Source organism: Ursus americanus, chromosome 4 (genome assembly GCF_024610735.1).
Source record: "Ursus americanus isolate L20-20 chromosome 4, mUrsAme1.1.p, whole genome shotgun sequence".
Classification (NCBI taxonomy): domain Eukaryota; kingdom Metazoa; phylum Chordata; class Mammalia; order Carnivora; family Ursidae; genus Ursus; species Ursus americanus.
In genome coordinates, this window is record NC_142130.1 from 37,350,427 (window position 1) to 37,494,605 (window position 144,179).

The window sequence follows — 144,179 nt, forward strand, 5'->3', positions numbered from 1 at the left end:
AAAAGCAGACAGATTCTTTAAAGCAGGAAGAGAAAAATGGTTCTTCAAAGACTAGGAAGCCTCAACAAGACTAACAGATGACTTTTCATTAGAAACTATGGAGGTTAGAAGGCAGTGGAATGTCAGATTCAAAGCGCTGGAAGGAAATACTTCAACCACAAATTCTGCACCTAGCAATCATGTCCTTCAAAAGTGAAGGAGAAATTCAGTCATTCCAAGAAAACAAAACCAAAGATTTTGTGGCTTGCAGACCTGCCCCCCAACAAACACTAAAGGGAGTCCAGAAGGCTAAAATAAAAGGATAGTAGACAGTAACTGGAATCCACATGAAGAAATAAAGAGCACTGGTAAACTTAACTTCATAGGTAAATGTATAAAACAGTATAAACGTAACTCTTTTTTAAAAAGATTTTATTTGAGAGAGAGAGAGCGAGCATGAGCAGGGGCAGAGGGAGAAGCAGATACCCTGCTGAGCAGGGAGCCAGATGTGGGGCTCGATCTCAGGATGCTGAGATCATTACCTGAATTGAAGGCAGATGCTTAACCAACTGAGACACCCAGATGCCCGCAAACATAAGTCTCTTAAAGACATCTGTAACTCTTTAAAAGACAACTGCATAAAGCAGCAGTTCATTACAAAACTGTGTTGATAGGCTTATAAGGTATAAAAACAAATAATATTTGTGTGAAAATAATAGCACCAAGGAGAGAGGAGGGAATGGAGCTATATTGGAACAAAATTTTGTGTGCTATGAAAATTTAGTTGTTATTACTCCGAATATATTATTTTAAGTTCAGATGTTAATTACAATGCCCAGAGTAACCACTAAGAAAATAATTAAATATATAAAATTAAAAGCAACAGGGTAGATCTGAGGATTTTAGTGCCCAGAATTAAGGACATTCATTTTAAGACAATGCCAACCTAAAATTTAAGATTCAAATTCCTGCAACAGGGAGTCCATTTGTTCTAGTACAGGTTATGACTGCTACTGTGGTCAAAGGGTGGGGTTCTAAGATTGGCGGACCTCTAGAATTGCATGGAAGGAACAGCAGGAAGCATTTTCCCAAAGGAGCGAATTTGGGGCAGAGAAAAAATAAATGATAACCACTAAATGTGATAAGCACAAATTAGATTACCAAAGTAGTCTATTTAATGTGACTCTGCCAGATAATTATATATAGAAAATTTGTGCTCTAATATAAACACAAGTACATTTGTGAATGGGGAAAAGTGGGTTAATAGTGCCTAAGCATGGCATTAAGGAGTAGGATATGTCAAATTCTTGAATAAATTGTGAAATGCCAAAATAGAAGATTGGTTTCTGAAGGTGTTGCAAAATCCAGTTCAGTTTCCTAAGCACTGTATTGTCTCTAAGCATAAGGCATGTGAAATTAACTTGATGTCAACTTAAATAAGTTGTAGTTGATTTTTTAAATTCCAAATAAAGTTAAAAGATAAGACTGAGGAAAGTATGTGCAACACATACAACATATTAAAGAGTTACTATCTGTAATGTATAAGAAATTCTTACACTTTGAAAAGAAAAAGACCAGTAACTTAAGAAGGAAAACGAATGAAGTATATGAATAAGCAATTACAGAATAGAAAATCCAAAGGAGAAAAAGAATAGCTTCACTACTAATCAGAGAAATACAAATAACAGAACAACAAACTGCCTCTATTCACTTGTCAAAATGGCTAAAGTTATACAGAGCCAATCGTTACAACCTTATAGAAGGCAACCTGTTAACATTTTAAATAGACCAATCTCATACCTAGGAATTAATCCTTCAGAAATTAAAGCACCAAGGCATTTGGATATACATATAAGGATATTTATTGAAACATTCATGGCAGTGGCAATTTTTTTTTAAAAAAAGAATTGGCCATGAGTAGAGGAACTTGTGAATAAATTTTGGTATATCTAAAACATTATGCATCCCCTAAAATAAATGAATTAAAGCAATACTAGTTGACCCGAAAGGATTTTTAAGACCTATTTCATGAGAAAAGCAAGAAGCAGAGAAGTGTATATACAGAGATACGTCATTTTGTAAAATAAATAAAAAACAAAAACAACTGTATATATATATGAAGTTATGTTTGCATGCTTAACTTTTTAGATAGTTTAGAGTGAGGGAGAGTAGTGAGGGGAACAGTCAGGTAAGAAAAGATTAAAAAAGAGTGTGTCTGAGAGAAAACACAGCACACATGAAATGATTCCACGTGGACATATATAGATGGACACATGCATAAAGAAATGCATGAATATATGATCACTGAAAGACTGACAGTGGTTATTTCAGGGTGTGGGAGTTTATTTCCTTCCTTATGCTTTTATGTACTTGAACTTTTACAATAAGCACACAGTTTATATACAACCAAAGAATAGTTATTTATTTTTAAATGTGTGTGTGGCCAATTGCCATGGGGGATGAAGATGAGTCAGAAATATACCTTGACTTGCAGGCCCTGACAGTGAGGAAGCAGGAGGACACAACCAGCTGTAACATACAGCTGAACTTAGTGCTGTAACAGAAACACAGAGTGCTGGGAGAGACACTAATTGATCTCACAGATCTGACGGGGAATATCTGGAAGAACTTCATTAAAGTAGAAGGCGTTAGAGTTGGATCTTGAAGACTTGGGAGAAGTTCAATAGGCGAAGATGGGGATAAAGGGAAATCTGGGATAAGGGGAGAGTGAGCAAAATAAACAGGGGCATTAAAAACCCAGGGGGCATTCAAAGAAGAGCAATTAACCCAGTTTAGTATAACTGGAACACAGGTGTTGAGTGAACAGAAGGTAGGAAGCTTGTTCACAATTATGAAAATAGTTTATATTCCAATCGCAGAGGGGAGTTACTGCAAGTTTGTGTGTTGGGTGTGGGGGGACGGGTAAAGGTAGGAGGAATGTTTTATCAGGAGAGTGACATTCTTGGGTCTGTGTTGGGGGTGAGGAGAGACAGGAGGCAAGAAAACCAGTTAGGAAACTATTAAAATGATTCAGCCCAAGGTAATAAAAGTCTGACAAGAGCACCAATGTGGGAATGCAGAGGAGGGGAAAGATTCCAGAAACCTATCTGAGGTAAACAGGGCAGGCTTTGGTGGAAGATGGAAATCCTTCTGTGTCTGACAAGTGATGGGTTGGGAATACTCCAATCTGAGAAAGAGAACGCTGGGATTGGAGGGGGGGAGCCACATTCAAAGAAAGATTCCAAAATCTTGCTGAATGTAGAGGGAATGGTGAGAATGATGAGCTAAAAGCGTAGAGAAATTCTGAGGTAAAATAAAAGTCCCACAGAGATCAGAAAGACAAATCCTCAATGTAGAACTACAGAACTAAAGACCTAGTTCTGCTCTCTGAAGTCAGCTGTCTTAAGGAAAAGAAGAACCCGAAAGCCTTCTTAAATATAGCAATGCCCAAACAGGAGGATCAAATGGTCCTCCTCAGTGTCTTCGTGTTCCAAATGAAAGCATCTGGAGGTACAGAATGAGAACTCTGGAAAGAGCCCTGAATAAAATCTCAGACATAATTCTTCCGGCTTTTTGCTCAACTGTCTTGAGATAATCCTTGGCTATCCGTTTTTCCTTTTATTTTCCCCTGGGTAAAAAACCCTTCCTGTGAAAAGAATTCTTCTGGGTAAGTAACTTCGTGTATGAGACATCGAAGAATGTCACCACCGTCCGGCTGGGGTGGGAGCGGCCCCAGCTGGCTTTCCTCCCTTACCCCCTGGCCAGCCGAGGGTTTCCTCAAGGCACTCGTAAACATGTGGCATTTCCAAGCAGCATTAATACGTCTGCAATTTTAAAACAGAATAAATGAAAATATGAAAAGTCTGAACAGATTCCCGAGACGCTTTCCAAATCTCCCACCCTATGACTTCTTCAGGGTGTCTTTTTTTTTTTTAATATTAAAAAAAATTTTTTTTTTTAATTTTTATTATGTTATGTTAGTCACCATACCATACAATACATCGATTACCCAACATTTCTTCAGGGTGTCTTAAACACAGAGAGGCTCACACATCTCTGAATGGATGGACTTCTCGTTTGTGGTTTCCTTTTAGCATTCCTGGAAAATGTAACGCCCCGTCTCTCTGATTATAAAATAAGTACGAACTCAACGCAAAGAATCTGGAAAACCTGGAGAGCATAAAATAACAACACTGCTTGGTGACTCCACCCCAGACATAAAAAAGGAACTTTCGCGTGGAACCCTTCCAGCCTGTTCCTGGCCAGTTTGGGCCCCGCGGGCCGGGCCGGGGCGCCGAGGGCAAGTCTCCCGCGGACGGAGGGTCTCGGAGCCCAGCGGCCGGAGGCGGGGCTGCCCAGTGCAGCCGCCGCGTGCTGCGGCGCCGGCGGGAGCCGCGTGGTCCGCCGAGAGCGCGGAGAGCGCGGCGCGTGGGGGTCCGCGGATTCGCGCGTCCTCGCCGTGCGGACCTCCCTGGGCGAGCGCGGGGGCCGGCACGCCACGCGGGGCGGCGCCAGGGGAGGGGCGGGAGGCGCGGCCCCGGCAGCGCCCGGGCCGGAGGCGGCCGGGGAGGGCAGCGCGCGCCCCGCGCAGACCTCAGAGGCCGGCGCCGCCGTCCCGCCGCCTCCACGCCCGGCCCCCGGCGCGGCGATGGGCGCGGCCGCCTGCCCTGGCCCTTGCCCTGCCCCCCGTCCCTCCCGGTCCTTTGCAGCCCCGCGAACCGGCGAGACACCCGGGGACCGCGGGCGTCCCGCCGCCAGACGCGGGCTTGGCGCTTCTCGGCGGTCGGAGACCTGGTGAGGTGAGCAGCGCGCCCTTGAGGATCCCAAATTCGGGAGTTTGTACGACTTCTCTGTGGACACTATGTATCCACAAAACATCAAACACTTACGTGCGAAAAGGGGGAAGGGCTTTCTCTCCTTTCCAGAATCTGGGCGGTTTCTTTGGAAACGGTTAAGAAACTGTCTTCGGAACCGGAGGCGAGCCCGAGGTCGCTCACCAGGAGTGCCAGTGGCAGTTTCCTGAGAGAAGAGGGGAGGGTACTGGTATTTGGTGGGCAGGGGGGCTGTGGCTGTTGTTTTGTTCAATGAGCGACAGTCTGCTGAATTAAGAGATCCCGGAACAGTTCTCACAACCTCCTCACGGAGCTTGGCCCCAAATCGGCCTTGCAGGGGCACGTTCCGCCCGGGGTGCGGGGTGGCTGCATGGGAGGATGGGCTCCCTCACCGGCCGTGTGAGGTCCCGAACGGAGAAAGTTTCATTGCCTGCCAGACTGCCTCGTTCTGGGCAGAGGAGAATGGCCCGGGAAGTGCAGCATCCTTGTGCCCCAGCAAACACCCGTTTCCGACTTACCTAGAGGCCACTTGTTAGAACTCGCTGTTTGAATGGTGTGTATCTAAGTATACTCCTGCTACTGCCGAAGATGAACCTTGTTTTGAAAACTGAGTTTTGCTAACATTTCAGAATAGAAATCTGTGGGGAGAGAGGTCATGGCATGCGCTTACTCTTCCCTTTGTTGGTTTTCTAGGTACAAACATGCATGAATAGCAGGCAAATTATATCCTAGCCTGTAATGAGATGTCTTTCTTGGTAGAGTCCTTTAAACCAGGATATAGAGGATAACATTAAATTATTGCCTCCCTAGGTAAAAGCGAAAGATTTTCGGGCACGGGTTAAAAGTTGGAAAAATCGTTGAATAGTTGTATTAGGCAGCAAAGCTTGCAAAGGAAAATTAATTTTTCTCCGTCAATGGCGATTTTCAGCACAGAAGGCCTTCCTCCAGGCTGGGTAGCAGCAAGTCCCTTTGAATCTGGAGAATAAAATGCGTTGGCAGGCTTTACTTGAGTTAGGGTTCCAGAAGTGTGGGGGTGGGGGTCTCTCTGGTCTCCATTTTGGCAGCCTAATTCCACTTCAGGGCCACCATTGTCTCTGGAGTGCTCCCTGTATTTCCCCTTCTCTTCTACCACCAGCTTTTAGCTTCCCCCTCTTCCTCTATAAAGTCTGGAGTTGAGCCTGGTCAGAGGCAGAGTTACGGTAGCCTGGGGATAGAGTCTAGTGAAAGCAGAATTATGGCCTCCGGTGATTTAAGGGGTGAATGGGATGAAGCCACAGACTTCCAGCCTAGAAGGCTCTCAAGAGTGGGAAAATAATGATTGAGGGAAGGAGATTCTCTGGGGAGGACAGTAGGTGCTTACAATTTGTTTCCTGCTGAGGATTTTAATATTTCCTTTTGTGTTGTCTGAACATAAGGGCATTTCCAGATGGGGTTGAAGGAATCTGCCCTCCCACCCCACAAATTCACATTTTATTGCACTCCCTTATAGGTTTTCAGAGAGTAATTGGGGGCAGGGGGAGAGAGAAGAAAGAAGCACCAAGGCTCTGACTTGCCACAGAGACAATTGGACATGGACTAACATGGACAGAGAAGTTGGATTTGAAAGTTGGAAGGAATGTTCCACATTTAGTTAAAAATCAGAACCTTTATTTTGCAGAAAGGTGTTGAGAAGTATAATATTCATATTTAGTTGCTGATTAATTTTGCCTGATAAAGGATGCTAATCCCTACCTCTCTTTTTTTTATCGCCAACAATTTATTATGAAAATAATAAATACATTTTCTGACATACAGAAAAGTTACCTGCCTCACTTTCTTATAACTATCTTGAGATATAAACTTGTTAATGAAAATCAGAGTTTGAAATCCAGAAATATCTGATCTGGCCCCAGACAGAGCTTGAATCAGAAGGTGGCTAAGAAATAGATGTGTGGGGGGCGCCTGGGTGGTGCAGTGCAGTCAGTTAGTGTCCGACTCTTGGTTTCAGCTCAGGTCGTGATCTCAGGGTCATGAGATCGAGCCCCAAGTTGGGCTCCTTGCTCAGCAGGGAGTCTGCTTGAGAGTCTCTCTCCTTCTCCCTTGGCCTCTCCCTGCTTGTGCTCTCTCTCTCTCTAAAATAAATAAAATCTTTTTTTAAAAAAGAAATAGATGTGTGAAGGATATTAAAATTTTGAAGGGGAAAAATCTGGATCTTATTCTGACTCTTCCCTAAGAATTGGGCAGATCTCTTAATTTCCTTCTTTTTCCCATTCTTAAAACATCAGTTGAATTACATTACTCCCCTGCTTAACACTCTCTAATGGTTCCCTTCACACTTTGAATAAAACCCAACTTTCTTCCAGGGTTTACCTTTCAAAGTCTTATGCAATCTGACCTGTTTGACCTCATATTCTGTCACTCTCCCCTCTCTTGTCCTTCCTTCTGCCTGAACACTCTTCCTTCAGATACTTGCACTTCTTCTGTCCTCAATTCATTCAGGTCTCTCTTCAGATGCAACCTCCTTGATCAGGCCTTCCATGACTGCCTGATCCAAAACAGGCTTTTGTCACTCCCTGTTCTCTGACCCTGCTTTATTTCTTCATTGCTTTTTCATTACCTGGTATTATATAGTATAGCGTTTCTTTGTTAATTGTCCAATACCCCCCCTTCAAATGTCAGCTCCGTAAGGACAAGAAATTTTTTGTTGTGTTCATGGCTATCTGTGTTCCTGTTTGGCATATTATAAGTGATTAATAAATAATTGTTGAATTAATTAGGTAATTAAATGACACAACAAGGCACTAACTCCCATAAAGGTTGCAGAACCCTTGGTAAAATACTTGAAGTCCTTTTACGTAATTTGGGCCAATCAATATTTTATAGGTAAATGATGATACTGGAGATTAGTGGCCTCTTTTATCCTCACGGCGCTTCTTTTTAAAAGATTTTATTTATTTATTTGAGAGAGAGAGGGACAGAGATAGAGAGAGAGCACAAGTGGAGAGGAGAGGGAGAAGCAGGCTCCCCACCGAGCAGGGAGCCCGACAGACTCAGGGCTCGATCCCAGGACGCTGGGATCATGACCTGAGCCGAAGGCAGACGATTAACCGACTGAGTCCCCCAGCACCCCCCACCCCCTGCCACAGCATTTCAAAGCCGAATCCTGTGCCAGAAGCTCTGCCAGTTTTGACAAACCCACATTACAAACAAGATATAAAAAAAATGCAGTCCCAGAAATTTCCCTCATGCCCCTTTCTGGTCATCCCCACCATCCAGAAGCAAACTTTGTTATGATTCGTATCATCATAGATTCGTTTTGCATTCTTGAACATCCATATAAATGCATTCACACTGATGTACTTTTGCATTTGACTTCTTTTTGCTCCACATAGATAGAGATTCATCCATGTTGTTGAGTATATCAGTTGTTCATGTCTTTGTATTCCAAGATAATATTCCTTCATATGACTACCACGTGCTTATCCATTCTTTTACTGATGGGCACTTGGGTTGTTTCCAGTTTGGGGCTATTTTAAATAAAGCTGCCATGAACATTCTTACAGGGTCTGCCTCATCTTGAGTCCTGTGTACTTTACTTGAAAGTCTTGTTTGTGCTACCAATGCTGAGAGAAGGATGGCAAGGTTACTGGGGCTGTGACTGCAGTGGCAGCCTTCCTGCAGCCCAGTGAGTGCCTTCTCTAGACAGCTCCACTGGCCACGGACCTACGTCCCACTCCAGAGGGAGAGCACTTGGAAAATGAATGTCTGTGCAAATTGGGGAGACTTCAGGAGCATTTTCAGTGTTCTTAGATCCTTAAAAGGGACTCTGTAGCATGCCTGCTGCCATTGCTGTTGTAATCCCTTCTTCCTCTCAGCTCCCCACCCCAGTACAAGTTGACTCTAATCAGCCACTGAACATTATGCTATCAAGGAGTTTAAATATTTATGAGCAAGAGTCTTGTTCAGAGCCTGATAAAATATTTATGTGTTTCCATGGGGCATTGGTTTCCATCTAGACTTCTTAAGGTGTTTTTCTGCGGCACTTGTCATAATCATGAGGTACTCAGACAGAGATAGATGATATAGCCAGGGAATATCCCGTGTTATTGAACCCCACCTTGCAGCAGACCCTGCTTTGCAGAGGTGGGGGAGGATGAGCACACAGAAAAAATGGGCATTACTAGTGTCTGGATCAAGAGAACGATGGTGTGTGTTGAGGAAAATGTTTTGAAAAGAGAAGGGCCTGTTAATATAGCACTGCTAAAGGTGTGAATTCAGAGGGGATTGTGGGAAAGAACCTGTTAGAGTGGGGAAGAATTAATGAAGGTGGGATGCATTCATTCCAGATAGAAGCATGAAGAAACCAGCCCATAAATGACATAGTCCCTTTGACATTGATGTAGACAGGGCTTATATATGACAACTATACTGAGTGCTATAATTATCACACCTGTTATGAAACTGTGGGGAAGGCGTGGAGGCTAGCCAGGGTTTCCAGGTGGAGAGCAGAGAACTAGCTATTTCAGTAGGGATTGTTATTTTCCTCCAAGGAAGAAGTGTCTTTCTTCTCCGGAGGAGGTGTGGTGCTTTGACTGGCAGCTGTAATGTGGAAGAACATTACTTGAAAGACAGTAACTAGAGCTGGTATTTGGTATTCGGTATTCAAGTCAGGGCCAGAGTGCCGGTGTGGCTTGAGTGAGGTGAAGAGGTGGGGAGGGTCAGGTCAGGGCAGGTTTGCAGTAAGAGATAAAGCAGGAGAGCTATAGGCCAGCTTGTCGAGAACACAGGAGTGTGGACTTTAGTCTGTTTGTTGTAGGGAACCATGTAACTTTTGACCAGAGACTGGGTCAAAATTTGAGCAATTCCTGGGAAGTGCATCCAACCCAAGCAAGGCCTTGAGGTCTGTTTATGTCCAAGGCGTTTCAAGAATATTTTGCTGTGTCCAGTCTATTCTAGAGCCTGTGTGATCTATTCTAAAGGAGGTAGATAAGAGGGAGGGTAGATTCATTCAACATACTCCTAGGATTGACCAGAAACAGATCTCACCAACTACCTTCTTGCCGCGCATAACATATACTCAGAATATGCCAAGTCAAATTAAATTCGTAGGCTGTATGCTGCATCCTCTGCTCTTCTCCATGGCCACTTTGCCTTATAGGGGGAGTTGAGAGGGTCTGAGTAGCCCTTTAGTACCTGAACCCATATCTGGGTCAGTGTACTTCAGATGTGGGTTGCCAGGCAACAGAGGACCCAGCAGTGAGGCTGTCAGACCATCACTGCAGAACTCAGGCCTGCTTGACCAGGCTACGGGGCAGTGACCAGAGAGGCAACTGGCAGTAGAAGGCGGAGGTCATGCAGATTGAAAACCTATAGGCAGAACTGCCTGGCCCCCTTCCACCTGTGTTCTCCCTTCATATTGCAAGTTCCTATTCAAAAGTGCCCCTAGGATGTTTCCTTTTTAGCTCATCATGATAATAGGGAGGGAGATAGTGGTGTTAAGCCTGTCAGCATCTGTACTTTATGATGTTTGTGACAAGGAAAAGATCCTTGTGGAAGTGATGGAAGAAGAATTCCTCATTCAGTTTTCAGTGCTGCAGTGAGGAGCTTTGCATAGATATAGATTAGCAGGAAGTTCTGGAGTTCTGAGAGAGAGAAGTGATTTCGTGGTGTGAGGACAAGGAAGAGCATGGGAGGGTCTCTTAGAGAAACTTCAAGGTTCTGCCTGGGGTTTTGTTGGTTGAAATTGCTCTCTTGCTCCATGGGGACCTGTTCCAGAGTGACAATGGGAACACCCAGGAAAGAGTGCTCTGGGCTTTCCCACTGCCATTTGTCTATGCTGAAACGTCAGACTGTCAGTTGACACTGCCAGCTATCCATCCTGATTCTCCACAGGTAACTGGGGAGACCTTGAGAGAGAAGACGGAAGCAGATGTCTTAACTAGGGAAATGGTAAGGGCCTGAACATGTGGCCTGGACTGATGGTGTGATAAGGGTCTAAAGTATTGGTAGAGCAAGACTCCAGACCAACAGTGTCCTTCTTGCCTCTAATCTGATATATTCCTGGTTTTCTGCATGAAGTGGAGTCTCCCAAAGGCCACGTTAGATGTAGCATTTACTCTGAACATGAGAACAGAATGCATGTTTAATTGAGTGTCTTTTCCAAATGGGCATTTTGATGATTGTCTGATTGTGCCCAAGCTGGTGATAGCTGCCTGCTTTTGGATGCTGTTAGGATAAACCCAGAAGATCCAATAAAGAGGGAGCAGAAAAGGTAATATCAAGAGACGGGGAAGGGAAGAGAATAGTGACCTGCTGGGATCCTAGGTACCCAGTTGTCTGCAAGTGAAAAACTGGGATGAAAGAAGATGGAGTAACTACCCAAGGGGATCTTTACATGCAAATATTGCTGACTTCCAAGGCAGCCGTAAGGAGAAAAGCAGGGCTGAGAAATGAAGGCTGCTGTCACAGTTAGTCTGAGGAATATGAATACCCGCTTGACACACCAGAATACATAGCCACACAAAACTGTGCAGATGACAAGAGTAACATGCTGTCCAAACCCCTTTTTCACTTCCACGTATTCTCTCATATTTATTTGTAATATTGGGTATATACATGAGCCACTCATCTATACTTGCAAACTACACAAACGCAGACCTGCTTTAAAAAGGAAGGAAAAATAAGATGAAAATAGAGAGGGAGGCAAACCATAAGAGAGGCTAAACTCTAGGAAACAAACTGAGGGTTGCTGGAGGGGAGTTGGTGGGGTATGGGGCAACTGGGTGATGAGCATTAAGGAAGGCACTTGATGTAATGAGCTGGGTGTTATATGCAACTGATGAATCATTAAATTGTACCCCTGAAACTAATACTACAGTATATGTTAACTAAATTGAATTTAAATAAAGAATTAGAAGAAAAAGTAAGTATAAAGACAAAAAGAAACTATTCCAAAATATTATCAGCAGTAGCATTATAAATGATTACTTTTTAAAAAAATGTAACCATAAATCCCATGAACACTCTAGCATTTCTATGATAATTAGGAAAACATTGAATAAAAAATCTATTAAAGAGGTTAAGCGGGGAGATAGAAGAGGCATGGGTGGAGGACAGTAGGATTGTACAAGAAGAGGAAAAAGATGTTGAAAGATGAATGATCGAAAAAGTTAATTCTTCACAGGCTGCTAGCTTCTGTACATTTTTTTCTTTATTATTGAATATCATGTATCTATTATCCCTCAGAAGATCTGGAGCTTCTATCAGCATGAAACCAAATGCAGATACTGAGCCAAGTGTCATTCCTCCAGGGCCTTAATTCTATCCTGTGGGTAACAACTGGAAGGCCCACAGCTAACTTCCAGTGGTCCTCAAGGAATCTTCCACCAAAGTACTAACACAGAACACTTCAGAATTGGGCGGAAGCATCTTTCTCACAGAGTTTAATATTTATCCCTGCAGAGGCTGGGCCAGCCTTGTGCATCTCATCTCTGAAGTGTGGAACAGGAGCCAACAAAGGCTGTGAGGACTTGGAGTAGTGGGATTTTTCCAGACAAAAGCCTGTTTTATTCTCATCCATGCCTCTGCCGCCTGCTCACTGGCTCAGGCAGCCCCTGCCCCTTGGGAAGCTCTGTGGCTGCGGCTTTGGAGAGATACCTATAGTTTTTATTTCACAGCCACCGGCCTTCTCCAGGGGCACTCTCAAGTCTGTGCTTTAATTGGCTGTTGTTGGGGGACACAAGGTGAGGCCTCTCTCTGACAGCAGAAGTTACTATTTACTTCTACCCACCAGGATCAATTTAAAGCAAATGCCAGAGAACTACACTGAAACCACTGAACTCTGGGGTCTGGCATTACTTGTAATTATTAAGTCAATAAATCATTTTTATATTTTAAATTTATTACATTTTTAAATTATAAAAGCAGTACACACTCATTGTAACAAGTCTAGTAAGACAGTCTATAAAGAAAATCTTATTAATCTCCACCTCCTCTCCCCCTCCATCTTCCTGACAAAACCACTATTAAAAGTTAAGTGTGAATTCCTTTACTCCATTTCTATCTTTAAACAAATACGTAGTTATTTTCTATTTCATATGTAAATGAGATCGTATAATACCATTTACTCTATTATTTGTTTCATTTTAGTTGTTATATACATTCTACATATATAAATCTAATTGATCCAATTTCTTATTTTTAATAGCTACTTAATATTTCTTTGTAGGACTTCCATAATTTTTCCCATTATTTCTATATTGATAGATATTCCAGTTTTCCCTCTAGTTTTTTCCCACACAACAAATTATGCTACAGTAAACATCTTACATTCATCCTTACACTTGGTTTCCATTTCCATAGGGTGATTCCCCAAACTGGCATTTCTGGGTCAAAGGGAATACACACAATTTTACTTCTCACTGTGGGTCTCCCCTACAGCAATTGTTTCCCTCTCTTCTTTTGTCTTCCTCTCCCCTCTCCCACCACCTTTCTCCAGGGGAGCCTGTGTCTTTAGGCAGGAGAGCCCTGCAGTGAGAACTCCTCCTTGCCAACTGTGGATTATATGAGCTCAGTGGGAAACGGGGTCTGCAGTGTCTTGGTTGCATTGTGTCTCTATTGCTTCTGGTTGGCCAGACTGTTTACAGTTCCCCTTGCTCATTTATTCTGTGCTGTGGAATTATACATGGTCTTCCTCTGCGGCAGGAGCAGCATGAGCATTGTTGGGGGGGAGGGTTCAGAGAAAATAGGCTGTTATGATGCTTTCTCACAACACCATATCTGCTATGTTCCCTTTTATGCCTTTTCTTTATTTTTTAAATGCCTTTTCTTTAATAGTGGAATTGAGAAAAGTTCTTTGATTCTATCCAATTGTTTCCCTCTATTTTGAGGGATTTGAGTTTGGGGAGTTTTATGGGTATATAGTCAATCAACTACAACTTGACATGAGGATAATTAGTTAAGTAGGTAGGGGTCTTGGAGCTTAAGGATCAGTGCCAAGCAACAGATGCGAACATTTTTAAACAAATGATTTTAACAAACGTGGTATTAGGAGTGTACTTCCCAGAAGTACTGGGCTTTCATTCTTAGTTTTGCTCTTGTTTGAATGTAAAACTGTAATCTGGTCCACCAGACCAGAGAGGAGTGGGATTCCCACCACACCAGGGCTGGAGAAAAATAGCAGAGAAGCACGAAGGGAAGCTGGTGAGTACAAACAAGTGAAATACAAAATGCTAACTAACAAAATAGTAAGAAGTAAATGAGATTTTAAAATCCTCAGATAAAGGATGGTGTGTGACCACGGACCTAAGAGTTCATAGACACTTTGTAGAAATTTGTGATCTCTAATTCTTGTTAGAAACCCAATTGTGAGTCTATGTTCAGAATGTAAACGTTAGCTAAATAGAGGGAAAAAAATGATGAAATTCTGTGGCAGACATTTTGATACTGGCACCCATAACACATGCTGCAACTTTTACTCAGTAGCTTTGAAATGGATTTCTATGCCCTAGACTGAAAACTAAAGGAAGAAAAGAAAACCAGGATAGAAGTTATTGCAATGAATTTCTAAGGAGAAGTTTTAACTTTGTTTGAACATGTATAAACCTGTAGAATAAGCATTAGCCTTTGTGTTAATACATACTTTTATAGAAACTTTTAATTTTCAAATACACACTGACCAGTAATAATGATAGTAAAACCAGTTCCTATAATAGGTTTGTCTTTTATAACTTAGGAATCCTGTAATGTCTCTTAATTGGTCTCATAGTTAATAGTAAGGATAGTTATATCTTATACTGTTTGCACTGTCATTTGTGTCTGTAAAGATTATCTTTAAACAGTTTGGTCTTGTCAGTAAAAAAGATTTTAAGGTTAAACATATTATAAGACAGTAAGCATCTGCGTCTGGCTGTGATGGACTATCTGGTAGTAGACTGCTGCTTCCATAGAGGACATCTAGAAAAGCTAGATTTTATTTTACTTTTTTTAATATATTTTAAAGATGTTTTATTTATTTTAGAGATAGCTCAAGTGGGAGGAGGAGCAGAGGGAGAGGGACAAGCAGACTCCTGCTGAGTGTGGAGCCTGGCATGGGGCTCAGTCTCACGAGATCATGACTTAAGCCAAAATGAAGAGTCGGATGCTTAACCGACTGAGCCACCCAGGTGCCCCCAAAAGCTAGATTTTAAAAATTTAGTTGAGTTCGTAAAAGACCTACTAAGGCAACCAGAACTTGAGAGCTAAGACCTCATAAAGAAGAGAAACTCAGTGAGTGTCTCATAGAGTAGGTTGCTTTTCCCTTGAGACATTTACTATTTACTAAGTAGCAAGTGAGGAGAAACTAAGAAGCCAAGAAAAGCAGCCACTAAGAGTCAGAAAAGCTGAGCAGAACATTCTACCGTTTGATGAGAGACCTGATTATGGAAAGAAGAGAGACAGAGAATTAGCCCAATGATCTGAGCAATTTTCCTTCCAAGTTGTTCACCAGTTTATAAGTAGCACAGACCAAGAGGTAAACAAGCCAAACAGAAAGCAGGTGCTAAAAAAGCCAAGAAGCTAATCATAGGTACTTACAATCTTACTGTGTTGGGGAGATAAAAAGTGGAATGTGGGGTCCTCCAAGGTGGAAGGGCCTGGAAAACACTGTAATGGTTGCTTTCATATCTGCTTTAATGAGTCACAGGATGCCCAGATATCTGGTTAAACATTATTTTGGGGTGTATCTCTGAGGGTGTTTCTGAAAGAGATTAGTATTTGAATTGGTGAACTGAATAAAGCAGTAGGCCTTCTGGAATGTAGGTGAGGATCATTCAATCCATTGAGGTTCTGAATAGAACAAAATGGCAGAGGAAGTTTGGAATTTCTCTGCCTGACAGTTTGAGCTGGGACTTTGAGTTTCTCCTGTCCTTGACGCTCTTGGTTCTCAGGCCTTCACTCTTGAGCTGCCATCTACACCACCAGCTTTCTGGCTCACAGGCCTTCAAACTCTGCTGCCATCTTTCCTGGGTCTCCAGCTTGCAGATAGCAGATCACAGAATTTCTCAGCTTCCTTAATTCCATGAGCCGTAGAACCTTATAATAAATCTCTTTTATTGATATATAAATTACTCGTTTTGTTTCTCTGGAGGACCCTGACTAATACAAACATCCTAAGCTTTCAGTTGGGACTTCTGAAGAACTATGTCTAGGAGTTAGCCCAGAAATAGACCTGGTCTTACTGAAATTCAAATCTAATTCCCAGTCAGATCAGTCACTGATTGGATTAAAGTAATCTGGTTTTCTTCTAGCACCCTAGCAGAAGCTAAATAACATATTCATTGGAGAAAAGAAAATGATCCAGAACCACTATATTTTTATTAAGTGGTTTCTGATATTCAGTGAGACAAAACAAAACAAAAGCAGGCATACCAAGATACAGTTTCCAGAATATGGTGCAGAAAGAGAGAATGCAGACTCCTTGCGTTGAGAAGACAGTTTCAAGTCCAGGGAGACCAAGGCAGCTGGAGTTTACAGGACAGAGTATCAAAGTGAAGAGTACACAGAGAATTCCAGAGATTCTCACAGAGTACACCAAGTAAGAAACTGAGTGCTGGTCAACATGCGACTGTAAGGAAACTACCTAGAGATGGAAAAAGAACCATTCAAAAGGAACAGTACTTGCTGCTCACACAGGGCTGGGAATAGTGCCTGTTCCCACTGGTCATACTAGAAAAGCTAATAACTCAGAGGGTTTTGGGTAGTGTGCTCTGAGAGATGATGCCTTAGCAGTGGGGAATAATTAGCCCTACATTGACCACTGCTCTGATATTGCCTAACATCTTAAAAGAAGACCCAAAAGGGCCAAACTATTCCCAATTAATTTAACCACATCCCAGAACAATGTCCAAGAATATTTAATATTAGGTGTAATTAGGGTGGCCCTGGAGGGCACAGAAAAATATTTGAAGAGATAATGAGTGAAACATTTTCCACAAGTTAAGGATAGCAGTGATTTCTCATCAAAAACAATTCAAACAAAAAGGCAGTAGAATAACATCTTTAAAGTACTGGGAAAAAACCCCAAACCTTTCAACCTAGAATTCTATGCCCAGTGAAAGTATCTTTCAAAACAAAGGCAGAGTAAAGACTTTTTCAAATATATAAAAGCTGAAAGAATTCTTCACCGACAAATGTGCACTGCAAGAAATGTTAAAGGAAGCTCTTCCAGCAGAAGGAAAATGATATCAGTAGGAAATATGGATCTATTAAGAAAGAAAGAAAGAAAGAAAGAAAGAAAGAAAGAAAGGGCACCAGACATGGTAACTACATAGTGATTTGTCTTATGATTTAAGCCTCTTTTAAAATATAATTGAGAGTTTAAAGAAAAATAAAAAACAATATGGGGTTTATAACATATGTAAAAGGAAATGTATGACAATGAGCACAAAGGCTAAGAGTGGAGATATGGAAGTATATTGTTATACTACATGTGAAGTGATATGGCATCATCTGAAGATAGACTGACAAATTAAGATGTATCTGTAAACACAAAAACAATCAAAAAGAAAATAAAACAAATAAGCATAGCTAATAAGCCAACAAAGAAATAAAATAGAAACATGAAAATACTTAATTCACCTATGAGAAGTCAGAAAAGGAGGAAAAAGAGGACAAGGAAGAGATGAGATAAATAAAAAACAATAGCAACGTAATACATTCAAGTTAAATATACCAATAACTACTTTAGATGTAAATGATCTCAACACCTCAACTAATGGTTAAGGATTTAAAAAAAAGACAGGATTTAAAAAAAAGCAAAGCCACCAATATGCTATGTACAAGAAACATACTTCATATATTATGACACAAATAGATTAAAGGATGGAAAAGATTTACCATGCTAACACACTAATCAAAATATAGATAGATTGCAGCACAAAAAATATTAATAAAATCAGTTCATAATGATAAAGTAGTCAATTCATCAAGAAGACATAACAATATTAAACATTTATGCATCTAACAACAGAGTTTCAAAATACATGAAGTAGAAATGATATGACTTCAAAGAACAATCGGCAAATTCATAACTGTAGTCCAAAATTTCTTTTTTTAAAGATATTTATTTATTTATGTATTTAGAGTGTGAGCAGGGAGAGGGGCAGAGGAAGAGGAAGAGAGAAAATTTCCAGCAGGGTCCGTGCTCAGCAGAGCCCCCCTGGGGTCTCCATCTCACCACTCTGAGATCATCACCTGAGCCCAAATCAAGAGTTGGATGCTCACCCAACTGAGCCACACAGGTACCCCTCCAGTTCAAAATTTCATTGGCTTTTTCCCAGTAATGGATATAACAAGAAGACGGAAAATAAAGATATGGAAGAAGGAGCCAACAGAATCATCTTGACCTCACTGATCTTTATAAAGCACTTTTCCTCTCAACAGCAAAATAGTCATTCCATTCAAGTACACATGGAACATTTAGATAGACTATATTCTAGGCCATACAACAATTCTCAGTACTTTCAAAAGGATTCAAGTCATACAAGGTATGTTCTTGACCACAATAGAATTAGTTAAGAAATCAGTAACAGAAATCATCAAATATTTGGAAGCTATTTAATGCACTTCAAAATAGCTCATGAGTCAAAGAAGAAATCAAAACGGAAATTAGAAATTATTTTAGATTGAAGGAAAATGAAAAGTAATGTATCAAAAGCAGTACTTAGCTGAAAATTTGTAGTGCTTGAGGGTTTGTAAGAAGAAAAGTCTCAAATTAATATTCTTAGCTTCCATCCTAAGTAACTAAAAAAAAGAAGAGTAAATGAGACCCAAAGTAAGCACAAGAAAGTAATAAATATCAGAGCAGAAATCAATAAAATAGATAACAAAAAAACCAGTAGAGATCAATGAAAGAAAATGTTGATTGATTTGTGACTATCAATACAATCATTAAGCCTCTAGTCAGATTGACAGGCTAAAAAGAGCAGACACAATTTACTAATGTTATGAATTAAAGAGGTGACATCACTATAAATTGTACAGATAGTATAAAAACTTTATCCCAATAAGTCTATCAACTTAGATAAAATGAACAGATTCCTTGAAAGGGACAAACTACCAAAGTTCATTTAAGAAATATTAGAGAGTGTGAAAGCCCACATCTATTAAAGAAAGTCTCAGCAACCTAGGAATAGAAGAGAACTTCATTGCAGTCTCTCCTTTGCTGTCCCGCCTGCTGCTCCTTTGCAGTGTTTTCGATAGACTTCTGTCTCCTTTGTTCTGCCTTGGGTGAATTCTTTCACTGCTCACACCACCAGCCTCCACCCCATTGGGTCCCCCCACATTTGGCAGAGCCCATACAGGGACCCTCTGCCAGCCTAGGACTTTCCTTGGATTCTCTAGGAATTTCTTGGAACTTTCCCTCCATGGACCAACTCCAGTACTCCTGGGAAACTGACAACCTCCAGCAGAGGTTACTCCTTGGTGAGGATACGAAGCCCCATGGGGGAACCAGCGGGACTGCCCTTGCCCGGAAGAGTGAGGGATTTCCCCTCTTGCCCTTCAGAGGGATCCTTCCCTCCCTCTCTTTTCTCTTTTCAGCCCTTCAGAGGTCTAACCCTAGTATTCCTCAGACAACTGAAGATCTCTAGCCAGGGCAGCTCCCCATGTGGTCTGAAGGTCTGAGGGTGAACAGGTCAGATTGTCCATGCCTGTGAAGGCAAAGCCCTTTCCTCTCCTCTCCCACTCCATCCCCCTGAGGTTTCCATTCCCAAAGTGTGCAACAGTTGGCAGTGGAAGCTCGTCCAGGGTGAATCCGCACACATTATGGACTCAGTTGGGACCATTTCCTGACATTGTCTGACTCTCAGTCACCTTGCTTCTTTCAGCCTCCCCCCTACCCTCTTTTTTCCTTTGTTCCTGCAGATCCAGCCACCATCTTGATCTACAGGAAATATATATTCCTACCCATCTGAGTGAATCCAACAATTCCATGTACAAATTATAATTCAACAAGGATCCCACCCGATACCATCAGAGGGTCCCCTCCCCCTAAATCCCATGGGCCTGGCCACCAGGGAATTTCACTCACATTGCCTGTCAGCATGTTAATATAGTACCATGCTTTGTCTATAACTGAATAGAACCCCTAATGGACTGACAAGTTTAGGTAGGGACAGCATGCCCCATGTCCAGCACGAAGCAGCTGCTGAAGATGAGACCTTCGCCCAAATGCCAAAGATTTGTTGTTGATCTGTCAAAGGGGAATGTAGAGGCCACTTTTAGGCAACAGTTTGAGCAATAGAAACCTGAGTAAGGTAAAAAGGCCCACACTGACCACTGGGCTAAATGCAAACAGGCTCATTAGGCAACCCATCTCAAAATATTCATAAGCCCTAGCTGACCAATGGGATACTTACAACCAGGCACAGGAAGATTCCATACATTCCCATACCTCCTCAGTCTCCCCGCTAGCTATAACCCCCACCCCCACTGCCTCATGCAGACAGTATCCTTTGCTGTCCTGCCTCTGCTCCCTTGCAATAAATTTCTATCTCAATAAATGAATGAATGAATGAACAAATGAATGAATGAATGAATGAATGAATGAACTTCCTTAACCTCATAAAGGGAATCCATTGAAAACCTGCATCTAACATCATATTTGATGATAAAAGACCAAATACTTTCTCCCTGAGATCAAGAACAAGACAAGGATGACTACTCTTACTCATTCTATTCAACATTGTCTTGGAGGTCCTAGCCAGTACAATAAGATGAAAAAAATTAATAAATGAAAAGCATCCAGTATGGAAAGAAAGAAGTAAAACTGCCTTTATTTGCATGTGACAGGATCATCTATATAGAAAATTCAGTGGAATCTACAAAAAAGTTACTAGAACTATTAAATAAGTTTAGCATGGTTGCAAAATACATTACAGACACCAATTGTGGAAATATATAGTGTTAAACAATCACAATTGAAAGTAAAAAATTATAATAGCCTAAAAATATGAAATACTTAGGGATAAATCTGATAAAAACTATGCAAGAGCTATACACTGAAAACTACAAAACCTTTCTGAGAGAAAGAAGACCTAAATAGATGGAGAGATACACCTTGTTCATAGATGGTATCAGCTGAATGTTTATGTCCCCCTCAAATTCATTTCTTGAAATCTAGTCCTCAATGTGATGGTATTTGGAGGCAGGGTCTTTGGAAGATAATTAGGTCATGAGGATGTAGCCCATATAAATGGGATTTGTGCCCTTATAAGAAGAGGCCAGAGAGCTAAGTAAATCTATTTCCATCATGTGAGGATACAAGTCAGCCATTTGTACACTGGAACAGGGCTCTCACCAGAATTCAATCATGCTTGTACCATGATCTTGGACTTCAACCAAGATCATGAGAAATTAATTTCTGTTGTTCATAAGCCACCAAGTCTATGGTATTTTGTTGTACCAGTTAAGCTAAGACAAGGGGTAGAAGGCTCAATATTGTTAAGATGTTGATTTTCCCCAAATTCATCTATAGTTATAATGCAATCCTAATCAAAATCCCAGATGCCCTTCTTATAGAAATTAATAACCTCATTCTAAAATTCATGTGAAAATGTGCAGTATTTAGAATAGCCAAAACAACTTTTTTTAAGGAACAAAATTGGGACTACTACTACCTGTTCATTATTTTAAATGCAGGAATGGTTTTACAGATGTATATACATGTCAAAATTTATCAAATTGACACTTTTAAATATTGGTAGTTTATTATATGGAATTTTTACCTCAGTAGAGCTGTTTTATTAAAAAGCCAATGGATGGGAAAATGAGAATAAAAAAATACAATAAAAGGAACATGGAACAAGCTGGAAAAATAAATAGTAACATAATAGATATTTAACTCATTTATGTCAATAATTATTGTAATAAAAATACTACTCTAATTAAATGAGAAAGATTACTATTAAAGAATAAACATATTAAAAATTATTGAAATATTTTAATTGCTGACAGAGTTTGTCATAGCCTTTATTATCTTAGTGAACCACACTTTATTTGTGGGTAGCCACAAAGAAATATTTGATTTATGAGAATAATATAAGGAAAAACTTAATTAAAAACTTTTCTCTCAACACCAAAAAAAAAAAAAAAAAAAAAGACCAGTCCAATTTAAACATGGGCAGAGGATCTTATTAGACATTTTCCAGAGAAGACATATAGAGAACCAAGAGACACATGAAAATATGCTCACCATTACTCATCATCAGGGAACTGCAAATCAAAACTACAATTAGATATCACCTCACACCCAGTAAAAATGACTAGTATCAAAAAGACAAGAAATGACATGTATTAGTGAGGACGTGGAGAAAAAGAAACCCTGTGCACTGTTGGGAATGTAAATTGGTGAAACCACTGTGGAAAACAATGTAGGGTTTCTTCAAAAAATTAAAAATAGACATACCGTATATCCAGTAATTCCTCTACTGGGTACGTACCCAAAGAAAATGAAAACACCTCTGTGTTTACTGCAGAATTACTTACAGTAGCCAAGATACGAAAGCAACCTAAGTGTCCGATAGGTAAATGGATTAAAAAGATGTATATGTATATATCTATACAATGGAATATTACTCAGCCATAAAAAGAATGGAATCTTGCCATTCATGATAACATGGATAGACCTAGAGGGTATTAGATTAAGTGAAATACGTCAGAGAAAGACAAATACCATATGATTTCACTTATATGTGGAATCGAAAAAACAAAACAAATGAACAAAGAAGCAAAACAAGCAGAAACAGAGCCACAAAGACAGAAACCACCTGAGTAGGGTGGGAGGGTAGGAAGACAGGCAAAATGGGTGAAGGAGAGTGGGAGGTGCAGGTTTCCAGTTATGGAAATCATGTGAATGAAAGGTACTGCGTAGAGAGTATATAGTCAGTGGTATTGTGATAATGCTGTATGGTAGCTACACTTGTGGTAAGCATAGAGTATAGAGTTGTGGAATCACTATGTTGTATGCCTGAAACTAATGTAACATTGTATGTTGTAGTTTGAAATGAGTCTCTTCACTTGGGATGATTGAGGTAATTTATGGGGGTGGTTGATGGGCGGCCCGTGATTTTACATGTAAAATATTACGTTTTTGTATGTTTCTCAGGAGAGGGTCTATAGCTTTCATCAGCATCTCACGTCCAAAAAAATATTTAAGAATCATGGTTCAAAGAATAAAAAAATTGCTTTTCTAAGTGTCTATTTTCTTTTTTTTTTTTTTTAAGATTTTATTTATTTATTTGACAGAGATAGAGACAACCAGCGAGAGAGGGAACACAAGCAGGGGGAGTGGGAGAGGAAGAAGCAGGCTCATAGCGGAGGAGCCTGATGTGGGGCTCGATCCCATAACGCCGGGATCACGCCCTGAGCCGAAGGCAGACGCTTAACCACTGTGCCACCCAGGTGCCCCTAAGTGTCTATTTTCTTAACACTACTTCTCTGAAATTAATTTCTAGTGAACAAGTCAAATGACCTGACCCGTGCATGCGTAAATGAGCTTCATCACAGCAGCGTGAACTAACCAATCACAGGTTATTTCAAGGGTTTGTATGGGTTAAACTTTGGTGAAAGCCCTGTAGTTCCTTTAGTTGGACTATGATTCTCATGGTGTGATTCCCACACCAGCAGCTGCAGCATCACCTGCGAATTTGCTAGAAATGCAAATTCTCAGGACCTACTGAGTCAGATACTCTTGAGCTGGGGGCCAGCAATCTGTTTTTTAAGGAGCTCTCTAGGTGATTGTGATGCACGCTGAAGTTTGATAACCACTGTGTTAAACTATACCTAGAAAAGCCCATTCTCTACCCCCTGCTTCCAGGCCAACTTTAGGACAGTTTGTTAAGGCAGTGGCTGCAGAAGGGACAGTCTAGTTTGATGGCTTGTATTTTCCATCTTTTATCCTCACAGAGCCAGAACTGCTCTCACACGAGTGTACTGGGTTGCACAGCAACACTGAACAACAGTTTAGAGAAAATCAGTGTCTAACTGAAGGAATTTAGAGACACAGCATGAAAGTTCACTCATAAAAATTCTGACCAGGAGGCTTTTCAGAGAAGAGCCCCAGTAATTCCAAAGGCCTTGGATCTCTACTGCTTTTGAGGAGGAGAACATTCAGTCTCCCAAACTGACTGAAGCTCAGGAACAAAGTTTTGTTTACCTTTTTCCAGCTGTGTGGCACCCTCACAAATGTCCCTTAAAGGAGTACTCAGTATCATCCTTGACTCTGTTTGCAACGTAGGTTCAAGAGTTCACTCAGCCTCCGTTCTGAGTAGCCAAATGAGGTCTTAGCTATAGCAGCATAAAACTGAGCTGTCCAAAACTAGCCTCTGAAATGTCAAATGATCATTCTCAGGTCCTTCTGTTACCTTCTGAAGCTTGATTTGTCGTAACACCTTACTGTTTTGTTGATGAATAATAGCATTGAGCACTTCACAGCAGCTCTCATTAAAGGAGGGCAGCCAAGTGGAATTCATTCTTGGCTCTTAATAGTTTTCAAATGAGAATTTTATTGCATATTAATGAGCACCAATTGACATTTGTGACTGGTTTTTATGGAAATCATGCATGTATAATTTGCATAATAGTACCTAAGTGCTTTTAGGTAACAATGCAACTCTGAGAAGTTGGTGAGGTTTAAATATGTTGTTTTTTCAGGGTGGTTTTTTTTTTTTTTTTTTTTTTTTTGGTTTAATTCCCAGCTCCAGTCTCTGGCAATAGTGTTGGAATATTAACAGGTCTCTAGGATCTGTCTGTAAGGGGTCTCTAGGATCTGTCTATAAGGCAATAATGATTCACTGCTCGGTTTGTGTGGTTGTGCCAGCTTAGACTGAGAGCATAGAGAGAGTCAGCAAAACACGTCAGGGCAGGGTTCTAAAAGCAGGAGATGCTCCCACTGTAGTCAGAGGGGGATGTGCTAGCCCTCCATGAATCAAACCCCCCCGCTTCTCCTGAGTTACAGGAGTATCTAGACGGTCCTGAGGATTGTTCCTAGAAATATAGGACCCCTATGCTCTGTGATGTTTTGCAAATGTCTCTGGGTCCACTTCAACAAATATGTATTGATCGCCTACTGTGTACCAGGCACTGTGCTAGGTGCTAGAGCAAGGACACTTTAGCTTGTTCCCTGCTGCATCCTTAGCTCTTAGCACTGTGACTATTGCATAATAGTTAATCAATCAATATTTATTGAATTAATGCACATGGCCTCTACCAATCTGATTGTAAATACAGTATAAAGATCACTACTCATAATGTTTGAAGATACATTAATGATTCAGAACTTGGGATTCTGTTAGGATATTTAGAGAAACAAGATGAGTAACCTCAATTATGCACCCCCAAGTCTTCTGTACAAATGACCCTTCTGTATCATGGAAATGAAATAAACCACTATTCATTGGTGATCTAGTATGTATCAGTTATATTTGCATACATCCTATACATCATATGATTTAATCACCAGCAAAACCTATGAGGTGTAGATAGTATTATCTTCATTTCATTGAGGAGTCAGCTAAGAATTGGAGAAGTGACTAACCTAAGGCACCACAGATAGAAAATGATGTATCTGAGACTTAAATTCATCCTCAGCTTTGTCCATTGCAGTGCCACTTATTACTGCCAATGGTTTCTAGGATATGTGAAGTGAAACCAAATTCCCAAGTACTAGGATGGAGGGTTGAACTGGCCCAGGGGCCCTGGGATGTGCCCCGTATTCGGTTGACCTATGTTTATAGTAAACCTACTATTTCCAACACTGTTTCCTATATCCTGTGGGGAACCCAATCCAATAACCAGTCTGATTCAGTGTAATTTTATCAAATAGGCAGTTAAGTCTAAGCATTATATAGTAAAGGAAGAAATCAGATTTAGTAGAAGAAAAGTTATAAGTAATATGAAACTAAGGTTCAGTATTATTTTTTATAATGTTGAGCAAAAATATTCTCCAGATTTTGGAAAGATCACTAAGTGTGGACTGGGTAGCACAGGAGGAGAAAGGCTTTGGGTGGGACACAGGAATTAGGAAAGAATGGTGATATAGTTCAAGAATATATACAAATCCCAAGGATTCCAAAGCTCTGCTTTCTCTGAGATCCACACAAGACTAAGGGAGTGAACCAAGTCCACTCCCCTTCCTCACTCCCCGCCACCTCCCACCCTTGCCAAGGGACACCCAGTGATTCCATTCTGCTTTTAAGATCCCCTAAGACAGATGTATTTGCAGCAGCCGTCTCTCCCCAGACCTTTCCTCCAGTGAATCAGGATTCCCTGCACAAGCCCTGCCCCAGGGTCCTTTTGGGATGATCACTCAGAAGCCAGGTATGTGGAAAACCTAATTGGAGGAACTTCAGAGACTTCAAAAATAAACTTATCATCTCCCCCTCTTTTATAAGGCAAATCTGAGGTTCTGAGGAACAGATTAATTCAGTCTTCTTTACATTTTGGGGAGAAAACATACAAGTTCTTTCAAAACTTATACTCTCCCAAGAGAATATTCTTTCTCTTTCCACTGTGTTCCTTTTCCCTCTTGGACCTCCTCCACAGCCTTCTAACAGCAGCCCTAGAGTTCTTACCCCTATGACCCTGCCTGCTTCCGCAAGTCCAGGCCTCGCCCAGCTGTCCCAAACGTGTGACAGGGCAACCACAACTTCCTTTAAAGGTCTTTAAAGTAGCATAGAAAGAGTCCTGAACTTGAGACACCTAGATTCTCTTCCTACTGTAGGTGATCCTGAACCTCTCAACCTCTGAGGACTATTTCCTTACCCATAAAATGAAGAGATTGGACTTCATGATATCTGTGGTTGCTTCTTGCCCCACCATTCTGTAACCGAACCCTGACTAAACATCTGTTCCTATATATGCAATACTTTCACACCCTAATCTCATACTCATGCTCTCTTGGAAAGTATTTACAACTGTGAGCCATCTCCTGGATGAGGATCTGTGTGGCGGAGGTTGACTACCCTCTGTCCTGCCTGCTGCCCCATGAAGAGTAGTGCATGCTCAGGAATAGAAGTGAGTTTTACTCTTTGTGTAAGTGACCTGTATTTGGGGTGTTTGTAAATCTGCTACCAGAACATAACACAAGGCATTCAAAGGCAATTAAAAATGCATTTTACATTCCCTGCTGTTTATAATTATCTGTGTATCTGCTGCCTGTATTAACATAGTTAATGGTGAGCTAATACATTAGACAACTTTGGGGCCCAGAAGGAATCTTAGTGAACATCTAGTACAGTGCTGCTGGTGGTGGTGGTTTGAATAAATACATTTTCTATGCATTTGCATGTGGTTCTGTCTTATCCCATTTAGTGGGTAACCTGAGGCTGAGATACTTCGAATAATGTATCTATTTGCTCACATTGGGTAGAAACATCCCTATTACTCCAACTGTCTCTTCCCCTTCTTTTAATATAAAACAGTTGGTGGGATGAAAAATAGGAGTTAAGGAAATCAGGACAAAGGGAAAATAGAAGGTAATAAAATAAGCCAGAGATACCTAACGTTGTACAGCTGCTGTAAGTGAGCCACGCATTTGGCTCCACACTTCACAGAGGCCAAGAGAGAGAGGAATATACTATGCATGATATAAAAATGTTCCAGAAAAAAGTTAACTTTTCCTAGTATTCAAGAGGAAGAGAAATTTATACCATGTTTCCTTATGGAGGATCCACTAAATCAGTGTTGTAGATAGACTACACCATCAACAATATCTTATTAATACTTACAATGCTAAATTCATTCATTCATTAAATAAGCATTTATTGAGTGCCTACTGTGTGCCATATGTTTCAGTGCATTACAGTTGCAATTCTTTTTGGTGTTCAAATTATCCTGTCATTGGCCAGGAAGAGCCAGTTGACACCTATGTCCTTTTAACATGATTCTGTAGTCTCTGATATTTTTTTATTTTCTAGTATGACAAGATGTCCCAGATTGATCTTGTATATTTCCATCTCCATAACTTAAATTGGCTATTCCACTAAAGAAACCTGATTCCTTTTAGTGAGTGGTTTTAGAGACCCAAATCTGGGTACTCAGAGTGCTTATTGTTATTAGGTTGTAATTATTCCCAAGCCTCAGTTAACAGACTAGAAAATATGAGTGTTTTAAAAAGAGGAAAATAAATTCTAAGATCCTACTGGTATTTCTAATTTTTTTTTTTAGCTTTTTAACGATCTTTGGTATTTTTTTTCACTATTTTTAGATTTTATTTATATTTAGTTAACACACAGTGTATTATTAGTTTCAGGAGCAGAATTTAGTGATTCCTCAGTTTTATATAACACCCAGTGTTCATTAAATCAAGTGCCCTCCTTAATGCCCATCACCCAATTACCCTATCCCCCCACCCACCTCCCTCCAGCAACTTTGGCTCATGGTTTGTTTGCTTCCCTCTCTGTTTTTATCTTATTTTATTTTTTCCTTCCCTTCACCTGTGTTCATCAGTTTTGTTTCTTAAATTCCACATATGATTAAAATCATATGATATTTGTCTTTCTCTAACCGACTTATTTCACTTAGCATAATACGCTCTAGTTGCATCCACATCATTGCATGGTATTTGTAATTTAAATTAAAGATAGAAAGGTATTTACTGGGGTGCCTGGGTGGCACAGCGGTTAGGGGTCTGCCTTGGGCTCAGGGCATGATCCCGGCATTCTGGGATCGAGCCCCACATCAGACTCTTCCACTATGAGCCTGCTTCTTCCTCTCCCACTCCCCCTGCTTGTGTTCCCTCTCTCGCAGGCTGTCTCTAACTCTGTCGAATAAAATCTTTAAAAAAAAAAGAAAGGTATTAACTTATTTTTATATGTGAATCTCTTTTCTCTCACTTTGAAAATCTTAGTTCCTGATAACATAGCCATAATTACTTGTTTGCTTTACCTAATAGATACTTATATGTGGGTATATGTATATATGTGTATGTATCCATATATATAAAATAGGAATATTACCCATTTAATGCAGTTTAAGATTTCTTTATGGGTACTTTTTGTCCTTTGGAAGTATAGTCAAATTACAGTTACTTAAATTCTTTATGAGGTTTTACCATCAACTCAGTACAGTTAGATTAGTTTATTTCAATTTGTTTTTAATTTTTAGAGATTGATTTTCTTCTTTCTGATTTAATTTTGCTTTTAAATTAAGTGAAATATTTACATGGTTTCAGAGTCAAAACTATAAACATTGAGAGGTCTGTTTTACCTCTCTGTCCCCTCCCCCTTGTTCTTTTCCTCCTCTTTTAGGTGATGCTTTTATTCTTTCATTGTTTCTTTTTGAAAATAATCCAATGACCTATATGGATGTCATGTCTTTTATTACACAAAAGACAGCACGCTATATATGTTGTGTTGCATCTTGCTTTTTTTTTTTTTTTAAACAATCTGTCCTGGAAGTCATAGCAGTATATAGATATTTTCTCATTCTTTTTTAAAAAATGGAGATAGTCCTCATTTTTAAAAACTAATTATTATACGAAAGCAGATTAATTTTTCTCAGGAGGTGAGGGTACTGGTGGACAGGAGGAGTGGTGGAAAGAATATGCCAAGGTGTTAGTACTTAATTCTGGGTGTTTGGGGTGCCTGGGTAGCTCAGTTGGTTGAGCGTCTGCCTTGGGCTTGGGTCATGATCTCAGGGTCCTGGAGTTCAGCCCCATCCAGCCCCACATCAGGCTCCCTGCTCAGCAGGGATTCTGCTTCTCCCTCTCCCTCTGTGCTCACTCTCTCTCTTTCAAATAAATAAAACCTTTTAAAAACATTCTGGGTGTTTGATATTTTCTTCCTTGTACTTTTCTGAGTTTTAGAAATATTTATGAATTTAAAAGCTATTTTATTTTATTTATTTTTAAAAGATTTTATTTATTTATTTGACAGAGAGACAGCCAGCGAGAGAGGGAACACAAGCAGGGGGAGTGGGAGAGGAAGAAGCAGGCTCCCAGCAGAGGAGCCTGACATGGGGCTCGATCCCACGACTCCAGGATCACGCCCTGAGCCGAAGGCAGGCACTTAACGACTGAGCCACCCAGGCGCCCCTAAAAGCAATTTTAAATACAACTGCATACCAGAACAGCAAAGGACAACTCTCAGGAATCACTGACATATGAACATCTAATGGAATTAGATCAAAGAGGGAAAGTTCAGGGGAGAGTGTGCATAAGAAGGTTCTGTAGATGGTGGAACTGGGCCTAAACAGAGAGCTCTAAATACTCCATGAGGGTTACCTGACATAAGAGAAATTGCTCATAAAAAGGAAAGAAGCAAATCCTCCTAAAACTTTGTTTGCTCAACTGATCCTTGTTAGATGACTCTGAATATTTCCTGCAAGAACAGGAAAGAGATTGATGTAGAGAGCTGTTATAATTTTCACTGTGAATTAAATTTTGATATTTTTATTTATGTGGCCAAACCTGGCAACCTCCTTTAAAATTGCTTCATTCCCCTTGTGACATTTCCAAATGCTCTTGCCCTGATCTACCTTTCCATCCGTTGTCTTTAACACCTTCAAAATATTATTTAATTTATGTAGCTGTTATGCACACTGGTGGTTGTTTGTAATATGAATTCTATAAAGATAGGGATCTTTCTTTTGTTCAGCAGTGTATTCCAGATGCCTAGAACAGTGTCTGTCACATTGTTAGTGTTCAAAAAAAAAAAAAAAATTAAGTGAATGAATACTAGCAACAGAATTTTGGGGGAAAAGGAATATGTAACCATGGAGTTCTGCATTAATGTATATGCAACCTTCCCTTTCACATTCATCTCATAGCTTCATGGCCCTGGGAGCCTTTTATGATTCAGCTTTATTGTTGGTAATGCAGGCACCAACTCCACTAGCAATGGGAATATGAACCAAGGCAGTTGTGTTTGGAAAATGAGAGGGTATAGAGGATACGGATGTAAAGGAGAATTCAGTATATGTGTATTTTTGCAGTAGGTACATGCTTATAAGCATTGCTTTAAAAAATAACAAAAACACTTTTTTTACATTTACCAACATGTTTACTATTTCTAGCACCCTTCATTCCTTTTTATAGATCCAAATTTGCATCTGATATCATTTTTCTTCTGCCTGAAGAACTTCCTCTAACATTTTTTTAAAAAGATTTTATTTATTTATTTGTCAGAGAGAGAGAAAAAGAGAGAGAGCACAAGCAGGGTGAGCAGCAGGCAGAGAGAAAAGCAGGCTCCCCACTGGGCAAGGAGCCCAATGTGAGACTCGATCCCATGGACCCTGGGATCATGACCTGAGCCGAAAGCGGACTCTTACCCAACTGAGCCACCCAGACACCCCTCATCTAACATTTCTTGTAGTGCATGTCGCTCAGATTTTTTTTGTCTCGAAATGTCCTTTTTTTTTTTTTTTTTTTTAACCTTTTCACTGAAACACATTTTCACTGGGTATTATATTCTGGGTTGATTTTATTTTTCTTTCATTACTTTAAGATGCTTTTCAGTTCTCTTAAGGCTTACATAATTTCAAATGAGACATCTGTTGTAAGTCTTACTGTTATTCCTCTGTACATAATCTAGCTGCATCTCAAATTTTATCTTTATTGCAAGTGTTCAGTAATTTCCTTAGAATGTGCATTAATGTATGTATGTGTGTTTTAACATTTATTCTGCTTGGGTTTGGTTGAGCTTCTTGGATCTGTAGGTATATACTTTTTATCAAATGTGAAAAATTTGTGGTCATTTCTTTCGAATATTTTTTTTCTATTTCCTCCCCCCCCCTTTATCCCCTGGGATCCAATTACATGTTCATTAGAGCTCTTGCTATTGTTCCATAAGCCACTGGAGCTATGTCCATTTTATCAATTGTTTTTCTCTCTGTGCTTCATTTTGGATAATTTCTAATGCTTTGTCTGCAACCATTATTTTATCTTTGTAGTGTCTAATCTATTGTATTTTTAATTTCAGGATTATATTTTTATCTCTACAATTCTATTTGGGTCTTTTTTGTATTGTTCACTTCTCTCCTCATTTTGTTCATGTTCTGTTTCATATCTTTGATCATTCTTATAATAGTTGTTTTAAGGTCCTTGTGTGCTGATTATTTCATTTCTGTATTTGTTTTATTGATTTTATTTTTATTTTTTTAAAGATTTATATATTTATTTTAGAGAGAGAGAGTGGAGAGGGGAGGAGCAGTGGGAGAATATCAAGCAGACTCCCCACTGAGCACGAAGCCCACCGCAGCTCAATCTCATAACCCTGAGATCGTGACCTGAGCCAAAACCAAGTGTCAGATGCTTAACTGACTGAGCCACCAGGTGCCCCAGTAGATTTTTTTTATTGGTGGGAGCACAAAGTATTCCCAGCCCCATGTGAGCTCCAGGAATTGTTCAGCTACTGCCTACCAGTGGTTGTCTTCCATTTCAAATAGTTTCTTCTCATTCATGCCTAGTTCAGTACTCAGAAAAGGGCTGAGGAGCTACCCTGCAGATTTCCAAAGCCCTCGCTTTGTATCTCCCTCTTCTTCATTCCTCTGCCTCACAAATTCTATCTGCTTTGACTTCCCCAAACTCCAATCTATTGTCCTTACCTCAGCAAGACTTAGACTATGTTTGGGTTTCCTTCCTGGGACATAGCCAGGAAACTGCCTCCAGGCAGTAACTTTGGGTCAATTTTTTATATTTCATTTTATATATTTTATATATGTCACGTCACTTGTTTTCCAAAGTTCTATATCTGCTATCCAGTGTCTGAAAAGAGCAGTTTCATGTATTTTGTCTAGTTTTCAAATCGTTTACAGTAGGAAGGCAATTCCTATAGCAGTTAATTCTTCATGAAGCAGAAATCCCACCAACTGCACAACTTTTTCAAAGACAGTAATTGTAGGACTAGTTTTTCAGAAGCCAGAAATAATGTATAGAAGAATAAGGAGGGATTTTATGGAAAGACATGGGGCCATTCAAAGTCGTGAACTGGTAATAGACTGTCTTACATTTGGCAACAATGTAGGTAATGCATCGCCTATTTTCCTGATCCTAATCACTGGGCAGGACTCTGTAATCTGTCAAATAAATTGTAAGCCCCACTATGTGTAGTGTTGGGTCTCCTACTACCTGTGGCCTAGACAGTTTACTTCTAGAGATTGGGGAGGGGGGCAAGGGTTGCTCTTGGAGGAGCCTAGCAGATCTTTCTCTTTGTGCCTTAGATTCTGTATCTATCTTGTTGTTAAATCCCTCACCGTTACCCTCCACCTACTAGAAGTCAGTAGCATCCTTTCTCAGTTTTGACAACCATGATATCTCCAGACATTGCCAAATATCCTCTGGAGGTACAAAGTTGCTTCACTTGAGAACTACTGGTATAGAGACACCATTATGTTCCATACTCCAGGGAAGTCCTAGAAGTTAAGCTCAGGGAACTAAACATGAGGAAACTCAGCAGGCCACTTGGTATCTTCTTGGGAGAGGTCAGTTTAGAGAGTTTGCCCCATGTAGAGTGGACAGTGGGTGGATATTGACCTTGGAATGTAAGCTCCTGTGTTCAAATGCAGCCTCTACAGATGTGAAACCAGGTTCTTTACTCTGCCCCTCAATTTCCTTATTTAAAAATGAGGAATGGTGTTGTTTACCTCACATGACATTGTTGTAGTAAGAATGAATGGGGTTTTATACACACACACACACACACACACACACATACACTGATGTGTACTTCTGTATGATGCAAGGATAAAGTAGCATGGAGTTAATAAGGGTTCAGATATAAGGGTTTTGATTTGCCAGTATGATTAAAAGGGCAATATAGGAAAAATAAATCTTTCAGTCCATCATGTAGAATAGCTTCCCTGTGGGTTACAGTATTAGAAGACACTATAGGGGATGTCTAAGCTTAAAGAGAGGAAAAGGAAAAAAAAATAGTCTTTGTAGCAATAAAATTTCAACCAAAGTAGGAGGCAAATAGCCGTGTTTGTATATTTAGTTCTTAATTTTGCATTCAGTAATTGGACAGTCTGTACAAGAATTTAAATGTCTTGGTGGGAGATAGTGGCTTTTAGTTCTCTTGGGATTTCATTGTAATGAACCTGGTAAATAATTCAGGAACATATGAGAGGCCAATGAATGGGCAACACCTGGTGCTATATTGTTTATGCCTAAGCATGCAGAATCCGAAGATGGCATTCTACACCTGTCTCTATTGTTCTGGCTTAAACACAAGTTCTATGTTCAGTGGCTATTGAAATAATAATAACTGATATTTTTTCCTGTTCTAATTTCCCTCCACAATAAAAGAAAACTGTGCTAAGCTGTTTCAGAAGCACAAAACAGAAGTGGCACCCTCTTTCAAGTTCCCATTTGTAAATTTCTAATCTGTTTTCTCTTCAAGAGATAGATTGCTTTAAAGAATTAGGAACATGTCTACCTTTTCTGTTGAGGCTAATCTGGGCCTTTTTACATTTCTACTTTTGTTCTGTAAATTGAGCTTCTTTTTAGATCACAGTATTCATATTGCAAGCATCTTCTAAGAGAAATAACGCTGTCCTCTGGCCACTCATTTACACGGTGGGAATTCCTAGAGCTCCTCTGTTTCTCTCCCTATTACCTGAGTAGACTATCCCACTTCTAGGAGTCTACAAGTTTGAAAACAAACAAAAACCTTTTGGCGAAGGGTTTCTGTATCATTCTGAGACCACCCCCCCAACCCCCCCCCCCCGCCCCCGCTGCCTGAACATAGACTGTTCTTCCACTCACTGAGTGAACAAGAACTCCAATGACTGAAAGACATTTCATGCAGACAGCATGGGTCACCCAAGGCCACTGCCACTCAGGATCAGACAGGGCTTAAGCCATGAGTTACATGGAAAGATCTTGCAAGGACAGGGGATTTCCCAGTAGGGAAGAAAGGAACATGGGCCTTACATATTTAAACTAAAGGTCTTATAGGCTGGGCCAAAAAGGATCTGAAAAGAGACTGTTGAACTTTATATCTATAAATTGTTAAATGAGCTTTGTCTTTGTTTTAAAAATGGTTTTATTATAGAGGCTTAAAAATATATTTATTTAAATATATGGTAAGCCATTGTTATATGTAATAAAGTACATATATAAAATAAAAATATAACTGTATAATTGAAATGTATAAAACAATATTCTTAAACCTCTGTAATAAACCATTTATATATGTTATATATTAATAAATAATATATATAATTTGTGTTATATATATTTTTATATATGTATGTGTGTGTATATATATACACACACACACACACATAATTTGTTTGTTAACAGGTTTAATTGCCTTCCTTTCCTTCTGGACCTGTGTGAGAGTACTTGGAGCAGTGACTGCCATCTGGTGGCAAGCCAGAATCATCACCTTGTGTAAACTAATGGTCACAAAGATGCCCACTCTTGACTCCCATGGTATGCACTGCCAGCAGGGCACAAGGAGAGCCTGGAGGGTGTCTGATGAAGGAGCCTAATGAAATAACCCTTCGCTTCCACCTGAACCAGTTGTTCATCCCAGAGTCTGAGCGAAGAGCCAGCTCTAAAATGGTTCCTCTGAAGAGAAGATTTGAATTGTTCTTGTGTTTTAGTCTAAGATCTGCTGGTTAATGACCAGCAGGTAACCAAGACCGTGAATAAGTGCACACCAAAAGGGGCACGTGATGACATGGAGCCTGAAATAAACTGTTCCGAATTGTGTGACGGTATTCCTGGCCAGGAGCTGGATCGGAGTCCTCTTCATGATCTCTGCAGGACAATTGTGAGTGAACAGCCATGGGGTGTCAGAGTTGCTCAGATATACATGTTGTTGTTGTTGTTGTTGTTGTTGTTGTTGTTGTTGTTAGTGGTGGTGGTGCAGTGGTAGTGGTGAGGAGGAGGAGGAGGAGGAGGAGAAGGAAAAGGGGAGGGGGAAGGGGGAGGGGGAGGAAATGCTCATGCAGGCCACATATTACCCAGCTTTGGGGATGATGGGGCAGTTTGTGTTTGATCTATAAAAGAGCCTTCATTCCTAACAGCTCTTTATTCTGTTCTCAGACCTCTTCCCACTATAGCAGTAAGACCATTTCTTCATTATCTCCTGTCCTTCTGGGTGTTGTGTGGACCTTTCTCAGCTGTGGACTTCTTCTCATAGTCTTCTTTCTTGGCTTCACAATTCGCTGCAGGAATAACAGGTAAGCAGTCCCATACCTAGTGTCTCATCTTCTATCGCCTGAATCATGAAACCCAGAGTGTTAACTATCCTTTTGACATCATGAACTATTAGGAGGTATCACTAAAACTTATCTCCTACTGTGGCATTAAGCTATGTGAGAAGTTACCCTGACATCGTCCTGGCCTTGCAGTACAGTTTCCTCTTGAGGAAAAACAATCTAGTCCAGTATTGTGGTAACTACTACAAGGATATCCAAGAGAATGAAGGAAAGGTATGATCCTTCTGAGAAAATGAGGTATTTGGGGGGTTTTGTTTGTTTGTTTTTTTAAATTAGTTTAAGGGTAAAATTTAGTGATTCATAAGTTGCATACGACACCCAGTGCTCATCACAACAAGCACCCTCCTTAATGCCCACCCCCCATTTACCCCATCCCCTCACTCACCTCCCCTCCAGCAACCCTCAGTTTGTTTCCTGAAGAGTCTCTTAGGGTTTGTGTCCATCTCTCTCTGTTTTCACCATAGAAAATGAGGTATTTGTATTAAAAACAGAGAGCATGTAGAGAAGTATTCCAAAGCAACATTAGAGTCTACGGCCGATACAGTTTGGAAGCAGCATAAGTGGGCTAAGGTTTCTGAAAAAATAGTGAAGCCCTACTATCCTGTTGTTCTTTTAGATAAGTTCTAGCTGGTTAGAAAGTCACTGGCTTGGGATGCCTGGTTGGCTCAGTCATTTAAGCATCTGCCTTTGGCTCAGGTCATGATCTCAGGGTCCTGGGATAGAGCCCTGCATCGGGCTCCCTGCTCAGGGGGGTCTGCTTCTCCCTTTCCCTCTGCCTCTCCCCCAGCTCATGCTCTCTCTCGTGCACACTCTCTCTTAAATCAATAAAATCTTAAAAAAAAAGGAAAGAAAAGAAAAGAAAGTTACTGTCTCCTCAGGGTAAGGATCCATGGCTCCCAGGGCTGGCAAAAGAAACTAAATGAAGACTTTTTTCTGAAGCAACTTGCAAAATTCTGCCTTCACTGCTATTGGATCCTTCCCTCAGGACCCACCCCATCTCTCCCACACCAACACTCTTTACCATCATCCTGCCCCTACTGCCCCAGCCTGCCACCTGAGAAGCCCTGCTGCAGCTCTCTCTTTGTGGCCCACAGCTGAATTCTAGATGGAGCCCACATCAGATTTCAACAACTCCCTCAGAGAGGTCAAAATCGCCTGGCCCCACCCCAACCTTATACTTTGTGATGATCACCTGTGCTCCACCACCTGGGTTTGGCACTCAGGTGAGGGTCAGTCAGTTGGATTTGTCAGCAGGTATTTTGGGGCACTGTTGGCCATTTGAGGCATAGAGAACATGGAATTGTTCAATAGCAGTGACTTGAACTGCTGTGTCAACCTCAGCGTGGCCGTGACGCATGGCAGTCAAACCTTAGTATACCTCTGATGCTGTCACAGCCACTTTTCATTCTGTTCCTCAAATTCACCAAGCCTACTCCCATCTCAAGGCCTTTTATTTACTATCCTCTTATGTTCCCACTGCCTGACAGTCTTCCCGTGGCTGGTTCCTTCTCATCTTACAGGTTTTGGCTCAGATGTTACCTCTTTGGGGAAACCTTCCCTGATCATTCTATCCAGAGTAGCCTGTCTACAGAATGGCCATCCAGCCCCAGTATCTCATTCCATATATTATCACCCTATTTTATTTTCTTCATAGCAATTATAACTCTCTGATATTACCATATTTATTGATTTGCCTGTTTATTGTCTGTATCTCCCATCAAAATGTACAGTCTTTGAACACAGGGACTTTGTCTGTCATGCTCACCACTGTCTCCAGCATTTAGAAAAGACTGTGGGACATAATAGGTACCCAGTAAATATATTTTCAGTGACCCTGGGAAGAAGGATATTTACATCCCAATGGTAGCTGCTGCCAAGAGAATGACTGGAAAATCATGTATTTCAAAGTTAGAGAACTATGGAGTACAGTCTTTTCAGCTGCAACACATTTCTATAGTGCAAATTAATACCCAATTGGCAAATAAGAAGATAATATCATTGGTTCATATGTAATTTTCCCCCAGCACATCAGTGGTTTAAAGCATTCAGAGGCAAGCCTTCCTACAGTTAAAGAAGGAAGCCTTAAGCTAAGAATATTGCACTACTGTGGCAGTGCAAGTAGTAGCTGGTATAATGGCTTCAAGAACTGGTGTACCTCCTATGTTATGAAGCTATCTAGGAGTCGATGGAGAAGTAGAGAAGATATTTCCCATGTGTTTAAAAACAATTGATTGTTGAAGAAGTCACAGATCCAGAGCAGATTTTTAATTTGGATGACAGTGTTATCTGTTGGAAGTGAATGCCCTCAAGTACCTACATCTTGCAGATTTAAGGCTGCAAAAATCAATTGTGACCTGAGTACAAATGGTGGTAATTGACATTTGCTGAGTGCTCAGTTTTTTAATTGGATAATCATTATTTTTATTAGTAGTTTGGTTACAACATTAAATATGTTTCAATTCTATGGCCCCATACTATTTTCCCCATAACCCATTATTTTTATACACAATTTTGTAGAATGCAAGGTTTTTAAAGCATTTATATATCCTGTTAGAACAGGAACACGTGCAAACAGTGTTATAGAAACACCTATATTTCTTTCATTCCGTTAAAGATTTTGCTGCCTGTCTTGCTTGCAGTGGGAGCATGACTTGGCATAAAGAATAAAATAATAAGAGGCACTGTGAATAAAAACACATTTTGCAATTAAGTAGCTTACAAGTTCAGACAAGGAAAGATAAAATAACCCAGTTTCAAAGTGCTTTCTTAAATAATAAACTTTGTTCGAAGGTGCAGCATCACAGATGGTTCATTTAATTTCAGTTCTTTGGTCTCTAAATTTATGATTATGTGTTCATGTGTGTGTGTGTGTAGCACCACAGGAAGAAAAATATTTTAATAAAATATAAATATTATAGTAATGTTCAAGTTCAGTTGCAGATATGGCATTTTGGATAAAATTTTAAAATGTAGTCTATAAGAGAAAATCAGTGAAGATAAAGAAGACCTGAGCAGCGCTATCAACCAACTTGACCTAATTGACATTTATATAATTCTACACCCAACACCAGCAGAATACACATTCTCTTCAAGTACACATGGAACATTTACCAAGATAGATCATATTCTGGGTCATAGAAAAAGTCTCATTAAATTTAAAAGGATTCAATTCATACAGAGTATGGTCCCTGACTACAATAGAATTAAATTAGAAATCCATAACAGAAAGAACTCTGGAAAATTTTGAAATATTTGGAAACTAAATAGAACACTTTAAAATAACTCATGGTCAAAGAAGAAATCAAAAGAGAAACTAGAAAGTATTTTCAACTGAATGAAAATGAAAATATAACATATCAAAATTTGTTAGATGCCATTAAAGCAGTACTTATGGGGAAATGATAGCACTAAACCCCATATTAGAAAAGGAGGAAGATCTACTTTATGAAACAACAAAAAAGAGCAAACTGAGTCCCAAAATAAGCAGAAGAAAGGAAATAATAAAGATGAAAGTGGAACTTGATGAAATAGAACAACAACAACAAAATCAGAAACAAACCATGAAACCAAAGTTCTTTATTAAGATCAATAAAATTGACCAACCTCTACTTCAAATGATCGGGGGTGGGGGGGTAGAATATATAATTACCCAAATAAGGAAAGAGAGGTGACATCACCCAAGATTCTACAGGTATTAGAAGGATAATAAGGTAACGTTAAGAACAACTCTAGCAGGCAGTCCCTAACATGTTCTGCATTAATTCCAACCTCCTGATAGTCACATTCATGGGAAATCCCCTCTCTTTGAATATGGGCTGGAATTACTGACATGCTTATTAATGTGATATCACTTTGAGGATAAGGTTACAAAAAGACTGTGTCTTCCTTCTTGGATCTCTCTCACTCTTTCACTTGCTCACTCTGAGGGAGGCCACCTTCTTGTTGTGAGCTGCCCTGTGGAGAGGCCCACACAGCGAACAACTGATTTCTAGTCTGCATCCAGCAAGGACTGAGGCTTACTAACAGCCATGTCAATGAACTTAAAAACAGATCTTCTGAGGCCTGCTAATAGCAATGAGGTCGGAAGCAGATTTTACCCCATTTGAGCCTTGGAGGACTGCAGAAATGCTGGCCCCTTGATTGCATCCTTGTGCAAGATCCTGAGCTAGAGGCTCCCAGCTGATCTGTGCCTGTGTTTTTGAAGAAATGTCACCAGTTTTAAAGAACATCTTCTGAAACACTGAAAATCATGGAGCATTCCCTAATTAATTCTATGAGGACAGCATTACCCTGGTATCAAAACCTAATAAAGACATTAGAAGGAAAAAAACTCTATTAATAGCCCTCATGACCACAGATCCAAAATTCCAAAGAAGATTTTAACAAATTGAGTCCAACCAAATATCAAAAGGATAATCATGACAAAGTGAGATTTATCCCAGGAATGAAAGGTTGAATTAACATCCAAAGATTAATCATTTAATCCACCCTATTTACCAACTTAAAATAATGATCATCTTTCTAGAAAGAGAAAAAGCATTTTGACAAGATTCAATATCCATTCCTGATAAAATATCAACAAACTAGCAATGGAAGAGAACTGCTTGAACCTAACAAAGTGCATCTGTGAAAAAAAAAAAACTATAGCCAACACCAATTTTTAGTGGTAAAAGACTGATTACTTTCCCATTAAGATCAGAAACAAGACAAGATGTCTGCTCTCATCGCTTTTATTCAACGATGGAGATTTTAGTCAGTGCAATAAGATAAGAAAAAGAAATAGAAGGCACCTGGTTTAGAAAGGAAGAATTAAAATGGCTTTACCCTCTGGTGACCTGATTGTGTATGTAGAAAATTCAATAGAATCTATTTTTAAAGAACTAGAACTAATAAATGAGTTTAGAAATGTTGAATTATACAAGATCAAGGTATAAAACTCAACTGTATTTATAAATACTGAAAACAGACAACTGAAAAGTGAACTTAAATGCATTGCCATTTATAGTACCATCAAATATATGAAATATTTAGGGATAAATATAACAATGCTAAATACTTGTACACTAAATAAAAACTACAAAACATTGCTAATCTAACAAATATTGTGAAATACTTAAATGCTGAAAACTATAAAACTGCTGAGAGAAATTAAATCCTAAATAAATGGAGAAATACTGTATTCATGGGTTGGAAGACTCAATATTGTTAATTCTCTCTTAATTGATCTATAGACTAAGCCCAATTACCATCACAATCCTAGCTGACTTTTTTAAAAGATTTTATTTATTTATTTAAGATTTTATTTATTTATTTATTTGAGAGTGAGAGAGCACAAGCAGGGGGAGCAACAGAGGGAGAAGGAGAAACAGGCTCCCCACTGAGCCGGGAGCCCAATGTGGGGCTCTATCCCAGGACCCTGAGATCATGACGTGAGCCGAAGGCAGACACTTAACTGACTGACCAGTCAGGCACCGCTAGGGAAATGCAAATTCAAACCACAATTAAATGCCACTATACACTTATTACAATGGCTACAGTTTTTAAAAACTGACTAAGTCAAGTGTTGGTATACACTGCTATGTGGCACAATCACTTTGGAAAACAGTCTGGCAGTTTCTTTAAAAGCTCACACACACCTACCCTACGATCCAACCATTTCGTCCTCAAGAAAAAATAAAACTATATGTCTGTACAAAGACTTATACACCAATGTTCATATCAACTTTATTTTAATAGCCAAAGATTGGAAATAGAACAAATATCCATCAACAGATGAATGAATAAACAAGTTGTGGTGTATCCATACAATAAAATACTACTCAGCATTAAAAAGAATGAATTATTGATACTTGGGACAACATGGATGACTCTCAAAGTAATTAATGCTGTGTAAAAGAAGCCAGGCAAAAAAAGTTGCATACTATATAATTCCAGTTATACAAAGTTCTAGAAAATTAATCTGTTATTAACTAATCCGTAGTGACAGAAATCAGATGAGTGGTTGTCTGCAGGTGGGTGGGGGGTGGCAGAAGAGCAAAAAGGAGGGATTACAAAGGGACATGTGGAAACTTTTGGGGGTGATGGATATGTTCATTACCTTGATTGTGGCATTTCATAGATATTTACATATATCAAAGCTTACCAAATCATGTACCTTAATTATATGCAGTTTATTGCATGGCAGTTATATTCAATAAAGCTATTTCAAAATGTAGTCTACAAACATTCTTATTTTTCTGAGAAGGTTCCCATGAAGGGAAAAAAGTATACCATATCTGGTGTCCTTCTTCAAAGGGCCCTGCTAGGTGACCTGAAACCCACCTGGTAACTGTGTTAGATATTAATCACTATTATGGGAGAATGCATTATTTTTTTTCTAGATTCCTCTTACAATTTAATAATCACTTAACTTGGAGCAAAGCAGGTGCTTCAGACCCAAAACTTCTCCTGGTGCCTCCTATGTAATGTATAAAATAAGGGCAATGTCCTAAGTTCTGTATGAAGCTAAAGTTGTTCATTAAAGAACTTTTATTCTAAGAACTTATCTCACTGTCGCTTGTGATAATGAGAATAGATACTAGTTGTTATTTACATGTTGTTATTTCTCAGAATGAAAGTGGCATTTGCACAATAATCCCCAGTATCCTGTATTTTACTGCCTGGGAAATCAAGAAATTTGAATAATAAGAATTGTGTAGGAATGAACTTTTGCTCTGCTTGCAGGTTAACAAGTTAACCTGTTATTATCTTATAGATGCTAGCAAAAGACTTGAGACTCGGGCTCAGAGACAAAGTACTTCATTATTCATGGCAAAAGCAGTAGTCACAGCTTTATATTGCATTTGTGCTGGTTACCATGCCCCCAAGTCCCCATGAGGATGATGCAGGACCCACGATGGAGGCTTGAACCCATGGGGAGCTGTCACTAAATGAGAGGAATCTGAACCTGAGGAATTCCCCAGTTTTATAGTGAGTCATAACAAGTCTGGTCTTTGTCTGGGGGAGAGATGTTTCCTCAGTAAATATTTGCTGAGCTGAACACCTGTGCTCAGGATTCTGTGTAAAATGTAATTTAAGTGTTCCTGGGAGCTTCAAATGCATCACCTAGGTGGAAAAACATGAGCAAATCCAAAAAATACATTCTGGTTTTTTAAAAAATAGCTTTTCAAAAACTAATGCCTTGCTGCAGGGATAGCTATGTTCTTTTCATATTGATTGTTTCAGGTCTGCCCTCTTTGTGGTTTGTGTAATTGGAGCTGAAGGGAAGGTGACAGGGAAGAAAGGAAAGCAGTTGGCATCTTGTTGGCTATGAGAAAGTTTGCACTAATCTTGGCCCTACAAAGCTTTCTGGTATAATCCTTAGTTTGATGGTTATTGGCCAAGAAGTAAGAGCCAGTCAGTCCTAGAATAAATACCACCCATATAGCTGATTTGGGGATAGGTTTGCAGAGCCTAGGACTGAACTGAGGCAGAGAAAGGAGCGGATCTTACAAGAACTTATCCAAAAAGAAAGCTAAGGTTCATAGTTGGGAGGGGGAAATCATATCCATCATCACTTCCAAAGGTTTGAGCATAGAGCCAAAAGTAAGTGGTGTATCATGAGGTCAGAAGCCGTTGGCATTCAGGAATGGTGCTGGAAAAGAGGTGAGAAGCAGAAATAAGGTGACAAGATGTAGGATTTGGAATGGAGATGAGGTTTTCTTGGGTACTGGCTGGGAGATGGAATAGGAATGATTCAGCAAGAAGTTAATGAGGCAGGATCGGGGTTAATGGATAGGAGTGTTTTCTACATGGCCTTCTGATGCTGTTTGTCCATCCTGTAATCAGACCTAAGTCACTATGACCCCTAGATGAAGTTGACACACACCCCTTTTGCATACCCACTGTTAACAGTTAAGCACGTCATTGACCCATCACAGCTTATTAGATTGGAAGGAGGAGAACACTGTCTCCCCTGTCAGAAAATGAGCTCCTTGACTTTAGGACCACATCTTATTCATCTCTGTATCTCCATTGTGCCTGGACTATACTCCTTGTTTCCTGAATGAACAAATTAAATGGACTATAGACTATGACAATAAAGGTAAGTTCTTAGAAGATGGATGTTCTCATCCTTTAACTTTAATATGGTAGCAATTCTATACAAAATTATGCCATAGGTAAGCAATTGCTTTCCATTGTTCTTTTCTCTCCCTCATGGTGGTTGTCTCTTCAGGAGCCCAAAGAATGACATCCAGAGCCTCAGTTTCCCATTGCTCCTGGTTGTGGCCTTTCATTCTAAATTATCCTTTAAGTCTTATCATACCATTAAAATCTGTTTGCTTTTGATGCCCTGTTGGCCACAGAGTGCTGTATTTTTAGAAGGCCTTCTCATAATTAGGTTCTTACAAATGTGCCTATTACTTTAACAAATACTTATTGAATTAGTCAACAATCTATCAGGTACTGTTCTTGGTGTTGGGATTGCATCAAAGAACAAAGTAGCCAGAAAACCCCTTCCCTTATGGACCTTGCTTTCCTGCAGAGGTGAGCAGGCAATAAACAAATCAACTGTCAAATATATTGAATATTAGTGATAAGTGCAGGAAAGAAAAGTAAAACAGGGAAAGTGCATGGGGAATATCAGGGTGGTAGTGCTATTTTAGAGTTTGGTCAGGAAAGAACTCACTGAGAAGGTAACGTTTGAGTATAGACTTGAAAGACATAAGAAACAAGTCATGAAGTGAAAACCATTCCAGGCAGAGGGAACAGAATATACAAAGGCCATGAGGAAGGAATGAGGACCAGTGTGGCTGGAACTGAGTAAATGAGGCAAAGAGTAGGAAAGGATGAGGTCAGAGAGGTAAAGGGGGGTAAAGGGCAGATCATGTAAGGTCTTGTAGGTCAGTGTAATGACTTTGGCATTATTCCAAGTGTTATAGGGAGCCATTATAGGGTTTGGAACTGAGGAATGACATGACATGGCTTAAATTTAACAGGAAAACTGGCTGCTTTTTGAGAATAGACCTTTAACATTTGAAAGAGCTACCTATAGCACTCCCTTAAATAAAGTCATGTTCCTTGGGTGCCTTAATTCAAGAATACAAAGGGCTAAAAGTGGAATTTAAGGGGGCTTAACCAGCCCCCCAAATGGCACAAATCCCCATATCTCCAACTGGTTCTGTTCTGATTGAACCCTACTAATACAGTAGGAAAAGATATGCAGTATCTCTACATAGAAAGTCATAAAACATTTTTGAGTGAAGTTAAAGAAGTTCTAAATAAATAAAGGATATATTGTTTTTATAGGTTAGAAGACTCAATATTGTAAAGATATATGTAATTTCTCCCCAGATTGATATATGGATTCAGTGTAATTGCAATAAAAATCCAACTTTTTTTCTTTTCTGGTGAAACTCAACAAGCTGATTCTCAAATTTATATGGAGCTTCAAAGGGCCAAAAATAGCCTGGAAAGAAATGGACAGGGTGGGAGGATTTCTACTTTGGGATATTAAGATTTATTAAAAAGCTAGTGATTCATACATGCTAAGTATGCCTTTGGGGCAAGGATAGACAAATAGACCAATGGAGCAGAATAGAGAGAATCCAGAAACAGAACGAAGCATGTATGAACACATTTTAATAAATGGGGCTGGATCAGTTGGCTATCCACATGGGGGAAAAATGCAACTTCAGTCTTGCCTCAACAGAATCATCTGCTGGTGGACTGTAGATTAAAATGCAAAAGTCAAACAATAAAGCTTCAGTAAGATAATGTAGGCGAATATCTTCATAATCTTGGGACAGAAAAACATCTTAAATAGAAAACAAAATGCACTATTCATAAAAGAAACGATTGTTAAATTGCCCTACGTAAATGTTAAGAACATCTTATGTTCACTAAAAAACACCACTAAGAGGAAAAAAGCAAGCCGTAAATGGGAGACCATATTTGCAATGCGTGTATCATCAAAAGATTTTTATCCAGAATAAAGGACTATGAATAGAAAAGAAAGGCACAGAGAACACAATTGTTTTTAAATGAGAAAGAGATATGAACAGATGCTTTATAAAAGAATATATCCAGGTAGCCAATAAATAAATGAGAAAGTGTTCAACTTCATTAATCATCAGGGAAATGCAAAGTAAAGCCACAGGGAGATAACACTACGTACTCACTTGAATGTCTATGATAAAAAAAAAAAAAAAGACTGACAAAACCAAGTGTTGGGAAGGATGGGGAGCAACCTGAATTCTCATGCATTGTTGTGGGAGTTTCAATGTTACAATCATTTCAAAAAACTGTTCAGCAGAATTTACTAAACCTGAACATATTCATACCCTATGTCACAGAAGTTCTAGCAAAAATTGCGTGCATATATATGACTGAAATACATGTACTAGATAGTTCTGAATAGAACTATTGCTAATAGTCCCAAACTAGAAACTACTCAACTATCCATCAATAGTTTAATGTCTAAAGACATCATGGTATATTTAATGATTGCCTACTATACAACCGTGAGAATAAACGGTCTACAACTACATGCAACAATGTGGATGACTCATAAAAATAATGTTCAGTTAAACCAAGCATAAAGATGAAACCCTATATGGTTCTACTTATATGAAGTACAAAACTATGCAGATTTAATCTGTGATGTTAGAAGTCCAGATCGTAGTTACCCTAGAGTTTGAGGGGGAAGTTAGGGGAGCACAGTGACAGAAAGGAGCAAAAGGAAGGCTTCTGGAACACTGGTAATGTTTGTTTCTTGACCTGTATGCGGGTTACATAGGTTCATCAGTATTCAAAAATTCACTGAATTATACACATATATACACTTTTCTTTATGCATATTTTCTTCAGTAAGAGTTTTAAAAATTATCTTTGAGTTTCCTAAGAAAACCAAAAAGGAAACATCTAAAAGGAAGATGTATGCCATTTTATCAGTAGAGACAGCACTATTTTTTAATAGTTTCTGAAAAAAATTCTCACTTTTATATCCTGGACATTGATGATTAGAATGGATAGGTATACTAAAAATGCAAAGGCGAATTGCATAAGACTTTTTTATGGTACAATTGCTAATAGTAAAAAAATAAAAATTTCTGTTTATCAGGAGGACATCAGTAAATGATGCCAAGAGCACAAGCAACAAAAGAAAAATACATTCAATGTCACCAAAATTAAAAATTTTGTGTTTCAAAACACCAATTGAGAAAACTAAAAGAACTCACAGAATGGGAGAAAATATTTTCAAATCATATATTTGATAAGGGACTTGTATCTAGAATGCATAAGGAATGCTTACAACTCAATAATAAAAAAGACAACCCAATTTTAAAACGAGCAAAAAATCTGAATAGTCATTTCTCCAAAGAAGATCTGTAAAGGGCTGATAGGCACATGAAAAGATGTATGACATCATTAGCCATGAAAGAAATGCAAGTCAAAACCACACTGAGATCCTACTTTATGCCCTCCTAACACATCTAAAATTTTAAAAGACAGAGGAAAACAAGTGTTTGCAAGGATGTGTAGAAATGGGAACCCCATATACTGCTGGTGAGAATATAAAATGGTGCAGCTGCTATGGGAAATAATTTGGCAGTTCCTCCAAATGTAAAATGCAGAGTTACCATATTACCAGTAATTAGATGCTTACGGAGATACTCAAGAAAATGAAATACATGTCCACACAAAAACTTGCACATGGATGTTCATAGCAGCATTCTTAGTAGCTCCAAAGCAGAAACAATCCAGATGTCCATCAACTGATGAATGGATAAATTAAATGGTATATCCATACAATGGAACAATATTCAACAATTAAAAAAAAAAAAGAAAACCCTGATTCATGCTACAACATGGGTGAATCTTCAAACCATTATGTTAAGTGAAAAAAAGGCAGTCACAAAAGACTGTAAATTGTATGGTTCCAATTATATGAAACGTCCCAAACAGATAAACATATAGAGATAGACGGTAGACGAGTGGTTGCTTATGGCTGGGAAAAAGCAAATAAAACTATGGCGTAAAACTTAAAAGGTAATGTTAAAATAAAGATGTGAAGTTATGAAATTCTCATCTACTCATGGTGAGAGTGCCAACTGATATAACCATTTAGGAAAATAATTTGACATGTCTTTTAAAATTAACAACACATACATCTTGTGAGCCAGCAAATCCACTTCTAAATTATATCCAGGAGAAGTGTATGCACATTTGTATCAAGAGTTGTATAAAGAGTATTCACAGTAACATTATTTGGAATCACCCCAAATGTCCTTCAGTAGCAGAAGGAATAAATAAGTCGTGATATACTCTTACAACAGACTATTATACAGCAGTGAAAATGACAAGTTCCAGAAGAATCTCACAAACATCAAATTTAAAAGCCAGCCACAAAAGAGCATGTACTATATAATTCACCTTATATAAAGTTCAAAACCAGACATAACTAAAGTATAGTGTTGAAAGTCAAGATAGTGGTTTGATTTGGGGGAAAAGGAAGGAGTAAGTAAAGATTTTAAAATGTTATAATGTTTTCTTTCTTAATTCTGGTGATAGTTGCATAGATATATCCTTTGTGATAATTAACTGAACTAAATATTTATAATTTTTGCACTTAAAAAGTACCTTTCCTAGTCCAAGATTATTAAAAAAAATAAAAACAAAAACCCTCAACCTGTCAGGTATCTGTAACTGCAGGAATCATGGATAGGAAGTGGCAATGTCTTCAGGGGACTTTGACGATGAGAACAGAGTCGACTTCCAAATACCTTATTTACATAATATCAAATGTCCACATGTGTTCATCTGCTTCACCATAATAGCCTTTCTTTCTTTGACCAAATTACCTCATCAAGATTTGTCCTTAAGTTTCGTTTTCTTTTGCTTTCATAAATGTAGCTGAGTATTGAAATCTCACATAATTTGGATGCTCACAAGATTACACTGTAATATGACACTAATCGTTATCTGATCCTATTCTATGCCTTATTCCATCTCCAGCCCACTAAAAAGCTTGCTTTTGGGGTGGGGGGGATGTCAGATGGTACACATTTTTCAGGCATTTTGAATTTTGCCATTTCAATGGTGAAAGATGCTATTCTTTCGTGTTTGCGTGTTAGGAGGAGCTGGTGCTCAGGGTGCTAATCTATGCACGCTGACCTTTGTTTCTATCTGACTGAGCAGATGTAGGAATTAATCACTGTCACTCCTGGATGCTGTGGCTGCAGCTGTCCCCCACTGCCTTTCTGCCCCTGATAGATTTATTAGTGTATTTTGTTTGCTAGAAAACATGCCTCAGCACAGAAGAACTGGCAAATTAGAGAAGGTTATCTATGAATATAATTTTCTAGAAACATGTTTTTTCCTACACATCTGTACCTATATACTCTGAACTCTTTAAAAGAAGAAGAAAAAGAGAAAAGAAAAACTGGTAATACTCTTTATGTAAAACCCAAACAATTATTTCCCATCCTGAGAAATTTCATATTAGACCGATGTCCTATGATTGCAAAGCACTGTCTTCTAACCTCTCTGCTCTTCTTTTTGCAACCAGCCCCCCCTTAACTCCCAACTTTTAGTTTAGTCCCACTCCCAGAATCAGGGCATACTTTGACTCTAGGCACACAAAAATAAGTGTTCTAAATTAGTATTAAATTCATTTTATGGGGCGCCTGGGTGGCACAGCGGTTAAGCGTCTGCCTTCGGCTCAGGGCATGATCCCAGCGTTCTGGGTTCGAGCCCCACATCAGGCTCCTCTGCTATGAGCCTGCTTCTTCCTCTCCCACTCCCCCTGCTTGTGTTCCCTCTCTCGCTGGCTGTCTCTATCTCTGTTAAATAAATAAATAAATAAAATCTTTAAAAAATAAATAAATAAATAAATAAATAAATAAATAAATAAATAAATTCATTTTATAGCAGACCCCACTACAATCTACAGAACATAATTTAACACTTTCTACACTCCAAGCATCCCCACTATATAGATATCCCTGCATCCTCACCAAATCTAACCCCTGATGATATTGACACCAGCTGGATTGGAAATCAAAGTAGCCACACCCTTTTGGATATTGGGAATTACCTCTAAAATCCTGTATAAATTTCTGGTCTATCCATTTTCATTTTACCCCTTCTCTCTATCAAGTCAGCATGCTCTGGAGTCTGTTCCTTTCTGGTGGCCCACTGACTGCCAGAATCCAAGACCTCAGCCTTAGATATGTACCTCAGCCTGCGCCTCTCTGATACCAACCCCTCACTCACTGGGACTTCTGCTTTTTTCTGCACTCTCTTACCCTGCTAGATTCTCTCTCACAGTTTACTCCTTTGCTGACTCTTTCTCAGAATAATCTCCAGGTTTTAGACATCCTTGCACGTTCAATCCCTAAATTACTAGTACTTTCTTTATTTTGATACTCTTGGCATCATTTATGTGTCTTAATCTTAAGAGTCTGCCTAGACTCCTGAATTCAAACTCCTCTGGCATACCCTTTTCAGCCACCATTTGAACCCCAATTCTGATGGTCTTCCTTTTTCTGGTAGTGGTACCAAGTGCCTTATTAAGAGAGGACAGGTTAATCTTCTAGATGTCAATCTTAGTGATGGGGCCAACCTCTCAGAAAAAGAGAAACAAGTAAACCAAGTGTCCACCAACAGGTGAATGGATAAACAGAACATGCTATCTACAGACAATGGAATATTATTCAACCTTAAAAAGAAAGGAAATTCCAACACATGCTACAGCATGGATGAACCTCGAGGGCTTTATACTCAGTAAAATAAGCCAATCACAAAAGATAGATACTATATGAATCCACTTATATAAGGTGTCTAACGTATCAAACTCAAAGAAATAGAAAATAGAATAATGGTTGCCAGAGGCTGGGGAGAGGGAGAAATGGGAAATTATGTTTAATAGGTACAGAGTTTCAGTTAATGTTCAGTTAATTGTGGTTTAATGGGTATAGAGCTTCTGTTTTGCAAAATGAAAAAGTTCTGGAGATTGGTGGCAAAACAGTGTGAATATACTTAGTACTAAGGAACTGTACATTCAAAAATGGTTAAGATGATACTTTTTGTTATTTATGTAATTTTACTGTATTTTACCACAATTAACATTTTGTTTAACTTTAAAGAGAAAAAAACAAAAACTCCTATCAGTAATAACTCATTTGGGTCAAATAATCTCATATAGAGCCATTTCCTTAAAACTATTGTTTATTGCTTGCACCATCTCTTAGGAGATAATGATCATTCTTAAATCACTGCCTGTTTTGTAGCTTGTTACTTTATTTTTCATGTCTCAGATTTGCATATCTGAATCTTTGATATCCTCTCTTTCAAGTATTCAAAGATTTCATTCAACCATACTCAAGATGTCTTAGTGATTTAGTAGGTTTTGTTCACATCTCCATTGGCCTTCCCCTTTCCAGGCACAGAATAGTCTGTCCTCATTCAGTAAAGACCCTGCCATTCCAGTTTTCCTTCCCTAGAATTTATTTATATTCTTCATACGACCAGAGTCAGATGTTTTATTCTGTAATATGAGACTTTACCCTGGACTTTAGGTTCTCAGAAGAAAGGGGAGGGGGTGGCCTAGTTTTGTGTGAGACTTACAACAAACAATAGTACAATAGAAATGTTACTGGCAAAGGGAGTCTTACTCAAATCTCTATGGGTAAGACTCTCTTAGACACATAAGATAAAATAGGAATATACATGTTCTGTTTTTCTTTTGAGATACAATTCACATACCATGAAGTTCATGTTTTTAAAGTATTTAATTCAGTAGTTTTTAGTATATTCACAAGGGTGGGCAGTCATCAGCACTGTCTAATTCCAGACCATTCATTACTCCAAAAAAGAAACCACATACCCATTAGCAGTTTCTCGCCATTCCTTCCTCCCTGCAAGCCTCTGGCAACTACTGGTCTACTCTCTGCCTCTATAGATTTGCCTAATCTGGACAATACATATAATTGGAATTATACAACATGTGGTCCTTGGTGTCTGCCTCCTTTCGCTTAGCATTATCTTAGCATAATGATTACAAGGTTCATCCATGGAGGCGGTACTTCATTCATTTTAATGGCTGAATAATGTTCTGTTAAATGGGTATTCCATATTTTGTTTTTTCCTTCATCGGATGATAGATATTTGGTTGTTTCCACTTTTTTGGCCGTTACGGATAATATGCTACTATGAACATTTATGTACAAATTTTTGTGTGTACATGTGTTGCCCTTTATCTTGGGTATACATACCTACAGGTGGAATTGTTGGGTTATAAGATAGTTATATAAGTGCTGAGCTGTTTTCCAAAGTGACTGTATCTTTTTACAATCTCACCAACAAGGTATGAAGGTTTAAATTTCCCCACATCATTGTCAACACTTACTATTATCTGTCTTTTTTATTGTCACCATCTTAATGTATATAAAGTGGTCTTATGGTTTTGATTTTACTCAAATCATTGTGGCTTTGGTTTGCATTTCTCTGATGGCTAATAATGTTGAGCATCTTTTCGTGTACTTATTGGCTATTCGTATATCTTCTTTGGAGAAATAGTCATTCAAATCCTTTGACGATTTTTAAACTTGGATTATTTATCTTAGGAATATATTTAACCAGTGATTTCACCAAGTTGGTTCACAAGAATATGTGCTCAGGAGCTTTTAAAAATCCTAATACCCATGCTTCACCCTAGGCCAGTTAAATCAAAATATCTGTGGGTAGAACACCAGCAGCATTAAAAAAAAAAAAATCCTCCAGATGATTCTAATGTTTGGAAATCAGTGTTATGGATGACCAGTCTGGATGACCAAGCTGATGATACCAATATAGAAATGTTAAAGGCTGGACTCCTGAGTGTCTCAGGTGGTTAAGCGTCTGTCTTCGACTCAGGTTATGATCCCCTGGTCCTGGGATCAGGTCCTGGGATCAAGCCCTGAGTTGGGCTCCTGGCTCAGCAGGATGTCTGCTTCTCCCTCTCTTTTTGCTTCTTCCCCTGCTCATGCTCTCTCTCCCTGTATCTCTCTGTCTCAAATGAATAAATAAAAAATCTTTTTAAAAAATGTTAAAGGCTTAGAAATTATGCCAGGTATTATAAATTGAACTAAATGTGAATTGTAAAAAGCCTAATCAGGTCAAGAGGTAGAGGGGAGCTTTTTAATAAGGATTTTTAAAATAGGATTTTTCCTAGAAACGGAAGTTTTAAACCAATGACAGAGAATATGTCCTGGCTGTGGTTCTTGCCTATTGACTAGGACTAGATCTTAGGAGCTAACCATGGGTGAGCCAGTAAATGTGACTAATAATGACACAATTAAATCCATAAGCCCAGACAATTTATCTCAACTATTCAGTGTTCAAAAGGAAACTATGACAAAATGCGAGTATTAACTAGGAGAAAATTGAAATTTAGGCTTTTGAAAGTCAGAAGGAGATTGGAGCCTATTTTAAGAGACTTTATTGGTAGTATAGGGAAAGAGTAACAGAGGATAAAAAAGAGAAAAAATCCAAGCACTTAAAAATGTGACAGTCACAGTGGAGGGAAAATGACATCTCTCAAAGAATGTAAAAAGCTCCCCAGAGGAAAGCAGGAAGCCCACAGAGTTTGTCAGGTTAGGTATGAAATAGGAAAAAAGACTTTGAGAAGCACCTTTGAAGCGAGTCCAAAATACATAAAGGGATTATTTAAATGGATTAAAAGGGAGAAGCTAGAATAACAGCAGAATCTTCCGCTGCTAATACTAGGGCACAGGGAGTGGTCAGAGACCGAAAGACAATAAGACTAAACTAATTATGTGCCTCTGAATTTATTGAGAAAGATACCAGAGTGATTACCACACTGAAATTGTCCCCTACAAATGGATCAGAAGAAGCTGATCAAATAGTTCTCTGGGTTTTGCATATTTCAAGTCAGGTAGACAAATGAACACTGACCAGTTGCTGGAAACTGTTGGTGTTCCTCTTGAAATTTCTGAAGTCCTCTAGAAGAAATTATTCCCTTGGTCATGCCTCTCCCTCCTCTTACCACGAAGCCTCTTAAAAGATCAGTTTTCACTAGCCACCTCCACTTCCTCATCTCCCATTCATTCTTCAACTCATGCCCTGATTTCATTGAAATGACCCCTTGCTCGGGTCATTAAATTAACTGAGCTCTTTTTAGACTTCATCCTATTTAGCCTCAGGCATTATAACACTTAACCAGTTCCTCTGCTCCTCTCCTCTGAAACCTTCTCTTTCCTGAACTTTACCACACATGAATGTCCTGACTCACCTCTCTGCTTCCTGCCAGCTGCTTCCACTGGCTCCTACACTCCATCTACCCATTTAATGTTAATAATTATCCTGAGTTTCCATCTACATTCAGGTTTAATGCTATACCCCTCCCCTGGTCTTAATCCCTCTTGCAACATATCCTCAAGCCCTGCCTCTTTCAAGTCCCATTCTCTAACTTTACAGATGACATTCTGAGATGGACATTCCTTAGTCAATTCAGATTCAGTGACCAAAAACCAGACTCAAACCTTACCATGAGTCCTGCACTACCTCTGTGTAGTTCCAGTCTCAGTTAATGGCACTACCATCCATCCACTCCTCATTCTGGATTCCTTTGTCTCCCTGCACATGCAGTTAGTCACCAAGTCCTAGATGTTAGCTTCTCAAATGTCTCTCAGTCTGTCCTCTGCTGCCCATCTCTATTGTGTAGCCCTCATCTACTTTCCATCTGGGTTATTGTGGTAGCCCCTTGGCTGGTCTAGCCCATTTCCAAGTTAGCTACTGCTCTCTTGCCAGCATTTTTTCCACAAACACAGACCTGGTTTTCTACTGCTTCTACAACTCCTTAGATAAGGAGTAGGATCTTTTGTAGTCTGGCCCTAATTTACAATTTCTGCTTATTCCCTTTAAAATAGGTTGTGCTTTCACAATACAGGGTAGTAGTTGTTTCCTGAGCAAATCACTACTTTTATCACCACATCTTTGTTAATGCTCTTCCTTGTCTCGTTTTTCACCTCACGAACTCCTCTTTGTCCTTTTTTTTTTTTTTTTAAGATTTTATTTATTCATTTGACAGAGAGACAGCCAGCGAGAGAGGGAACACAGGCAGGGGGAGTGGGAGAGGAAGAAGCAGGCTCCCAGCGGAGGAGCCTGACATGGGGCTCGATCCCAGGACTCCAGGATCACGCCCTGAGCCGAAGGCAGGCACTTAACGACTGAGCCACCCAGGCGCCCCCCTTTGTCCTTTAAGACAAACTCTTATCCATCAAGTGGGGGCCCTGGGGCAACAGCATCAGTATCATCTGGGAACGTGTTAAAAATACAGATTCTTGGGGCCCTACCATAGACCCTACTGAATCTGAAACTCTAGGAGATGATGACCAGATTTGTATTTTAACAAGCTCTTCAGGTGATTCTTACCAATTCTAAAATCTAAAAACCACTGTTCTCAGGCAGTTCCTTTATCAATGCTCATTGGACTTTATATACACCTGTAATACTTACTACATTGTTTCATAATCATATTTACCTATACACTTATCTACCTCCTCTGCTACAAATTGCGTCTGCAAAGTCAAATACAATATCTTGTGTATTTCCTATCACCTGCCATGGGGTCTGGCACGTAGGAGATGCTTGATAAGAATTCAGAGCCTAAAACATACCCATCCCCTTCAGGATTTGCTCCAGTTAGAGTGCATACAAACACACAGAACTGGATAATCAAATGATATTTTTACTCTTAAAGGCTTATATGTGTCACACAAGCCAAAAGCACATATACTGACATACCAAGTGTCAGCAAGGATGCAGAGAAACTGAATGTCTCCTATTGCTGGTGGTTATGTAGAATGGTACTGTTACCTCAGCCATCAAAAAAGAATGAAATCTTGCCATTTGCAATGACATGGATGGAACTAGAGGGTATTATGTTAAGCAAAATAAGTCAGCCAGAGAAAGATAAATACCATATGATTTTACTTATATATGGAATTTAAGAAACAAAACACATGAGCATAGGGGAAGGGAAGGAAAAACAAAATAAGATAAAAACAGAGAGGGAAGCAAACCGTAAGAGTCTCTAATTGTAGGGAACTGAGGGTTCATGGAGGGAGGTGAGTGGGCGGTGGGGTAACTGGGTGATGGGCATTAAGGAGGGCACTTGTGATGAGCACTGGGTGTTATATGTAACTGATGAATCACTAAATTCTACCCCTGAAATTAATACCACACTATATGTTAACTAACTGCAATTTAAATAAAATCTTGAAAGGAAAAAGAATGGTACTGTTACTTTGGAAAACAGTTTGGCAGATTTGTATAAAATCAAACGTATGTTCACTATGTAATTCAGGAATAGTACTCCTGAGTATTTACTCCTAGAAAAGTGAAAACACAAAGACAAATGTTTACAGCAGCTTTATTTTTAATAATCAAAAAATAGAAACAACCCAAACATCCTTTAGCAGGTGAGTGGATAAACCAGCTGTGGTGCGTCCATATAATGGAACACTACCCAGCAATAAAAAGGAACAAGCTATTAATACATTGCGACAATGTGGATGAGTCACAAGGGCATTATGCTGAATAAGAGAAGCCAATCTCAAGAGGTTACACACTGAGTGATTCTACTTATATTGTATTCTCAAGAGATGAATTTATAGTGATAAAAAACAGATGTGTGGTTGCCAGAGGTTATAGTTGGGGGAAGGGTGTGACTATAAAGGATAGTTTGAGGGTAGTTTTGTTTGTACAATGAAACAGTTAAGCATCCTGATTATGGTGGTAGTTGCATTAATCTGTATGTATGATAAATTTCATAGAACTACACACACACACACACACACGTATGCACGCACACACAAAGAGCACATGTAAAGACTGGTGAAATGCAAATAGAGTCTATACTTTAGTTAATAGTATTGCACCACTGTCAATTTCCTGGTTTTGATAACGTAATCTAGTTATGTAACATGTTGTGTTTGGAGGAAGCTGGGTTAAGGGTCAAGCTGTTTTGCAACTTCTTATGAGTCTCAGATAATTTCAAAATAAAAAGTTTTTTGAAGAAAGGGAAGCACAGGGATTGTGGGCGAAAGCTGAATTAGAAAGTGCTCCTTGACATGATGCTAGCATGGGGGCCAGGGAGTGGAGGAGAGCTTATTGCCTGGTAGAGGTGGGGGAGGAGAAGGGAGGAGGGGAGATTCCTGCCTTGGAGACTGGTAGAGCTTGGCCCAGGCCTGTTAGCCTCTCTACAGTCCGAGTGCTCCCCCCTGCTCACCTGGGCGAGTGTGGGTCCCAAGGTGAAAGCTTCCTCCTCAGCAGTTTTCCACGGGGGAGAGAGGGAGGAAAACCCTTCCTCAGTAGGCCTCAGTGGAAAAACAGAGAGCGGGGGATAAGGGTTACTCCTTGACAATGTTTACAAAAGGTTAAGTGTGTCAACAGTGAAAGAACCCAGCGCTGGAATCAAACTCCACTTCAATCCCAGTCCCAACTCTTACTAGGCATGTGACTTGATCACCTTATTGAATTTTGCTGAACCCCATCTCCCTGTTTAAAAGTAGGGGTAATGAAGCTACGTATCTCAGAATGCTGTGAAGATTGCATTAGACAGCAACTGCCTAGCAAAAGTAATGCATATGTAATTAATGTTGGCTACTCTTTTTAATATTATTCCATATCGTTGTCAGTATTCTAAGAAATAGAAAAAACATGCATTCAAATGATTCTGCCATGTGATTTTTTATGATTCAGAGGTACTTCAGGATCCTTCAGTACTTCAAACTCATCATAAAATTAGCATTCAGACAATTTAACTTAAAACCAATAGTTGTTACTTTCTATTACAGGCCTTTCATGTGCTTTTTATTTTAGATACATTATCTCTGACCTTTATAGCACTCAGGAGGATAAATATTATTTTTCCCATTTTTAGATAAAGAAACCACCTCAGCATGGTTAAGTAAATCACCCACCATACACAGCTCGTCAGTCTAGTCAGTCTGATTTCAAAGCCCACGCTTTTCCCACTACATCATGTAAACCTCAGCGTTAATCCACAAAAGCTACTTAAACACACACAGATTATCTAATAGTTGTTCCTTTCACATCAGATTACAGGACAGAACACACAACTCCTGTCACAGCCTAGGGCAGACACTTCCAGGCCATGCTGGAGTCAAGACTTGGAGACTCTAGGCAATGATGGAAAGCAAGAGCCCAAAGCCTGTTGTGGCAAGAATGCAGTCTGGGGTTCCAGTCAGGAGGTAAAGTCAGAAGCCATGAAGGGAGCCCTGACAATGTCCAAGCTCCAGGCCAGCACTCAGCACTCAGAATTGGAAAAGGCAGGCAAAGCCCAGCAGAAGGCACTCCAGAGGACTCAGGATTTCCTCTCTGTCCACTTGACAATAAATGCCACCTAATGGAGGCTTTGAGGAGCCTTAGTTGAGGAGGCAGGTAAAAACCCTTGGCCTACCAAGGACATTAGAAACCAGGGTCAAGAAGACGCCTAGCAGAAGTTCATTATCAGAAGGATGGACACAGGATCCCAGGTGGCCAGGGTAACCTAGGGGGGAAGTGAAAGAACACTGGAGGGAATCAGGAGTCAGGGCATCTGCGTTAGCTGTGCCATTGTGGTCCCTATCTGGCTGTAAAACTGCCCCGCAGGGTCCCTTCATCGTAAAATGAGAGGGTCGGGCCCAATCCCTGGTTTAAGCAGTGTTCCTCATGACCCTCAGACTCATCTCCTGTCCTCGGCAATTCCTGGGGGCAGAGTGGTGGGGAACAAGCAGTTTGTGCCTTGCTAGCAGTCTCCCTTTTATGCCTTTTAAGTACTGGACCTCTGAGAGCCTTCTAACTCTAACGGTCTATCTGGGATAACAAACAGTAAGTTTCCACCAGGTTCAGGGCCCTGTGTCAGGCCCTAAAGGGCAAAGCTAGGTAAACCCAGTCCCAGCGTCAAGGATGCCCAGATCCTGGCCCAATGGGGAGTGATTCCAGCAGCTGTAGTTGCTCAGGATTCCTCTCCGTCTCACCAAGGCCCCAAGTTCTCCTGCCACAATCCTGAGAACCAGAAAGAAGGGGAAGGAGAGAAAGGAAACCTTCCCAACATGGCTGGCAAATCCTCTGTGCCTCAGAGACATCGATGTACATGTCACCTGGTAGGCAATAGATAATACTCTGATTTACAGCAGACTGCCTGTGATTGGATGTTTCATGGGGCCAAATGTGCCTGTGCTTTATGCTCTACTTAAAATCAGGGCGTCTGCTGTGCCCTCTGGGAAGTGCTATGCGTCTCCTGCTAGGGACTGCTCAAGGCCTTTCCCTGGAGCTAAGGGGAGAAAGGAAGTTGAAATCACTGTTTCATAAATTCAAACACATGGCTACACTCTAGGTTATGTGAGAGGAGAAGATTTTCATGTTTCTAGTGTTTCCCCCCCCTGGCGTTTTAAAACACATTTAAAATATAATTGCATGAGACATGGCAAAAATATATTTAGAAATAATTTTTTTAAATTGATGTGGAATGTGGTCATAATACTCCTAATTAAAACCATACAAGCTCCTTTCTAGTATGGGTACCCTTTGGGGCTTTTCCCCCCCTCTCATCACCAGCTTATCTTGAATCTATCAGTATGCTTTTTCACTACTGTCCTAAGTGTGAGCTGGTAAAATGAAGTAATGGGCATTTGGTCTTATATCTAAATTTCCACATTTCAACTTTAAAAATATTTGCAAGAATACATTTTTTGAAAGTGATCCTTTGGTCTATTTGTATAGTCTAGGAGAGCTATATATTCTGAAATTTGTTCTCTGAAAATTTATTTGCATTTTCACATATAAATATTTATAATGAGCATACATTCATATACATAGATTTTATTAAGTGGCCCAGTGATATTGAGAAAACAACTGCTAATATTAAATTAAAATTTTATTCTATTCTAAAAGAGAAAAGGAAGAATAAGAAAATTGTCTTTGCAGTAAAAAATTTAGAAACTAGGGAGGTGGTGTCCAGATGAGCTGAGGACAGAAATTATACCTCATTTGCCTTCCTATCTCCAGTGCTTAATACTTTAACAAATAGATATTTAGGAATTGTTGAATTAATGTTTGACATAGGAAGATCATTAAAAATATAATAACTAATAAAACATGGAAACACTGAGGTCATCTACTAAAGGGGAACTTTGGGCCAGGATCGTTAGCAAGTTTTCTTTTTTTTTTCTCTCTCTTTTAAGATTTTATTTGTTTATTTGAGAGAGAGAGAGAAAGAGCACAAGCAGGGGGAGTGGGAGAGGGAGAAGCAGGCTCCCTCTGAGCAGGGAGCCCGATGCAGGGCTCAACGCCGGACCCTGGGGTCTTAACCTGAGCCGAAGGCAGACACTTAACCGACTGAGACACCCAGGTGCCCCAGCAAGTTTTCTTTTGCACTTAATAGCTAAATGCTTTGGTGATTAATCGATTGATCGACTGATTGACTGATTGAGGTGTGAATTCTAAAGCAATTCTGATAACTAGGTCAGCCTGTTGTTCCTGCTTAAGGTAGAGAGGCAGAAATACAAAGTAAGACTGGCTTATTAATAAGCCAGCAGTAGCAAAAAAAAAAAAAATAACCTTGCCTCTGCAATAAGTTGAGAAGGGGAGAGCTGGAAAGGAAAGTAGATGTCATCAAGTCCAACCACTGCTAATCATCTAGCTATCCTGCAGGCGGAATGTCTTTGTTCTTCCAGTCCATCTCCAGCTTCAGCAGCTGCAGGCCTGAACTGACAGAATAGTGGTAGGAGCCTGCTCTCTCCATGTAAAACAAAGCTATACAAGCACTTAGGGCAGGCACATTTAGAGAGGCCTGGCCCACCCTGGACAAGAGGCAGGACTGAGTGTTTTAGCTCACTACAGAACATAATTTAGTAGCTGCAAGGATGTAAAGAGAATGCATACGTCCTAGCTTAGCTGCAAGCAGCAAATCAGTCCAAGATCAGCAGATTTTCTGAAGTCAGGAAATGGGATGCATGTTGTTAACCTCTGAGCAGATGTCAGCTGAGACTGTAATCTGTGTGGTCATGAAGATGAGGGCTCATCCATCAACTGCTTGACAAGGGCTGTCATCATATCCCTGGGCCTCCATAGCCCTCGACACATGATGTAAGAGACATATTGGACAAAAGCATTCCCTGGGGGAATTCTCCAGGAAGAATTCAGCCAATGGAAAGGAATCTTTCAAGTGGCCTGATTTCATTGGAGACAAGTAAACACATATGTGTGTGTGCATATATGAATATACACATCCCCAAGACGCTGCACTTTCATAGAGACAAAGAGAAGCTTCACCAGCAATCTGTTAGAATTCTTTCTCTCACTTATTTTTAGACTCCCCCAGCACCATGCTGAGTGGGGAAGCAAAGGGGTGGATCACCTGAACAACAAGGCTTTTCAGTGACAGTTTAGGGTGTGGAGATTTGTCGAAACCCAGTGTCTTTGGAAGTCCACAGCACCCAAAATATCTTGGCCCCTTCGTGTTCAATAATGCCATTCCAGGAGGGGCTTCCTAAAACTCCTACCATAACCCAGAATATACCCCTTTTGTCTTAACACGCAGACATCTAGCCAACTCTTGACTTTCTCTCTGACTGTCAGAGATCTCTGCTGCTTTAGAGCCATTTGGCACCCTTTTGGAAGGATGAGAGCCTCATCCTTCTGCCTAACAGAGGAAAGCATTGCCAAGGAAAAATGGGATTAAGAAAGAGGACAAAGAAAGAAGAAGTGAGGGACGCCTGGGCGGCGCAGTCGTTAAGCATCTGCCTTCAGCTCAGGGTGTGATCCCAGCGTTCTGGGATCGAGCCCCACATCAGGCTTCTCTGCTAGGAGCCTGCTTCTTCCTCTCCCACTCCCCCTGCTTGTGTTCCCTCTCTCGCTGGCTGTCTCTGTCAAATAAATAAATAAAATCTTAAAAAAAAAAAAAAAAGAAGTGATGGTTCGTTCTTATCTATTAACGAATTCATTCATTCATTCAACAAATGGTTATGGTACGCTTGCCATTTTGCAAAGACTGTGCTAGGAGCTGAGATGCAGATGAATAAAAAACAGCCTGGCTTTTGAGGGGTAGAAACTGTCTAGCAAGACAAATATAAAAAGCTGGTAATATAACATGACAATTGTAGTGACGCACATATACCCTGGCATGTTATAAAGCCATAGAAGAGGGCACCAAACCTAGACTGAGGGCATCATCCAGACAAATACATACTCATTTCTTTGAATCCAGTGAGGTGGGTCACCCACAAAGAAAATATGAAGCATACCTCATAGAACAAATAAAAAGATTAATTGGTGGTACACTAAGCCTGCTAATTAATGTTCGAGGCCATTGATTTTGGTGGCAACAGTCTGTAAGGTCATAAAAAATTTCTCCCCCAACACTCAGCTGCTTGGATATAAAGGCAGACAATGGATTAAAATTTCGATGGGAGTTTTGTCAGGCAGATGCAGCAAAAGAGCTTGTTTGGAAAAGGAAGTGGTGTTGCTGAGAGAACAGTTCAGATGACCAACCAGAGGCTTCACATTGGGTACAGAAAGGAAGAGAGACTGACAGACTGTGAGTCAGCTGAAGAGCCAGGGAACTGGAGGTCTGCAGGCTGTCAATGAGCAAGTGTGTTAGAAGTGAGCATATGAGGGGCGCCTGGGTAGCGCAGTGGTTAAAGCGTCTGCCTTCGGCTCAGGGCGTGATCCTGGCGTTCCAGGATCGAGCCCCACATCAGGCTCCTCCGCTGGGAGCCTGCTTTTTCCTCTCCCACTCCCCCTGCTTGTGTTCCCTCTCTCGCTGGCTGTCTCTCTGTCACATAGGTAGATAAAATCTTTAAAAAAAAAAAAAAAAAAAAGAAGTGAGCATATGAGAAGACTGGAGGTTAGGGGCCTTACTCATTCACTCGTCAAGTATTTACTGAGTGCTTTCTTTTTTAAAAGATTTTATTTATTTATTTGAGAGAGAGAGCATGAGCAGCAGAAGTGGCAGAGGGAGAGGCAGAAGCGGACTCTCTGCTGAGCACAGAGCCCAATGCAGGGCTTGATCCCAGGACCCTGAGATCATCACCTAAGCTGAAGTCAGACACTTAACCCCTGAGCTACCCAGGCACCACTTTACTGAGTGCTTTCAATATCCTAAGTAGTGTTCTAGTGCTGGGAGTACATCATGAACAATTCTAATTGGGAGAAGAAGACAATAAATAATAATAAACATGTAAATTATATAATAACTTAGAAAGTAATAAGTACTGTGGTGGGTGGAGATAGAATAGAACAAGATAAGAAGGATTTGGAATTTTGAGAAAGAGTGTGATTTTAAATGGGGTGGTAGCCCTGATTGAAAGGGTAACTTTTGAACAAGGACATAAAAGGATAGAGGGAATGAGCCATGCAAATGTATGAATCAGAATATTCTAGACAGGGAGAACAGCCACTTCAAAGCCTTGAAGCGTGTGAGTGCCTGACATTTTCAAGGAATAGCAAGGAGGCCTGTGTGGAGTGGAGTGGGCAAGAGGAAGAAGTAGGAAATTAGATAGAAAGATAATGAGGACCAAATATATAAGCCTTACACACTCTGGTGAAGACTGAGTTTTCCTCTGAGAAAATGGAAAGGCACTGCAGGCTTCTGAACAGAGAAGTGACATGCTCTGATTTACCTTTAATGGATTGCTATGACTGCTATGTTGAAAGTGGACTTAGGAAGGGTCCAGAGTAGAAGCAGGGAGATCAGTTAGGAGGCTATTGTAGTAATCCAAATGAGAAGTGCAAAGTCAGACTTTGATCAGAGTGGTGGCGGCAAGAGGTGGTTAAGGTGTGACTCCGGGTGTATTTCAAGGATAGAGCCAATAGGATTTCATGACAGACTGGATGTGGCTGGTGAGCCAGAGTCAAGGATGAATTCAAGATTTTTGGTCCAACTAAGTAGAAAGATGGAATTGCCATTATCTGAACTGGGGAAGAATGTGAAAAGAACAGGTCCCAAGGAGAAGACTAAGAGTTCGATTTGGATGGCATTGGATCAAAGAGGGGAATATTGGTTTTCAAAATTTCTGAACTGGAATCACTCTGAATGATCATAACATCCAATGCGAGACCCTGGGGTGGTTATCTAAAAGTGGAATAAAGTGAAGTCATTATGATAAAAGAAGTTAGAACTCTGGAGGTTGAAAAGGTAATGAAATCTCTCAGGACGGTCTCCTAGGATGGTGGCCCAGACAGGAGAGGAGGGAACAGAGTCAAGCTGCTCTCACCATTATGATACAGAGTTAAAATATATATGGTTAGAAGTCACACAAATATTGCTTTGAGGTGTACGGAATTTGAATTGGGTTTAGATTTTGAACCTAAAACATTAGATATAAGCAAAGCAGCAAAATGATCACTATTTGCTGAAACACATGAGACAACATTATGATAAAGCTGTTTGGAACATATCCAGCTGAGGTAGATTTATAATCTCACTGTAGCATGGATCAAAAGCAGTGGATTGAAAAAGAAATCTGATTAACTCACAACTTAATCTTAAGTGTTTTATTAAAAATCTTTTTAGAAAGACATTTGTACTTGGTTTTAGATATGTTTAAATCTTAGTGACCCCCATATAGCATTTTTGAAACCATGTCCCTGTGACATCTTAGGAAAATTTTCTAATAGCCACTAGAAGTACCCTCAACCCTATTTGCAAGCCATGTTTCCAAATTCAGTTCATAACCAGAATTACGAAGAAACAATAGGATGACCAGTCAGTCCTCCATAGCCAGTATAATAAACCTCTAAGTTCAGAAACCGGTATTTGATGAAGATTTTAAAACCTTTTCATACCTGTGAGCTGATGGACGTCATGTAAGCATCAGAATTCGTTAAAGACTTTTGAAATGATAATCCAGGTTTATACAGGTCTATAGATATAGATGGATATTTATCTATTTATATTGAGGCTTACTTGAGAAGAGAAAAATCAGGAAAGCTCTTGTCTTACACTGCCAATTAATAAATGAAGAGAAAAAGATGAGATAGCTATATAATCCTTAAAAAAAATCCACCTTGTTTCTGAGAGCTCATAACCCAGTCCAAGCTTTTATCTCTTTATAAACACAACATAGGTGATCTCAATGGGACTGAATATTTGTAATTAAGTATATAATATTGAAATCTTCTTGCTTTATGGAAATTATGTGTTTGTGGTTGATTAAAATATTCAACATGTGTAGGTTTCATCTTTTAGTTCAACAGAAAAATGTAAGTGACATTGGTGGTTGAATTCCTATTCAAGTAGCAAAGACATTCCCCAGACATACATAATTCATCTGCTGAATAGGAGATGATTCACCTTTCAGTGACTTCACAGGTGTTAACTTCACCAAACAAAATAGGTAAATCATCTTCCATCCATTTTTTTTTCTGATGCAAGTTTTAAGTAAAATTTTTTATGAAAAATATAAAAATATATATATATAAGTCCACAACATGTCCATTTAGAAAATGAATTTGCATCAACTTCTGAGATGTGAAGACTATGTAATGTATATTTTGTCAAAAATAACTAAACTGACCTTGAAATAAATAATGTATTATATGTTAATAAAAAATAATTTAAATAAAAATATTTAAATAAATATTTATTTATTAAATAAATAATTATTTAAATAAAAATAAAAATAACTAAACTGAGTTCCTCCAAATCAGGAGGGGGAGACATTCTAAATCAGGGCTGCATGCAGTATTGAATAACACAAAGAAGATCTGATTATAGAGTGGTGTTCAAATAAAATGGCCCCAGAGAATAATTAAGAAAGAAACGTACCCATCAATGATCTGGACAACACAGACGTGTAGCTGTGAAACTCGGGCAGCTGCTTGGCAAGGAGGTCATCATCAGATATTCATGGCTCATGCTTGTGCATAGCCATGGGGAAGAACAGCCTCAGTTATTTGTCCTGCAAGATCCACCCAGTGGTTGTACCACTGCACAAGCTTCTGACTGCACCAAGTAGCCAGTTCCAGGTCAGCAGCGCCCCCTTTTTCTAAAGCAGTGTCAGCACTGGTCTGTCTAAGGTATTACTTTACTTAAAAAATGCATTGTGAAGCTGCTGGTTAACACTGTTCTTACTTTGCAGTGAGTATTCACCCCATAACTCCCCTTCTTATGGGAAGAGACAAATTAGTGAAGATTACTCTCCATAAATTACAATTTGAAGACCTGCTGACTGAGGAGACAGATGAATGAGTAGATAGGGAGGATAGGGCTAGATTTGAAATGTGGATACTTAAGGTAAACAAAATTGATCTGTATACATATAGTTCTCTTCCTAAGTGACGAAGATAGTATTTTAAGAAATTGAGTCTGAAAGTATACAGAATTCATTAGGACAGGAAAAAAACTGGTGTTACAGAGAGCTAGAGGTTACACCAAAAATCTAAAAATTAATACTTTTGCATCACGTTAGTTTTCAAAGAGTTTTGCTGCACATCTCATTTGATCTTTGCAATAATTTGTGGGGTGGTTATGAAAGGTAATATTATCTACACAGATGAGGAAACAGAAAGCTAGAGCAGTTAAGTGACTTGCCCAAAGTCCCACAGCTGTGATTGGCAGAGCCAGGAATCCCATCTGTCACACTTGACTCCACTTGCATTGGTCCTAACATGATTGTATCCTGGATGCATACAGTAGCAGGAATGGAGAGTAAGAGACAACTCAGAGAGATTTCCAAATAACAAGTGAAAGAAACTGGCAATTGATTGGGTATAGGTAATAAACGAGAGGTGGGGTGCCTGGGTGCTGCAGTTGGTTGAATGCTGACTCTTGGTTTCAATTCATGTCATAATCTAATGGGTCGTGAGATTCAGCCCCAGGTTGGGCTCCCCACTCAGCGGGGAGTCGGCTTGAGGATTCTCTCCCTGTGCCCCTCCCCCCACTTGCTCGCACATGTGCTTTCTCTCTAAAACGAATCTTTAGAAAAGAAAAGGAAAGAAAAAAAGAAAAGAAACAGGAGAGGAAAAGGTGGTTCAGAGGTTGCTAAAGTCTGAAGATGGTGAGATTAATAATATCACTAGCTAATGTTGGCTACGTACTTACTCTGCACCAGGCGCTGTGCCCCACACTTTGCTATGTTACCTCCCTGAATCCTTACAACTCTCCGGCAGCGGGGGAGAGGGATGTATTATTGTTATCCCCTTTTTATAAGGAGAATCCATGAAACTTGTTCTCATTTTTAGAGGAAGATAAAAAATCAAGGTTTTTGCTCCAAGACAAGGTAAATCTCTGCTGCACTTACTGGCCTACATTATCTGTGCTTGGGGCCTGAGTCCCAGCGCAGTGGCTTAGTATTTGTGTGTGTGTGGATGTAATTATGCTACAGCCACAAAGTAATCAAGCTGGGCCATTGTTGGTTATGATGTTTGCAAGTCTAGCACTGCCAAACTGCATAATGCCTCTGAATACTTTGCCTGTCGTTAAAGTAGGCTGCACTAAGTAGCTGGTTTTGCCTTGGCTCTCGACTTTAAAGTGGTCAGCCAGGTAATCCCAGGTACATAGATAAGAATGCTTTCCTCCTCAGTTATTATTTTAAAATAAAAGTATAACTAAGCATAATTATCAAGTGACTATTAACATAAATATTGAATTTATGTAGAATACACTATTTAGACTAAAACTCTTAAATACAATGACATTCCTTCTTGTTATCAGTCACTGTCCAGAGTAAGCGTGGTTTTCCCCTTAAGTTAACCAATTCACATGTTTTTACCTTGTCCTGAGCTTCCATTGGTGCCCAGGAGGGGACACTGACACTCTGATTGTCCACGCCTCCCTCTAATCTTTGAATTGCTCTGTAAACTCATTTAAAACTATTTGACAAAAAACCCTTACCAAATGTCCTCCTTTCAATCCATGCTTCCTTTTTCTCTTTTGGTCAAGCAGAGAAAGGAAAAACAAATTTACATATCAAATAGAGTAAATTGTGGGGGAAAAAATCACAAAGCTTTTCCAAATAGTGCTTTACCTTACAGCTCATTTCCAAAGGCTCCAAACTGTATCTCTTTAGGTATCTACCTGCTAGTTATTTATTCACTAGGCTGCATGTAGCAGTCTCTTAGCAACTATAAATTTAATGGAAAAGTCCTAACTCTTCTCTGATACCACCTGTATTTTAGAAGTTGGCCTTTTTTTTTTTTAAAGACTTGGAGTTGTATAAGCGAGAGATGTCAGAACTTAGTGCTTTTTGAAAATAAATGTAAATAAATCATAATAATTTTTTTTACAGGGCTATAAAGTGGTTTCTTCCCAGTGGCCCTTCTCTATGAGGTTACATTGGAGATTATACTGGTGGGAATGTTCTGTTCAGTCCCATGGCAAAGGGTCATGACTGGAAGTTTCTTTCTTCCTGATTCATTTTAGGATTGTGAAGATGTCCAGTCCCAATCTGAACATTGTGACCTTACTCGGCAGTTGTCTGACTTACAGTAGTGTTTACCTCTTTGGGATTCAAGATCGAGATGCTTTAGTGGGAGGCTCAATGGAAACTCTCATTCAGGTGGGTTAAATCTTAAGTTTTTGTTTTGAACAAAATGTCCAACTTTTGATTTTTTTTTTAAATCAGCATCTCCTGTAGGTGGTGGCTATCTTTATCTTTGGAATGGACACTCTCAGAGGTGATCACTGGAATGCTTAGTGCAGTCCACATCCTGCCCGGTGCCCTGTGTGGACTGGGGCTTTGCAAATCAGCATGTGGAGAACAGCAGAAGTCCCTCTCATGCCTCTTGCTTCTCTCCTTTTCCCCCTGTAGATAAGACTATCCATGCTGTGCATTGGGACCTCCCTTGTGTTTGGCCCCATTTTGGGGAAGAGCTGGCGACTCTACAAGGTGTTTACTCAGAGGGTCCCAGACAAGAGAGTGGTGAGTAGGCAGCAAGTACATACTGCTTGATTGCAAACAGCAGCTTTATTATTGATTAAAAGCTAGAGAAGTTTGTGTCAGATTACTGGGTGGATCCTTTTATGGCAGTCTGAAGTTATTGCTTCTCATTTCAAATCTTGGAGTAGTGTGGCCTCCTAAGTCCCCAAGCCTGGAAGGCTATGTGCCAGTGCTCTTGAGATATAAGTCATTGAACATAGTTCTGTTCAACATAGTTCATATGTACCCCCAGACCCTGGTACTGCTGGTATTGTGTGAGCTGGCCAACATCTGGAACCAGTGTGAGGGAGAACAAGATGCCCAGAGAAACTGTTGCTTGGCACAAGTGTGAGCTAAAAGTAGAGTGAGGGACAGTGATTACAGAGAAGAGTAGCAAGTAAGCAGTAATTTCCTTTACTGGAGCCCAGTTCTTTTCCATGTAGAAGGCCATTCTCTGCACTAAGAAAGGTGGGCCTGGAGCAGTGAGCAAAGAAGAGGACATCCATTCAGCAGATAGAATCAACCCTAGAAGCTATGTGGCAGCCAGATCACCTGCATTTCCCTGACATCAGATGTCATCCTGACCACATTTCCCCATTTTATCAGGTTCCCTGCCCAAACCTCAAAGTCTGATCATCAAACTCTTTGACTATAGGTCCTACCCAGACCCAATATATCACTCAATTGGAGTTTACTTCTCTGGCATGATTTTTTTTTTTTTGCAACATTATCCAGTCATTAGAATATTTATAAAAAGCTCAGCTGTGAATAACCATAATATGAAAAAAAAATTGACTAAAGGACAAGAAGTTCATCTATCCTTCTATAACACAGATTCCTTTGTAAAAAAAATGGCTTTATGGAGGCATAATTGACATGCAATGAACTGCACATATTTAAAGTGTACGATTTGACAACTTTTGCATATGTATACACCCATGAGATGTGGTGTATAATCTGCAAAGTTTCTTCATGAATCTTTGTTATCTCCCTCTCCTGTCCAATCCTTACATCCATCCCTATTCCCAGGCAACCATTGATATGCTTTCTGTCACTATAGATTAGTTTGCATTTTCCAGAATTTTGTATAAATGGAATCATGGAGTATGTACTCTTTAAAAAAAAAAAAAAGATTGATTGATTGATTGATTGATTGATTGATTTGAAAGAGAGAGGAGGAGAATACATGCATACCAGGGAAGGGGCAGAGGGAGAGAGAGAATCTTTTCACGTGGTTGTTTGCTATCCATATATCTTCTTAGGTGAAGTATCTGCTCAAATCTTTTACCCTTTTTAAAAAATTTAGTTGTTTGTTTTCTTACTATAGAGTTTTGAGAGTTCTTTTTATATTCTGGATATAAGCCCATCAGCAGATATATATAATTTGCAAAGATTTTCTTCCAAATTGTGTCCTTTCTTTTCATTCACTTAAGAGTATCTTTCAAAGAGAAGACATTTCTAATTTTGATAATGTCCAGTTTACCAATTTGTTTTTTTATGGGTCATGTTGGTATCAGCTCTAAGAAACTTTTGCCTCATCCAAGGCCTCAAAAGGTTTTCTCCTGTGCTTACTTCTTGAAGTTTTAGAGTTTTAGATTTTTTTTACATTTAAGCCTATAATCCATTTTGAGTTAATTTTAAAATATGATGTGATGTATGGATCAAAGTTAATTTTTTTACATATTGAAATGCAGTTGTTCCAGCTCCATTTATTGAAAAGTCTGTCCTCTTCACTGAATTATTTTTTACCTTTGTTGAAAATCAGTTGTCCATAGGTATGTGGATCTATTTTTGGACCTGATTCTGTCTCATTGATGTATTTGTTTATTTTGACACCAATACCATATTATCTTGATTACTGATGTTTTTCAGTGAGTATTAGTTCTCCAACTTGTCCTTCTCTTTCAATAGTGTTTTGGCTGATCTAAGTCCTTTGAATTTCCATATGAATTTTTGAGTCAGTTTGCCAATTTTTACAAATTTCTTCTGGGATTTTGATTGAGAATGTGTTGACTCCATAGATCAAATTGTGGAAGATTGACTTCTTAACAATGTTGTATCTTTTAATGCATGAATACAGTATATTTCTTCATTTACGTAGGTCTTTTCTAATATTTATCAGCAATTTTATATAGTTTTCAGTGGAGGTCTTTTACATCTTCTATCAGATTTATTCCTAAGTATTTAATTTTTATGTGATTATATGTTATTGTTTTTTATTTCACTTTCTAATTTTTTTGTTGCTAATATATAGAAATACAATTGATTTTCATATGCTGATCTTGTATGTTGTAACCTTGCTAAACTACTTATTATAGACCCATCAGATTTTTTGTAGATCCATCAGATTTTCTACATAGATGATCATATTATCTGTGAATAAAGAGTTTCCAATTTTCTGTATGATGGCACTGTCTAGAAACACTAGTACAGTCTATGGCCATACCACCCTGAACGCACCCTATCTCATCTGATCTTGGAAACAAAGCCGGGTCAGGCCTGGTTAGTAGTTGGATGGGAAACACTAGTACAATGTTCAATACAGATGCCGAGCACAGACATCCTTGAATTTTTCTTGACCTTATGGGGAAAGTATTCAGTATTTCAAAACTAAGCTATAGTTGTATTATAGATATCCTTTATCTAGTTGGGGAAGTTCCCTTCTATTCCCATTTTGCTGAGGGTTTTATTAAAGAATTGATGTTGGGATCTGTCAAATGCTTTTTCTATGTCTATTGATCATATTTTTTTTCTTTTTTAGTTTGTTCATATGGTGGAATTACATTAAATGATTTTAGAATCTCAAACCAACCCTGTTTTCTAAACTCCACTTGGTCATGATGTATTATCCTCTCCTTTTATTGTTGGACTCCTTTTCATAAGATTCTGTTTATAACTTGTATACTCATGTTCTTAAGGGATGTTGTTCTATAGCTTTCTTTTCTTATAAAATCTTTTTCTGGTTTTGGTATAGCATAATACCAGCCTTATAGAATGAATTAAGAAGCATTCCCTCCTCTTCAGAGTCTGGAGGTGTTTGTGTACAATGCTATAATTGGCATTCACATACAGTATAAGTATTTCACAGTAGTATGCTTCCATTTCCCCCTCTCCCACTCTGTGTTGTTTTCACTTCTACATATGTTATAAGACCCACACAATTTTTACTCATTTTTGTTTGAATGGTTATCTTTTGAAGATATTTAAATAATTAAAATCAACATATACTTTTCCATGAAGGTATTATTTCCTTGTATAGACCTATATTTTCATCTGGTATCATTTTTCTTTTGCTTTAAGGATATTAACATTCTCATGCAGGTGTGAGAATGCTGAATTCTTTCAGCTTTTGTTTATGTGGAAAAGTCTTTATTCCCTATTTGTTTCTGAAAGCTACTTTTGCTGGATATAGAATTACAGGTTGAGGCTTTCTTTTCTTCTTTCAGTACCTTGAAGTTTTCACTCTAGGGTCTTCTAACATGGCCTTATCTGATAAGAAATCTGATGTCATCCTTGTCTTTGTTCCTCTGCACATAATGTGCCTTCTAGCTGGTTGATTTGAAGATTTTCTTATTATCACTAGTTTTAAGCAGTTTGACGAAGCAACTGATGACTGATGTGTTTTATCTTACAGACACCATGAATCATGTAACTAGTCATGCTCTCTTCTTTTCATTGGTTGTCAACAACTCAGATCCACATTTTCCCCCAGTTCATGAGTGCTATGTACTCTCCTCATCTGACCTTTCATCCTAATTCTCCTGATTTTTTTCCTTGACATTTTTCATCCTTCCACAGAATATATTTTTTATTAGTTTTATTTCTGCTGTTACAAAAGTAATACATTGAGTCAAACGATTTGTATATGTATAAAGAAAATGCTAGTAATCTCTCTTCTACCACCCTCATCTTTCAATCCCACCCTCCAAGTTAATGGTTGTTAACAGTTTTATGTGAAAACTTTCATATCTCTCTATATGCTCATATGTGCATATCTAGAAATAATAGTGTGTTCATTTTATAAGACTCCTTAATCCTTTGTGAAAAAATAAACAAATGAAAATGTTCAATGGTGATGATGATGACATGGACATAGACACCATTGTACATCTATAGTGTATGTTTCATCTTTGATGGCTGGATGTGAAGCCTCCTGGGAGGGCTGACCCTGGAACCTTTAGCTCAGAGCACATAGTGTTCTCCAGCCCCTGTGTCGTACAGCCAGCAAGCCAAGGAAAGTTATGACCTTGACTCTTTTGCAGATAATCAAAGACCTGCAGCTACTGGGGTTGGTGGCAGCCCTGGTGATAGCTGATGTGATCCTGCTTGTGACGTGGGTGCTGACTGATCCCATCCAGTGCCTCCAGATTCTTGGTGTCAGTATGACGGTGAGGGGCCCAATCCCTGGATAATCTACTTCCCAAACTTGGAGGACTGGCTTCTGTGGTCATTCTCTCAGCAGCACTTGCTCTGCGGTCATCCTCCCAAAAAGAAGATAAATGACCCCAAAAGGAGGGAGAGTCGGGAGCTGTGGCTTTGGTGAATGCCTTGCCCTTGTCTGCAGGGTGTGCTACCACGGCCACTGCCCCTGCTCCACATGTCTTCCAGCAGCATCCACTGAGATGTCAGCACACCAGAACTGCCCGGCGGTTATCTCCACTTTCACATGATCAATAATGAGAACTTTCAGCCACAGGAAGTTGACTTCCCCTAGTTATTGAGAAGTAAAAGGGGTATTTTGAGGTGGTCTTTGGAGTCAGTCAGCCCTCATTCAAATCCCACTTACCAGCCATGTGACCTTGGGAGAGTGATTTAAACCTCTTGCAGTGTCGGTTTCCTCACAGGTAAATTGGCGATGATAGTGCTTCCTATTTCCTAGGGTTGTGGCGAAGATGAAGGGAAACAATACAGGGAAAGGGTTCAACTGTGCCTAGTACATAGTGTTCAATTAATGGGAAGTATTGTAAGTCTCCAGCCTCACAAGGGGCTGAAGAATACAGTGGAAACTTGACTTTGCTGATTTAGTATTTACAGTTTCAACTGTTAACAAATAGCAGAAACAAGATGTGAAATAATTCATAATTTTGCTGATACACTAATTTGAGTCACTGTGGTAGCAAAGCACATAACTGGGGAGTAAGCCCCGCCACCACCGAGCATCCACATGTTAGCCGGACTTTATCACCTTTCCCTTTAACTCACAGTCACATCCATTTGGATTACAATGGAGTCACCTACATGTTATAGTTTTTACCTATTAAGGGGGAAATCACCTGCTGAAGAAAAGTTCACACTCCAGATGTCCCCAACGATCTCCTGTGCATTCCTGAGAATTGTGGGTTTCCTCAGTGTTGACTCTGTGTCCCTTTTAGGTGTCAGGGAGAGATGTGTCCTGCTCTCTGACCAGCTCACACTTCTGTGCTTCCCGGTACTCTGATGTCTGGATTGCTCTTGTTTTGGTGTGCAAGGTTGGTAACCACATCTCTTTGGAATATAATCTATCTGTCACCAACAAAATAGCCATGGAAAGGGAATTAGAGGAATTAATGAGGTGATTTCTGCAAAGAATCTTGAAATTAGAGGAAACCTCTGTTGATGCATAAATCTTAAAGTTATGACCCTTATTATTTCTCTACTCTTTATTTGTCTTGGGGGTCACTTTTCCAACTCTTTGGACCCCCTCATTCAGTTTTCCTCTAAATCATGTGAAATTCACCCACTCTTTCTCCCATTTCTTGGTCTGATTTTTTGATTGATTTGGCAATACTGGCTTTCTCTCCAACTCCCTGCAAGGGGGATTATGCAGAGACATTTTATCCAGCTTTATTTGTTGTCTTGAGTGCCCTGATTACCCTCCTTGTGTTTTTCTTCAAGATTTGGGTCAAGGTATCCTACTGCCTTCCACCAACCTTTCTCACTCTGGCCCTTAGAGAGACGGCAACATCCATGGTGTCCTTTGAGTGGTTCCAGCTGCCTCAAAGTGTCCCCATACTGCCCTGAATCCCCCACAATTAGCTTCATTTGTCTCTGTTAGATGGCAAAAGTAGGATATTATTTCTAGCAGGTACAGGATACCTATACAGGGCACTAAAGGAGGTTCTTAGAACCAACTATCCTATTAGCTGGTTTTAAGCAAGGAAAAACAGAAAATCTGGCTGTGAGGGGTATAGGGCAGGCCAATTTCACTCAGGCAAACCCTGAGTGGTAAGAGACTACCTATTGATTCTCAGGACAGAGAAGCCTGGTTGACTGATGGCTGGCAGAGGAGAAGGAATTTTTGTAGAAATATACGGTCTTTAAAGGTAAACTTTACTCATTTTACCACTAGGAAAGTGTTCAAGTGGTTGCTTGTTGGAAATGGGGCTGGGATAAGGAAATGTTGCTTTTTTACTATGTGCATTATATTACTTTGATAGAAATGTTTTTAAGAGAGAACACTGGCCAGTAAACAGCTCTTAATCTCTAGTTTCTTGCTAACAGTTAAGAAAATGAACTTCAGAATATGACAGAACAGGGTTTGAGTTCTGATTCAGCCCCTTCTTAGCTGACCCTGGGCCTCATTTAACCTCTCTGAGCCTGGGTTCCCTCAGACGTAAAATGGGGATGATAACATCCTCTCAGAACTGTTCTAAATTTCAAAAGAGATAGTGCATGATCAGAATTTTCAACCACTCCTGGCCCATGGGAAGAGCTCAATAAATGTGAGATATTATTATTATTAATCTCCCACTGCCTCCTGGACAGTTCGATTTCTTTTTTTTTTTTTAAAGATTTTATATATTTATTCGACAGAGATAGAGACAGCCAGCGAGAGAGGGAACACAAGCAGGGGGAGTGGGAGAGGAAGAAGCAGGCTCATAGCGGAAGAGCCTGATGTGGGGCTCGATCCCAGAACGCTGGGATCACGCCCTGAGCCGAAGGCAGACGCTTAACCGCTGTGCCACCCAGGCGCCCCTGGACAGTTCGATTTCTTGAGCCCTATAGAAAAACATGTCCTCCCCAGGACAGAAACTCAGCACTTCGCCCATAGCAGCTCACTTTGTGACTCAAGTTGATTTATTTTCTCCATTGCCTTTTATATAATCCCATTTCCATTTTATTTCACTGTAATATCTTTCTGAAGAACGAAGAAAGAAAAAGGGAAAAGAGTGCTAAGCATCAGGAAACTGACTGAGCCAGCCTTTCATGGGCTCCCTGGTCAAAGAGCAGTTCCTGAGGATGACTTAAATCTTCACATTAATTTCCAGGACCCCCCCACCCGAGCCTGGCAACAAGCCCTACCCCACACTTCTCAGCAGTGAATGCCAATGACATACAAGTATTAGATATGATTTACTCAAACACAAGTCATGGATGTAGAGAGACTTTATTCATACGTAGTTCCCTTTTGGCAAGAGTTTTAATGGAGTTAAAGCATTTTAAAAGAATGAGATGTGAACATTTCAAAATCATAAAATTAATTTCATTTACTTAAAAATTTTTTTTAAATTTAATTTACTTTTGATTAAATTACTAGGGATCCAGTCTGCCAGATGCCACCTGATGGTGTCAATTACCCCAAACTCAAGCCTCACTGGCCTGACTTGTGTATCTTCTAGTCATTGAAGATCTCAGGGTGGCCACCTTTGGCCCTCAGGCCCCTCCTGGGACACTGGGCATTAGGGGCGCCCAGAAGGCATCCCTGCCATGCTGACTCCTCCACTGTAGGCACAGCCAGTGCTCCAAAAATTATCTTTAGGGCTGTCCTTGCAGATGGAGTTGGGCAGATCGTATGATTTAGAGTAACTGGCAGGTACCCTGCTGATCCCTGGCCTTGCTTTCATTATTAGTTCTCCCTCTGAATATCTATACTTCCCACTCCCACTTCAGTCCTCATGGCATCTTCACATTCTGTATGACAAAACATGGACATTTGTGTGCTTGCCTTAAATCTCCCAACCAGACTGAGCTTCTTGAGAGCCAGAACCATGACTTACTCTTTGTAACACCTTTGCCTACCCTGCACCTAACACATACTTTGTACATAGTCAGACGAACATATGTTAAATCTATACATTATGTATTATTGATTACAGCTTTGATTTCTTTGATTTCAGTGCAGCTCCGTCTAAGAGAGGCAGCACTTTAAAGTGCTGTGAGTAATTTTCTCTGTAATTCAAGTGAGAAATCTGAGAGCAGTTTTATATTCATGGGAAAGAGGAAAGAATAGGGCACCGGGTTCCCGGTCGTGGGGGCAGGGAATGTCACACAGAGGATGAAGGGTATAGATGAAGCCTTTATTGCCTGTGCCTGCTCCACAGTCTTGCTTAGGTCCCAGCCTGCCTTTGTTCTCTTTTTCCATCTCCCATAAACACCCACTGGCACGGAGCCGCTGCTAGCCTATAGAGATCCTTTGTGTAAATTAGAAAAAGGCATCCCTTCTAGACAGATGCAGTCTTGCAGGTGCAGGGCTTGGCAAGCAGATGGTGCCTTTGGGAAAATTAGGGAGAAAAAAAAGAAAAAAGCCCATTCCTCAGGGCGCTGCCCCTGCCGCGGCACATGGCTTGACAAGCAGACCACAGGCTGTTTCCACTTATACGTGCCCCTCAGCTCCACGTAGTGCAAAACCACACAGTGGGTGTGGTAGTCCTTACCACCAACAGCATGGCATTGCCAATGCCTTCTGAGGGCCCAACAGCCTGTCCTGTAGACCTCCTACCCACCTACACCATCCTGTCCTAGTAGAGTCCTGTCTGATGGCTGACTTGCTAACCTCCAATGAGGTAATTCCCAGGGAAGGAAAGGAAAATAACATTTATTTAGCACCTACTAGATATAGGGGCTGCCCTTAGGGTCTTCCCATGTGCTATCTTAGTACATCTTCATAACAACCTTTTAGGGTGGGTCTTATTATCCCTATTTTAAAGGTGAGGAAATTGGTCCCAACCCTACCGCTCTTCAAGACCGAGCCCGTTGTTACACTTCTCTCAGCCCCTGGTTCTCTTCTCTATCTCCAGGGCCTGCTGCTGCTATATGGTGCCTACCTGGCTGGCCTGACTGACCACGTCAGCTCTCCTCCTGTGAATCAGTCTTTAACCATCATGGTTGGGGTCAACCTTGTAGTAGTGGCTGCTGGGCTTCTCTTCGTGGTCACCCGATACTTGCACTCCTGGCCCAACCTGGTCTTTGGACTCACATCTGGAGGTATCTTTGTTTGCACAACCACGATCAACTGCTTCATCTTTGTTCCCCAGGTATGCTCTCGGGAGAAATTGGCAGGCTAGTCCTCATTGTCATTCCAGAGGCTTCCCTGGACATGATAAACTGCTCACTGTTTTCTACTGAGACTTTTGGGTACCATTTATTGGAGAGTCAGAAGGAAGGCAAGTTCCTCATGAGTGGGCTCTCTCTGTTCTTCCCTCCTTGCTTCTCTGAAGAGGACAGCTCTGCTCCCCGTCAGCAAGGAGGGCAGGCCAGGGTGACTGAGCAGGCACAGAAGCATGTTTCCACCTGTGGAGGGCTGCCTCATGACCAGCTTTTCCACCTACCCTCCCTTCGGCTTCACGCATCCCCTGTACCCCCATCTCCTTGATAATGTTATCCTTTCCCTAGCCTGGGAGTAAGGAACTTCTTTCTTTCCTATTTGAGATTGCAGATTCACAGAGAAAAACTCATTCAGAAATTTGTGCAATTTAAAATGTTTTTTCTTTCTTTTCATTAGAAGAAAATATAGAACATTTCTTTTTACAATAAGGAGAAATAAAAACTAAATAAAAATGTGTTTCACACTATGGGGATTAAGAAAAAAAAATCAAATGAGGGAGGAAGATAGAAGCAGAAATATCCAGACAGCAAAGAGAAAGAAAGGGAGTCAGGGAAAGGAGAAGGAATCCATGGGCTCTGAAAGTGTTGTTAAATTATTCATGTAATGCCCTAGGGTACCACTGAGCCACATATATCTGAGTTAATGAACTTGGCATTAGGCTTCTGTCCTGTTTCCCTTCTAGATCTCTTTCTCTCCCCCCCCCGAGGCCTCCCTCATCCCTCTACCCCCTCTAGACTCCATCTTGATTCCCTTTGCAGCTTGACGTTGACTATGAATGACTTCACAAGGGAGCTAACTAATAATTAAAGTGTTGGCTGAGGGAGGGTTATGACTGCACTTTGGGGCACGATGCTGTGACACAGGCAAAGGCCTTTACTCTTCTTCCCTTTCATAAATTCTCATTAAAATATTCTACAGAATGAACAAATATGGAAAAATCTGTAGCAGCAGCACTAAAATCCATGGATAGGTATTGCATCTCTGCTAGAAACTAGAGGAATCTCTATGTTATAAGAACTAGATGGAAGGAAGTCATGAGAGCTGAGGCTTATTTGTTTGGGGTATAGCAGAAAAGGGCTGTTCCTCCCTTTTCCAGAGAGGAGTGGGCAGGGGAGTGGGCGGGGGCCTTTTGTGTGGCCCACCCCTTAGGCTCTGTGGCCAATGTTGTTGATTGGTAACCCACCCATCTGTTGCTAACCCCTTTCTTCCTTGTTCCTCTTCACTACATAGGCTGAAAGAACTCAACACTTGCTTTATCAAGCTCCCTTATAGCTAGTGGTGCCCATGTGATACCGTTTTGAACACTAAAGGTTTCCTGGAAGGCTTATGAGAAAGCTTTTGCTTTCCTAAAAAAAAACTAGAGGTGTGGCTGGCATCACCTATTCTATGTTTGTGATGCCTGGAGCTATGGGAGCCATCTTGTGACCACAAGTGAAAAACAAAGCGAGTATATTTACTGTACTAGGAAACAATAGCTCTTCTCATGTAAGACTACAAATTGAGGAGGAAAGGACCTATGAAGAGATTCAGCAGCTTACAAGAATAGGACCACAAACTTCTGAAGATTTGGAGAAGCTGCCTTCCTCTGAAGTAAATTAGTTTTTAGAAGAGATCTGACTTGTCTTGTCAATAGGATTCAAAGGATATTGCCTCTCTTCAACTCAAGTGAACCATCATGAAAAGGACATAATCGTAGATCATGAAATACTGAATAAGGATGAAAAATATTGTGTTAAACTTAAAACCCCAATAAAAGCATCGAATAGGCAATTGGACATGGCAAAATACTGAATTAGTGAGTTAATTCAAGGAAACAGAAAACAAGGAGACGGATAAAAAATGAGACTAGTCAAGAAAATATGGAGAACAGATCTAGGATACAATTTAGAGCTAATAAGAGTCTCTGAAAGACAACAAGATAATTTGGGGCAGAAGTAGTCACCTAGGAACTATTAGAGGAAAGCCTTCCTGACCTAAACAAGACCTGTATCTGAAAATTGAGTGAATCTGCAACCTCCATGATGTGGCCCTACTTGTAACTTCCCCCTCCACACCCACCTCTGTCCCTTTCACATCCTGAGCCTCAGACGGAAGACTCCCACTGTCCTTGGCGTTTGAATCCTCAGTGGTAATATAGCTTTGCTCCCATCTATACACAGACATAAACATGCAGGGCAAAGTGCAGCTTGGAATCTCACTTGCAGGTTTGACCTCAGCAACAAGCACTTGGGATTGTTGAAGTGGGAGTAAAAATGGAAAAATTAAGGGGTACAGGAACTGGGTGGACAGACAGTGTGGGTCTTTCTCTTTCCTTCTCTCTGACTCACGCCCCCTTTTCTTCCTAGCCATCTTGAGCTTCCATTCTCTTACTCTGTCTTTCCTCTTCTATTTTCTGTCTCATGCTTTTTCTCCTCTTGAACTGACCATAATCTAAAACCAAAAAAGATATGTTATAGTTTATTGTAGTTTAGGTTTCGGGGGGTAAATGCTATTTCAAAATATAAAAGTAACTGAGGCTTGTCAGTTTTTTGTATGCCTCTGAATTGATTTTCCTCTCTGGCTCAGTGGCCTTTGGTAGAAGAAAGATTCTCCCTGTGAGACCTGCACTGTGTCTTCCAGGAAAATAGGACAGCTGAACAAATTTGGAAAGGTGTGTGGGGAGAGCTGTATGGGGAGGGGAGGCAGCAGGAGGTGGACTGCCTGCCTTCTTGTGGCTAAGCCTTCAGACTGGACTGATGGGAGGGGCTAATGAAAGCAGAGGCACAGATACATCAAGGGCGGCTAGGTGGCGCTAGAAAGCTGAGTGAAATGGCTGACATTACTGAAGAGGCAAGTGGGCCAAGCAGCACTCTACTCAGGCCCTCAGGAAATGCCTAAGTGTTTATGCCAAACACTGAGGTCATCACCAGCAATGAGCCAGCCTCTGCTTTTGTGACCTGAACGTGACCCATCTCTATACACATCCTCCCTCCATCCCTCTCGCTCTGAGAGGCAGGTGGGTTCTGAGATAGGACATGGTTTTTTCTTCTGAATTCCCCAAGTGTTTCATCTGTTCCTTCATAAAGGTGTTAAGGGATTTCTACTCTGCCTTATATTATCTGTATACGTCGCAGTGCTCCCTAGCTTTCTAGAGGAAGGCTTCCTTCATTTGTTCTTGTATCTCTCCATCACTTATTAACTGCAGGAAACATGTAGTTCAACACAACGGCCCCACCTCCAAGTCTAGTAGGGAGCAGATGTGAAAGGAATTATAACACGTGCCTTAAGTGTCTGAGGAAGGCATGTTACCTAATGTTGAGGAAGGTGTGCCTCAGGCCGTCTGTGAACTCAGTGACACCTTCTCAGAAAATGAGGTGTTTGGGCCCAGTCTTGAGGAAGGAATAACAGTTCACTGAGCAGGTGGGGAAGGACAGTGGGTGGCATTTTCAATGGGGGAGCACCATGACCAGAGGCAGCCATATAGGAGACAGAACAGGGTATGTTTGGAGCACCATAACATTTGTGCGCTTTGCACTTTCTGAAGTACAAGCTGAAGCAAGGGGAGAGTGGCAGGAGGTGAGAGAAACACACAGGGTGAACTTCTGAAGGCCCTGGTTACCTGGTAGAGATTGAGAGTCAGTCCCACTGTGTTAGCACCCTATTGCTGCTGTAACAAATTACCACAAACCAAGTAGCTTAAAACAATACACATTTATTATTTTACAGCCCTGGAGGTCAGACATCTGAAATGGGCCTTATTTGACTAAAATCAAGATGTCACTAGGTGTGTGTTCCTTCTGGAGGGTCTAGGGGAGAATGTGTTTCCACGCCTTTCCCAGCTTCTGGAGGCTGCTTTCATTGTTTCCCTCATGGCTTCTTCCTCCATCTTCAGAGCCAGCAGTGTGGTATCTTCATCTCTCTCTCTTTCAGACCTCTGCTTCCACTGTCAACATTCCTTCTCGCTCTCCTGCCTTCCTCTTTTAAGGATTCTTGCGATGACATTGGCCTTGCCCAGATAATCGAGAACAGTTTCCCCTTCTCAAAATCCTTAACTCAGTCACATTTATAGACTCCCTTTCACCGTGTGCGGTAACAGATTCACAAGTTCCAGAGATTAGAAGGGGAAGAACATCTTTGGGGAAACATTATTCATCCTACGACACCCACGTAGCCCAGAGGCTGAGAAAACAAGAAAATGCTTGCCTTCTGGAGGAAGCGCCATGGAGAAGTCCTGAAATTGTGACCTGGGGGTCGTTTATTGCCATGGTCCAGAAAGCCAGAAGAGTCAAGTCTTTAAGACCAGGATCCCCACAAAGGGGAGGAGGAGGATTTAGTCAAGGGACACCCTGGCTCTGCCCTCCAGCTTAGGGCGAGGCAGCCCAGTAGCCCCGGTGGTGCCCTAACATCAATATTGAGCAGTTCTTCCAGCAGCCCTGCAGAGAGGGCTCAGACTGGGGGTGCTGGGAGAGAAAGGAAAAGCTATACTGCTATGGAAACGAGGGGCCCTGGGAGGGAACAGACACACTGCAACACTGCTAGGGTGAGTGCTAGGACACTGGGGGTCCATCCACTGAAGACCACAGAGTGACCCTGCGGTGCCAGGCTCCTAACTCCTGAGTCGCCAGCTGAGCGGATGGCCCCCTGGGGAAGGGGACTTCGAGAAGGGTATCCAGAGGGGACGGTCCTAGCCGGACCCAGCACAGATCACCCAGACTCCTGGTACCATAAAGGACTCATGCTGAGTCAACAGAGGACCCAGGAGGTCTTGGGTGAGAATGTATTGCAGTCGGTGGTGGGAATTTAGAATCTTATCAGCTTTACCAAATTTGGGTTACACTCCATAGTCAGAGCTTAATAAATGTTTGACTAGTAAGCAAATAAATTCCAGGATCCCTGTGAGGCTCCCCACAGACCCCTCAGCATCCTACCTAGAGCCAGTGTACCTCACTAGCACTCCTGATGATGAGAATTCCTTAAGAGAGAAGGACACGTGTCCAGCACTGCCGCTGCCCCCACCCCTGGCCTTCGCATTACTGGCATTCGCCACATGGAGACAATATCCCAAAGGCCCAGGAACATGCCCCTGCTTGTGAATGTTCTATATTCCATTCCATTCTTACGAAATTAAACCAGCCTAAGCTTCCACAGATTATTTTTCAAAACCAGTTTCTACTGAAAAACCCTCTGTAGGACCCCCCACAGTTACCAGGCTCTGTCTTCATCAGCCGTGCTGAGGAGATGTGGTGTGGCACAGGGCCCTGGTGACAGCTGGGGCTGTGCTGCTAACTAGCTGTGGGGCTTTGAAAGGTCATACTCCTTCTGAGTCTTTCCTCATTTGTCACGTAAAAAGGACAGTCAGCTCTCAGACCTAATGTTCTGTCATTTCTATCGATCTTTATTGACATTTGTGGTTTTCTATGTGTCCGAGACTTGATTATTGATTTGGGTTAGAAGTCCTCCGGCAAGGACTGGGCTTTCAGTAGCAGTAAGCACACCATTACTCCACAAATGGGAATAATTAAGAACAGCAACTTACAGCTAAAAGCAGTTTCATTTGAAACATACAATGTTTAGATTGCTTCACCCTGTGAGAGCTCCTAAACTCTGGCTTGAGAATATGGCTCTAGAAGCATACTTCAGCTCTGGTTCTCCTTGTCCAGCCATGGGTAGGTAGAGGGGTCAAGCTAAGATTATTCTATCTTATCTCCCTGTCATCTTCTTCCTTTGGCATTTTTTAAACTAAGAATGACCTTAACCTTCTCTATACCTTCTGTCACTGCTGTTTATGAACTTCCCAGAGTAAAGTACATTTTGAGGAGAGAATAGTTTATATGTGTGTATCTGTGACTCTGTCATTCCTTAATATTTTTGAAAAAGAGCGAGAGAATGTGTTTCTGGGAGTCTAATTAAATAAATAACATGTGTTCTTTTATCTAACAGCTGAAGCAGTGGAAGGCATTTGAAGAGGAAAACCAAACAACCCGACGCATGGCCAAATATTTCAGCACTCCCAGCAAAAGCTTCCATACCCCGTATGGTGAGGAGCAGAATTGCCACGCTGGAGGAGAGAGAAACTCCATGGACAGACTCCTCACAGAAGTAAGCTAGACCCCTGCCTGGTGGATTCTCTGTCAGCAAGAACTCCAGTCATGCAGTGGTAGACCCCAGATGTCTCATGGCTAACATTCTTTCTTATTCTTCCATTCCCCCACTTCTTAGCCACTCCCACTTCTCTCAGCCCTGGGCAAAAAGGGTCAGCATTTCTCCAGGGACCCTCCCATTGCTGACCTCACGCACTGCATTCATTCACTGGCCACGTGTGTACTAGGCATTATGCAAAGTGCTGATGAACAAAACAAATACAGTCCTTACCTCACGGAGCCCACAGTCTACTGGAGGAAATAGATGTTGGTCAAGTAAATGTATAATTCTAAACTGTGGTAAGAATTATGAAGGAAGGGGCGCCTAGGTGGCTCAGTCAGTCAAGCGTCTGCCTTTGGCTCAGGTCATGATCCCAGGGTCCTGGGATCGAGCCCCCCCCCATTGGGCTCCCTGCTCAGCAGGGAGTCTGCTTCTCCCGCTCCCTCTGCCCCTCCCCCCTCACTTGTGTGTGTGCGTGCGCGTGCTCTCTCTCTCACAAAAATAAATAAAATCTTAAAAAAAAAGAATTATGAAGGAAGAAATCAGTGTGGTAAGACAGAATAATGGGTAGTGAAGGCGAGAATGGTCAGAAAAGACTCTCTGAGCTGAGAGCTGAAGGTTAAGTACAAATTGACCAGGTGCAGGGAAAAGCATTCCAAGCAGGGGGAACAGTGTTGTAAAGCCCTTGAGCAGTAGTGGATCCTAGCTTCTTATGTATGATATATTGTCTTTACTTAAAGTAGTGCGCTCATTTCCAAGATCTTACGGGGCCCATTCTTGTCCTTTCCAGGTTTGAACTAGAGATTTCAATCATCCTACCAACCCAGAAAGTGTCCAAAATGGGGTGGAGGGCTTAATACGGCCTCTGAAGATCATAGTAGTGCCAGGGGAGAACTGGGCCAACCTCAAGCCCCTTTTTCTTCTGTTCTTGAGCCAGAGTTGGCACCTGTCCCAGAGTTGGGCAGTGTGCTGTGGGCTCGAAGAAAGCACCTGGAAAAGCTTCAGGCTGCACTGCCTCAGAAAGGAGACACAGGATTCAGAGGAATCAGTTTTTCACACTAACTAAATTATATTTCATTCTTTTTCAGTACAGAACACACCTGAGTAGGTGCTATGTGGGAAACTGCACTTGTTTGAAACTGTCCTGACACCTGGGTATCAGTTGTCCCTATGCGAGACAATGGTGTGGTGGGGACCTACGGGACACAACCAGGGAAGGGATTAACTGCCCCAGGCCCCCACTGCCTGTGCTCCTCTATTCCCTCACACCACACCCTCCGTCTGGAGCTGTTTAATCCACCGGAGTAATATTTCTCCATTTCTTTACTATTCATGAAGCGTTCAGGACCTGATTTCAAAGCCAGATTTCTTCCTACCTGTCAAGAGAGTAAGTTGCATTGCCTTTGATACTCGGTGAAGTCTTCAAAGAAGTATTTTTTTTTTCCAGCTGAACAGAAGGCTGGAAACTTGGCGAGAACAGCCAGGATGGTTTTTATTCACAATCAGCTAATGCTGGAACAGCCAAGTGGCCTGACTCTTTAGCCTTATGGTAATTTGTGACGTGCTTTTTGTATTTCTGCCACGCTACCCTGTTTCCCACGCAGTAACTGAATCTGCTCTATCCAAAAAGATGCTTTGAGTCTGCGGAGGAAGGGCCCTAATAGAGAGCAGATGCAAAGGCAGTAAATCCTGGCCTCCTCCCGGTGCCCTACACCTGGAACATCTTTCCCAGAACAGGCCTGAGAACAAGCAGCCTGTCCTGGGCTCCTCCACAGGCCTAGAGAGCTTCCCGTATCTGAGTCTCCAGTACCAGCACTGCCTGGCACATAAACACAAGTAGCCCTCCTGCTTCCATCTGTGCACAGCCCCTGACTCCAGCTCCTCCGTTGCAGGTCCCTTCATGCAGCCCCTTCCACAGCCCCTCTGTCTCCTCTGACTTGCAGTCCATCTTCTTACTCTCACCCCGCTTGACCCTCTGGCCAGAGGTCCCCCAGAGGCTGTTTGAGCAGCATGCATCACTGACTCACCAGGCTGTGGGAAGGCCAGCAGGCAGAACCTTCCCAGAGGTTGAAGACCTGTACACTCCCTCGTACACTCTGCAGCAGAGGGAACTCACCTACAAGAGGGTGACTCCATTTCCTCTTATGGCCTGCACCTTATAAAACACACCAATGGATGTTTTGCTTCCCCGAATGTACCAAAAGTAATAATTAATAAGCTCATTTAAATGTAGCTGCCACGGTAGGTCGGATTTTGGTTTACAATGGCAACGCCTCACACCACGCCTTTAATTAGTATGCAGCCACGGTGAAGACAGGGTCCCATTTCCTTTTCTGGAACAAGGGAAATTTACTGTTTAGGCTGACATTTCTAAATTCGTCACCAGTCAGCTTCAGATGTTTGGTTTGCTGGGAGAAAAGTATTCTTCCCAACTCAATGTTTACCCTATTTTTCTACACTCAGAGGGATTTGGGGCACAAAAAGTCAGCACTCGGAGTTTACTTGCTGGGTAGTTGTCGTCAGCTGGTGGTTTCCTCCTAACTCTGTGGGGCCGCGGAGACCTCGTGAAGCCTATGAGAACGTGCAGGGGGGCTTCGGGAGGAGGGGCTGGTGAGGAAGAAGAGGGTTGGGGTCCCTCCTGTGCAGCCAGCTCAGTCACGCCCATGAGATCCTCAGGAAGATATCAGGCACCACCCAGATATCATAAAGAGCCCGAATGAATGTCGTCGTGTTACTCATCCACTCTGCTCCTGGTGAGTCCTTGAGTCATCTACACTTCCCCGGCAACGCCCCGGCCTCACCACTCTGCAGGTGAGCAAAGGGACATGGGGAGGCGGGAGCTCAGAGGCAAGTCCCTTCCGCTTATTCACCAGTTACTCACTGGTCCTGGACTCTCTCTTGATGATAAAAGAAGACTAAGCCAGGATGAGCCTGGAGTGCCAATATTCGGAAAATCACCCTGCTGCTTATAAAGAGCGAACAGGAGATCTGCTCGGAGTCGCTGCCTGAGGACTATTGCTGGACTAGTTTACTTAAAGGGTCACTTCTGGGCAACACCCCCATATCAACTTGAGGAAAAAAACCACAGGTTCAGTCCACAGGTGACTTATTTCAGGTAGCCTAAAGAAGGAAAACATTCTTTTATTTCTTGGGCGCAATAAGTGGATGTCCAGATGGTCATCCTCAGCTTCTAGAGAGGATGACCACAAAGAGGCAGCATTTTGGTATTTGGACAAGCACTTCCTAGAAGGCAATTTGTGTTATTAACCCCGAACCCTGGACCCTGTATCATCTGCCCCAAGACCATCTCTTCTCCTTTGGGCTCCACTACTTTTGAATATCAGAACTCTCAGAAGGTGGACGTAAGTTCCGAGCTAGACAGTCACCAGCTGTACCACCAGTGGATGCTCAGGGCACACCCACCACCACCCCTTCCTCCTACTTCGTGCCCCCTAATCTTGCAGTTAGGACAGGCACCCCCCTGCAGCCCTCACCTGCCAGCCTCCCGGGTACAGCGTTGGTCAGCTCAGAGCCGTGAAGCAGGTAGGCTGCTCCACAGCAAAACTGTCTCGGAGCTCAGTCATCTCCTGGGCTCCATGCTGGAGCGACTCAATCAAGTGATCAGAGTTTCAGTCCCAACTATGCCAATAACAAGAATAACAAAAGTTTCTCCACTTCTTTAGGAGCTACCGACAGCTAATGTCTCCACATGGTAGCTTTGGCGCCCGCCCCCGAGGTCCAGCCAGGGGAGGTGATGACGCCAACCTGAGAATCTTGTTGCACCCTTCCCAAACCCCAGCTCGGGTCTTGTCTCTTTGGTGCAGGAATCTCCACTCTTCTCTCTGTTCTTCCCAAATGTTCTAGTCTGTTTAGCAAGAGGCAAAATACGTATTTCCTCACTCATTCATCCCCTGGAGATGTGCCTGAAACTCATCTGTGATTTGCGAAAGTGTGACAAACCCCGAGTTGGGCCATCTCAAACATCCAGGGTGGTGTCCCGCAGAGCGGCGTGACCCTCTGAGCTCTGAGGAAAGGGGAGAGGGGGCTGTACAGCCAGCAAACAGCTAATGCTGTTGACCTCCCTTCTCACAGACAAAGCCACACGCTCTGGGGATGGAAGGGGGGATTAAGATCACCCAACAATAAATCATGGCTAACCTTTATTGAGCACCATGTGTCAGTATTGTGCTAAGCACCTCACTCACATCCTCAGAGCCTGCGATCACCAGCCAATATGCGGAGGAACAGGAATTTAGAGCAAGGTTCCGATGCCACGCTTTCTCCACCATGGGAAACAATGTAAAAACCCTCAGAGGCATCCTTTATTGATGGTTTCGCTTTTATTTTACAGAAAAATGCTATGATTGAAAGCCTGCAGGAACAAGTAAACAACGCCAAAGAGAAGCTAGTGAGGCTGATGTCAGCCGAGTGCACCTTCGATCCCCCAGAGTGGGCTGTCCCTCCTGCCTCTTCCCACAGCAAGAACATCCTGGTTGCAGCCTCTGCCCACAGCCTGGTAGCTCAAGGGCCTTCGGAATGCCTCTCTGACTCTCAGAATGGTACCAGTGTGGTTGCCCCGGTTGGCTCCCAGAGCACCTCAGTGCCCTCCTCAAGTGTACAAAGCCTGGTGTGGGCTGTGAAGGACACCAGCTCCTCCCCAGGGCAGAAGGAGAAAATTTCTAGCTTGAAAGATGTTTCTGAGCATTTAAATTTGGGCTGCAGCCAGAAGCCATGGCCTGATCAAAGCCGAGGTGCAGAAAGGCGAGACCAAGTACCCATGAACCCCCACCAGAGTCTCATACCAGGGGGAGAAGGCCCCATTCCCCAGAGACAGGAGCAGCTGGAGAACTCAGAGGAGCCCCAAAAGCGGCTGTCAAGGGTCAATTCAATGATCAGGGAGAAGCTTCAGGAAGTCCTACAAGATCTGGGCCTGGGCACTGAGGCTCCCCTCCCCTCTTCCCTGTCCTATCCCCAGCAGCCCTGGAAGAGCAATTCTACCCACAGCCCCCAGAAGATTCCCCTCTCCAAGGAGCTGGGCTTCAGCCCATATATGGTGAGGAGAAGGCGGGCAGCACTGCGGGCTCGCTCACATTTCCCAGGCTCTATACCTTCATATGTGGGGCATCGTGCAAATAAGACTGTTTCTGGGGCACACAGTGGGCGGCTAAATGTGCACAATAGGGACAGTGCCTGCCTGGATCCCCAAACTGCTGATTCCAGAGTCCCAAAACCCTCTTCCAGGAAGACTTCACTACCCCCAGATCCTCAAGTCAAGCTGGGCACCATGGAGGTCAGCAAACAAAGCCAGACAGAGCCCCAGGGGGCCACAGGGAGCCATGCAGCATTTTCCCACCAGCCTTCTGGCTCTGACCGGGCACCGTGTCCCACTGCCCCACACCTATCCAGAGCCTCACCAGACGTTCCTGAGCAGCAGCTGCTGCTGCCCCTGGGATTCCCACACTGTCCCTCCATGTCCTCTCCATGCAACTACCTTGACACTGAGTCCAGCAGCTCAGACGAGTTCTTCTGCCACTGCCACCGGCCCTACTGTGAAATCTGCTTCCAGAGCTCCTCTGATTCCAGTGACAGTGGCTCATCAGACAGCGACCCTGACCCTGCTGGCGGGCTGGCTTCCTGGGAGAAGCTGTGGGCCCACTCAAAGCCTATCGTGAACTTCAAAGATGACTTGAAACCCACACTGGTGTGAAAAGCAGCAGAGTGGGTCTGGATATAGAGGTTGGTTCAGGACAAGCCATACCAAGGCCTCTAGGTGGAAGGCCAGTTCTGGCCTTCAGGAAACAGATCGGTGCCCTGAACTAATCAAGCCTTTACCATGTTTCAGCTATGCTCACTTGAGCACTGTGCTACCTTGAGCTCTTCTCAATCTATCAAAAGAGGGGTATTGCCTGTCTTGTTACTACCTCACAGCATTCCTAAAAAAGACTCTGGTTGAGTGACCATAAAAAATAACTTTTAGATAAAAGGTGCTAAATGAGCACAGAGGGTCTTCCGTCCTGGTCAGTCTGTATTCTACAAAACTCTTAATATATACCAGGTGGATAACTTTGCAGACATACAGATGGAGAGATAGAAAGAGAGTTTCTGCAGAACCAGAGTTGTAGACGGTGACCCATCAAACTGGCCTTCTGGTGGACAGACCTGCTAGGAAGATAGTCTCTTACATTCTTGTGCGCCCCACTCTTGGTAGGGGGTGGTTGTATTTCTGCTGAAGTTTGTGAACACCACCCCCCCTCATTTCCAGCTTCTGACCAGACTCAGCTCAGAATCACCTGTACACCACTGTTTGGTGCACATGTCTTTCTGCCATTATGGCATCTCACCAGCATCCCTGAGACTGTCAGGTCTCCATGTACCCATAGTCTCCCCAGGTCTCATTCTTGAGCTCAGATGACACCGGAGGCCCAGACTGTGGCCCATCTCTTTGACTCTTCCAGTGGTACAGTTTTGTACTGGGAGGGGGCGGAGGGTGGGAAAAGCACACACTGGCAATTTCTGATGGGGTAGGAGAGGCCCTGTTTGTCAAGAGGTGATTTTGGTGCCATTGGGATAACATACAACTACATAAACCTGGAAATAGAAAATGGGGAAATATAAAGGAAGAAATGGGGGAGAAGGCAGGAAAAGAAAATAGGTTTTGAATATTTCGCTTGAGTCTAGCATGGTACTTGGCAATATAAAATTTCAGTAATTCCTTATGATAACCCTGTGAAGTAGGCACTCTTGTTCCCATTTCACAGATGGGGAACATGGGGAATTTGAGGCTTAGAGAACTGAGGTAACTTCCCCAGATATCACACTGCTAGAGAGTGGCCCACATAGGACTTGCCCACAGTTCACGGGACTCCCAAGGCGGTAGATTTCCCTGAGGGCACATCTCTTCATTCATTCTCCTGGGAGTGGCCAGCAGGGCTGGGCAGGCCAGACAGTAGACCAAGGTAGTGCTCACCCTGCGGGTAACAGAACTGGGTTCCTGGCCTCAGGCAGCAGCCCCCCACCACCCCACTGCCTCAGGCGCCCATTCACACCTCTCAAGGGAGCCGGGGAGTTGGTGAAGAGCCAGGGCCTGAACGTAACCACCCCTGGTACCACAGGGAAAGCGCAACGGGGTCCATTTTGCTTTAAGCGATTGTTGTTTACAGGCCGTCCCCCACCCCACCTCCCACTCCCTGTGTGTTCGTCTTTGTGTATCCATGTTTGTGTGCAGGAGTTTGGGCCTCATTAGATATGCTTGCAGGGGGTCGATGGGCTCCCAATGTCTCGCAGAAGATTGGTCCTGAACTCTCAGGGCTGCCGACACTTCGTGAATCTCCAGACACTGGACTGGGAAGCCCTCCTGGAGCACGGATTCCTCTACCGTTTACTTTTAAATGCAAATGTCATAATTTATTCTGTCTGTGGGTTTGTAGTTTCCACTTGTGCTGTTTGTATGCTGTCCAGGTGACACCTTAATAAACCAGAAAGGGCTCCCAAAGCAAGTCTCTTTAGAAATTGTGGTCTCGTGCGGCGGAGGAGAGGAACACACCCAGGGAGTGGACACAAAGCAGCTGTCAACGTTGCCACTGGCTCACCCTGGCTTCCAAGTATATCTTCTACCAAACTTGCCTTTGTAACAGATTCTTCCGTGCCCTCCCTGTGCAGCTTCCTATCCCAGAAACACCCGCCCCAGTGGATCGAGAAAACTCAGGAGACCCTCCACTCTTCCCACCCATGGCAGGGGGTCCTGTAGCTGGCCTCACCTCCTTCAGCTTCAAGCAGCCTCCCATTCATTAATGTGGACTATGCAGGCTCTAAACCTGGCACTTCTAGCTTCTTCCTCTCTCTGCAGCTATACCTCAGCCCCACCATCTCGACACTTTCACATCTCCATCCCTCTTCTCTCTAGAATCTCTTTCTCAACTTTGTGCACCTTGTGAATTACTCATCCTTCAAGACTCAGGTAGAGTCTGAACACCCCCAAATAAAATGGACTGATCCCCTAGCTAAATATAGAAGGATATTTTGGGGTCCATGTTTTGAACTCAGTTATATAGAGGCTTCTATTATCCATTTTACCTAGAATGACTTTGTAACCTTTGATAGACTTGATTGAAGAGATGAAGAATCGACCCTGAATTTTCCTCGTTTATCATTTGGTTTAAAAACTATGTGCCATGGGGTGTCTGGGTGATTCAGTTGGTTAAGCATCCGACTCTGGTTTCAGCTCAGGTCATGGTCTCATGGGTCGTAAGATCAAGCCCCAAGTTGGGCTCACGCTCAGCAGGGCCTCTGCTTGAAGGTTCTCTCCCTTTCCCTCTGCTCCTCCCGCCATCACGTTCACTCAAGTTCTCTCTCTCTCTCTCTCTCTCTCTCTCAAATAAATAAATCTTAAAAAAAAAAACACACCTATGTGACAAATATCATGACTGCCTGCCTCAAATACTGTCTCCAAATCTATTGTTCACTCAGTGTACCCACCCCCACTCCTCACCAGCTCCTTTCCTAGATCTGTTACCTCAAACCAGCTAATCCAGTGATGAAATTCTTAAAGGGATGAGTGTATCATGACTTTTGGATGCTCTTGACCATTATGCTCTAGGAGAAAGGACAGTAACTTATTCAAAGGAATCCTGAAAAAGGAAACATTGCATCTACTACTGTGCTCTGGGTTATGTCTGTCTCTCTTGGTTTTAAGGTCTGCCACGGAGCCAGGCCTGATTCTGACCCAAGCATATCTTGTCCTGCTGATTAAAATCTTTGGGTTGAAGGTGTCCATCCTGATCCCAAAGTCCATTCCTTTCTCCTGGCCTGCGGCAAAACTCTCTTTCCTGAAAGGATTAACTTGGCCTTCCTGGAGCTCATAGCAGAGAAAAAAGCATCAGAATGTAGGAGGCTTGTTTTAAAGAGCCATATCACTTCTAAAATGGTAAAGAGAAAAGTCAATGCAAGTTCCACAAAATCTCTTCTGTATCTGTATTTATTTTTATTATATTTAGATGTGTCTCCTGCACAGATGTGTCTCCTCCTCCTGAAAGCACTGAGTTTGTCTTCTCCATCTTTGTGTTCTCCAGAGAGCTCTGCACAAAGTATAAGCACAATAAATGTTTGATGGTTGGATTTCTGGACAGGTAAGTGGATGAAACAAAGGAAGGCAGGGAACAAGTTCTGGGGCTAGCAAAGCCTCAGAAAGGGAGGCAGAGCCATCTGGTTTCACTGCTTTCCAATGAATTAAAAGCAAGAAACAATATCACTAGAAGACCCAGAAATAACTGAATTCTGAAAATTACAGTACTTTAAGTCTCTTAGGGAGAAGGAGGATGAAATGATAGAGTTAATGGAAGAGAAGCAGGAAAGTGTGATTAAGGTCTTCTCTTAAAGATGCTTTCTTCACAGGCTTGTTACTGAGGAACAAGCAGCATTAGTAGGAGGACAGTCTGTTCATTTTTCTCACCATCAGCTTCCTTAGTCCCCTTTCTCAGAGCCCCAAATGAAGCACTTTCTCTGTATCCTCTGGCTGCTACACTTTTCCCAGTAACAGCAGCTGGGCTTTGTCAAGGGAGGTCTAGTGCAGAGATGGCATTTGGGGCCTGAAAACAAGGAGAGACGTTACTCTTTGTACTCAGACTTGGCTCTTCCTCACCTCTGGTACCCACTCTGATCTCTTTCTCCCTGAAATGTTCCTCATCTTAGCAATCCCAGCCACACTGCATTTGAATAAGGGAGCAACCTGGGATGTTCAACTCACTATTGAGGTCACAAAGAGGCAGGAAATGCCAGTGTAACAAGACAAAATAACCGGTTATGAACTTGACAAGATCTGGGTCGGTGATTCCCAACCCTTTTCATTCTTTGACTTACTTTGGATGTCTAAATATACTAAAAAGACAGGTAGGCTCAGAGAATAAGTGCTTGGGAGAGGCCCTGGAAAGGTCTGCAGATAATGAAGAGAAAAGCAAAAAGAGGAAAAAAGAAGGGAAGGAGGACAAGATCAAAGAACAGAGAGTGGGAGATGTGGTGAAGGAGGGAGGAAGACAGAGAACAAAAGGCATCCTGCTTGGCTTTGTCAGCGGACAGACTGTGGCAGTTACTTCTCTTGTAAATGAATGTGTTGGCTCCAGTTCTGAATTAGAGAAAGTGAGGCTCACTTCTGTGAAGAAAGGCAGGGATACCCTTGTAGAGCCCTTTCTTCAGTATGTATGTGACCATCGTTTCATTTCTCGACTTTCCCCACGAGGCCGTGAGTCTACAACTTGTTTATAATTACCTTGGTGTCCCCAGCACCTAGCACTGTGCCCAGTGCATGGCTGATGCATGACAGATGTTTATCAAAAGAAATAGATCAAGAAAAGAAGAGCAGCCTAGCCAGAACTGTCTCAAGGAGGACCCCAGTGATGCCACTCCCAAGAGCTGAGGTCACCTGGGAAGCAAGGCTCAGGTATCTCATCATGGATGACAGTGTTGTTGATTCACCTGAGTTTAAATCCCTTGTTACAACACCTGAAAGCTTTGTCAAAAGAAGGCATTTTAGATGAGCTCTCTTCCCCACTAGTTTTTGTACAATAGTTTTCCCCATGGCAATGCCAGAGCTCAAAGTCACCTGTGTGTCTGTGTGACTTTCAGCAAGTTGCATAACTTCTTTGTGGCTCAGTTCCCCCAACTGTAAACTGGGATAATAACACCTACCTCATACAGTTGTTATGAGGATTCGATGAATTAATGCTTGTAAAGTGGTTGAACTGTGCCTGGCGCAGAGTAAACATTATATAGAAGCATGTGTCTTGGAAAGTTGTTTGGGAAACACAGATTTACAATTAGAAATCCTGTTTTCTTGCTTTATACCCAAATCCCCCTTCTTTGTGTTCAATTTGTTCCAGAGGGAAGGGTCTTCTAAATAGATCTGGCAAAGCGAGGATTACCCTCTGGTTCAGCCCACTTCTTGGGCAACAGTAATTTCTCCTTGAACCCCTTCTAGGTCAGGCACACTTTGGGGAGCAGAGCCACCTGTAGGGCACAAATTTTAGGGCAGGCCTAGAAGAAAAGGTGTAGGTGGAAAGTCAGGAAATCTGATTTTGTTTTGGGGGGAGCCAAAAGACACAACTAATTTCCTTGATAGAAATATTATGGACTTTGTAATAGAAAAAATACTTACTGTGTGTCACTTAATCCTTGTCTCACTTAAGACCTATAACCACCCCATGAAGTAGTTATTGTTTCTGTTTTACAGATGAGGAAATTGTAACTGGAAGAGGTCAGGTAACTAGCCCAACGTCACACAAGTGGTTAGAGGCAGAGGGAGAGCTTGAACTGAAATCTGACTTGATTCCAAGGCCGTTTTTGGATTCCCTGACACTAGTTCCAGAGCATGTGCTACAGGCGTGCTACCAGAAGACAGAAGGCATTTCAACCTGGCAGGGCAGGGGCCCAGGCTGAGGTTTTCTTAGGACACTAAGGTTTCCTTAGGAAAAGCAAGCTGATCTAGTTCTATAAGCCTATTGCAAAACCTCCATTGCTGAGTCATTGAACAGTGTTGTGGAGGCTGGAAGGGAGCTTTCTAAAGCTACCTGGTCACTCCCGCCCCCTAAGTTCAATGCCACATACACTTGATACTGAAAAGAAGTAATTCCCTTATTTAAAAAAGTTATGGCCAGTCCTTCAAGCTGGAAGTTTTTTCTCAAGCACCGTGTCCTTTAAGTGGCACAAAACGATGAAGTTGGACAAGGGTTCCAAAAGATCCCATGATGACTAGAAACACTGCAGACCATAGGTCTTCTGCTGAGGCTCGGGGACGGCCATAGAATCTCTTCAACTCAAGTCCATTTTGCTGAAAAGCTTTCATTCTCCCACTTCTTCAAGATGAAATCTCATCTTGGTTTGGGGTTCAAGGCCCTCCATTATGGAGTTCTGCCCTCCCTCATTCTCCACTCGCCTAAAACTCTTCTCCTTGCTTCTGCCAAATGGGTTTCCGCCTGTTTCCAGAGCATGCCAACACTACTACAGGCTCTAACTTTTGTTCACACCAACCCATCTCTCCCTCATCCTGACTACCCTGGCCTGAAGTGACCTCACTTTCTTCTGGCCAGTTCCAACTGGCCTCAGAATTCTTTTGGTGATAAATTATATACTCCTGTGATGCCCCTGACAACAATTCTATTGTTCGGAGCTGTTATAGAAATCCTTTATTGTTAACTTTTCACATGTTCATTTCTTGCCCCTCCAACTAAATTATCAGAGACTGGAAGGCAAGAGCAACGTCTAATTTATCATTTCATGTCCACAATATCTTGCACAGTACCTGTTGCCTGGTAGATCCCAAACATTTCTAGGTTTTTAAAGACTGACCAACTCTCTTTCTGTTCCTCCCTTTCTGTTTGCTCAAGAGTATGCAAATGAAAAGAAATACGGCAGTATTTTTCTTTCATTCTGAACCTGGAGTTTAGCATTTCAGAGGATCTCTGCTGTGTCATGAGTGAAAGTCCACTATATAGGCCAAGCATTAGGATAGGGCCTTACAGTAATGCTGGATGAAATTAAGCTAACAGGACCCAAGTTGTGAGATCCCTAAAACTCTGGATCCCCCCAACATCTTCAAAATAAATAAAAACCAGCAACAACAAAAACTACTTCTCTAGGTGGTTCCTATGAACACCTTCAGGAAGCATAAGGGTCCTAAAAAGAAGGAGACCAGGTTATTTTGGCTACTGTTGCTACTGCTCCCACCATAAAATATAGCACAGAAGCGGAAACAGGATACAGATCTGTCAACATATTCTGATGTCACAAGCAGGCACTTTTACCATCAGGAAAAGGAGGCCATACCAGTGGAATGCAGCCAGATGTCTAATTTCCAGCAGTTATCCCTATATCACTCCAGAACTACAAGAGTCTCATGACTGGGCAGAGCAGCGTGGGTCCTGCACTATAAGCCATTGTTGTCAATCCCCATCCTAAAGGGATTTCTTCTCTCTGAAGCCCTGCCTACAGTTTCCAGGACATCCCAGATCAAGGTAGGGTCTTTATATTAACATTTTTTTTTTAAGTTCACAAGGTGATTTTCATGTGCAACCAGAGTTGAGAACCACTGGGCTTTGGCTCCGGCCTCCTGGGATGCCAGAAGGAAGCTCCAACTTCTATCCATCATCTCCATCCCCATGCCTTGCCCAGCCTCTGGTCTGGAGCAATCCCACTCTTCCCTAAACACAGCTCCCAGGTGTTAAGGAAGGCTGATGGAATATGAACATTCTGGACTCCCCTATACTCTCTCCTGGGCTTTTCTTTCATCTCAAGCATAGATTCCTTCTCCTCCATGAGCCTTTTCCTGTACACTTTGGCCCACTGCACCTTCCCTCTGTAACAGTTATGATCCAGCACCCCTGAGTCAACAGCCATTCTTTGAACTTCTTTTTGTTCTGACAGGGGTGAACATGGAATGGACATAAAAGGTGCTTGAATATTGAATGGAGAGGGAGAGAGTAAAGAGAATGAGTAGGGATAAATTTTTCTTCAACAAATACATATTACACATCTATCAAAAAGCAGGTGGAGAACCAGTAAACAAATAAACAAAAGATAAAATAATTTCCCAGATAAAGTGTAATAAAAATAAACCAGAGTAAAGAGATGGGGAATGAATAAATGAATGAATTTATCAAATGTCTAGCAAATTCAAACTCTACAAACATTTAATTTCTATCCACCCAGGGTTTTCCACCAGATCGTACAACAGTGGAAAGGGGGCCACTGAGTGTTTATACTATTTTGCTAGAGCCATCATAACAAAGTACTATGGACTGGGGAGCTTAAAGAACAGAACTTTTTGTCTCATAGTCTGGAGGCTGTAAGTCCAAACTCAGGATGTCAGCAGGATTGATTCCTTCTACGGGCTGTGAGGGATCTCTTCCAGACTTCTCTCCCTAGTGTACATCCTAATGACCTTACTTTATAACTTAATTCCCTTTGTAAAAAAAAAAACAACAACAACAACAAAAAACTCTATGTCCAGATAAAGTCACACTTGAGGTACTGGGGGTTAGGACTTGAACATATGAATTTTTGAGGAACACAGTTCAGCTCGTAACAGTGTCCAAATTTTACCTTTCTATCAAGATCTGCATACCATTGGGGTTTACCACTTAATTATTTTAATCAATTGTAACCTCCTTGAGGGCAGGAACTCTGTTGTTCATACCTATTTCTCAAGTTACTAAGACCATGCCTGGCACAGAGAAGATAATTCACCAATGTTGGATTGAATTCACTTTCGTTCAAGAAAACTCAGGGCAAAGGGTGAAGCCATTTAACCCAGGAAATCAAAATAGGTTGATAGGCTGCAGCAATTCCTGAAACTCTCTGAGTCAAAGGAAATTATGTTTCCATGACACAGTATCTCTCTCTGGATTTCTTAATTAGGGGTATTTGCATGATGAGAGGAGGCTTGCTTTCCTCCTCTCAAATCAATGGCCTCTGCCTCTGCCATCAGAATTATCTCTACAGCAACTGCATGAGTCACAGAAAGAAGGTCTGGCTCTCAGTGGAGGAATGAACAGCAGGAGAGGGAAAGCATCTTAAGATAGAGACCCCTTATGGATGTGCAGGAAAAAAGGAGGGCCCACAGCTCAGCTCCTCAGTAACAAATGCAACAGAAACAGCAAAATAGCTTTAAGCAAGTGTCTCCCCACCTCAGAGATATGTTGCTGTTTCCTTTCAATAGCTCAGTAAAAAGGTCTCCCCAGCCGCATACCAATTGGGCCCTTGCCCTCAGTCCCTGGACCAACTGTGAAAAAGCTCAGCATCCAACAACCTGGAAAGAAGACATGTTGGATGTGAGAGGGGTGAGCTCTTAGCACCATCCTGCCTTACAGTCATTGACTCCTTGAGGCCTCTCGTGTGCTTACACTATTCCGTACAGATCAGATAGGGTAATTCAGTCTAGCCACCACAGAGTCTCTGAATGCAGGTATTCCTTACCTGAAGACATGCTTCCCAAGGCCCCTTCCATCACTAAAAATGTCGAATGAGGATCTCACTCAGCAAGGCTTTATCAGAGTGGATGGCATTCTTAAGATCTATTCAGAAAACCTAGAACGAGAAACCAGATGGTTAAGCAGGAAAGGGTTCCCGTGCTTTCTCTTCTACCCACTGGTATCCTGCATCAGGTATCCAGTCCTCCAGGTGGGACACCAAACCAAACCCTAAGAAAGGCTTTTGGAAGATGATAGAAAAGGTAAGACAGGTCAACCAGAATTCTAAATACTGAAGAAAGAAGAGAATCTTTTCCTCATACTGCTGTGAAAAGGCTGCAGAAGAGCCACAGGGCAGCTGAAAACAGTTAAAAACCATTAAATCGGGGCTGTCAGCAGTGCCTCTGAGCGAAAGACACAGAGATGGCCAAGACCAAATCCTTGAACTACAGCTTCCCAAGGGAGCTCTGGGGAGAGGACTCTTGCAGCAAATGCACATAGCTTACGATTACAGGACTTTCAACCTTCACTCCAGGAAGTTGGACTAGACCATGTGAAAGCTGGGAGGAATTGGTTTTCCACTCTAGCCAAAGATTTACGTTAGTGTCTCTCAAATGAAGAAAATGTTTTCAGAGAATCGCAAGGTCTCTCTAAGATTTTTTAAATTTGGCTTTTTATTTGAATGATAATATAAAAATAATTCTTAGCATGTTCTTGATCATCTGGATGACGGTTTTAGAATGCTCTGTGAAATTTCAGTACCTAAGGCTGTGCTTTGTGAAGGTTTGCGCAAGCAAAGCTTCAATGGCATCAAGGTCTGGTGTGTATAAGGGAGGATTTTGAGATGGTTTGAATGTAAAAAGTAGTTGGAGAACAAGTCTTCACACGGCAAATGGTAAACGTGGAAGACTGTGTTATCCAAAAATGGGCTCAGCAATATTCCTAGTCCTACATGCTTCTTCAGAACCTTGTCACTATCTCTTCAAGAGGTAGAGTGTATATCATCCCCTTTGACCTCAGCGTGGTAGAAGTGATGCCGCATGACTTCTCAGGCTAAGTTATAAAAAAGATAGAGCTTTCTCCAGGTTCTTTCTGTCTGAACACTTGCCCGTGGAACATAGCTTTATGTTGCAAAAAAGCTCAGGACCCATGAAGAGACCACATCTAAGTATTCTGGCTGGAAGATCCAGACAAGGTCCCAGTGAGCAGCTGGTGTCAACTGCCAGACATGTCAGCAAGCAAGCTTTTAGATCAAGGGTTAGCAGTTTCTGAACTGCCAAACCTGACCTATTGCCCATTTTTATAATAGTTTTATTGGAACACTACCATGCCCATTTATTTGTCTATGGCTTCTTTTTTGCTACGATGACAGAGTTTAGTAGTTACAACAAACTATGTGGTCTACAAGGGTGAAAATAATGTACTATCTGGTTTTTTAGAGAAAAACTTTACCGGCCTCTGCATTAGATGATTCTCGCTCCCATTCTTCAAGCCACCTCAGGTAAGTCCTAGTAGAGCAGAGACGAGCCATCCCTACTGAGCTCTGCCCAAATCATAGATTTGTGAGCAATACAAGTGTTGTTTCAAGCCACAAATTTTGTGATTGCTTGTTTCATAGCAATAGACAACTGGAACAGTTTTATAAGCATGCTGTATTCAAGAGGACCTGGCCAAAGCAGGTGATCCCCCATTCAGAATCTACTGCTTAGAGCTTATCTTTGTGGTTACCAACTTGCAGCAGTTCATCAGCAGCAAGAAGTAGATAATTGCAATAAAGGATTTTTCCATTCCCAACTCTAATAAGAATTAGATTAGATGCCCCTGTAATTCAGATTTTAATAACATCACCATGTTAATCTTATCTCTAAGAAAAGATAATTTTACATTATTATCTAGAAACACTTCATTAAAGTTGGTCTTCAAGAATTGCTTGCTGTCATCTTATGGGTAAGTGTGTGGTCTGATTATCTTGTGCTATCAAACCAAGCTGTGATGTTACTAGTGACATTTTCTATAACACACTTGTGCAAACAGTTTATTCTCTGGATTAAAACAACTGAAGTCAAAATGCAGAAAAAAAAATTAAATATATAGCCAGAACCAAAAGTCTTTCAATTATTAACTAATTTGGGGGGTTTTGTTTTGGCAAAACATCATCTCTCACATTAAATTTAATCATATAGGGTTTTGTGGATTTTTAGGGTCAGCTTGATAATTTGGTTTTCTAATTGTGTAAGCTGTAAATAGAGCACAAGATTCACACCTACATTTACACATGTGTGTGTGTGTGTGTGTGTGCACAAGCAACATCAGAATAGGTGATAGAGTAAACCTGTAATATATAATTTTTTCCCTTTAAAAGAGGCCTGCACAGACACAAAAGGACAAATATGATATGATTCCACAGACATACGGTACCCAGAATAGCCAAATTCATAGAGCAGAAAGTAGAATAGTGTTACCAGGGTTTAGGGATAGAGGGAAATGGGGGGTTCTTATTTAATGGGTATGGAATTTCAGTATGAGAGGATGAGAAAATTCTGGAAATAGATGGTGGTGACGGTTGCACAACAATATGAATGCACTTACTGCTGCTTAATTTTACACTTAATGATGGTTAAAATGGTAGATTTTATGTTATTTATATTTTATCAAATTTAAAAAAAAGAGTCCGGTACTTTACCCAAATCTCAGCCCAAGCCAAAAGCAGCTGAGAGTCTCCCCAGGACATTTCCCCTCAGGCCTAGATGCTTAACCTAGACATTTGAGGTTTTAACACTCAAAGGTGAATAGAGCCCTTTGTAAAGGGGCACCAAAGAATTCGTGCCCAGGGGAAGAGCATCTCTCTCTCTCCTGCTCAGACTCAGAGCAGCAGCACCCTGAGCCACTCACCCCTGGACTTTTGGCAATGGGCCCCTTACAGCCCCTGAGCATGGGAGGGAGGAAGTGATTCAAAGGGAAGCCCAGGTATTCTGAAAAAAAAAAAAAAGCCATCTACCCACAGGCTCTCCAAAGCTTCATCCTTTCCGTATTCTCATTCTGGTTTTGTCCCACGTCAAATGGGAACTGCTCCTTCTAGAAGAGGGCGATCTTTGAGCAACACTGGAGACTGAGGTACCCTTCCAAGGGAGGTGAGGAGGCAGGGTGAAGGAAATGGGATAATTAGAAGGGAGATTCCAGGGTAGGCATTCAAAGGGAATGACTGGCACCTCAGAGGAGCCAGACTCTGTGCTTTACATTCTTTATTGCCTTTAAAAATCTTCACAATAACATTAACTGTTTTTATATCCATTTTATGGAAAAGGAAACTGAGGCCAGAGCTAACTTGCCTAAATTGTCGAACAGCTCAGAAGAAGCCAGGATGAGAACAGGGTCTGTCTGATTACGAAACCTGGTTCCTGCCCCTTCTGACTCCCTCTCCACTGTGGACTCATTCTAATCTCCCTCTCACCTGCTCTGTAATGGTTCTGCCCCACCATACATCAGCCTCCTCATCTGAAAATACCTCTTCACACCTTGAAGGAGCCCTTGGGCTCTCTCTGAGTAATGTAAGAATTTGTCAAATCTCAAGGAACCCCAGAGAAGTGGAGTCCAGCAGAAAAACCGACGCCAGAAGAAAGCCATATGAGACCCCTTAGGGCGCCAGAGAGCCCCCCACATCATTCAAGGGGCACAGATACAGGATTTCTTTCTTGAGAGCATTTAATTTAACATGTGGGTGCACCTAGAAAAAAAGTCCTTCTCTAAGAAAGCTAAGCATGCTCAACATTCTTTATAGCCAGCTAATACCACAGCCCTTTCTAGCCACACTGCTTGAAAATAGCTCTAAAAATAATATCTTGAGCAGTCTCTGTTTGCTCCTTCCCAGGAGAAGGTAAACAAGTAAACTCGAAGGCGGCTGCTGACTGGCCACCTCTTCCTGTATTTGTTTCTTGTCTCTCAGGGACAGCCCACTCCCCGACCTCCACCCCTGCTCTTCCTGCTCTCCACCATTCCTCCATCCGCTCCTCTCCTCTACCAAATTAGACACAGGAGCAGCAGCAGGCACAGGCATTTTCTGAGTAATTCTTTACACTTTTGTATGAATTAATTTTTTGAGTAATACTGCCCATTTGACATTTTTATCATTGGACAAATGTTCTCCAGGAAGCAAACAGAGGCACCAGGACCTGGAAGAGGGTGGAAGAGGTTATACTAAATGGCTTGTAGAAGCCATCCATGATGGTTCCATACCTGAAAGGATTGTACTGAAATTATAAACACCTAGAAGAAAACATAGACAGTAAGCTCCTTGACATTGGTCATACCAATACTTTTTGGATCTGGTTCCAAAGACAAGGGAAATGAAAGCAAAAATAAACAACTGGGACTACATCAGATTAAAAAGCTGCACAGTGAAGGAAACCATCAACAAAACAAAAAGACAACCTACTTAACAGGAGAAGATACTTTCAAATCATACATCTGCTAAGGTTTTTATATCCAAAGTATATAACGAACTCATACAACTCAATACGATAACCAAAAAAAAAACAAAAAAAAACCCCAATAATCCAATTTTTAAAAGGACAGAGGAGGGGCTCCTGGCACAGTCACTTAAACGTCTGATTCTTGGTTTCAGCTCAGGTCAAGATCTCAGGGTCGTGAGATCAAGCCCCACATCAAGCCCTATGTTGGGTTCCATGCTCGGTGCAGGGTCTCCTTTAGACTTTCCCTCCCACTCCTTCTGCGCACCCCCCACCCTCTTTCTCTCTCTCTCTCAAATAAATAAATTTTTAAAAAAGAAAGAAAAAGGACAGAGGATCTCAAGAGACATTTTTTCTGAAGAAAATATACAGATGACCTATGGAACATGAGAAGATGTTCAACATCCCTAATCATCAGGAAAATGCAAATCAGAACCACAATGAGATATCACCTCACACCTGTCAGAATAACTAGAATAAAAAAGACAAGAAATAACAAGTATTAGCAAAGATGTGGAGAAAAGGCAACCTTCATGCACCGTTAGTGGCTATGTAACTTGGTGTAGCCACTATGGAAAACAGTATGGAGTTTCCTCAAAAAATTAAAAATTGAGCTACCATATGATCCAGCAATTCCACTACTGGGTATCTATCTGAAGAAAATGAAAACATTAGTTTAAAAAGATACATGCATCCCTGTGTTCATTGCAGCATTATTTACAATAGCCAAGATAAGGAAACAACCTAGGTGTCTATCAAAGGATGAATGGGTAAAGAAGTCTCTTTTTTTTCTTTATCCATTCATCCATTGATGGATGGATGAATATACATATTATTATGTACACACACAAACACACACATATACACACGCAATGAAATACTACCCAGCCATAAAAAAGAATGAAATCTTACCATTTGCAACATGGATGGACCTTGAGGGTATTATGCTAAGTAAAATAAATCAGAGAAAGACAAGTACTGCATTATTTCACTTACAAGTGGAGTCTAAAGAACAAAACAAAACAAAACCCAGACTCACAGATACAGAGAACAGATTGGTAGTGGCCAGAAGGGAGGAGGGTTGAGGGGGGTAGGCAAAATGGGGAAGGGGATTGAGAAGTACAAAATTCCAGTTATTAAATAAAAAGTCATGGGGATGCAATGTACAGCAGAGGGAATATAGTCAATGGTATTGTATTAACTTTGTAAAGTGACAGTTGATAACTAGACTTGTGGTAACCATTTTGCAATGTATACAAAGGTCAGTCATTATGTTGTACACCTGAGTATGTCAATTATACCTCAATAAGTTTTTCTAAAAGTCCAAGAAAAGAAAGAAACTATGGATGCCTGGAAGGGAGCTCCCACTCGTGGGTCTGGGCCACTAGATGGCAATTATGTCCCTTTGCCCTGTTGCAGCTGACCCTAGACAACAGGCCTGTCCCCAGAGCTTTTTGATGTCTTTCTGGTGCAGAGACCTTTGAGAAGCTCATAAATACCCAACAACTGTTTCTTATCTACCTTTACCTTTACTAGGGATGCTTACAAAAAACTCAGAGAAACATTAAAACTGATAAGAGGGTTTTCCCTCATACCTCAGCAGGAACTCCATCTGACCAAACATTTATCTAATATTAAGCAAGAGCCTTTGCCTCACTTTCAATCACCTTTCTTGTGTTGTGTGCTTTGGAAAACCTTGGTCCTGGGAACTCCTCTTTGGGGATGCTCTTCCTTCCCAGGCTTTCCCTCAAGGAAACCTGTCAGGATACTCTGGTTAGACTACCCTGCCATGCCTCCTTCAGCTGGAAAAGTCCTCACTCCCATGCCACTCTTCTGTGAAGCCTTGCCCATGTTTTCCCAAACTTCAGCCTCACCCTCTTACCACATATGTTCAAACCATATTTGTCGTACAACTACTAAAGAGTTAATACATCATTCCATTGTTATTTGCCCGCATGTGTCTTCCTCATTAGATGGCAAGTGTCTAGAGAGCCGGGATAAGGTTTTATGTATTTATTTCTGATTCCCACAGTGCCCAGCCCAGCAAGCTGCCAACTACCACCTGGACAGCAGGTAGAGATTGAAGAGAAAAGAACCCTTCTCTGAAAGTCCCAGCCATCCAAAACTAACCATTTTCCAGTCACTGAGCAATTTCACATCCTCTCTTCTGCCCTGTCCTAGGACCCAAAGAGCTGAATCACCGTCGACATCACTAGGTGGGTGGGTGAGGAATGAGTATGTTTAGGTGAGTATTTGAGGGAGTATATGTGCAGTGGGGTACAAATACTGACAGATGTCTGGATTCCTCTTGGACTCTAACCAGTTCCCTTATCTCTGCTTTCTCACAAAGAAATGTTATTTGTCTGGGAGGAGATTACAAGGGCCAAGTGGATTAAGGCCATTTTCATTAGCCTTAAAGGTAACTTCCTTTCCAGCTGCAAGAAACTTATATCCACAGAAGGACAATAATTTGGAATTATGTCCTGGAATGTTTTTCCTCTGCTTCCTTCAAAGTCATGCAGCCAAAGTGTAGTCCTGGGACCAGCAGTATGAGCATTACCTGGGAACTTGCTAGAAATGCAGAATCTCAGACCCCGCCCAGATCTGCTGAGTCAGAGTCTACATTCTCACCAAATCCCCAGGTGATTCACATGCACATTAAAGTGTGAGAAGACTGATCTATAACATACCTGGAGGCCACAGTATTTCATGGGAGTGTGGAAATCTTTGTAAACTCTGGAGTGTTCTGGCTGGTCGCAGAAAAGTCAGGGTCACAGTGGGATCAGTCAAATTCTTCATGCCTTAAGAGTTTAACAGAAAGTCCATTATTTGGCAATGTTGGGGCATTAAACAGCCCTGACACTTCCTCAAGATACTGGGAGTTAAACATAAAGCCCCCACTGATGGAAACCTGGACCCCAGATCAAGGTCTTTGTCAGGGTCTCAGAAGATTCCCCAGTAATAACTAGATCATGATACCTGGGGTAGTGTACAGACCAAGTAAAGACAAAATGAAGGCTTTCGCATAGGCTCTGAAGAACGACTACAGTCCAGGTGAGGTTTTCTTAGTAACTGCAGCAGATAAATCTGAGAAGTAGCAAGCCACTAGGGTGGGAGTGAGGGAGTCACGTGATAATGACCAGACTTGCTTCATACTCATGAAGTCTGAAGAGGCCCCCATCTAAATTATGGTGAATGCCAGAAAACCTCTACAGTGCAGTAAGCCCAGGGAGGACGGCCTGGGCCTGTCTTCAGCCACACTGTGCCTTCTGTATTTGGAGCAGGACACAGTTCCTAAGGTCAGATGAGTTATGGTCAGAGCAGAGCACGTTCTCAGGGATGATAGGAATTGATGATGAACTACCACAAGGCAAGACAGCAGGTGGCAGCCTGGGGGATAGACAGCCAATGTGGAGAAATCTCCGGGGGGCCTATAGGGGATTGTGTGGGGTTCAGGATCCCCCAGTTAGCACCTGATAATAAAGCAAGAACTGGCACTTGGGAAGCAGGCAGAAAATGAGCTGTCCTAAGAAAGTTCCAAAAAACAGAACCAAGTAAGGCAAAGAAATGAAACATGCTTTCATGAACTTTAATAAAGATAAAAAGTAGAAATGGAAGAAAACGAGATCAAAGGAGGAAAACATGGCATGGGGTTGGAACTGAAGACTATTCCATCTGCTGCTCGATCTTATCACACGTTGACCTCGGTCTCTAGAAAGCTTGTATCACTTAGTTTCTTGTTTATCTTTTCCTTGATGTGCAGGCGGTGACTCCTTGCCTCACTTCTCCCAACTCAGGTCCTAAAAGAACCCTTTCTTCCTCTGTCTCCAACCACATTGGCTTTTCCTAACAGAATCAGAAGGGGCCAACAGTCCCTAGCGTGGCAGCTGTCGTTGAGCCATGAAGTGACCAGTCAGAAATTGGTCCTGGGGGCGCCTGGGTAGCGCAGTCGTTAAGCGTCTGCCTTCGGCTCAGGGTGTGATCCTGGCATTCCGGGATCGAGTCCCACATTGGGCTCCTCGGCTGGGAGCCTGCTTCTTCCTCTCCCTCTCCCCTGCTGTGTTCCCTCTCTGGCTGGCTGTCTCTCTGTCACATAAATAAATAAAATCTTAAAAAAAAAAAAAAAAGAAATTGGTCCTGGACCAGTGTGAACACATGTGTTCCTTTGACCATATATATATATATCCATAAATTTTATAACAGTTTAACATTTTCATATTTTTAATATTTCTTAATTTTGTGGTAACAGTTTAATAATAACAGTATTTGTTGTTAAACTATTACCACAAAAATTACCTATAACCCCTTCACCTAAATACAACTATTTTTATCTATCATTTTTGTGAGCCTTAAAATGACAAACATATCTGAATATAACCCCTGTTGTCCCAGGCCACACCTGTCTGAAATAAAATAGTCAGTAATGGTAAAAATGGCATTTCCCTGGCTCTGCTGTCACCTTCAATTCTGGAAAATCTGATCACTCTCAAATTCCACCCAACTATTTCTGGGCGTCTCTAACTAAGCAGGAGTAGAGATGAGGATGATCTCTTGTGCTTTCCCAAACAAGGTTACATGTTACATGTTAACCTGCTACATGTCTCTACACCCAAAGTGTAATTCATTCCCCAACATCTCCACCCCATAGGGTCCTACCAGGCTCATTATAGATTTAGAGTCATCTCAAAGGTCCTCCTTTCCCCTTCATCCCTGCATGAGGCTCTCAATGTTCTCACAAGACTCTGGTTCACCCACATGACCCATGAGTATTGGGCTAACAGACAGGCTGAGTGAATGATGACGTTCTGAGCTTAGAATCATATAAGTGGACACACTCCTAGGCAGACCCTTGGTTGTGTGTAATCACCAGTGCCATAGAAGTAGCTCCCCACCAAGAAAGCCTATCAAGACTGAAGTGATAGACGGTGGTGTTAATGTGGGAGAGAATCTTAAAATTGTTTCCTCTAATTGGTTATTTTAAAATGTATGATCTCCTGTTTAAATGATTAGTGATAACAAATGGTGACACCCCCCACAACCTGACATCTCCATTAAGAACTGGAAAGTTGGATGGTTTTTTTTATAGGAGTTCAAAGGATTGGCTCAACCAGGCTAGGAAAGCGGATGTTTCATACAGAACATGAGAACTCTTTATTAGAGAGAAGTAAAATTGATTATGGGTAATAAGAGCTGGGGAGGGTTTTTTATGTGGGGAAGATGGTAAAAACACAGGCACAGAGGCAAGAAAGCACAAGGCTTGCTCAGTGACCCATTTGGCTTTAACTGTAGGTTCATGTGGGGAAACAGTAGTAGATGCAACTGGAAGGATAGATTTGGGGGCCACCACATTGAAGAGAAACCTTAATGCCAGCTCAGGAATCTGGAGTTTTGCTGAAGGCACAGAGAAATACTGAAATATGTTGTGCATGTAAATAACATGATGAAATTGACATTTTAAAGAAAATTGTTCTGGTCCTTGTATTCAGAAAATGTAGGAGAGAAAATCTGAAGGAGATAAAGACAAATATAATTAATCGTACCTAACTCTTTGGATTTCTTTGAGTCTTGCTTTTTTTTTATTATAATAATACTTTTTATTAGATTATGTTAGTCACCATACAGTACATCCCTGGTTTTTAATGTAAAGTTCCATGATTCATTAGTTGCGTATAACACCCAGTGCACCATGCAATACGTGCCCTCCTTACTACCCATCACCAGCCTATCCCATTCCCCCATTCCCCTCCCCTCTGAAGCCCTCAGTTTGTTTCTCAGAGTCCATAGTCTCTCATGCATCATTCCCCCTTCTGATTACCCCCCTTTCTTTATCCCTTTCTTCTCCTACAAATTGCTTGTTTAAATATAGTTATTGCTAATGCTAGTAAACGTGGCATCGAGTACATATTATTCTTGACAATCTAAAAAATTCTATATTTAATAACAAAAAATATATGCATGAAGAAGCACTTTGTTATTCCACTAACCATGCTTATAGGAAGTTCAGCTTCTTAAAACTTCAGACTATATCTAATTTACCAGACCATTAGACTATACGTAATTTACTGTATCTAATTTACCTGTTGGTACATTAGAATAAATAGCTTCTAGTCACATTTAATTCATCAAAGAGATTGAAAAAATGGCAGGTATTCTGAATCGATCTTTTGGCTAGAAAACCATATAATACAAGATAAATGTGTTTCAAATATGAAAGGTACATAAAATCAGATGGCTTCATAAAATTTTTTCCTCAGATATGTCAGAAATGTGTGCATCCATTTTTCTTACTTAAAAAATTAGTGATCTTTATTAAAGGACTCCATTTATGTTAAACTTTTATTTTGGTTTGGTTGGGTTGGGTTGGGTATGTATCGGGTTCTTTTGTTTTGTTTTACTTTACTACTTTTTCAAAAATTTTATGAAAGTAAATTTTTAAAAAAGATTTTATTTATTTGACAGAGAGATACAGCGAGAGAGGGAACAGAAGCAGGTGGAGTGGGAGAGGGAGAAGCAAGCCTCCCACTAAGCAGGGAGCCCGATGTGGGGCTTGAATCCAGGACCCTGGGATCATGACCTGAGCCAAAGGCAGACGCTTAACAGACTGAGACACCCAGGTGCCCCAGTAAAGGAAATTTTTAATTTTTATTTTGCCTACCTATGAGTCTTGGCAGGAGCATAATTTGCCTTCCACTATAGAAGCTGTAAGTTAAGATTCTCACTTTCTAGCTCCTTTGTCCTTGGGCATGGGAAAATATCCTAAGCTAGGTCAAACAGGTGTGAACTCCCTGAACTTTGAAGCAGGGGCTATAGTCAAAAAGAGTCTGATATCCATTTGGAGACAGGAGAAGGCGGAAGAGTTTCCAGGTCAGCAGCAGTGGTCTCCATCAATTAAAACTGGACAGCACTGTGAGCTGTGGTGGCCAGGGGTTAGTGGCAGTCATGGCCAGGGGTTAATGCAACAGCAGCAGAATGGTTCTGGTAAGGACAAGGTGAGGTTTGGGCTCCCTGGTAACTGCCTTCCTTCCAAGCTTGTCTTTATAGATTGCCAAAAATGGTCTTGTGAGTTCCAAATATCTTCTCAATAAGCTCCTCTTCCATCTGAATCAGCCTTGGTCAGCTTCAAGCTTTCAAGAACTTTGGCTGATATGACAAGTCCATTGTTGAAATTAAAAAAGAAAAGAAAATATAGACAAGGCAAAAAATAAAATCACTCATAATTTCCTTTATGATAACTTTTTTTAAAAAAAGATTTTATTTATTTGATGGAGAGAGAGACAGGGAGAGAAGGAACACAAGCAGGCGGAGTGGGAGAGGGAGAAGCAGGTTTCCCGCTGAAAAGGGAGCCTAATGCGAGTCTCGATCCCAGAACCCTGGGATCATGACCTGAGCCGAAGGCAGATGCTTAAAGACTGAGCCACCTAGGTGCCCCATGATAACAACTTTTAACATTGTGTCTATAGCCATTCCGAATTTGTTTTATACATCTATATACATTAAAACACACACACATGGGGCGCCTGGGTGGCACAGCAGTTAAGCGTCTGCCTTCGGCTCAGGGCGTGATCCCAGCGATCTGGGATCGAGCCCCACATCAGGCTCTTCTGCTATGAGCCTGCTTCTTCCTCTCCCACTCCCTCTGCTTGTGTTCCCTCTCTCACTGGCTGTCTCTATCTCTGTCGAATAAATAAATAAAATCTTTAAACACACACACACACACACACACACACACACACACACAGAGTTAGTTTGGGTGTTTTGGATGCAATAACAGAAAACTCAACTCAAATTGCTTGTAACACAGCTGCTATTCTTGCCATCCTGGCCTTTAACCTTACCCAGGCCTCAGAGACTGAAGAATATGGACTGACCCCCTAGCCATTCTTAATGATCCTGACTTGCCTATTATGAGTCTACCATTATCATTTCATAGAGTCAGGGGGTCCTGGATTCCACTAGCCACAGTGACCACCACCTGACTGAGTGTGGTAGCAGCAGTTGCCTGCAGAGCCCCAGGCTTTCTGGACCAACAGACATCCACCCTCAGGAGGATGAGCTCTGCCATGGCATACCTCTCTTGGACCATGTCATCTGGTTCTATGACACCCACTCAGGTTTTCCTCCTTGGTCTCTTTGCACTACTTCCTGCTTAGATCTAAGAGTTTCCCTCAGATCTTGATTCCCATAGTTTGTCCTTTCTTGGGCCTGACATCTTCTATGATATCTTAATTCTGGCCCTGGACCACCATTTATTTTAGGTGGGGGAGGGAGGTGGGAGTGGTGGGGAGGCAGAGGGAGAGAGAGAATCTAAAGCAGGCTCCATGCCCAGCACAGAGCCCAACACAAGGCTCAATTTCACAACCCTGAGACCATGACCTGAGCCAAAACCAAAAGTCAGACACTTAACCAACCGAGCCGCCCAAGTACCCCAGGACCACCTTAATCCCACCCTTTCCTCACAGAATTTCCACCTTTAATTGTCCCATTGCCTTATCTTAGCCAGCTCCCGATTTGTGATTTGGTGTTTTGGGTCCTGCTGCTGATCCAGCTCAGGATCCATGGTCCCTGAACCTGGTGCCAAGAATTGGGTCAAGGTACCATTTCTCCTTGTACCAATGAATACCCTATAATTCTGGCAAGCCTGGAAAAGGAAAGTAACAGGAAAAAAAATTATCAAAATCTCCATATTATATCAACAGAGACAATCTGGGAAATTTATGAGGAAAATTTGGTTTTCCTCTTTGCAGTTGTCTACACCAAAAATTTATATTTTTTAAGTGTAGTAACTATGACCATATGTAATCCATTAACAACTAAATAGGGTTTACCCATATTAGCATGATTTTTAAAACTATACCCACTGATTTTTCCCCTTTTATAGGGTGGCAAGAATTGTTCCAATTCTTAAAGGAAGGATAGAAAGAAAGATTGAAATGTCAAAACATCTATGAGTTATTGGGTGCTGCTATTTGCAGAAAGGGACCCTTCACTTGTCATGTAGAACCAACTTCTAGAACACTTTTCATTGGTCATCAGGGCCCCACTGACACTAAAGTCAAACAATTTTGCCTAAGAAATTGCATATTTCAGTTGTACAAGTACCTTAAACCTGCCCCTCTGCCTGTGACAGCCAAAGAAACAGAGAAAATAGGGGAATGCACACATCTGACCGTGCAGGAATGACTGAAGACAGGCAGCCATTGGGAAGTGTGTCCCACGTAATACATGAATGAATGGTTGGGTGAGTGAGTGAATAAGCCCACCCTTCAGGAAACCCTTTCCGGGAATAGAACATGTTTCTTTTTAAAAGTGTTTCCTTCTTTTCCTAATTGAGAAAAATCTGCTTATCTGATCTGATCTGCTCAAGTCCTGGTCATATCAATTTGCATTTGAATTATTTACCCAATATGATCTCCTCACAGGTCCTGAGTCAAATGCCAACAAGACGAATTGTGCTCTCAGCTGGATTTAATGTAGGAGTAAAGGAGTCTTTCTTCTTGATTATTTCCTATGAGTCCCTGCAATGCCCTAGCACTTTCAGCTATAGGCATGGATGTTCCTAACCTATGGGCTTAGGGTCACCATGTTCTTGAGCTGATCTTGACCAAGACAGGAGACTAGCCCCACCAGCTGGAGGGGCCTAAATATACAGTGTTGTCGTTTGTTGTGAGTCTCAGTTGGGCATCAGCAAGCCAAGTGTCCACTATGCTACTGCATACTCCAACGTACCATGTGTATCCATCTGTACTTGACCTCATCCTGCTTGCCTAGAGCTCTGTCCTGAATCTAGTCCATTTCGCCAGAGCCCCAACTCTATTTGGATCCTAGCAACACTTTTCCATTTTCCCCCTATACCTCCAAACTCAGGCTGGGCAGGGATTTGAATAAACAAAACTTTGAAAGTTATGATTCTGTCCTTTCCTGACTTGAAGTATTAGCAATACCTACAAACAGTTCCATCCGACAGAGTGAACTCCCTTAAGTATCAACATGGAAGTGAGCCAACAGTCTTAAAATGATATCCCTATTTAACAAGGCAGATGGGGTATGAGCGGAGCTAATATCAATCTGGTGGACAAGGCATGGCAGCAGACAGTGACATTCAAAGTCAGGTAGTTGCCATCTGTAGCAGTGGCTTAGTTCGAGACCATCTGTTCATTTTTGGCAGGTAGGGTGGCTGGGTCTCAACTCTTGGGAAAAGTAAGCTAGACCTTACTTAATTGAGCTAGGGTTCAAGGGAGATCTCCAGTTCTGATAGGCTACCAGCTTGCCAAACAAGGAAACTCAAACAGGTGCCTGCTTCCATAGACTAGTTCAACACAGGGTAGGGAAAAAGACGGCAGAGCTTTTCATAAGGCGGGTCTCAATGAACTAGTGATTTAAAATCAATTTAAAGGGTCTCTATAAGCATTTTTCTAATGAAATTCATAGAACAGAACAGAAGATATCAAAGTAAACTGAATGTAGTAAGGAGAAATATATTTCATGAAACTTTTGCTTCAGTTACGTAGCTTGTTATATGCACTATGTCTGAGATATGTGAGAAACAAGAACTGGGAAGATGGAGAGGGAGATTTACTTTCATTTTCAGTTTGAAGTTTTTACCACATGGGGAACATAAAAAATGTAAGCAATAGAAAAATATTTGCAATAAACATAATGGACAAAACTCAATATTCAACTCCTACAAGAAAACCATAATTGTATAAAGATAGATATGTTAGTGCAGCAGTGTTTGTGATAGAAACAAATTGGAAATGATTCAAATGTCTGTTAATGAAAAGCTAAAAAAGACTATGGCTTATGCTACTTTGGACAATTATACAGTCATTAAAAAGAATGAGGAAGATGTATAGTACTAACGTGAAAAGATACCTAAGATGTATCGTCCAGTGAGAACTTAAGTTCCAGAATGATACATATGTCATGATATTCATGTCATTTGTGTAAATGACAATTTATCTACTCAACAAATATTTGTTGAGCACCTACTGAATGCTGGACACTATTTTAAATATTAGGGATCTAGTGAAGAATAAAATAGACAAAATTCCTGTGGGTCTTATGCTCTAATGGTGGAGACTGAAAATAAAATAAGTAAGTTTTCTAGTACAGAAGTGAAATGTACAAAGGATAAAAATAAATCAGGGAAGGAGAATAGAGTCCTGGGAGGTGAAGTTTGCAATTTTAAGTAGGGTGATAGGGAAGCCCTGCCACAGAAGGTGGCATTTGAACAGACTTGAAAGAGGAGAGGGAACCGGCCACGTGGTCCTGGGAGAAGCGCTTTCCAGGCAGAAAGAACAGCAAATCCGTGTCTCTGAGGATGGAGCATGCCAGAATGTATAGAGCTGGATAAGTGTTGCTTTTATAAATTGAAAAACATAGATCTACACGTCAGTAATAAATACTTAGACTCCATGGGCAAGTAGACTATGCCAGTGACTAAACAGTTCACATGAGAAAAAAAATATAACCTCAAACCAACATTTCAGAATATTTGTGTAGCTTCTCTAATGTAAAAATCAAATATTCAGGTTAGAAGAATTTCCCATGTGCCCTTCTCACATGCCTGTTATGTATATTGGAATTGCTTGTGTCCCCAATAGTCTGTGAGCTTCATGAGCATAGAAACTGTTTCTGTGTCTGGGGCATTTACAAGTTTCTTTCTGGAGTCTAGCACTGTTCCTGGCATTCATGGACACTCACAATGGTCTGCTGTTAAATGGTGCTTACCAAATACCAGCAACAGTTCTAAGGAGCTAACTTATTTAATCTTCACAAAATGGTTTTGAGGTAGGTGCCGTCATTGTTGCCATTTTTTAAAATTTTATTTATTTATTTGACAGAGTGAGAGCGAGTGCACAAGCAGGGGAAGCGGCAGAGGGAGAGGGAGAAGCTGGCTCCCCACTGAGCAGGAAGCCTAATATGGGGCTCAATCCCAGGACCCCAGGATCATGATCTGAGTTGAAGGTAGACGCATAACTGACTGAGCCATCCAGGTGCCCCTCGTTGTTGCCATTTTACACACACAGTACTGAGGCACAACAAAAGTAAGTAACTTACTGAAAGTCATTGTTAGAGCAAGAATTTGAACCCAGGCAGTCTGGTGCAACAGTCAGCTTAAGCCATTATAATGAATGAATGAATCCATTTTAATAAATTTATAAGAAACAAATAAAACGATTTTGATAAATATTTCAATAAATTCTTTAGATATGAAATAAAACAACACTTATTCGATTAAAATGAAAGGAATAAGAGCCCTTGCTGGAGGGGCTTATGGGAAGGCAGGCCTCCTGGTCCATTCTGCAGAGCACAGTGACTTAGAATCTGTCTCTACACCAATCTCTACAGGCAAAATTATTAGAACTGTTTATTCCTTTCATGTACAATTGCTTCTTTTAGTAATGCATAAGGAAATAATTTAAAACAAAAAAAGTTTGTGAATAATGATATTTATATCTGTACCATTTATAATAGGGATAAACTGGGCACAACCCAATTGCCCTGTCTCAAGGACTGGTTTTGGAAAATATAAGGTAAAACAATGTAAGCACAGAACAATTAAAGTAATAACTTCATGATGTATTTGTGTATCTAAATGTGCACTGAAATATAGCTAAGTAGAAAAAGAACCAAGCTATTGTGTATATAGGCATTAAAAGTATATATTATACTTCTGCAGAGATAATTAACAACTGAGATTTATGTCAAGAGATCAATTCTTTGTGTTTTTTTTTCATAAAATTTTTTTTGTGTTACTACACATCAACTCTTTGTGTTTTTTCCATAAAAAATTTTAATGTGTAATAGCAGGAGAGTGAGGTATATCATCCCTTACTAAGGCTGAATTTGTGAGGCATGGTCAATAAAGGCCATCTTTTCTAAGAACTAATTTCAGATTGTCGGTAGCTGCCAATATGTGCACATGAGCCTGGAGTTAGGATGGTAGAGTGGTTCTTTCAACCCTGCTTCTAGGTATAGAGAACTTAACTCAGTCTTTCCAAATCAGAATTTCTGGGAAGTAACCCAAGTGTCTGTGTTTTGAGAGAAAACTCTGAAGAAATTCTGATGAATGGCAATGTTTGAGAATAATTGCAATGATACTTCAACAAATATGTATACAAATATGTATATATTCTTAGAACCAATCAGTTTTTCCATAGTCCGTTTAATAAAGTATTCTAACCTTCTATTTTAGCTAATTTGATAGGTATGAAGTATTATTTCCTAGCTGATCCATTTTATTGAGCACATTCATTAAAAGGCATCATTAAGGCACACACTTTTTTAAAAAGCAGAAAAATGCTAGCAACAGACTAGAAACGATCTAAATATCCATCATTTTCAGACTGGTCAATAAATAATTGTATTTCCACACAATGGCAACTACGCTGCTGTTTAAAAAAATGGAGCAGAACTCTATGTACAAATAGGACATTTCTCAGAGATACATTGTTAAAAGATAAATGTGAGGTAGAGAACAGTGTGTCCACTGTGTTGCAGTTATTACCCCACCCCACCCCCCACCACCCCCATCTTGTATATTCATAGATTAGCTCTGGAAGGAGACATCAGAAACTGGTGACGATAGTTGCCTGTGGGTACCAGACTTGGTTGATTAAGGTTACAGTGATTAAGTAAAAGGGTAGATTGACTTTTAATTTTATACCTTTGCATGTATTATTTCTTAAATAAGAAAATGCGAACAATTAGGTACAAATGGAATCCCAGTCTACCTGAATTTCATCCATTATTAATTATTACCAAATTATCTGGGATGTCAACCCAGATTTAGGTTTGACACTCACTACAAATCTTATGCAGGCCTCATTCACTTTACTGCTTTGGTTTCCAGGGCTGTTAGGTTGGTCTTTCCTCTGGTGTTCAGAGCTTAATTGGTTGTTTGTCCTATTTTCTCTACGGGAATGTATCTATTCCTGTATCTTAAAGCATTCTCATTTCAGCTACCTGGGGCTTCCTGGTGGTGTAATCAGGAAGAGGAGAGGCCTTTGTTCTTTTCCCACTGACCTAAAGAGGTCAGAGAGACACCCACCAAAGCAAATAAACAAACACACCCAGTACCATCAGAACACTAGAATTTCTTCCAGCAAGCTTCGTGAATCCTAGCAGGTACAACACTTTGTGCAATGGAACTTCTTTATTGAGCAATGAAACATTGAGAATTTACAATGAATTGGCTTCTAAAGACTCCCTGAAAATAATTTCAAGAGGGCATTTTAAGCACAGTTTGAACACATTTCTGTAAAAAATAGGGGTATATCCAAATGCATAGATTATACAACACCAAGAGTGCACGCTAATGTAAACTATGGCCTTTGGGTGAGTATGGTGTGTCAGTGTAGTTTCATCAGTTATAACAAATGTACCACTCTGCTGGGGGATGTTGATAATGGGGGGGGGGTGGCTATACATGTGCGGAGGTAGGGAATATATGGAAATTTTCTAGATCTTCCTCTCAATTTTACTGTGAACCTAAACTGCTCTATAAAAAATAAAGTCTTTTAAAAGAAAGATGGAATCTAGTTAATAAGTTGAAGAAAAAAGCTACAGAAATTCTTGGCTTTAATTAACTATAGAAAGCACGGGAAAAAATAGTGGTATATTGGATTGCCTATGTTTAACACTGTACATAAATACATAATGTACCTAAACATTTAAATACATATTTTGTTTATAATTTCCCTTCTTTGAGACAACATCACATTGCCTCAGATTATCACAGGATCATCACAACCGTGAGGAAACAACAGAAACTGCAGAAGTCAACTGGTTTCTTTTCCCATGTACGATGAAAATCATGACACGCTATTTATAACATGTGTGCCTCTGGAACTTCGAGAAAGGTATTTTCTCATTTCAATCATTTCCGTGTCTTAATGGTTCTCATGCTAGAAAGTATCTTTTTGTTTTTGTTTTTATTCTGTTTTTTAATGTCAAGTCATGTTTTGTCTTCTGCAATTTCTATCCTCAGATTCTTGTTTGCCTTCCACTAGGGAAAAAAATTGGTATGATCCTTATAGGAAACGGTACATTCAAAGTGGATGACTAAAGAGAATCTGATAAAAGGACTATTTACAAGGATCAGGAGCAAGATAAGGATGTCTGTTCTGTATTCAACATTTCTACTGGAGCTTCTACCCAGTGCAATAAAACAAGAAAAAGAAACAAAAGGCTTTTGGATTGGAAAGGTTGAAATAGAAATTTTATTTCTTACAGTGAGGGTGTGCCAATGACAAATTCTTCCAACTTCAGCTTTTGTATGTATGAAAAATTATTTACTCCACCTTTGTTTTTGTAGTCAAGTTTTTATTTAAACTCCAGCTAGTTAACATACAGTGTAATATTAGTTTTAGATGTAGAATTTAGTGATTCGTCACTTACATACAACACCCCGTGCTCATCACAGTCAATGCCCTCCTGAACCTATCACGCATTTAACCTATCCTTTCTCTGCCCTTCCCCGTCCACTTGCCCTCCAGCAACCCTCAGTTTGTTCTCTACAGTTAAGAGTCTGTTCCCTTGTTTACCTCTTTTCCCCCATATGTTCATTTGTTTTGTTTCTTAAATTGCACATATGAGTGAAATCATATGATATTTGTCTTTCTCTGACTTATTTCGCTTAGCATAATACTCTCTTGCTCCATCCATGTCATTGCAAATGGCAAGATTTCATTCTTTCTGATGGCTAATATTCCATTGTACACGTATACCACATCTTTATCCATTCATCAGTCAGTGGGTATCTGGGTTCTTTCCATAATTTGGCCGTTGTTGATAATGCTGCTATAAAAATCAGGGAGCATGTATCCCTTTGAATCAGTACTTTTGTATGCTTTGGGTAACTACTTAGTAATGCAATTGCTGTATCATAGGGTAGCTCTATCTTTAACTTTCTGAGGCCCTGCAGTTTTCCAGAGTGGCTGCACCAGTTTGCATTCCCACCAGCAGTGTAAATCCACCTTTGCTTTTGAAAGATATTTTCCCTGATGGAGAATTCTAGGTTGACAGATACCTTTCAGTACCTTAAAGATGTTGTTACACTCTCTTTTCACTTGTATTGTTTCCAACAAGGAATTTGGAATCCTTATCTTTGTTTCTATATAATATGTCTGATGTATTTTAAGTTTTTCTCTTAATCACTGGTTTTGAACAGTTTATTATGTGTCTTTATGTGTCTTGTGCTTAGGATTTGCCAAGCTTTTTGGACCAGTGGATTTATAGTTTTCATCAAATTTGGAGTAATTTTGGCCACTATTTCTTCAAATATTTTTCTGTTCATCCCCCTTCTCTCCTTCAGGAAGTGCAATTGCTATTAAATTGTCCCACAGCTCACTGATGCTCCATCATGTTTTTTCAGTTCTCTTTTCTCTCTTTGTTTAATTTTGGACAGCTGCTATTGCTATGTCTTTAAATTCAAAATCTTTTCTTTGGCAATATCTAATCAGCTTTTAATCACACCCATTGTATTTTTCATCTCACACGTTATACTTTTGATCTTTAAAAGTTTGATTTGAGGGACACCTGGGTGGCTCAGTCGGTTAAGCATCTGCCTTCAGCTCAGGTCATGATCCTGGGGTCTGGGGATCAAACCCTGGGGGGGGAGGGGGGAGGAGGAAATCCCTGCTCAGTGGGGGGTCTGCTTCTCCCTCTCTCTCTGTCCCTCCCCCCCATTTGTGCTCCCTTACTCTCTCTCAAATAAATAATATCTTTAAAAATAATAAAAAAATAAAAGCTTGATTTAATCTTTTTAAATATATAACTTCCATATATCTACTTAAATTTTTGAGCCTATGGAATACCATTTTAATATTTCTATCCAATAATTATAAAATCTATGTCAGTTCTGGGTTGGTTTTGATTTATTCGTCTTTAAATAAATAAGATATCCTGCCTTTTTGCATGCCTGGTAATTTTGTATTGGATTCCAGAAATTGATAATAATAATGATATGAGAGCACACCACACACACACAAACACCACTATGCAAATTCTCCATGCAATGGGAAACATTCTCTAGTTATTAGGTTTTATCAGCCCATTCTCTTGGATACTGGAATATTCTATAATCTAATGCTCTTTTGTGTTTTATATATGTTGCGTTTTAAAATAATACACTATTATTGGTGGTTTCTTTTTTCTAATAGTGTTGAAAGAACTGAGTTATGGTTCATGGAATCCAATGCCTCTTTGTTAAATCAATAAAGGGCAGTGGATGGTAAGAGATGCCAGATTCTCTTCTGTTCTCTGTTGATTGATGAATGACCTGGATAAGACCCACTGTTTATCCTTTAATAAAATCTGCCTGTTTTTTTTTTTATTGATTCCTTAAATGATTTCACATAATTTTCTTGATGTATTTACTTGCTTGTAGTAGCAGGTTGACAAACTGATGATTGTTTCATTCTTCTGTATGGTCACCTGAAATTAGTGAATAGTTTAAAGGACAATTTCTAATGGACTTAACCTTTCAGCTCTTCAGTTTTCTTATGGGTAAAGAGAATAAATAATAAATGTTATTTATGTGTAACATATAGTATATAAATAATATAACACTTAATAAATAATAATAATAATCAGATTGCAAAAATGGTGTGAGGATTAAATGAGATAGCACGTGAGAATTGGCCTAGAAAAATGCCTGGTATATAGGAGATCCACCATGAAAGCAAGTTCCTCTTTTTTTTTTTTTTTTGGTGGATGCTATGACACTTCGTCAATGTTCTCTTATTTGTGGCATTTTTGCTCTGAATTCTGCCCTAACTCAATCCAATCCTGAAGAAATTTTAGATTGTACAAGAAATCTGCTTGAGAAACCTCATACGCTTCTGTCTGGTATATCTCTTTTGGTGTCACTCTTAACTTTGGATATGATAGTACCTGCCATTTAGGCCACATGACGTCTGGGGAGCTGACCAGACATTAGCATAGAGCAGTGGTTCTCAAAGTGAGGTCCCCAAACCAGCAGCATCAGCAACACCTGGCACTGTTAAAAATGCAAATTTTCTGACCTCGTTCCCAAAATACTAGATCTGAAACTCTAGAGGTGGGACCCAGTAATCTGTGTTTTAAGAAGCCCTCTAGGTGATTCTGATGCATGCTGGAAGTTCAGAATTACTGTTGGAGCAACAGATGAAGGAGGGAGCCAACAGTTTCCTAACGGCTGGAGCAACTTCAACAGCGTTGCAGGGAATAGAAAGTTCGAAGAAAATGGGCAAGTGTGTGTGTATGGAGTTGGGTGGGAGGGGAAGCATTGGGGCTGAAAAGGGTTAAGTGTAAACTTATAGGGCTGGGAGCAAAAGATATACTCCTAAAGGGCAAAGGAGAGGATGTGGGGTCAAAGGAAGAGGACCTAGAGCCCTGGGGATTTGTTGCTTGTGTGTGTGTGTATCTTTTTTTTGAATATTTCTATATTTGGAAGTCTTTTATCAACCACCCTATCATTCTTCAGCAAAAATATCTATGTGTGTGAACTAAACGTTTAAAAACTTTCTTGTGACCATAAAGCTCTAAGTATTGAAAAGTTGCTTTTACATTGAGCACTGAAACAATTATTGGAATTGCCCAACTGAGCAAACAGACTACATTATCACAAATTTTAATAATCTTACTAAACCTAAAAAGTAAAACTTTATTGGAACTGCACATCTAAATGAGATTTGAGATGCATTTTATAGTATTCTGACTAAAGGAATTGCCATAAAGTGCCTTTGTTTGTTGCTTTGGAGATTCAACACTTCAGGGTGATGTGCAACTTTGGTTTGAAATGTCTGTCTTCTACAAAGCAGAAAAATCATTGAAATGTGAGGAGGAAAATGAGACTCTCAACTGCAGGTGCATACTCAGGGCAATTTTAGGGAACAGTTCAGACGGAACTTGAGGATCTGGAAATCAGCTCTCTTGAAACGGTCCCTGCCCCTGTATCCCTTAGAAAATCTTCACAACCTCCAGGGGTACTTTAATTTGAAGACCCCTATGTATGAAAAGGATGCCAGCTTGGAAGTTAGAAGACCTGGGTTTGCTTGAGTTTTGTTTCGTCACATTAGCTACGGAAACTTGCCCAAAGGGGAGACGATCAACATCTTGCTATGGGCTTCTACCATGTGCCAGGTACTGACTAGATGCTTCACATGCTACTCAGTCACACAGCAACTGTATGAAGCAGGTGTGATGATCAGTAGCCCCATTTTCGGATGGGAAAACTGAGGCTCAGGAAGTGAAGAGCCTAGCCTAATGTCATAAAAGTAGGTAATAATGAATCCAGGATTCAATCCTAGCTCTGACTCTAAAGACCATGCTACAGTCATGCTGTAATAATGCTTACTTGAACAAGTCATCTCCCCACTGTGGGCCTCAGTTTATTCACCTATGCAATAGAGAGAGATGGACAAGGAAAACTATTAAGCCACTTCCAGAGTTGACATCCTACGAGTCTATGTGCAGTCAAGACCAGGGCTTCAGAAGACAATATAGAAGAGATCCAGAAATTCATTAGACCTAGTGATAATTTCAACAGAACTGACATTGGGTTAAAGTCCAAAGCGCTTGACCTGCCATCCAGCTGGGACAGAATTAGGTGAGAACTGAATTCAGAGAAAATTGTTGGACATCTAATAGTCGGACACCTAAGAGGGAACCGGGGGTGGGGCAAGAAAATACATGTAACCCCATTTAAATTCAATGAAATCTATCCATAAAAATCTATTTCCATTTTTCTTTTTAATATAGTGAGATCTGCTGAAACCTGATACAGTCATAAGGCCTATAAAGTGCCTAATTCTGAATCCAGTTGGAAATTACTGTGAAATGGTAGTTAACCTCATATTATATCTTAGAATGTGTGGATCATATGAAGCTCATATGGATTTGTTTCTTTTTATCTTACATGTATTGTAAGACAGCTTCTCAAAATAGTCTACATTTGCAGCTTTGACTTCATTGTTACAGTTTACTCACCTTATTTCTTAACAACTTGCCGCTGAGCTCCAACTTCACTGGAATTATTCTCCTCAAGGTTATCAGACTACCTCTTCATTGACAAACTCAGTAACATCTTAAGAATTTTTGTTCTCTGGGAGCTTTTTGCTGTGTTTGATGTGACTGATTTTATCTTCTTTCTGCAATAATCTGCAGCTTTGGCCGACTCGACATTAAATTCATCAAGTTTTCCTTATACCCTCTGAGCATACCTCTCTCGCTTTCTGGGAAATTCTTCCTCCAAGTACCCATTGTAGGAGGCCAGTGTTAAAGGTTTTGTTCTTAGCCATGTCTTTTTGTCAGTCCAGATGATTTTCAACATTCTCATTGTCTGGGAAAGCTGCAAGTATCTCCATTGCTGACTCACAAATCCATATTTCAGCTTTGTGCTCAAAATCCATAGTACTAAAAAAAGTTGTCCAACTGCTTCTAGATATCCTCAAATTCAACATGTCCCAAACCAAATGCTTCATTATCACCTTAAAGTCTATCCCTGGATTTCCTAACTCTGTTAATGGGACCACCGTTCTCTCAATCATGCGGGCTAGAAACCTTGCTACATTTGACTTTTTCTAGTATGTGCAAATATTGTAACTAGGAAAAATACATATAAAAGACTAAAAGACTATGTGGTGTGCTTGCTTCAGAGGCAGTGAGGTAGGGAGAAGCTGGGAATTGAGTCCTAATTCACAAGCAGTCTGGAGAGAGAGGCATCCATTGTGACAGTGAGCTATCAGTCACTAAATCAGTGAGTTGCAAGTTCTGTTGATCATGCCTTGAGTGTGTTTCTCTTTTTGTTTCTTCCTTTCTGGCCACACTGTGCTAGTTCAGTACCTTGTGTCTTTTGTCCTAAATTATTTTAATAGCCCCCTAAATGTGAGGTCTTGGGCTTGGCTTTCAAACTCTATCTGTACAAGTCAAGACAGGAGAGATGTTAGGAAGCAGTAGAACATAGCAGGGGGTAGAGGAAGTGGGAAGGAGGGTGGTTATCTGACAATTAGAGACACAGGAGGCAACGATGTGAAGTAGGCCTCAACAAAATGCCATCTTGGGTTACACTGTGAGACCTAGAACAAGAGAGATGATCAGACCTCTCTAGTTAAAGGATGCCATGAAGTTGGAATACTGCCGTCTGTTATTGCAGAAGAACATTAAAAGAAATAGAGACAAAAGGAAATTTGAAAGAGTAATCAGGATAGTGAAGGATCCCAAAGTTATATCTCATGAGGACTTGTTAACCAACTGGAGATATGTAACTTGGAGAAAATACAAGGCAGATTTTACAAATGTCTCTGCAAATGTAAAAGACTGTTTTGTGGATTTATAAATCTACAAATCTTTTTTTTAAATAAATGGAGTTATCCTGAGATGGAATGCATTCATTTTAATGAATATTTATTGTATGCCTACTCTGTGTTAGGCACTGAGGATACCTGGCAGGCAAGATAGTTCCTACCCTTGTGGAACTTGAATTCTAGTCTGATAGAGACATTAATTGAATAAACAAATAAATAAATGAGTAGTGTAATTTCAGAAAGTGATGAGATCAGCTACCCTATGAGATAATGGCATCTGTTGCTATGAACATGTGAGCCTAGCTTTGATGACCACTTGGCATGAAGGTTTTAGAAGAGATTTAGACATAGGATGGGTTATTGGCTTAGATGACCTTAAGGGACTCTTCAACTCCAAGATTTTATGACCCTGCCTTCTACTATCATCTACCAAATTAGGACTTCCTTGCAAATACCCTAAGGTTTAGAAACCCCAAACTGCTTGCTATTCCAGGAACAAGCCCTGCACTGAGGTTAGTGAGTCAATAGTGACTCAGTGTGAGTATTTACCCATGTGGTTCCTGTGCCTGGAATGTCTTTCTCTCACTTCTCTGCCTCTCAGAATCCTCCTTGTTCATCAAGGCTCAACTCAAAGATAAACTTTATGGAAAGCATTGTTCCCTCTCTGGGCCCAGTGGCATTTAGCTTGTAGCACTATAAAAGCTCTTACTGTCTTTTACTTATATTGGCATTCACTATTTCTCAGTCGGCTTCCCTATTAGTTTTTGATTTTTTTGAGGGCAGGGACCATACCTCCCTTCTTCTATAATACTTCAAGGTGCAAATCTCCTTGTCTTGCTCTGCACCCTGCAGATATTCAACAAATAAATGAATACAGCACCAGGTAATACATGTGATCATTATTATCAGGAGTGAATTAGATATGACCACTGCTTGAAGTAGGAAAAAGATTAACCTACTGGTTTAACTAAGAACTCTCTCTCCCAGTCTCTGCTGTATCCCTCTCTCCTCACTAGGTATGTGGCCCTGGGCATGTTGCCTACCATCTTCATGCCTCAGTTTCCTCACCTAGACAATGGCAATATCAATAGTATCTACTTCAAAATATTGTTGCAAAGATTAAGTACAATCCATGTCAAGCACCTAGGTCAGTACCTACCATATAGTTAACCCTCACTGTAAATTAGCAATTATTATGATTATGATTAGACATTCCTCCCCTCCAATAGATTTTTGGTTTAAATGTATCATTTAGGGGTATGAAAAGACAGAAATTACAAAAAGAAGGCAGATGATTGATTTTATATATGGTAAAGTTTCCATCATCCTATCAAGCAAAATTAGAGATATAACTTTAAGAAAGAAGCCTCTATTTGTATTGAATAGGAAAATAGTGTAATAATGGAAAAACTGAATATGGTTACCAGCAAAAACTCCTGTAGGTGATGGGCATTAGAGACAACCTCTCCTTTACAGGTAAAGAAACAGATGGTTTGGAAAAGTTCAGTAACTCACCCAAGGTCATACAGCTAAGGTCAGAATAGGGAGACTAACAGCTTTCCAGGTCTGCCCGGCTCCTTAGCTATTGCTCTTTCCACTGCACCCTGCTGCCTCCCAGTTACATGGCTGAGGCCAACACACACTGGAGATGCTGTTACTCCAAAGCCTCGCAGGCCCCAGTTCTTCATTGCTAGCACTCTATGGGCAGCAGGCCTAATTTCAGACTGATGGGGCTGAGGCTGCTGATACTCCTCTAGCCTTAGGGAGAACTGACTCACGGGCTCAGACAGGCTGGGGCCCGCAGGTGGAGGTTATATGGGGCTCCATCTGTGAAAGGTTGGGGACATGATAAACACAGAGGCTCTGAGGTCTGACGTGCATTTAACCCAGGAGAAGTAGGAGAACACTACATAGTTCTACATCTAGTATGCCCAGGAAGACAAAGCCAAGAATGTATCAAGTGACACCCAAAATGTCAAGACAAGCAAAAGGATTTTCAATCTTTTTGGAGGAACGAGCAAAAATCAGGAAGAGATAGCTCTCTCAGCCCTTGCTCTTCGAGAATTGGTGTAATGTTAACAAAGAATTGAAAGGAGGCAGAGTTACTCTGATCTCAAGCAAAAGAATGGTGTTCACTGCTGCGGTTAGAGAAAACAGAAGAAACTGAAGACCACCTAAGAGGAAGAGGAGGAAGTCAAAGCGTATTTTGCCACTTCTCCTGAGCCTTGGGCTTCAAAGACTTACATACCAAACTGACTGAATGCCTAATATTGATCTTCATATTATTACTACATTATATTTGCATAGACCTTTTCAGTTACAAAGAGTTATTATTTCAATGGTCAACAAACTCAATTTAACAAACATTTATTGAGCTTTTGCTTATGCAAAGTGCAGTTGCTTTTCCCCATTCAAATTGGATGATGTGACCTCTAAAGTCTTTCCTAAATATAGATCAAGCACACCTTGCTGGAGGCTGTTTTTTATGTTTTCTTTAGTATTTAAATCATCACCATGGAATTAAAAAAATAAAATATCTCTCATCATTTTCACATACACAGAGACTAAGTACTTATTTGGACTACTAACAATTTCAAATAAATGGAGCCTGAATCAATGAAGTTAATGAACTCTGGGTTATGGAGGGCTCTGGGTGCACCTCTGCCATGTGCCAGGATAAAGGCAATCCAAGAATGGAATGAAGCATCTTCCTGAAGAGTCAATTACTTGAGGATTTATGTGTGTGTGTACATACATGCATGCATGCATATCTGTGTGTGTTGGCGTGGGGGATTGTAAAGTGCATATTTGTATTAAAACAAACAACCATTTTCTATTTTGTGGAGTAGAGGACAAAGTCTGCTCCTTTGAGCTTTGTTATAGGCAGGTCCTAGTGCAATAGGGATATTTTTTTAAGTGCTGAAGTCTGAAAAGTACTTAAAATTAATACACTTAATACTTAATAAGTTAAATACTAATATACTTACTTGTAGGTATATTAAAACTTCATTAATTCAGGCTCCATTTGTTGAAATTTTTAATAATCTGAATAAGTACTATAGTTTATGTATATATAAAAATGATATTTATTTTTTAAAGTTCCATGGTGATGATTTAAATACTAAAGAAAACTTATAAAAAAAACCCCTCAAACACTTTATATGGAATAATTTATATTCAAATACTTAATACACAAATTAGAAGTATTCTTATCTACTCTTCAAAGCAGATGTGGAAAGTGATCAGTCTCATCTTGAATTGCATTATGTATTTTAACTTTTACAAAACTTCCTTTCATTTTCTTTAACAATATTCTTATAATCAAGGCTTTTCCTTCACTTTTTTCTTCTTCCTGCCATTCGTGATAATCAGTAAGGTTTTAAATCACTAACCACCTAAACCTTCTAAAGAAGGTGTGGTTTCCTAGCTTCTAGTCGGGCAAGTTGTAACAGGGTCATTGTACTAAGGTTCCCCAATATGGTTACCCTTGGAATGACCTTGCTAGCTTCAATTCAGAGCAAAATCTTGGCAAACAATAATAATCCAATGGGCCATTCCCCAGGGATGCCTAAACATGATATTAGTCATTTCTAGCCCTGAACCATTTCTTCTATTTAGATAAAAGACAATTGTCACAATTTTCCCTTCCGAAGTTTACAGATTAATTCCCAACTTTAATGAATTCCCTATTAAGAGGGTAGCACATTCTATGTAAAGGTCATTTGTTGCAAACACAGTATGTTGCAAGAGCATTGAGTTTTTAATTCTCATTATTGCTTCATGCATCATTTGTCCCATACCACACTGTTCCCTGGACACCAGTTCTACTCCTCCTGTCCTGGTGTGTAGGACCAAAGGAACAAGTTGTGTGGGGAATGGAAAACATGGCCACAGTGGGAGAGCTATGTGTGGCCTGGGAAATATCACCTCACCTCTCTGGACTTGAGTTTCCCCAACTATGAAAATTCAAGGATTGGATGAGCATCACCTTTTTGATGACTGCCAACTCCAATGGTACCTGCTTCTGCGATGTGAAGCAAAAAGAGGTGAGATTGGAAAGGTGGTGGCAACTGGTGTGTGAGGGGCAGGGGTGGGTAGCTGAAGGAGGACTTTGAATGCATGACTGAAGAGCTTGAATTTTCTATAATGGACAGGGGAATCAATTTAGGTTCCTGAGAAGCTGGGTGACGTGATGAAAGTGGTGTGAGAGATAAATCTGACTAGCATGTAGGAGTGGATTTAGGGATGTCACACATACACAATGATGCAAAGTCAAGACAAATATCTCATTATTTTCGCCTCCCACAAGGGAAAAGGTTAACTCTGGTCTTATTGGAAAGAGTCAATTAAATAAAAACTTGTAAGCCTGAGGAAAAATGCAGGGCTTGACTTCATGCAGTCCTCCGGTAATCATCCTCACCCATACCCCTGCATGAGTACAGGCCTTTAAAATTTCCAAACAGTTTTCACAGGTGCTGTCTCATTTCATCCACCTCAAATACCAAGTATTTTCCAACAATGGAAACAGTTCTAAGCCAAGGCCAAGAAGCAACTAACCAAATTCTGTTAGGCAACCTGGCTGCATTAGAATTTCATTATGGAAAGATTCACTCAGCCGATGGCTACTCAGAGGTACTCTTGGGCAGTGGGCCATGAGTAGTGACACATGGAAGTCTACCTCCTGGGGTCAGCTGAATGGTAGATGGGATTCCTGACTTCCTAGCCATTCTCCTGAGTGACTCAGATGAGAGCCCCTTCCATAGCCAAGTGTTTTTCAGGGCCATTATCTTCTCATCTGAAGATGGAGTAGGCATCTGTCACATGGGAGCAATCCATAGGCAAGGAAATAGGTTTTAAATGACCTGACAATTCCCATTGATAATCGTGTCTTCTTAAAGTGCTGTGTTAGTAGAGAAGGACCCTGAGACTGAGTTACCTATTGTCCATGTTGGCCATGGGTATAGAAATGGAATAGATGGTGTCACGGGTACTCATTTTTGCTATGCCTATCCTTAGGCCTTTAACACTTAGGGCTTAAAAACCCCACCCATGGATTTACCTTTACCAAGGTGGTTTCTAATTTGCCAGGTCATTAAATTAGTACGATGCCCAGTTATTACTATTGCCTTCAGCACAGCCTTCAGCAAGTCCTTCATCAACTGTCTAGATGGCCATCTCTAATACTCTCTCCCTTCCGGGTTATGTGAGGCTTCTTTGTTGTTCACGATGGAGTGATATTTTTGGCAAATCATCATTTGGCTGCCAGCATAGTATGCATCCTCTTCCTAAAGCAAGGTAATCCTAATTTTGGCAGGGAACAGGTTGTTTCTCTTGGGAGCATGATGAGGCCTCTTTCATAAGTTGTCATTTGGATGCCAATAGGTTATAGCCTCAACAGTAAAGTTCAAGGAAAGGGACTGGTCTTCTAAATGGCCACCTGGCAAGAGCACTAAAGTTTGTCCCCAAATTCACTGGGTTATGAACCACTTCCCAAAGGAAAAAAAATCTATTAGATTGCTTGATGAGGTTTCAGCCAGTTTCTAAAATTTCAAGTTTTGACTCATTCACTTTGGAGATAAATTTTCATGTATTTTTGCCAAAATCCTATGACTACCACTGTCCCTGCAAATGTACAAAATCTGTGTGAATTATCTCAGTTTAATTTGTGCTTTCTTCATCAGGGAAATTCCAAACTACTACTCAATTTTCCATCGTATTAGCAAGTAATGCAAAACTTAACTTAGAAGAATACTTGTCTCTGTGCCAGCTTTTAGCTTCCTGAGCGATCATCTCGCTCAAGTTGTTCCTCCAAGATACCACTGGAGTCAGGACAGTTTTGCCTCTAAGATAAACATTAGTATGCCCATATCCTCGTAGTGTACTCTTATCTACCTCTAATCCCTGATTTCCTTTGCTTAATTATATTTTTTTATCTATTCAAAATTGCTTTGCAACCTGACCTCACCTTCATAATTATGACTCTACATTTTTCAGTCTTTTTTTTTTACACAGACATATACACACATTTCCTCATTTTCTTAGTATATATCATATGCTACCTTGGACCAATAGTAATCTCTTATAGTCATCCATCTGATCATTCATTAAACAAATATCTGTTGAGGACCCTCAAGATACCTAGTCTATATCTTATCCCTTTTTAGATTAAAAATTATTAAGGGTACTGATCATGTCTTATATTCTTTTTTGATTCACTTTCATTAAGAACAATACTTTGCACATAATAGATGCTCAGTGTTTGTTCACTAATTAAATTCCATTTGTAACCATATTTCAAATCTGGTGGGACCCTGTATGTATACCTTTCCTTTAAAAAAATCTCCCATTTGTATATCAAATGCCATAAACATTGTTCTACACTCTGAGTGTATTGGTTTCCAAGGCATCTGTTTATCTCTGTGCAATTATTAAACACCAGTCACTACAACACATAAAGGAATAGGCCAAAGAGAAAAAGAAGGCCCATGAAATTTTTTTTTTTTAAAGAAAGGATGTCACCTTATAAACTACCCTCATTTCATGAGAGACTTCTCTTGCCTCTTCAGAGCATACCTACTATAGTGTTCTTTGCAAACTATTAAGCACCATATGAAAGGTGAAACCCTGGAGTTGCCTCTTTGGCAAAGTTTAGGTTCTAAGAACAGTATTTTAGGTGCAAATCACATACATCCAAAATTATCCTTTAAAAGACCTTAAATATCAATAAATTCAGCCCAGCTATTTTTCTCCCAGGATTGGAAGATATTGTTGTTTCTTTGGTTGAACATCAGATGAAGAATTGTATTTAATTTCCACTTATGGGTCATGTTATACAAAAAATATGCCCCGTATTTTTAAGAACTATCAGTACCCTCAATTTCCTGAAATGCTCACACAAATAAGCATGTGGGAATGGGGACCACTGAGTGAAGGAATAGCAGATTCACTTCTCACATCTCATATTCTTTATGAACTAAAACCCATAATTATGAACTTTTTACTAATGGTTTTATAATCCATATTTCATTGGCTCCTGCCTTTGCCTGCTGATACGGGACCTCCAGCTCCTTGCAAAATCCTCTGCCCATAATTTCTAAGAGCCCTGAGACAGGGGTTTACACGGGTTCAAGAACAAGACTTATCTGTGGCATGTGGATATCTGTTGCTGAAGTTTCTGTTGTCTTTGAACATCTCTGGTACTAATCGTTGAGCCAGCCCCTTAAACCAGGTTATCACCACCTTCTACTGGTCATTTTCATGATCTCCATTGTGGCCCTAAATGACTTAAAATGCTTCTGTGTTTTCTGGAGACTTCAATACTACAAAATTATGTCACATTTCCTGCAGAAGTGGAAACAAGCCCTAATCAGTCACCTATGGATTATATTTTGTGATAAAATAACGATTTTAATGCGCTCCTATTTCTGCTTATGGTACTTTCCAAGAGGAGTTCATGAAGCTGTCTTAGAGAGAATGAATCTTCCAGATAGGTAAGACCTTATCCCCTCAATCCAAGAGTGACATCTAAGATATAGCATGACATGGGCACTGACCAATTGGGACACTAGCCTAGCGCACTTTAGCAGTGCAAACAGACTGAAAAGTAGCCTAGCTAAACTCCCTTGTCAGTGGTACCCACAATTCTTAACAGTCTTTCTAACAAAACCCTTAGGCAAATCACCTCTTGGCTGCCTAAACTCACCAATTTGCTAGATATGCCAAGAGATGTTTGAACCCCAGTGGTGGACAGAGCTTTGTCCTACTGTGCTTCTCTGTTATACTTGAATGCATTTAATTAAAAAAATGATACTCAAATTATATTGTAGCGACAGCAATGGAAACACTTTAAATGTAAGAAAAAAACATTCAGAAAACCAACAAATGAATCAAACTGTTATTTCCTCTGAGTCCTTGTCCATACACAGATATTTTATAAAATTGTAATTTTAATAATTATAATTAAGTTTCACTTTCCAAGTGCAATCATATAGCTCATTTTGCAAACATTTTTTTGAGTTCCTACTATGTGTACAACATCAACTGAGATCAAGAGAAATGCTTTACATCTCCATGTAGTTTCATTTACGTGAGAAGAAAGATATAAAGGCAAACCATATGGATGTCCTTTTTGGGTGACTCCTGTTGATTTTTTTTTTACTTGATGGCTTCTGTGATGCTAAGAAGTACTTCGCTTTAACTCCTCTCATGCCAGATTAAAAGCTTAACCTCCACAGAATAGTTTACTTACTTAGAGTTCCAGCTGACTTGGCTCTGTAAAAGATTTATTTTTAATTCTGAAAGGGCCCATACCCTTTTGACCTTGAAAATATTTTAAAAATGCAGATAAACAGACCATAGTTAGGTTTTAAAACATATACAGCAGTTTTCTCAATCTGCTGCAAGCAAATGTGTTTCCCACCATATCTGGCATAGTTCTGGGCACACAGAGACACACAATAAGCACTTCCTAGTGGAATCAGGATATTCAATATTGGCTCTTTTAGTGTTTTCCAACACAGACCAGCAACATTTATAAAATTTATAGTACCACAGCCGAAGAGTTTAATGATAAAAATGAGGACAACTGGATCACTTTTGATAAGAAGACTAAATGGGAAAACTATTCAAATTCTCAGAAAATGGTTAGAGAAAGTAGAATACTGATTCGAGGATCTGCTCAACTGTTTCAGACTTGTTCTTTTGGAAAAAAAAAAAACCCAAGTTTTTACTGGCTGCATAATTATGGACTTCATATAATTTACCTAACTACACCTCTATTATCTGATACTGTTTTCCCTTATTTTCTCTAGGTCTGTATCTTATATGCTAATCTTCTATGCATAATTTCAAACTACCTCCAGCTCTCTGAATACCTCGCTACATACATTTCTGGCATTGCATAACCTCTTCTCTTTGCCTGTATATTCTTCTCTTTACCCATCTGGAAAACTGACCTTTGTTTAAAATAGTGGTCTACAAACTGTCTGAGTTAGTACTTTCCTGAGACTCCCAAATGCTCCTGAAAGAGTGGTGAGATTATTTAGGGAACCAGTGGTTATTTTTCCTAAATTATTACTTTTATTTCAAGTACTAGACACTAATAATAAATACACAATATAAATTATAAAAATATCAACAATAGGCATGGTGAAATATTAATGGATTTACAAAACTGAATTATAAATCCTCTCCCACAAAAATCCTTTCTGGTCTGATATCTGGTACTTTCTACTACTATCTGGTCAGAATGTCACACAGGAACACACAATCCTTGGGGCTTTGTGCTTTCTCTCCCATTCCCTTTCAGAAATCCATCCTACAGCAATGAAATCAGAGCAATGATGGCCATCTTGATGGCCGTAACCAAATGAGGGAGACAGGCCCTCTCTCATTCTGGAATTTCTTTTTGGATAATCCATGGGACTTAAAAAAAATTTTTTTTTCAAGTTTTTCCCCCACCGAGTTTAGATATTCAATAGCTAAGAAACAGAATGCCACTTTTCTTGTAGCTTTCACATTTGCCACAACATTGTTATATAAAGGCCTAAAGATTTTTATTTTATTCTGAAATGTGAGTCCTATTTCCATGTGAGGAAGAAAATCTTGACCATTTCTGATTTGGTTCTGGCTAATGAGTTCTCGAACTTTTTTTCTGACTGAGAACTTCTCAGGCATATAACTGTTACATTTTAATGCACATAAAACAAGGCTGAATTACCTAAATTTGTTGTAAAGAATTATGTTTAAGTCAAAGTATTCAATCAACACATACTGTTTTAATTCAATTCATGTGAACTGATCTAAAAAAGCTCTTCTCAAAAAATGCTAATAGGAATGGACTAAAATAATATTTTCACATTTCAAAATAATCTAATCAGTAATAATATATTAACAACATAGTTCTGCCCTCTTAGAAGGGCATATGTTATAAGCATAAAAAAACCTAAAGGATTCATCACGGGTTTGTTTTCCTTTTATCTTAGATAGTACACTCCTTTGGATGGTAAGATTATTTATATATGATCTGTCAAAGACTTGATATGAAACTTTTAATACAACCAGAGTCTACTTCACAGTGGCAATATTTTAAACATGGTCCTTCTTCTTTTTGGGTAGTCACCCATTACTTTCCCATTTGGGCACACCTCATTGGTTGGAACAAGCATGACCAAGTATGCTGTGTCTTTGGATTCTGGGCACATTTCAGCAACCACATAAGTGTGTTTCCTCAGAGGCTTTCCTACAGTGACAATGTCTTATATCGCTAAAATACCTCCCATAATTTTCCACTGTCTACAAGACAAAGCCCAGATTTCTTGGTGTAACATTCAAAGCTCTGTCAAATCTGGCCTCAAACTACCTTTTTAAACCTTATCTTCCATTAGTCTTCTCTATCAACTTTCTGTTCTAGCCAAACTGGTTTTTCTGAAGTCAGAAGAACAGACTCACATTGCCCTTAGTTGCTCTATTAGCTCCACCCACCTCAGAGTTTACTAAGGGGGTTTGTCTGGTGGGTTGGAAATGAAGTGGTGGAAAATAATTTACTTCTTCTCTCTTTTCTTCATCTTCAAATCCTAGTACTCATCCTTTAAGATCCACTTTAGATTGAAGTGTTTTCCACTCACCTATTATAAATAGGACAGCATGAGCAGTTAGTTAGTTTGAGCAAATCATGTTCTGCCTCATAAATTTTTTATGGATTCAAAATGTGATTTAAAATAATTATTTATTTAACTTTCCATGTGTATGTTTCCCTAGAAGATAATCTCCCTAAGGGCATAGAGCCACTCATGTGACTGATGCACCTCTTTATATCAGGTGTCTAACAGATGTCTTGCATACAGTATGTACTTAGTAGATATTGGCTAGTTTTATTAATTTAACTCACATTACAAAAGATTATCAATAAAAATGTTATCCAAAATGTTGGATAGCTTTGCTGAGAAATTTGGAGTCTTAGTTAAGAATCCCATGCAATGAGAGGCTTTCTGAGGAATATGTGAATCACAGTGAAGAAATGAATTAGTTTGGGAATGAATTTCCTTTAAAGCCAAACAAATTTATTGTAAAAATATTAAATGAAAACATTTAAAGTTAATATTTTTTCTACAACTAAATATGTTAATATATTAGCAAAATTATTCCAATTTCTGTCTTCCTTTTTAATCTTGATCCAAATGTATATTTAGCAGAACTGGAAATATGGTAACATACAATCTGCAGTTCTATATTTTTCAATTAGTATTGTTTCTGAGTTGCTATTAGTCTTTACATTGTTACTGGTTGCATAATATGGAATTAATATAATTTACCTAACTACGCCTCTATTATCTGATACTGTTTTCCCTTATTTTCACTAGGTCTGTAGCTTATATGCTAATCTTCTATGCATAATTTCAAACTACCTCCAGCTCTCTGAATACCTTGCTACATACACTTCTGGCATTACATAACCTCTTCTCTTTGCCTGGTATGTTCTTCTCTTTACCCATCTGGAAAACTGACCTTTGTTTAAAATAATTGTCTACAAACGTTTTTGATCTTACACCCTACTAGTAAAGAAAGTTTTAGTATCAGCTCCAATGTAACCTGCATTACTTATAAAACATATACTCTTGACCTAATGTTACAAGCACATACAAGACATATACAAGAATAAAAAAGGATAAGGTATAATAAACAATATTTAAAAATTGATTTTTAATTAAGGCCTCAAACCTTTTTGTTCGTACCCCTCACCCCCCTCAAAACTAGTAACACTGTCCCAGATGCAAAGTCTTTAAACATTTTGGTAATTGTGAAGACTTCACACTGGCATTAGCTATATTAATCATACTTAAATTTAGGGTAAGCTTTGTCTTCACCTATAGTAGATGGTAACTGCATATTTCCAAAATTCTTCCTGAGAACTTCAAAATGTTCAGGCCCATTTCTTGTCAAATTTGATTAGTTCATTAGCTAACGATGTGAATGATGAAGAGTTCCCTTCCAGAGTAGGAGAATGTCAACTTTGCTATTTTGTTTTCAACCTGCGAGGGTTGATTTAGTTAAAAGCCAAATATGACTGAAAATCCACTTAAACAAGCACAAATAAAGTGCCACATATTGCTGAAGACTTAAAAAAGCAGGAGGGTGTCTTGTATTCACAACCGCTTCAAGGCTGTGGCTTCCTCCTCTTCTTTTAGGATAGCTGTAATGTGAACCATGTGACACCTCTTCTGACACAGGATCCGAGAAGGATGCCAGTATCTACAAGTTAATCAATCATTAGAAAGGTAATTTCTTACTTTTTAAAGATAAAAATAAGTTTTAATAGTTCTAACACCACAAAAGGTTATCCTGTACAACCTCTGGGTGCATACACTCAATTCTGGAGACCAGTAGTTTGAACACAACTTAGAAAATGATCTCTGGGACATCTCTCCGCCATGCTAGTCCATAGCTGCACAAATGATATTACGATGTTGCCTGTTTACATGTTTCCACTCCACAAAAGCTCCTCTAAGACTGGAACAAGACAGTGTCCTCTCTGAATGGCTTTATCTTAATATTTCTGTATTCTTAGGCCTGGCCTACAAAGAGATAAGGAGCTGAATAAATGATCACTAAATGGATTTGAGTGAAACTTCTTCTGGACTGTTTCTTTTGGATAATTTTCTAAGGAGAAATTCCTAGGACAAGGGCACAAGAATTAAGCTATAGGTTTCAACACTACTTTCTAGCTGTATAAACTTGAGCAAGTTAATTCCCTTGTTCCTCAGTTTTCTCATCAGTAAAATAGAGAAAAATGTTATCTACTATATAAGGGCTTATGTGCCCCAAACACCTACCATGGTCCTCAGATGAGCTAACTTTTATTGTTGGTAAAGGGTAAGATTTTCATTAAAGGGAACTCTTTTTTATAAAAATAATTTTTATTTTGTTATATTAGTCACTATACAGTACATCCCCAGTTTTTGTAAAGGGGACTCTTTGAGTGGAAAGGAGAGACCAAAAGCGACAAAGACAAGAAAGGATCAGAAAATCTCCAGAAACAACTAAACAAGTAATAAAATGGCAATTAATACACATCGATTGATAATTACTTTGAATGTAAATGGATTAAACATGCCAATCAAAAGACATAGGGTGGGGATGCTTGGGTGGCTCAGTCGGTCAAGCGTCTGCCTTTAGCTCAGGTCATGATCTCAGGGTCCTGGGATCGAATCCTGCATCGGGCTCCTTGCTCAGTGGGGAGCTTGCTTCTCCCTCTGCCTGGGGCACCCCCTGCTTGTGCTTATGCACTTGCTCTCTCTCTCTCTGACAAATAAATAAATCTTTGAAAAAAATTAAAAAAAATAAAGACATAGGGTGTCAGAATGGATAAGAAACAAGACCCAACCATATGCTGCCTACAAGAGACTCATTTTAGACCTAAGGAGACCTGCAGATTGAAAGTGAGGAGGTGGAGAAACATTTATCATGTAAATGGATGTCTAAAGAAACCAGGAGTAGCAAAACTTATATTGGACAAACAAGGCTTTAAAACAAAGACTGTGGGGTGCTGAGTAGCTCAGTCAGTTAAGCGTCCAACTCTTGATTTTGGCTCAGGTCGTGATCTCAGGGTTGTGAGATTGAGGCCTGTGTCAGGCTCCACTGTGGGCGTGGAGTCTGCTTGAGATTCTCTCTCTCCCTCTCCCTCTGCCCCTCCCCTCCTGCTCTCTCTCTCAGTACGTACACACACACACACACACACACACACACACATACATACATACATAAAACAAAGACTATAAAGGGCACTACATAATCATAAAGGGGACAATCCAATTGTAAATATTTATGCACCTAACATGGGAGCACCCAAATATATAAAACAATCAATAAAAAACATAAAGGAACTAATTGATAATAATACTATAATACTGGGGGACTTTAACACCCCACTTACACCAATGGACAGATCACGTAAAGAGAAAATAAACAAGGAAACAATGGCTTTGAATGACACAATGGACCAGATGGACTTAAAAGATATATTCAGAACATTCCATCCCTAAAACAGCAGAATACACATTCTTTGCAAGCGCACATGTAACATTCTCCAGAATAGATCACATATCACGTCAGAAAACAGGCCTCAACAAATACATAAAGACTGAAGTCATACCATGCACCTTTTTTGACTACAACACTATAAAACTGAAGTCAACCAAAAGAAAAAATCCGGAAAGACCAAAAATACATGGAGGTGAAACACCATGCTGCTAAACAATGAAAGAGTCAACCAGGAAATCAAAGAAGAAATTAAAAAAAAATACATGGAAACAAATGAAAATAAAAGCAATAGTGAGACCTTTAGGATACAGCAAAAGCGATCCTAAGAGGGAAGTGTAGAGCAATACAGGCCTATCTCAAGAAGCAAGAAAAATCTCAAACAAACAACTCAACTTTACACCTACAGGAGCTAGAAGAAGAACAACAAATGAAGCCTAACACCAGCAGAAGGAAGGAAATACTAAGGATTAGGGCAGAAATAATGATACAGAAACTAAAAAAACAAGAGAACAGATCAATGAAACCAGGAGTTGGTTTTTTAAAAAGTAATAAAATTGAGAAACATCTAGCCAAACTTGTGAAAAAGAAGAGAACGGACCTAAATAAATAAAATCACAAATGAGAAAGGAGAAATCACAACCAACACCACAGAAATATAAGCAATTATGAGAAAATATTATGGAAAACTATATGCCAACAAATTGGACAACCTAGAAGAAATAGATAAATTCCTAGAAACATATAAACTACCAAAACTGAAATAGGAAGAAATAGAAAACTTCAACAGACTGATAACAAGCAAAGAAATTGAATCAGTAATCAAAGAGCTCCCAACAGGGCCTCCTGGGTGGCTCAGTCATTAAGTTGTCTGCCTTCCGCTCAGGTCATGATCCCAGGGTCCTGCTTGGCGGGAAGGCTGCTTCTCCCTCTCCCACTCCCCCAGCTTGTGTTCCCTCTCTCGCTGTGTCTCTGTCAAATAAAATCTTTAAACAAAACAAAACAAAACAAAACACCTCCCAACAAACAAAAGTCCAGGACCACATGGCTACACAGGTGAATTCTACTGAACATTTAAAAAAGAGTTAGTACCTATTCTTCTGAAATAGTTCCAAAAAATAGAAAAGGAAGGAAAAGTTCCAAATTCATTTTATGAGGCCAGCATTACCCTGATATTAGACCAGATAAAGACTCTTCTAAAAAATAGAGAACTACAAGCCAGTATCTTTGATAAACATGGACGCAAAAATTCTCAATAAAGTACTAGCAAACCAAATCCAACAATACATTAAAAATATTACTCACCAGGATTAAGTGGAATTTATTCCTGGGTTGCAAGCGTGGTTCAATATTCACAAATCAATCAGTATGACACACCACATTAATAAAGGAAAGGAGAACCATATGATCATTTTAATAGGTGCAGAAAAAGCATCTGACAAAGTACAACATCCATTCATGATAAAAACTCTCAATAAAGAGGATGGAACATACCTCAACACAGTAAAGGCCATATATGAAAAACCCACAGCTACTATCATAATAAATGGGGAACAAGTGAGAGCTTTTCCTCTATGGTCAGGAATAAGCAGGGATGTCCACTCTCACCACTGCTATTTAACACAGCACTGGAAGTCCAAGCCACCACAATCAGACAACAAAAAGAAATAAAAGGCACCCACATTGGCAAGGAAGAACTAAAACTTTCACTGTTTGCAGATTACATGATACTAACATGTAGAAAACCCAAAAGATTCCACCAAGAAAAACCTGCTAGAACTGATAAATAAATTCAGTAAAGTCACAGGATACAAAATCAATATACAGAAACCTGTTGCATTTCTATACACCAACAATTGCATTGCATTCCTATACACTAATAATGAAGCAGCAGAAAGAGGAATTAAGAAATCAATCCCATTTACAACTGCACCAAAAACAGTAAGATACCTAGGAATAAACTTAACCAAAGAGAAAGGCCTATACTCTATACTCTGAAGACTATAAAACCCTGAGGAAAGAAATTGAAGATGACACAAAGAAAAGGAAAGACATCCCATGCTCATGGATCATAAGAATAAATATTGTTGAAATGTCTATACTACCCAAATCAACATTCAATCAATCCCTATCAAAATACCACCAGCATTTTTCACAGAGCTAGATCAAACAATCCTAAAATTTGTAGGGACCACAAAAGACCCCAAATAGCCAAAGCAAACTTAAAAAAGAAAAGCAAAGCTGGAGGCATCACAATTCTGGACTTTAAGTTATATTACAAAGCTGTAGTGATCAAAACAGTATAGTACTGCCACCATAGATCAAAAGAACAGAAAACCCAGAAATGAACCACAACTATATGGTCAATTAATCTCGACAAAGCAGGAAAGAATATCCAATGGGAAAAAGTCTCTTCAACAAACGGTGTTGGGAAAACTGGAGAGCAACATGTAGAAGAATGAAACTGGACCTGGTTTCTTAGACCAAACAGAAAGATAAATTCAAAAATTAAAGACCTAATTGTGAGATCTGAAACCATAACAATCCTACAAGAGAATATAGGCAGTAAATTCTTTGACACTGACTACAGCAACTCCTTTCTAGACATGTCTCCTGAGGCAAGGGAAACAAAAGCAAAAACAAACTATCGGGACTTCATCAAAATAAAAAGCTTTTGTACAGCAAAAGAAACAATCAGCATAATTAAAAGGCAACCTACAGAATGGGACAAGATATTTCGAAATGACATATCTGATAAAGGGTTAGCATTCAATCTGTAAAGAACTTATAAAACCCAACATCCAAAAAATAATTACTTACCTTTCCTGTTAGATATTTTCCTGTGGAACATTTATCAAAATTATTGACTAAGGGTGCCTCTGTAAGTTTCAGTTTATTAATACCTAATCAAATTGAGCAATTTCATTTTTTTCTTTGGTTCTTCTGCAATCCTACCTTTGTGTTTTCGTCTTAAGTGTTTTGTTTATGTAAAAGTGGAAAATGAAGATATTACTGGAAAGCATGGAGACAATAAAGATCATCCAAAATGCCATAAAAATTAATATTTCCAGACATCTGTGTGTGCTTGCATAGATAATTTTATATAAATGAGATAAACAGTGTTACTTTTTAATGGAAGGCAGAGTAATCTAGCAGAAAGACACTCAGGTGTAAAATCACATTCCAGTTCTGCCATTTTTTAAAAGGATTTATTTATTTATTTTAGAGAGAGAGAGAGAACGCGCGCGCACAAATGCAAGTGGGGATTGGGGCAGAGAGAGAGAATCCTCAAGCAGATTCCCCGCTGACCACAGAAACTAATGCTGGGCTTGATCCCACCACACGTGAGATCATGACCTGAGCCAAAACCAAGAACTGGTTGCTCAACCGACTAAGCCACCCAGGTGCCCCTCCAGCTTTGGCATTTACTGATCATGTGACCTTGAGCATATACTTATTTTTCCCTCTGTGTATTAAAAGAAGGCTAAGAACACCCATCTCTTGGGGTTTTGAGAGAAATTAAATAGGTACTCAATAAATGTAAGTTTATTTTCCTTTTTTCTTAATCTTTAACCTTGATATTGGAGGGTTTTCCTAGAGTTCATTACTAAACAACTCTTGTTTATCTCATAGTATTTGACTGCAAGTATCTGGAGCAAAGAGACCATATCTTACTAAATTTTGAAGACCAGCACCTTTAGGGGTTTAATATATGCTGGCTAAATAAATGAGGTCCTGTAAGAAGAGTTTCCTTGTGGACTTCCATTTGGAATGGCTGACTCTGGGTTCATTTAAATAAGCTGCATCTCATGTTCTATTTACTATCTTCATTCTTAAACCTGCCTCTATTTTCTCCTAGTTTCAATTAAAAATGCAGCTAAGTGGGGATGCCTGGGTGGCTCAGTGGTTAATCGCGTCTGATTCTCTCTCTCTTTTTTTTAAGAATTTTATTTTTTATTTAATTTTATTTTTTTAAGATTTAAAAAAAAGATTTATTTGAGAGAGAGAAAACATAAGTGGGGAGGGGCAGAGGAAGAGGGAGAAGCAGACCCCCGCTGAGCAGGGAGCCCTACATGGGGCTCAATCCTGGGACTCCAGAATCATGACCTGAGCCGCAGGCAGAGCTTAACCAACTGAGCCACCCCGGCGCCCCTAGGCATCTTATTCTTGATTTTGGCTCAGGTCATGATCTCAAGGTCATGAGATCCAGCCCCAAGTTGACCTCCACCCTCAGCAGGAAGCCTGCTTGATTCTTTCTCCCTCCCCCTTTGCCCCTCCCCCAGCTCAGGCAGGCACTCTCTCTCTAATAAATAAATAAATCTTTAAAAAAAATGCAGATAAGTGATTTTAAGCAAGTCACTTACTGTAGTGTACAGTTTCCTCATTTATAAAAATAGAATAATAGTTTCATACTAGTACTTCCTAAACTTCACAAACATGATAGTACCTCCTAACTGCAAACTGCTATATAAATTTGTTACTACAGAAGTTAGTTCATTGTGCATTTTAATTCATAATTATTATCTTGTGGACACACTCATCAACCTCTTTTTTTCCTACCATACTCCAGTTCTGTACCACCCAGCTTTCCTACATTTATCTTTTTCTAATCCTTTGGTTTATTGTTACTGTGACTCAGAATCACTGATCTTTGCAAGGGAGCATCTGATGAGCCCTGGAGGAAACCAAACTAGAGATATGTTCACAAGTCACACACAGTTCAAGACATATGGCTTAAACTTTAAGGTAAAGCAAGACAGACCAGGAGAGGTGAGGACCGTGTTTGAGAGAAGTATGGAGTACAGGATAGGAACAAGAGATCTGAATCCTGGTTCTGTTACTTTAGCTATGTGGACTTTAGGTAAGTTAGTAAACCTTTCTGGCCCTACATTTCCCCATCTGAAAAGTGGAGGTGGTAACAGAACTTACATCATAGTATTATAAAAACACAGATAATATGTGTGAAGCACTTAAGAATAGTGCCTGGCACATTGTAAACACTCAGTAAATATCAACTATTATAATTATTATAAACTGAGCAATGGTTGACAACAGGTGGGAAGATAAAGCAAGAGTTTGAAAGTCCAGAGAAACACTGAATGTTAATTT

General features: G+C 40.5%; 1 protein-coding gene and 1 long non-coding RNA gene across 2 annotated transcripts; one reads left to right on the forward strand and one right to left on the reverse strand.

The window, feature by feature from the left end:
- The first annotated feature begins 4,577 nt into the window (after nucleotides 1-4,577).
- Nucleotides 4,578-91,818, forward strand: GPR156 (G protein-coupled receptor 156). Its single transcript, XM_045785090.2, has 10 exons — nucleotides 4,578-4,778; nucleotides 35,068-35,542; nucleotides 35,818-35,954; nucleotides 68,407-68,542; nucleotides 68,795-68,905; nucleotides 73,165-73,290; nucleotides 74,275-74,370; nucleotides 77,899-78,135; nucleotides 84,126-84,284; nucleotides 88,678-91,818. Exons 2-10 carry the CDS (start codon nucleotides 35,450-35,452, stop codon nucleotides 90,031-90,033), a joined length of 2,451 nt encoding a protein of 816 aa, XP_045641046.2. The 5' UTR covers nucleotides 4,578-4,778; nucleotides 35,068-35,449; the 3' UTR covers nucleotides 90,034-91,818.
- A 1,497-nt stretch (nucleotides 91,819-93,315) lies between these two features.
- LOC123784290 (uncharacterized) lies at nucleotides 93,316-99,701 on the reverse strand. Its single transcript, XR_006777427.2, has 4 exons — nucleotides 99,604-99,701; nucleotides 99,288-99,398; nucleotides 93,775-93,910; nucleotides 93,316-93,400 (listed from the first exon to the last, which is right to left on the reverse strand). It is a non-coding gene; the product is annotated as an uncharacterized LOC123784290 (long non-coding RNA).
- Nucleotides 99,702-144,179: the final 44,478 nt, after the last annotated feature.

What these genes read in the sequence shown, in the direction of transcription:
- GPR156 (XM_045785090.2), top strand. Translation starts at nt 35,450, where the DNA reads ATGGAGCCTGAAATAAACTGTTCCGAATTGTGTGACGGTATTCCTGGC. An exon ending in ATTCGCTGCAGGAATAACAG is followed by an intron (nt 35,955 to 68,406) that starts GTAAGCAGTCCC and finishes GATTCATTTTAG; the next exon opens with GATTGTGAAGATGTCCAGTC. An exon ending in GCTTCATCTTTGTTCCCCAG is followed by an intron (nt 78,136 to 84,125) that starts GTATGCTCTCGG and finishes TTTATCTAACAG; the next exon opens with CTGAAGCAGTGGAAGGCATT.